Genomic DNA, 144,179 nt, shown 5'->3' with positions numbered 1-144,179 from the left:
AAGAATCCCAAATCCTCCTCTTATAGAAACTTCCAGGATCTTTTATAACTATTTACCTTGGACAAAAATACCAAATCCTATCCTATCCTACTTTGGAGTTTTCATCCCTTATCCCTTGAGCTCATCCTCCCATCAAAAGTGGATCCTAGGCTTAGATTGGTAAAAGGATAATAATTCATGAACTACCCCCCACATCTATATTATTATAGCCATCCATAGACAAGTGGTTAACTTTTGGATATTGATTATACCCTTATATTGTTGTTGTGAGAGATATTATTCCATGCATTAGGGTGACTTGAGGTGCACTTCGTGGCAAGGAAAGGACAAGTCAACTTGGAGGAGCTCTTCTACAAGATAAACACCTATTTTTGGCTGTGACTCACTCCATTTCTATTAATGCAAAGAGTTCTTTGGTTTCCTATATATGATATGATTTCATGTATTTCAATACCATGTTTATCTATTGAATAAAGTGATTAGATGATACATAGATCTCATAGATCATTGGCTTGTTGGTGGGCCCCAGTATTGTAGCAATAATGCTACAACTCCTGGAACTCCCTTCTTTAATTTTATCAACCCGGTAGTTCGTAACAAACTTAGAAGCGACGGTGCTGTATGCACAAGTACTAGCTCTTGCCGCAGCTGTCACTTGGTCAGCTGGCACAAGTCCACTAGGATCTTAAGCCAACTTCTATGAGCTCTTAGAAGAAGCTTTTTAACTGATGGACGAAAGCTAACTCAAAGGAAGCTAATCTACTTGCGGAAAGAAACTGAAAGGCAAAAAGAAATGCAAACCCTAGAAAACCCTAATTCTACCAACTAGTCCTACTGATGCAAAGGAAAGAATGCAAACTACGAAAAGAGATGCCATTACTTCTAGGAAGGTAAAATGCATGTGTCTAAGTTATCACTATCTGAAGAAAACATCTTTTTGTATTTTTGCTTAAGTTGTTGAAATCATCATGCATGTGCTCCTAACTAGTTTTCTACTGTGCAAGGATGGATCAGGGGATGAAATGCTTTGGGAAAGGTTGGGATGGTACAAAGAGGGTCTAAGGGATCCCTAACATTCTTTCTGAGAGTTTCACAAAGTCTAGATGCCATGCAACCGTGTTTATGAACTTCTACAGGAAGTCTGCATGGGTTTCTACAGGATGTTCTGTAATTCTTCTACAGGATGTTTCGAAATGGGATTTTTGAGGATGGGTGATTGATGGAAGATGCATGGATGGTTATGGAGGTAGGATGGGGGTCTGAAGTGACCCAGGAACTAATGGATGGAGTGGTGAGATGATATGTGGAAGGCTGATTTGGCTTTAAGGTAGTTGAGACAACAATGGAGAAGAAGGTAGGGTTACGTGGCAAAAGAGAAGATGGGAGATGAGGAAACAGACTTGGTGATGAAGGTGCCCTGCATAGTGTTTACCTGATCAAACCAACTACGTCTTGCATACAATCAAAATATTAGATGATCTATCTAACAGTTTAATGAGATCAGTGAACAACAACCTTATTCATGACAAGAATCACGTACAACATGTGAACAAAACATTATCAAAGAGATATAAACGCATGACTAACTCCTAACAATCCATCCTAAACATAAAAAGCTACTTCAACCATCAAAAGAAACCTAAGTAAGAAAGCACGAATTAAATCTAAAGAGCAGACTTTATTTTAAGAATGCAGCGAACACACATAAAGATAAACAAGGGAGGTACTGGGCGCTTGAGATGGGCCCAACCCCAAGAGCTACAGCCTCCCAAGAGAGATTTAGAGCTGGTGCAAAGTTGGATTCATCTTTATTAATCAAGAATGAAGAGTTACATCAAAATTGTCCACAAGGGGATCTTGAGAATGAGCTGAAAGCAAAGCTAATCTATTGCCTACAAATCGAATTACAAAATGACTACAACAAGGCTATGAAATGACTAACTACTAGCTACTATCTACTGGCTAACTAGCTAACATCCACTGGCTACACTGGCTAACTGGCTAACCAAAATGAGGCCCTAAGCCTTCTTATTTATACAATTTGAGGACCCAACAGTCCTCCTAAAATTTAGGGACTCGGCTGCCCAAAACTTGGAGTTAACAGCAGTCCTACTTGACTTGCTTGGCTGCCCTTGTGTTGATTGATTCGGTGGCCCTTGAACTCCGAGCTAATGGTGGAGAATTCGAGGCAAGGGCCCATAAATGAAGGGGACACCTTCCTACAAATCCTCTAGCTTGTCTTCCCACGAATTTGGCTGCCAAGTGCTCATTAAGACCTTCAATTTTGTCTCCAAATTGACCAAAAAGGCTACACAAAGCACCCATTAGACTTGTTGGCATAATGACTAACCAAATTCACTCTATTAGCATAAAAATAATCAAAAACATGCAATAAACCAATGAGAATGGTGGATTAAGTCAAATTAGGAGGTTGAATGAGCCCAAATAATTGTACATTTTTGGGGCTCATCATCACCCTCCTACTGAAAGTGTTGCTCATCCTCTGAGCAACCAATCTCTCTCCTCATCTTTGATGGCCCTGGTGGATTCTTTGGCCAACATCTCGGCTGATTTCTCCTTTGGCTTCCCTCTTTTCAAACTTCCTGTAGAAACAGTTCGCTGGCTTCCTGTAGAAACAGTCTGCTAGCTTCCTGTAGAAACAGTCTGCTAACTTCCTGTAGAAACAGTTTGCTAACAGTTCTCTATCTTCCTGTAGAAACAGTCAGCACTGTCTTAGCCTGCTTGGCTGAGGGTGCTTTCTCCTTGAATTGTGCTGCCTGAAAGCTGACGAATCCAACACAAATGGCAAGTCTAATGTATTATAAAAGCACACAAGTACAATGAACTGCCTGAGAATAGATATTGCATGCCAAAGCTGTTTGGGAAAAAGTGTTTCCAGGCCTTTAACTGGTTTCTCTGCCTCAACAAGACAGAAAGAAGTTCTAATCTGAACAGACACCTCTATGAACTCTACACCGCCTAATAGAAGAAGGTGAGAAACATAAAAAACCTTGCTTTTTCTTGACTGGTGGGCTCAAATTTCCTGAATTCTGTGAAAATTGCTCAAGTGAAATGGCTGCCCTGCACTTTGCTAAAGGAGTATCAGATTGAAGAACCCTTACAAGAATTGATATAACATCAGCTCCAGCAGCTTTGAGTTGTAAATCGGGGTCTGTGGATACTGTAAACCGACATAATACTCCTGCAGTTTGGTCTTGAAAAAGCTGTGTATCAACAATATTTGAAACACAGTCTTTGCTCAGAGGCATTTTTTTCTTTTCTTAAAATTAGATTTTGACAAGCTTTCTGTTCATTTCCCTTTCGTTTCCTTTGAACGCTCTCTGTCAAAGCGCTCGAACTTGGCTTGTTTCAAGGTATCCTTGCAGCATCCACGTTGACTTCTTTCTTAACATCTGTCATCAGCCTGATCTTTCATGGCATGTTTTGCACCATCTCTGTGGAAATCCTTCACAGTTACTTTGGATGCTTCTTTATGCTTGTACTGTCTTTTCTAGCGGGTTCATCCTTTTGTGCTGATACTTCAAAGAGACTTTTATGAAGAAATGAAAGAATAGAACCACCAGATACTTGATATGACATTATAATCTGCCTGAATAATAGATAAAGTACTCAAATCAGGGAGGCTCTCTGCTTTAATCAAATCCATCTGACTTTTACTGCTTTCAAGTGATGAGGAAGAAGGTTGAATGCCTAAGTCAGTGTAAACTGCAGCTTTTTGTGGTTAGAAAGAAAGTCAAAATTCACTTTAACACCGGATCTCAATTTCTTCTTTTCTTCAACAGTCAAATAAGTACCGGCCCTTGTTTCACAGAAAGTTCTTCCTCAACCTTTGCACCAGTCATATCCATCACATTTTTGTTTGCAAAATCAACGGCTCTAGCTTCTCTTGCTTCTGTTCCAGATGAACTTTCCATTGCTATTGAACAAAACTTTGCAGATGGATCTGCATTTACTGGTCTGGCAATCTTCCGCTGTATATGCTCCATAGCCCCCTCATTTGTGTTTTTTTGCAAACTTTAGTTCTGCAATGGCATCAGAGCTTTCTGTAGCAATCTTGATGGCGGCTGCTCTTGTGCTAATAAAAATTATCAACAAAATCCACACTTCCAGTTGTGTGCAAGCTGACTAACAGCTGAGCGCTCATTGATGTCTGCGTGATTGTTGGTGGAGTGAGGTGGCAACAACGTGTGCTGGCCCATGCAACTGTTGTGATATCATGAACTGCAGTGGTTAACTATGTGTTTGTTGCCTGTGATCTCATCCATCAGTTGCACTGGAGTTTAGACTACCCACACTATCCGTGTTTTTTAAATTTCACGTGCATGACTGATCCATGCATGCTGCGTGACTTTCTCGTGAGTGCTAGAGAACTGGATGTCTTGCTATATTCATGGCTTAATTTCACCATTCCATTCGTTCATGCAATGCTTAGACTAGATTCATGCAATAGATGAACAAGGTTTAGTCACGTACCTGAAGTCAAACGGCTGCTTGTGAAGCTTTTTGCTGCTGCATGCTCATGTTCTGCTGCTGCATGCTTGGATCCTTTGGTTGCATGAGGGCTTGGCTGATGATTTTTGATTTCTTTTCCTTGTGAAGGTGTCCTCTGACCAGATCTAAGATGCATGCATTTGTTTCCACGTTCAGATCTGCACGTTCAAGCTGCTGCTGCTGCAATGTCACAGAACCAGAACTTGTTTTCGCCATTGCTCCCAAACGGTAAACCGGATTGATCTGAAACTTGCTGAGCGTGTTCCTATCATCATTATGCATCTCCCATAGCAAAATCGTGATCAATGGATGCATGGATTTCGAGAAAAATGGAAAATGGCTGAAGATTTCAAAGATCGATTTCTCGGAAACCGTGCATCGGAATCGGCTGAAACTGCTTGGGTAGGTTACCATCACTCATATGCATATCCCCATGAAATAGGTTTTGAAACAGATGCACGGTTATGGAGAAAATGCAAAAATGGCTGATGGTGATGGAGGCTGATTTCTTGGAACTCGTGCACCGGAATTGGCTGAAACTGCTCAAGCATGTTTCCATCACCCTTGTACAATTCCCCATAAAATGGTTTGTCAAATGGATGCATGGTTTTAAAGTTATGGCAAAAACAAATTTTGTTCTATGGATTTTTGCCTCAAGGCTTTTTGCATGTGTTTGCATGGAAGGGAAAACTGAGCTTGGGCTGTGATGTAGGTATGAAGATGATGGAGGAGGAGTTGGAAGATTGCATGAGGACTTCTGAACCCTTGAGGAAGCTACCATGTTCACCAAACCACTTTTTGAAATCTATGTCTAGTTTCCCACAATTTCTACAGGAAGTTCCTGTAGAAGCACAATGAGAAGCACAATGAGGTGGAAAAAATGATGGAGAAAGGCAAGGGATGGACACACAAGTACTTTTAGGCCTAATCAACAGATTCCCACCATCAGATTCCATTTTAAACTTGAATTTGGTTCGCCCAAAGGTTCTACAGGATGTTTCTTGTAGAAATACAGAGCTTCCTATAGAAGGCACAAGAAAAATTCCTTTAACCTTGATTTGAGTGCTCCTCCTGTCATCAAACATCCTTCTTGCAACCTGCAATGTCATTGCTGCAACATGAAATTATTCAATGGAGATTAGCTTTATTTTTCTTTTTCTTTTTCTCTTTTTTTTTTTTTTGAAAAACAACTAGGGCGCCTCATGGAGGTTTTCACCCTAATTGCCTTCCTTGGGCGCCTCCAAGGGAGGTTTTCACCCAAAGATCTTATTCTCTTTTGTCTTTTTTTCCAACCCATTGACCGCCTCATGGAGGTTTTCAATCAATGAGCCAATCTAAGGCGCCTCCGAGGAGGTTTTCACCTTAGATTTCTATTTTCCTCTATTTTCATTTTTTTTCTTTTTCTTTTTTTCTCTTTTTTCTTTTTCTTTTTTCTACCCTACCCTACTTGAAAAACAAAATCATTTTCAAGTATAAGAATACTTCCAATGGAGCCATGTGCACCTCGAGATTAGAGAAAAAATGATGTGAAGGCTCGAAATGCATGCTTTGATAGGTATCCAGATCTCAGAGACCAAATGATCTGACCTTGAAGGGATCAAACATAGCTGAGGAAGAGAGTACCGCTGCAACTTAGTGACCGTCTGAAACCATATCTCAATATAGCTCTGATATCCTTGGTTCTTTTGATGATCTGGATCATTCTTCATGTCACCTTCTAACATGACTTTCTCATCTTCCTCTTTTTGCTGATCTTTCTCTTGAATACATGGAAGATTTGATGGTAACCATGAGGAGGCTTTCTCGATCTCTGATTCTGATCTCTTCTCTTCATCAAGTGCAGCCCATGGTTCTTTGATCTCCTCTTTTGAATCTTCTTTTGCTGGATGTGATCCTTCAATGATTTCAAGATGATCTCTTTTTTCAATGCTTTTCCTGAGCTATGGTGAAGATCATTGAGCTCAAAAGGAGTCATTTGCACATGTTGTGCCTCAACTTTGCAATTGGGTTGAGCTATTCCATTGTATGGCTTTGGAAATGGTACGGGTAGTTGAGTGGAGGTGTGAAATTGAGATGGAGATGGATGGCATTGTGATTGGGTAGGCATTTGAGGTTGCCTTGGTGGAGGAGGAGGCGATGGTTGTGGATGAGCAGGTGGTGGAGGAAAATAAGCGGGATGAGAGTTGTACTGGGGCCTCCACTCCTGATAAGGTGCATTCCATTGAGGCTGTGGCTGAGCATAAGAGTGAAATGAATGAGCAACTGGTAGGGCATAATATGGATCTGTGAAAGAACAAGGAGGAGGTGTGAACCAAGAAGGATGAGTAGGGGGACCCCAAGAAGGCATGAAAGTGGCTTGATAGGGGTCATAATAGGTCTCGGATGTCCCTGGCAGTTCTGCTGGTAAGATCTAGGTCCATGCGGCCTCCTTTGGTTCATATGATAGAGTGGTTCAGTGGCTCCTTTAACTCTTTGATATGCAACTTTAAGTCCAGGCAAGGAAGGGCACTGATTCGTAGGGTGGTATTCTTCACAGACAAAACACACTTCTAGGGAGTGCATTGGACATTCGTTCCTAGGATGCTTTCTAGTGCACCTAGGACAAAAGATGACCAAAGCCCTCTTGGCTTCCTCTTGCTTCTTTTGGATCCACAGGGTATCCAATTGCATGGCAAGAAACTACCTCATATCACTCTTGAAATCTTCTATCTGATCTTCAAATTCGTCTTTGGACAAGGGACTGCTCCCAACATTTCTGCTTGTAGCCATTTGCTCCAAAGGAATGGTTTCTTCTTCTTCTCCCCTTGAGGTTCTTCAGATATGTCTTGTTGTCCACCTAAGGGTTCTTTAATCACAGCCATCGAAGAAGAGAGAGAAGGTTGGCTGTGTGAAGCAGTGGGGGTGTTGTGCAATCATTTTTCTAACTTATCTCTACTCCTACAAGGTATGAAATGGAAAGACTTTTGATTGCTTTTGTTTTTTTTTCCTATGGTACCTACAAAACTAAAATAGATTGAACTACAACTAACTATCTTGCTGAAATGTAAATGTGGAATTGAAATGAAAGCAGGAAAGGACTAATCTATTTTGCTCAAATGAAATTGCAGGAATGAAATGCTAGGCTACGCTTGCAGAATTGAAATGCTAATCTATGCTTGCAAAAATGAAATTGCGGAATTGAAATGCTAATCTATGAAAGCGGGAAATGCTAATCTACTTTTGCATAAACGAAATTGCATAATGGAAATGAAATAAACTACTTAGTAGAAGATTGTAGTGGAAAATAGAAGAAAAGCGACAATCACCAATACTCTGACGCTTCCCCGGCAACGGTGCCAAAAAGATGGTGGGCCCCAGTATTGTAGCAATAATGCTACAACTCCTGGAACTCCCTTCTTTAATTTTATCAACCCGGTAGTTCGTAACAAACTTGGAAGCGACGGTGCTGTATGCACAAGTACTAGCTCTTGCCGCAGCTGTCACTTGGTCAGCTGGCACAAGTCCACTAGGAGCTTAAGCCAACTTCTATGAGCTCTTAGAAGAAGATTTTTAACTGATGGACGAAAGCTAACTCAAAGGAAGCTAATCTACTTGCGGAAAGAAACTGAAAGCCAAAAAGAAATGCAAACCCTAGAAAACCCTAATTCTACCAACTAGTCCTACTGATGCAAAGGAAAGAATGCAAACTACGAAAAGAGATGCCATTACTTCTAGGAAGGTAAAATGCATGTGTCTAAGTTATCACTATCTGAAGAAAACATCTTTTTGTATTTTTGCTTAAGTTGTTGAAATCATCATGCATGTGCTCCTAACTAGTTTTCCACTGTACAGGGATGGATCAGGGGATGAAATGCTTTGGGAAAGGTTGGGATGGTACAGAGAGGGTCTAAGGGATCCCTAACATTCTTTCTGAGAGTTTCAAAAAGTCTGGATGCCATGCAACCACGTTTATGAACTTCTACAGGAAGTCTGCAGGGGTTTCTATAGGATGTTCTGTAATTCTTCTACAGGATGTTTCGAAATGGGATTTTTGAGGATGGGTGTGTTAGCTACCTATACCAATAGGTTTCATATTTCATGATTGGCACTGAAAAGGTCCAAATATGCTCTGCTTTGATGATGCAAAGATCACATATTTCCATAAGAATACAAGCTGTGCTCATAGCTTGGTATGGACTCAAATTTTGATGGATGGTCCAACAGTCTAAACTGGATCATGTCATGTTTTAAATTTTCAGTTGTAGAATAGAGAAAGGAGTCTGTCCAAACTGTTTAATCTTGGCAGACAAGTAGTTCAGGTAGAGAAGAAAGGCTCCCAACAGCTTAATCTGGGACCTTGGAAGAAATAAGGGCAGAAGTAGATAGAAAAACAAAAGAAAAAGCCAAAGAAAAGAGAAGGCAAGTAAGGGTCTACAAGCCTAAATGCACCCTTCAAGAAGAAACAAAAAATGCTAGGCAAAATAGCTGGGTAAGTAGATGGGGTTGCAGAAGTGGTATTCATTTCAGATTTGACCTTGATGGTCAAGATGAGAAAAGAAAAACAAAGAAGCATGTCTAACTTCCCAATTATCCCTTTTCCCACTCATTACTAACATCCCCTCATCAATTGAATTGCTTAGAAAACTTGAGGTTTGATGGTGGTTTTATTCATTAAAAAGCCACATTTCTTGTCTAAAAGTTCTTTTCATTTTGATCTACTCCCTAAAACTAAGTAAGTTTCAAATAAACTTAGTAATCCCCCCCTCATTCACATTTCCCCCCATATTAACTCTAACTCTACTATGTAATTCCCCTATGTTAACTTTCCCCTACTATTATTAACACCATGGTGTATAAACCCCAAATTTTGTATAAATATCCCTCCCCTTGGCATTATAGCCAATAAATCCTTTGTCAGGGATCAAATTGGCATCTGGTCACTTCGATGAACCTAAACCTCACCCCTCTCCCTTCTTTGAAATCATTCCACCCATTAAGCCTTTGTTTGTAAAGAAAAAACCTTGCAAAAAACCCTTCCTAGCCATAACCCCCTTTGAAATTATGAAATTACCCAAAAAACCCACCTTTTGGCACTTATCCAAAGTTGCGGGCGCTATATTGGTTTTATTGAAAATACATTGAAAAACCTTACAAAGCACCATACCCCGATGGTCTTCCGCTAAGCGCGCATCCCAAAAAATATATTTTTTAAATCCCGCCCCCCTTCCGTATCGCTCGATCATTTCATTAACCCGTCAGCCGTCCGATCGAGCGCCTCTGATCAGACGGCCCTTATGCATATTGGGTTGGTCCCCACGCCCGACAGTTAGCGACCGAGAAAATGACGAAGGGTTACGTCAGTCCTCGGCCACGCGTCGCCTTCTCAAGTCTCTCGAAACGGCCTCTGACAAAACCGGGGCCGTATTGTAAGCGGTCCGAGAAAACCGTTACCACTATTTCACTTACCGCCCGGTTTGCTGGTCCCCTGTCACGCCCACGTCAGAGCCACGTCGCCGCCACCCCGCTGTCGCATCACCTCATTCGTCCGTCCCTCCGCTGACATGTCCGCCACTTCAGCATATCCATGGACCAACCAGGACCTGCCACATCACCCGGTGACGTCATGCTGACGTCATCCGACTCCGACCCCACCTGATGATGTCATGCTGACGTCATCCCAAAAACGCGCCAATATTGCCAAAAATCTATTTTAAGCCAAAATTTCGTGTTTTTTCTACTTTTGCCGAAAGAGACTGTTGTTGTTCCTGCATGAATTTAACGACCAGACCAACGCCAACCTGCACTGTTCGACTCCAAACCGCGGGCGCCTCCGTCGTACCTGCATCTGCAACTGTCAGTGGCAATCCGCAAGGTATTTCTCGAAATTATTCTCTGCACCTGGTTTTTATCCAAATTTCTGCAAACAAACTGTTAAGGGAGTGTTAAGACGCTGAATTCACCGTCTAGTATCCAGTAACCTGCACCTATTTCCCTCTGGCAAGGCAACGAACAGTTTACGAAACCTGCATTTGACTGAAACAACCTGAATTCACAGCTAGCTCGCGCAATCGTGAGCTAGAAACCTCTGCTGGCTAAATTCACCTGAGAAAAGTTCTGGTCAGCCCTGCTATTTGTCTTTATCAATCTGTTAAACAGTATTTCAATTGTTGTGTGCTCAATTAACCCTCTGGTCCCTAAAATTCACACTTTCATTGTAAGGAATCACCTCTGTGTTGTTCTACTTACTTCAACCAGTTCACCTGCAAGTCAGAAGCTTAATAGACCATGGAAACTCCAATTGCACTGAACATCAAGCCTCTCAATACCCCTCATAGGGAGTTAGAATGGAAAGCTCTGGGAGATATGGATTATCAAATGTTAGACTATTTTCCATTAGGCTCCAAATATAATATTCAGTTGCTAAATGAGTTGAAAGCCCATCACCTTAGTGGAGCTGATATCCTAGGGATTTGGGACTCAAACTTGCCCATCTACAACCTCCCCCAGGTAAATCCTATGCCAGAATTGGTCCACAGATGCCAGGAGTGCTATGATCCATGCCAAAGAGCTGTCCTCAGCCCCAAAGGCTCAATTCTGTTCCATATCACCCCAGAGAGCATAAATGAGATGCTGCATTTCCACACTGTAAAACCATTGACCCCCCTCTACATGCAGAACTTGATAAAGAAGGGAACTAAGTTGTCAAATGACCAGATCATCAAAATCAATCAGCTGTTCATACAACCAGGCTCTGAAGCCATCAGAACTCCTCCTATTGGATATGCATACTTAAATGAATTGGGCAGAATGCTAGTGGATTTGATCAGCTATGTCCTAGGGTTCAGGGGAGTGGAGGATGTGGATAATAGTACAATGGCAATGCTGTCTATGTTCTCTCCTGGAAAGCCTCTAGCTGTACATTATGACTATGCCACATATATTGCAGATAGGATCCATGACCAGCTAATGAATCTGCAAAGGGAAAGACTGTTCAGATACACTTCGTACATTTACCATCTATTCTTGTTTTATCAACCAGGCAGCTTCCTCATTCCCCTGAAGAAAGTTAATGCCCAGGGGAATCCAAGGTCAGTTGTGTTTTGGACCTCTGTTTTTCATTGCACCTCTGTATCACCATACACATACTGTGAGTTCATAGACTTGTTCATTCATCCAGCTATGACATTATTGTATGGTGTTTCTCCTCCAAGGTTAACTGATGACATGAGGAGAATTCTCCATCTAAACAAAACCTACAGCATTGGTAATTGGTACTTTTACCAACACCACACAGTGATCAGAGTTTATGGCTGTGAGTTGAAGCCTTATAGGCTGCCAAGGTATGTCCCTATGAGACTTTTTTCCCTAGAATACTTCAGGCAATTTGGGAATGCCGACTACCTCCACTTCCAAAGTAAGAACAAGAAGGCACAGTTAAAGGTAAGGAGCCAGCTGGGCCCTTTCCTATATAACAAAAAAGAGGAGGGATGGAAAGAGGCAAATAGTATCCTAGAGGCCCTCAAACTGCAAACTAGTTTTGAGTGGATACCCTATGACCCCAATCATTTTGTTTCCCTCAGGAGGATAAAATACAAATTGGGTACCTATTCACATATGAGGCAGCCTGAGATTGAGCAGTATGCCAATGCATTGAGCTGGAAAAAGGGATCCCTAGAGGAGGAATTTACTAGTGAAGAGCTGCTAGAAAGAGAGGCTAGGAATATTCAAAAAGAAGCTGACTTGGAAACTTGTGGACAGGTCCCCCTCTCATATCAAAGACAACTTGGAGCAGCTGCCTCATCCTCAACAACACATCAGCAAGCTGCCATGAATACTCCACAGACATCCAACAAAGGCAAAGAAAAGCAGGTGGAACAGCCACCTCCTATGACTGAAGAGCAAATGGAAACACTAGTGCAACAACAAGAAGAAATGATGCAGCAGGAAGTGCAGCAACAAACACAACACCAACAGCAAGAAGAACAAAGACAGGAGCAGCCTGTCCAGCAAGAGAAAACAGTGGAAGCCCCTAAATCCACTGAACAAACTGTGCCTCCAAGGCAAGAAATTTCAGCTGAGGCATCAATCCTCCAAACTCCACAAAAGGAGGATACAAGCAGGAAAAGGGACAGAGAGACTCCCCTTACAACATCAGCAACTCATGGGGAGAAAAGACAGAGAATCAATCCCTTCTCAGAGGAAGAAATGCCAATAGGACAGTCTTTTGGTATGGTCCCACCCAGCAGGGAAGCATCAGCAAGTTCCTTTCAACAGGAACAGGATAGAGCAATGGGAGGAGAAGTGAGTTCCTCAAATCAGCAAAGGGAAGGTGGACTCAGCATTAAACAGCAGTTCATCGACATTAAGAGGAGAAATGAGCCCATCAAGATACAGTTGTATAACCATCTGTTAAACATGGCTCCCACCAACCAACAAAGACTCATGTCTGCATATGATGTGCAGGAAGGCAAAATGATCATGAGTCATTTTATGCCAACAGCAGTGCAGCCCCAATCTGCCTCTGACTACTTGAGGACCAACCTGGAGGTCCTTGCCAAGGATATCCACCCAATGGACAAAATAGAACTGCATAAGCAAACGGGTGAGATGGTCTATGCTTCCCTGGCAGACCAAACATTGGATAACTACAGGCTACAAAATAGCCTTAACAACACAGCTGCTCAGCTTGAGTTGGAGAAGGCATCCTCTCAAGCAAAGGACAACAGAATTAGGTCCTTAGAAGACATCATCATAGAGATTGGGCATGATCCCAAAGATATCAAGGGCATACAAGAGATATTAAAATTGAGGGATGCAGACATGGCAGCCTTGAGGAGAAAGATCAAACTCCCAGCCACAATTCACCCTCAAACAGATGATGTTGCCCAGCAAAGACATGATCAAGAGGCCACAACCTTGTTGATATCTCTGTACAAGCAGCTAATCCAAACCCAAGAAAAACTGGGAGAATCAGAGGCTGCACAGGCAGCATTACAGGCAACCTTGAAACAAAGAGAAGAAGGCCAGACTTCTCAGCCTCCTCCTCAAATCATTAATCTTGAGGAAACTGCTTCCATTGTTACTCCTCCTCCTCAACAAACAGAACCAACAGCACCAACTACATCGACAGCTGCACCAACAACAGAGCAGACCCATAGTCTGGATATGCAGAAGCTTCAAAATGAAATTCAAGTCCTGGAAGCTCAAATGTTAGAGCTTAATCAAGCCAAAGAATCTTTGGCTAAAGTAAATGAAAGATATGATAAGAGCAAACAGAATGTGGCTGAGAAGGAAAGAGATATAAAAGCTCTCAAAAAGAGAATAACTGAGCTTGAGAAAGAGCTCACACTAGATAAGGTGACAGCAGAGCTCAAAACAGTCCTATGGGCCAATATTGGCCAGTCCATTACTGATCAGTGGCAATTCATTGAGACCATAGATGAGCAGTCAGTGCTCATTACAAAAGCAAATAGGGAGATACACAGAGCAAGAGCAAGCCTTGGCAACATGCCTGATGCTGCCAATAGAATGATCAACATACTAAATAATAGGACAAGCTCTCAACTGACCACCATGGGAATTGCTCACAGGACTGAGACAATCTCAATGGTTAAAAGGGTCCTGACATTAAGAAACCTGGTTGGAACATTAGAAAGGAGAACCCAAGACATGCAGACCGAAATCAACAAGTTCATGGACAGGTTTCAGGTGTTACAAAATAGAGGCCTCCCCAGCATACTAAGCATTGTGGGAAGACTGCTTACCCATGAAAATTATGCTAAAAGGGTCAATGCCTTTGCTGCAAGTCAAATTGCAGGACAGCCCAGCACTTCAGCAGAATCAGGACCAGCATCAGGGCAGACTCTATATAATAGGGTGGAAAACCTGTTTTTCATCATGAACGAGATCAATCATCTGTTCGATGTGCCTCCAAATTTCTATAAATATACAGAAGCAGATGAAACCATAGAGGCAATTGTGAAGCACCAATTGCCCACACAGGAAGTCTGGAACAAATTGACACAGCTAATACTATCAAGCCAGAACCTGTAATGTTATGTTTTGTCAAATTTATAAGTGATCATACACACGGAAAATTTTGGTAGATAAGCATACAAAGGATGGATGAAAGGCTGAGCCAACTCAGCAGGGCTATTCGGTCACCACAACAGCAAGCACAGTCACAGGTGGCAGGACCAAGAGGATACAGCGCAGCAAACGTAAAGACACATTTTCCAGCATTAAAGCAAAGCGTTCCAACCGACTCAGTGACCTCCAAAGGTCAAAATATCCTCTGACAGACTTAAAGAGTAGTTATGTTGCATTCAAAGCTGTAATAACTTCTTTTCTACTTTTCTGTACGAAGTAATGAAGATATTTCTCTCAGATGACTCAATGCCTGAGATATTTTGTATAAACATTTCTATAAAGTCCCCTTCGCATGAGTTTGCAAGGGTTGTTGTTGATTTCATTTCTATATTTCTGTTGCTGTACAACTCTCAGAGAAATAATACAAAAGGTGGATGGAATTTCCAAAGCTCTGTGTTCCTTGATGCACTGTGGTGGCTGGCTGAATGTTACAGGATTCCTGCATGTTTCATAGCACAATAAGTCTTCTTTAAAACTCTGTGTTATATGTTTTCCAGTCTTTCATCTTCTTTCATGTTTATGAGTTTTACACTTAATGGCAAAGTAAAAGAATAGTTCCAGGATTTGATCACAGATTACCCTGAACTCAATCTAAGCTGTTATAAATGTTTTCTTCAGATAGAGTAAATAAGGTGTAATTCTTAATTGCTACACTTTTCAAGCTATATCTTTCACTGTGATAAATATTTTCAGGAATTCAAGTTTGCTCCTGAGGCATCTATCTCTTTCCCACACCCCAGCTTAGTGGAAAATTCTTGAATGCTTTTCACTGGTTGTTCACATATCACCATCATAATCTAACTTTGTTATATGAAGTATTTAAATGGCCCTGTAATTTCAGCAAATCATCTCAAGGTTTCTAAACACTTGTAGCCACAGACTCCATTGCCCAATGAAATAAACTCATCTGCAGGTTGCACACTTCAAGTACAGAAAGATATCCCTCAACCAAAGCACAAAACTAAATACCATCATTTCATAACTAGCCTAAAATCTCCACAAAACAGAGACAAATTATAAAGAGAGAGCCCTCTCTGATTACAGTGTGGCTAGGCACTGTAATCCAAAGATTGGTTAGTGGTTACCCCGACCGTATTCCCTTGGGAGTCATAGGGAACAACCTGGGTGTTAACATAATTGGCGACTCCGCTGGGGATTTCTTAGGATTTTCCAATTTCTATACATCCCTCAAAGCCTGAAATCAAGCCTGAAACAAGTCAGGAGGCCTTCAAAACTGTTTCTGTGTCACATTGACAGTTTTAGGGAAGAGCTCTTTCAGTGAATCTTCATCTCAGCTTTGAAATATATACAGCCATTTCAAAATCTTTATCCAGTCCTTGCAAATATAAAAACTTCCTATAAAATCCAAAAACAGTTAGAAGCTGGCTCCCAAGAAAAATCCACGGCATACTAGGGCAAATCCTGACCCTAATCCACCCATCATTGTTGATAATCCAAATACCATCCCTAGAAACATTAGGAGGCAGCAAAGGCAGGAGCAGCCTGCTGATTTAACCTCAGATTCAGCTCATCCCAGCCTTATCTCTACCCCATGCAAGGTCCTTTTCCGGTCTACCCCTAGTTCCCCTAGTTCACCATCCACATCTCAAAGTCCTCCTCTCACATCTTCGTCCACTGCACATATCCCCTTGACCAACACTCTAGGTTCACCCTTACTTGTCACCCCTGTGGTACCCACTGTTCCTATTATCCCAGCTGCCCCTGTTAATCCTCTAAATCCTGTAAATATGGCTAATAGATATGCACCCTTGCAGATACCAGCTAATGCTGCAGCCCTACCCCAAGATTACCAAACCAAAATCTCGTATTTTGACTCCAATGGCCCTCTGACAGCTGTCCAGCATGCTAAGAGGATGCAAGACCATTTTGAGACCTATGAAATAGATGATGACAGTGTCAGAATGAGGATGTTTGTGCAAAGCCTAACTGGGGATGTAAGAACTTGGTTTAGATCCCTGAATGCAAACTCCATCACAACTCCTGATGAACTGTATCAAGCCTTTACTAGTAGATGGGAGAAGAAGAAAGATCCTCTGCACATACTTGGGGAATATGACACTATCAAAAGAGGTCCCCAAGAGACTGTTTTGGAGTATTGTGCAAGATTTAACAATGTATATAACGCGATTCCACAAAATTTAAGACCTCCTCCTGATTTAGCCTTGTACAAATTCCCTGATGGTTTTGACCCTGACATGGCCTATCAGTTGAAGGAAAGAGATCCTCAATCCCTTGCAGAGGCCCAAAGGGTTGCTGTTACGGTAGAAGCCAACCTAATTGCCAAAAGGAACAGGGCAAGGTTGGAAAAGAGGATTGCTTTCAAAGAGGAACCCTCTGCCTTTGATCAAAATCTAGATGCAATTCTCACTGGAATGAAAAGATTGGGTGATAGAGTGGAATCGGTTGAAAGAAAGTCATCATGGGAAGCACCACAAAACAACCCTCCTAGGAATCCAAATTTCAGGAGAACTCAAAACCCAATTGTTGGCAAGGCCAGTGCTGACCAAGACATAAGGCCCCCTTTCCAAGAAAATTATGCAGAAACTTCCACATCAATAGAGCCCAATGAAGACCCTGAGATTAATTTAATGGGTCTAGATGGTGAAAGTCAAGTTTTCTTAACACAAGAAGATCATGAGGACGATGAAATCAAACTGTTCCAAACTAAATCAGGTGAATCCTTTGACTTTAAACAAGGCTATGACACTGCTGTTTATGAAGTCCATAAACAATACAAGCTGAGGAGCAGAACTGTGAATGTAAACCAGCCTGAAAAGATAAAGGATAATCAGCAGCCTGAAAGAGTCATAGTCACAAAGCCTAATGATAAAACAAATTCACCTGCAGAAGAAGTGATTATTGTAGAGATCACTGAACCACTGTCCTCAAAACAGCAGCCTGTGGCAATTTCACCTTCTCAGCCTAATTTGAATGATACTCCCCAAGAGATGAGTAAAAGAGGCAAGTCCCAAAGTCAAGATAGAAATCAAGAAGAAGATTTAATAAACAAGGAAAGGACTGTTATTCATAACCCCAAGACCCAATCTGAAAAACCCTTTGACCTAGAGACTGAAATTGGCAAACTAAAAATAGCAATTCCTCTCTCAGAACTAGCCAAGCATGACATCTATAAACTACAGATCAAAAAGTCCCTTCAACTCACTAGCAACAAAGATGATGTCAATGTGCTGGATGACACCCCAGAATTACTGTTTGGCCCAGAAGTGGATGGAAAAACGGTAGCCACAGGGGTATTACCTTTTTATGTCAGCTTACACATTCATGATAAAATACTACATAATGCAATGTTTGACTCAGGTGCCTCCCACAATCTTATGCCAAAAGCAGTCATGGAGAGATCGAATCTAGACATAACAAGACCATACAAGGACCTGTTTTCCTTTGACTCCAGCCAAGTCAAGTGTCTAGGTCTCATAAAAGATTTATGTGTGTCTCTGGTTCAATACCCAAACAAGACAATCCTCATGGATGTGGTAGTTGCTGATATTCCACCTAAGTATGGGATGCTGTTATCAAGATCTTGGGGAGCTAAACTCTAAGGTTCCCTACAATTAGACATGTCATATGCCACCATCTCTGTTTTTGGGCAACCAAAAAGACTGTACAGAGAAACACTCATGAAATACATGGTCAGCAGTGAAGAAAAGCCTCAAAACTTTCCCATATATGCTGTCCATTCAGACATAGACTCATACATTCTCTTCAATGACAGCACAACTCCCTCAAAAGGTGAGGTTGAAACCAACATACTCATACAGGAGGAAGACTCAAATGAAAGAATTACCACCCATGAAACAACAGTCAATCAAACACTAGATACTGCTGCTGTTCTAAATATCAAGCATACTCAATCAAATGATGAAACTGTCCTAGAAGACAAGCTAGATGAAAAACCACAACTTCAACTTACTTTGCCAGCCCATGAACAGATTGTTAAATCTCCTTCCCAACAGGAAATTCTATGGTTCCTTGAATTTGATGGCTCAGTCAACAAGTTAGGGGCAGGAGCTGGAGTTTGGGTACACAATAAAGAAAATAGTCATGCAGAAGGCAGAGCCTATAGATTAAACTTCAGATGTACTAATAATATGGCAGAATATGAAGCTCTTTTACTAGGCCTCAAGTTAGTAAAGTTCTTACAAGCTGCCAGGGTTTCAATCATGGGTGATTCGGATCTAGTTATTCAACAAGTGAAGGGAAACTTTGTCACCAATGACAAAAGACTAAGGACTTATAGGTCTGCTGTTGCTGAGGTACTAAACTTTTTCTCTGAATTCCAAATCACTAAAATTCCTAGAACCCACAATTTGCATGCTCATAGTTTAGCCACCTTTGCAAGTACCTGCAAACTGCCTTTTGTGCCCCATCATTGTTTTACAGCTGAGGTAAAACATAGACCCTCCATTCCAAACAATGTTAATGATTGGCAAGTATTTGAGGATGACAAGCAAATAAACCATTTTTTAACTTTGCAACAAGAATTTGCAGGATTAAATATTGACACTGATACAGCAAGTCAATCACAAATACTTGATACAGCAAGTCAATCACAAATACTTGATACAGCAAGTCAATCACAAATACTTGATGGAGCAAGTCCATCACAAATACAGTTTCAACAGATTGCTCACCCAATATCACCTAGAACAGCAAAACAAATACTAAATCCAACTATTTTCAACATAGACAACATTCAGCAAATTCAATCAATTAATTGTGAGGAAGTGGCCAATGCTGAAACTGAAATCATAGAGCTGAAAGACAATTTTCTACCAACAGGCCTAACTCCACTAGAAGACATCTTTGACTCAAATGATATCCCCAGAAAACCAAAAATGCAGCCCTTAAATACAGCCATTCAAGAATGCAACATAGGTACAATTGACAAACCCAAAATAATTAAATTGTCTGCTTCTCTACCTCCTGACCAAAAGCCTAAATACATTGACCTCTTTAAAGAGTTCCAGGATGTCTTTGCATGGAGTTATGAGGACCTAAAGTCCTATGACACCTCTGTTATCCAGCATACAATCCCTCTCAAACCTGATCAAAAGCCCTTTAAACAAAAATTGAGGAGAATCAATCCTATGCTTCTCCCAGCAATGGAACAAGAGGTACAGAAAATGTTCAAAGCTGGCATCATAGCACCAATCAGATTCTCTGAATGGATCTCCAACTTAGTCCCTACAAGAAAGAAAACTGGGGAAATAAGGTTGTGTGTGGATTTGAGAAATCTGAACCAAGTATCCCTCAAAGACAACTATCCATTACCCAAGATGGATCACATTCTCCAAAGAGTGGTAGGGGCCTCAAGGATCTCATTACTGGATGGATTTTCAGGCTTCAATCAAATCCTGGTACACCCTGATGATCAAGACAAAACGAAATTCACTACCCCATGGGGAACTTTTAAATATGTAAAGATGCCTTTTGGATTAAAAAATGCAGGGGCAACTTTTCAAAGAGCCATGGATATTGCTTTTGCCAAGGAGATTCATGACTTTTTAGTCATTTACCTAGATGACCTTACACCTTTCTCAAAATCAGACCAAGAACATATAAAACATTTGAGACAGATCTTCCTAAAATGCAGAAAATATGGAATTTCCTTGAATCCCAAGAAATCCCTGTTTGGTTTGGAGGAAGGTAAGCTATTAGGCCACATCATTTCTAAAGATGGCATTAGAATAGACCCAGATAGGATACAGGCTATCCTACAAATGCCCCACCCAAGAAATGTCAAAGAGTTGCAAGGATTCTTGGGAAAAATCAATTTCTTGAGAAGGTTCATCCCAAACTTAGCAGAACTAATCAGATTATTAAATAACATGCTAAAGAAAGATTCAAAAGTCAAATGGACTGTTGAAGCCAATCAAGCCTTTGAAGGTATAAAACTGGCCCTTACCCAAACCCCAGTGTTGACCAATCCTCAGTTTGACAGAGAATTTATCATTTTCTCTTTTGCTTCCCAGCATACTATTGCTGCTGTTTTATTGCAAAAGGATGACCAAGGAAATGAGAAGCCAATTGCTTTCTTTAGCAAAGCTCTTAGAGATGCACCTTTAAAGTATCAAATCATGGAAAAGCAAGCTTATGCTTTGGTCAAAGCCATTAAAGACTTTAGGATTTATATCCTTTATTCCCATGTTATAGCGTATCTGCCAAGTCCTATTGTCAAAGACATTCTCACCCAAGAAAATTTAGAAGGCAGAAGAGGAAAGTGGATTGCCAACATCTTGGAATTTGATATTGAGATAAAACCTACAAAACTAATAAAAGGGCAAGGCTTGGCCAAATTAATGACAAAAGCAAATTTCCAAGCCTTGGACATCAACCAGCTGGACAGTGAATCGGAGTTGGCGACTCCAAAGATCAATGTAGCCTTTGAACAATCCCCTTGGTACTCTGATATATGTTATGTATTGCAAAACCTGTGTGCTCCCCCAGGATTGTCCAGAACTAAATGTAGGTTTTTAAAAATGAAAGCTTCTAAATTTTGTGTTATGGATGGAAATTTATTGTGGAAAAACCATGAAGGAATATTGCTAAACTGCCTAATTGAGAATGAAACTGACAATATCATAAAGGAATTTCATGCAGGTGACTGTGGTGGACACTTGTACTGGAAGTCCACTGTGGATAAAATACTAAGGGCTGGGTACTACTGGCCCACCATGTTCTCTGATGTCATGAAATTCACCACCTCATGTCATAAATGTCAAGTGTTTGAGGGAAAGAGACAGTTGTTGCCACTTCCCTTAAGGCCTATTGCAACAGAGAGACCTTTTCAACAATGGGGCTTGGATTTCATTGGGGAAATTCATCCCTCATCCTCAGGCCAACATAGATGGATCTTAACAGCCACAGACTACTTCACCAAGTGGATTGAAGTTGTTCCATGCAGACAAGCAAATGATTCCACTATCATTCAGTTCTTGGAGAACAACATATTGGCTAGATTTGGCTGTCCTGACAAAATAATAACAGACAATGCTGCTGCTTTCAGATCCAATAAAATGGTGAACTTCTGCCATAAATTTCACATCACCTTGGGCCATTCTACTGCATACTATCCCCAAGGAAATGGCCTTGCTGAGTCATCAAATAAAAGTCTGGTAAACATCATAAAGAAAGTACTAGAAGAGAACAAAAAGAATTGGCATAAGAAGCTTGTGAATGCCCTATGGGCAGATAGACTAACAACCAAAAGATCAATTGGGACCAGCCCATATGAGTTGGTTTATGGATTAGAGGCCAAATTTCCTTCATCACTAGGAGTGCCTGTTATGAAACTTCTTCAAGAAAGCCAAGCTGAACCAAATGATATGCAAAGAAGAATCAATCAAATCATATGTTTACAACAAACTAGAGACCAAGTGTTCAACAGAGTTCAAGTTCTACAAGAAAAATTAAAGAAGGCCTTTGATAGAAGAACTAAGGCAGAAGATTTCAACATTGGTGACAAAGTCCTCAAGTGGGATTCAAGAAGAGAGGATAAGGGAAAACATAGAAAATTTGATTCCCTTTGGAGAGGACCATTTGCTGTCCAAGCAGTACAAGGAAACAACACTTATTTCCTTAAGAGTCTCAATGAAACTGATTTGGATGAAGGTCCTGTGAATGGCAGGATGCTGAAGCACTATTTTGAATATCACCCATAAGTGCAGCCTGAGTCTTCCCTTGTACATATCCAGATGTATATATTATTTTCTGTCAACATGTAAAAATGCAATTTCTCAAAGTTTTCTTAAACTGCCAGCGAAAGGTGAATAGAATCAGAGGTCTACCAAGAAGATAAGCACACAAGTTTGGCATTTCAAAGCAGCAAACTTCAAGATTTGCAAGAGCAGTCAAGAAGCAAGGCAATCTGACTTGCTGTTCTTGGTCTTTCAAATGAAACACCACCCCCATGTGGAGCCACTGTTAGCTACCTATACCAATAGGTTTCATATTTCATGATTGGCACTGAAAAGGTCCAAATATCCTCTGCTTTGATGATGCAAAGATCACATATTTCCATAAGAATACAAGCTGTGCTCATAGCCTGGTATGGACTCAAATTTTGATGGATGGTCCAACAGTCTAAACTGGATCATGTCATGTTTTAAATTTTTAGTTGTAGAATAGAGAAAGGAGTCTGTCCAAACTGTTTAATCTTGGCAAACAAGTAGTTCAGGTAGAGAAGAAAGGCTCCCAACAGCTTAATCTGGGACCTTGGAAGAAATAAGGGCAGAAGTAGATAGAAAAACAAAAGAAAAAGCCAAAGAAAAGAAAAGGCAAGTAAGGGTCTGCAAGCCTAAATGCACCCTTCAAGAAGAAACAAAAAATGCTAGGCAAAATAGCTGGGTAAGTAGATGGGGTTGCAGAAGTGGTATTCATTTCAGATTTGACCTTGATGGTCAAGATGAGAAAAGAAAAACAAAGAAGCATGTCTAACTTCCCAATTATCCCTTTTCCCACTCATTACTAACATCCCCTCATCAATTGAATTGCTTAGAAAACTTGAGGTTTGATGGTGGCTTTATTCATTAAAAAGCCACATTTCTTGTCTAAAAGTTCTTTTCATTTTGATCTACTCCCTAAAACTAAGTAAGTTTCAAATAAACTTAGTAATCCCCCCCCTCATTCACATTTCCCCCCATATTAACTCTAACTCTACTATGTAATTCCCCTATGTTACCTTTCCCCTACTATTATTAACACCATGGTGTATAAACCCCAAATTTTGTATAAATATCCCTCCCCTTGGCATTATAGCCAATAAATCCTCTGTCAGGGATCAAATTGGCATCTGGTCACTTTGATGAACCTAAACCTCACCCCTCTCCCTTCTTTGAAATCATTCCACCCATTAAGCCTTTGTTTGTAAAGAAAAAACCTTGCAAAAAACCCTTCCTAGCCATAACCCCCTTTGAAATTATGAAATTACCCAAAAAACCCACCTTTTGGCACTTATCCAAAGTTTCGGGCGCTATATTGGTTTTATTGAAAATACATTGAAAAACCTTACAAAGCACCATACCCCAATGGTCTTCCGCTAAGCGCGCATCCCAAAAAATATATTTTTTAAATCCTGCCCCCCTTCCGTATCGCTCGATCATTTCATTAACCCGTCAGCCGTCCGATCGAGCGCCTCTGATCAGACGGCCCTTATGCATATCGGGTTGGTCCCCACGCCCGACAGTTAGCGCCCGAGAAAATGACGAAGGGTTACGTCAGTCCTCGGCCACGCGTCGCCTTCTCAAGTCTCTCGGAGCGGCCTCTGACAAAACCAGGGCCGTATTGTAAGCGGTCCGAGAAAACCGTTACCACTATTGCACTTACCGCCCGGTTTGCTGGTCCCCTGTCACGCCCACGTCAGAGCCACGTCGCCGCCACCCCGCCGTCGCATCACCTCATTCGTCCGTCCCTCCGCTGACATGTCCGCCACTTCAGCATATCCATGGACCAACCAGGACCTGCCACATCACCCGGTGACGTCATGCTGACGTCATCCGACTCCAACCCCACCTGATGACGTCATGCTGACGTCATCCCAAAAACACGCCAATATTGCCAAAAATCTATTTTAAGCCAAAATTTCGTGTTTTTCTACTTTTGCCGAAAGAGACTGTTGTTGTTCCTGCATGAATTTAACGACCAAACCAACGCCAACCTGCACTGTTCGACTCCAAACCGCGGGCGCCTCCGTCATACCTGCATCTGCAACTGTCAGTGGCAATCCGCAAGGTATTTCTCGAAATTATTCTCTGCACCTGGTTTTTATCCAAATTTCTGCAAACAAACTATTAAGGGAGTGTTAAGATGCTGAATTCACCGTCTAGTATCCAGTAACCTGCACCTATTTCCCTCTGGCAAGGCAACGAACAGTTTACGAAACCTGCATTTGACTGAAACAACCTGAATTCACAGCTAGCTCGCACAATCGTGAGCTAGAAACCTCTGCTGGCTAAATTCACCTGAGAAAAGTTCTGGTCAGCCCTACTATTTGTCTTTATCAATCTGTTAAACAGTATTTCAATTGTTGTGTGCTCAATTAACCCTCTGGTCCCTAAAATTCACACTTTCATTGTAAGGAATCACCTCTGTGTTGTTCTGCTTACTTCAACCAGTTCACCTGCAAGTCAGAAGCTTAATAGACCATGGAAACTCCAATTGCACTGAACATCAAGCCTCTCAATACCCCTCATAGGGAGTTAGAATGGAAAGCTCTGGGAGATATGGATTATCAAATGTTAGACTATTTTCCATTAGGCTCCAAATATAATATTCAGTTGCTAAATGAGTTGAAAGCCCAGCACCTTAGTGGAGCTGATATCCTAGGGATTTGGGACTCAAACTTGCCCATCTACAACCTCCCCTAGGTAAATCCTATGCCAGAATTGGTCCACAGATGCCAGGAGTGCTATGATCCATGCCAAAGAGCTGTCCTCAGCCCCACATGCTCAATTCTGTTCCATATCACCCCAGAGAGCATAAATGAGATGCTGCATTTCCAAACTGCAAAACCATTGACCCCCCTCTACATGCAGAACTTGATAAAGAAGGGAACTAAGTTGTCAAATGACCAGATCATCAAAATCAATCAGCTGTTCATACAACCAGGCTCTGAAGCCATCAGAACTCCTCCTATTAGATATGCATACTTAAATGAATTGGGAAGAATGCTAGTGGATTTGATCATCTATGTCCTAGGGTTCAGGGGAGTGGAGGATGTGGATGATAGTATAATGGCAATGCTGTCTATGTTCTCTCCTGGAAAGCCTCCAGCTGTACATTATGACTATGCCACATATATTGCAGATAGGATCCATGACCAGCTAATGAATCTACAAAGGGAAAGACTGTTCAGATACACTTCGTACATTTACCATCTATTCTTGTTTTATCAACCAGGCAGCTTCCTCATTCCCTTGAAGAAAGTTAATGCCCTGGGGAATCCAAGGTCAATTGTGTTTTGGACCTCTGTTTTTCATTGCACCTCTGTATCACCATACACATACTGTGAGTTCATAGACTTGTTCATTCATCCAGCTATGACATTATTGTTTGGTGTTTCTCCTCCAAGGTTAACTGATGTCATGAGGAGAATTCTCCATCTAAACAAAACCTACAGCATTGGTAATTGGTACTTTTACCAACACCACACAGTGATCAGAGTTTATGGCTGTGAGTTGAAGCCTTATAGGCTGCCAAGGTATGTCCCTATGAGACTTTTTGCCCTAGAATACTTCAGGCAATTTGGGAATGCCGACTACCTCCACTTCCAAAGTAAGAACAAGAAGGCACAGTTAAAGGTAAGGAGCCAGCTGGGCCCTTTCCTATATAACAAAAAAGAGGAGGGATGGAAAGAGGCAAATAGTATCCTAGAGGCCCTCAAACTGCAAACTAGTTTTGAGTGGATACCCTATGACCCCAATCATTTTGTTTCCCTCAGGAGGATAAAATACAAATTGGGTACCTATTCACATATGAGGCAGCCTGAGATTGAGCAGTATGCCAATGCATTGAGCTGGAGAAAGGGCACCCTAGAGGAGGAAATTACTAGTGAAGAGCTGCTAGAAAGAGAGGTTAGGAATATTCAAAAAGAAGCTGACTTGGAAACTTGTGGACAGGTCCCCCTCTCATATCAAAGACAACTTGGAGCAGCTGCCTCATCCTCAACAACACATCAGCAAGCTGCCATGAATACTCCACAGACATCCAACAAAGGCAAAGAAAAGCAGGTGGAACAGCCACCTCCTATGACTGAAGAGCAAATGGAAACACTAGTGCAACAACAAGAAGAAATGATGCAGCAGGAAGTGCAGCAACAAACACAACACCAACAGCAAGAAGAACAAAGACAAGAGCAGCCTATCCAGCAAGAGAAAACAGTGGAAGCCCCTAAATCCACTGAACAAACTGTGCCTCCAAGGCAAGAAATTTCAGCTGAGGCATCAATCCTCCAAACTCCACAAAAGGAGGATACAAGCAGGAAAAGGGACAGAGAGACTCCCCTTACAACATCAGCAACTCATGGGGAGAAAAGACAGAGAATCAATCCCTTCTCAGAGGAAGAAATGCCAATAGGACAGTCTTTTGGTATGGTCCCACCCAGCAGGGAAGCATCAGCAAGTTCCTTTCAACAGGAACAGGATAGAGCAATGGGAGGAGAAGTGAGTTCCTCAAATTAGCAAAGGGAAGGTGGACTCAGCATTAAACAGCAGTTCATCGACATTAAGAGGAGAAATGAGCCCATCAAGATACAACTGTATAACCATCTGTTAAACATGGCTCCCACCAACCAACAAAGACTCATGTCTGCATATGATGTGCAGGAAGGCAAAATGATCATGAGTCATTTTATGCCAACAGCAGTGCAGCCCCAATCTGCCTCTGACTACTTGAGGACCAACCTGGAGGTCCTTTCCAAGGATATCCACCCAATGGACAAAATAGAACTGCATAAGCAAACGGGTGAGATGGTCTATGCTTCCCTGGCAGACCAAACATTGGATAACTACAGGCTACAAAATAGCCTTAACAACACAGCTGCTCAGCTTGAGTTGGAGAAGGCATCCTCTCAAGCAAAGGACAACAGAATTAGGTCCTTAGAAGACATCATCATAGAGATTGGGCATGATCCCAAAGATATCAAGGGCATACAAGAGATATTAAAATTGAGGGATGCAGACATGGCAGCCTTGAGGAGAAAGATCAAACTCCCAGCCACAATTCACCCTCAAACAGATGATGTTGCCCAGCAAAGACATGATCAAGAGGCCACAACCTTGTTGATATCTCTGTACAAGCAGCTAATCCAAACCCAAGAAAAACTGGGAGAATCAGAGGCCGCACAGGCAGCATTACAGGCAACCTTGAAACAAAGAGAAGAAGGCCAGACTTCTCAGCCTCCTCCTCAAATCATTAATCTTGAGGAAACTGCTCCCATTGTTACTCCTCCTCCTCAACAAACAGAACCAACAACACCAACTACATCGACAGCTGCACCAACAACAGAGCAGACCCATAGTCTGGATATGCAGAAGCTTCAAAATGAAATTCAAGTCCTGGAAGCTCAAATGTTAGAGCTTAATCAAGCCAAAGAATCTTTGGCTAAAGTAAATGAAAGATATGATAAGAGCAAATAGAATGTGGCTGAGAAGGAAAGAGATATAAAAGCTCTCAAAAAGAGAATAACTGAGCTTGAGAAAGAGCTCACACTAGATAAGGTGACAGCAGAGCTCAAAACAGTCCTATGGGCCAATATTGGCCAGTCCATTACTGATCAGTGGAAATTCATTGAGACCATAGATGAGCAGTGAGCGCTCATTACAAAAGCAAATAGGGAGATACACAGAGCAAGAGCAAGCCTTGGCAACATGCCTGATGTTGCCAATAGAATGATCAACATACTAAATAATAGGACAAGCTCTCAACTGACCACCATGGGAATTTCTCACAGGACTGAGACAATCTCAATGGTTAAAAGGGTCCTGACATTAAGAAACCTGGTTGGAACATTAGAAAGGAGAACCCAAGACATGCAGACCGAAATCAACAAGTTCATGGACAGGTTTCAGGTGTTACAAAACAGAGGCCTCCCCAGCATATTAAGCAGTGTGGGAAGACTGCTTACCCATGAAAATTATGCTAAAAGGGTCAATGCCTTTGCTGCAAGTCAAATTGCAGGAAAACCCAGAACTTCAGCAGAATCAGGACCAGCATCAGGGCAGACTCTATATAATAGGGTGGAAAACCTGTTTTTCATCATGAACGAGATCAATCATCTGTTCGATGTGCCTCCAAATTTATATAAATATACAGAAGCAGATGAAACCATAGAGGCAATTGTGAAGCACCAATTGCCCACACAGGAAGTCTGGAACAAATTGACACAGCTAATACTATCAAGCCAGAACCTGTAATGTTATGTTTTGTCAAATTTATAAGTGATCATACACACGGAAAATTTTGGTAGATAAGCATACAAAGGAAGGATGAAAGGCTGAGCCAACTCAGCAGGGCTATTCGGTCACCACAGCAGCAAGCACAGTCACAGGTGGCAGGACCAAGAGGATACAGCGCAGCAAACGTAAAGACACATTTTCCAGCATTAAAGCAAAGCGTTCCAACCGACTCAGTGACCTCCAAAGGTCAAAATATCCTCTGACAGACTTAAAGAGCAGTTATGTTGCATTCAAAGCTGTAATAACTTCTTTTCTACTTTTCTATACGAAGTAATGAAGATATTTCTCTCAGATGACTCAATGCCTTAGATATTTTGTATAAACATTTCTATAAAGTCCCCTTCGCATGAGTTTGCAAGGGTTGTTGTTGATTTCATTTCTATATTTCTGTTGCTGTACAACTCTCAGAGAAATAATACAAAAGGTGGATGGAATTTCCAAAGCTCTGTGTTCCTTGATGCACTGTGGTGGCTGGCTGAATGTTACAGGATTCCTGCATGTTTAATAGCACAATAAGTCTTCTTTAAAACTCTGTTTTATATGTTTTCCAGTCTTTCATCTTCTTTCATGTTTATGAGTTTTACACTTAATGGCAAAGTAAAAGAATAGTTCCAGGATTTGATCACAGATTACCCTGAACTCAATCTAAGCTGTTATAAATGTTTTCTTCAGATAGAGTAAATAAGGTGTAATTCTTAATTGCAACACTTTTCAAGCTATATCTTTCACTGTGATAAATATTTTCAGGAATTCAAGTTTGCTCCTGAGGCATCTATCTCTTTCCCACACCCCAGCTTAGTGGAAAATTCTTGAATGCTTTTCACTGGTTGTTCACATATCACCATCATAATCTAGCTTTGTTATATGAAGTATTTAAATGGCCCTGTAATTTCAGCAAATCATCTCAAGGTTTCTAAACACTTGTAGCCACAGACTCCATTGCCCAATGAAATAAACTCATCTGCAGGTTGCACACTTCAAGTACAGAAAGATATCCCTCAACCAAAGCACAAAACTAAATACCATCATTTCATAACTAGCCTAAAATCTCCACAAAATAGAGACAAATTATAAAGAGAGAGCCCTCTCTGATTACAGTGTGGCTAGGCACTGTAATCCAAAGATTGGTTAGTGGTTACCCCTGCCGTATTCCCTTGGGAGTCATAGGGAACAACCTGGGTGTTAACAGGGTGATTGATGGAAGATGCATGGATGGTTATGGAGGTAGGATGGGGGTCTGAAGTGACCCAGGAACTGATGGATGGAGTGGTGAGATGATATGTGGAAGGCTAATTTAGCTTTAAGGTAGTTGAGACAACAATGGAGAAGAAGGTAGGGTTACGTGGCAAAAGAGCAGATGGGAGATGAGGAAACAGACTTGGTGATGAAGGTGCCCTGCATAGTGTTTACCTGATCAAACCAACTACATCTTGCATACAATCAAAATATTAGATGATCTATCTAACAGTTTAATGAGATCAGTGAACAACAACCTTATTCATGACAAGAATCACGTACAGCATGTGAACAAAACATTATCAAAGAGATATAAACGCATGACTAACTCCTACCAATCCATCCTAAACATAAAAAGCTACTTCAACCATCAAAAGCAACCTAAGTAACAAAGCACGAATTAAATCTAAAGAGCAGACGTTATTTTAAGAATGCAACGAACACACATAAAGATAAACAAGGGAGGTACTGGGCGCTTGAGATGGGCCCAACCCCAAGAGCTACAGCCTCCCAAGAGAGATTTAGAGCTGGTGCAAAGCTGGATTCATCTTTATTAATCAAGAATGAAGAGTTACATCAAAACTGTCCACAAGGGGAGCTTGAGAATGAGCTGAAAGCAAAGCTAATCTATTGGCTACAAATCGAATTACAAAATGACTACAACAAGGCTATGAAATGACTAACTACTAGCTACTATCTACTGGCTAACTAGCTAACATGCACTGGCTACATTGGCTAACTGGCTAACCAAAATGAGGCCCTAAGCCTTCTTATTTATACAATTTGAGGACCCAACAGTCCCCCTAAAATTTAGGGACTCGACTGCCCAAAACTTGGAGTTAACAGCAGTCCTACTTGACTTGCTTGGCTGCCCTTGTGTTGATTGATTCGGTGGCCCTTGAACTCCGATCTAATGGTGGAGAATTCGAGGCAAGGGCCCATAAATGAAGGGGACACCTTCCTACAAATCCTCTAGCTTGTCTTCCCACGAATTTGGCTGCCAAGTGCTCATTAAGACCTTCAATTTTGTCTCCAAATTGACCAAAAAGGCTACACAAAGCACCCATTAGACTTGTTGGCATAATGACTAACCAAATTCACTCTATTAGCATAAAAATAATCAAAAACATGCAATAAACCAATGAGAATGGTGGATTAAGTCAAATTAGGAGGTTGAATGAGCCCAAATAATTGTACATTTTTGGGGCTCATCACTTGTGTTGTCTGATTGTGCAGGTTCTAATTATAGTGGTCAAAACTAGGATTGGGGCATACAAGCAAAGGAAGGAGTGAAGCATACAACAAATTTCAGGTAGGATTCATCCTGCTATCTATATACTTTAAGTAAAACATTAGCTTATTTTTCTTTCTGTTGTTCTAGGTTAGTCCACCAGGCCTAGGGAAGATACTTTTGTCTGCAGTCATAGATTCCACATAAAAAAGTGGTGACTCCACTAAGGATTGATTCGTTCCCTTGGTGGTTTTTCTTGTCCTTAATGTTTATTTTACCTCATTTTTATACCTTCATTGCCTCACTGAGATCCTAATATACCCTAGGAAGACCTTTTATTGAGCTTGATTTGGTTTTTTGTGCCGAAACTTGGCTTTCATTGATCTACAAAATCCCTGGTCGAGAGAGTGTGTTGCAATGTATCCTAGCCTTCTTTGCACTTGCATTGCAGTGCACCCTAGCCCTTTCAACACATGCACTGATCCCTATTTGATGGAAAAAAATTCCCTTTGTGAATTCTCTCTGAATAAATTTGGTCCAGTTGGTCCTCCTTGCGTCACTAAGTGTGTTTTGGTCACTCAATAGCCTTCACTTGGTTTTCTTTTGGTTTTTATAGCCTTTGATTAGAATTTTTTTAGATTTTTCTTTGCTCTTGTCAATTATTCCATTAACAAATTGAATTGTTTGATCATTGAGTGCTTGAAAGAATTGGTGTCTTTATCATCATTTTGAATAGTTTCTTTTATCAGCGATTAAGTGATATCTTAGTTTTCATCTGAAGATTAAGTGAAATCAAAAAGGAAAATCTTATGCATCATGCATTGCATATAGGGCTTTGATTTTGATTGGAATAGTTAAGTTGAGGAGATCATTTGTTGCATTACTTTTTTGTTGCGTTGTTGTTTGATTTCTTCTTCCCCTTCCTAGTTAGGCCTCTTATTGTTAAAAGGAAAATGAAAATAGCTTCTTTTGTCATATTAGTTGCCTCATAGGTGTGTTCAGGTGACATCAAGTTTTGAGCCTTGAAATCGAAACATAATTCAAGATCAACTCTAAAATTTACTCAATTAACCTAAGAAGCATTTGAAACTTAATGATACACACAGAGTTCAAGACTAGAGATGTGTTTTGACGCCTTTAAATGTAGGAGCTGTTGTTTTTGCCAGTGTTTCATTTTGGGTGTGATATCTCGTTCCATGTACATAAGTGTATCAGATCTCTCTCAACATACCTCTGGGTTTATGGGATGGCGCTCCATGCGTGATAATTATATGGGAAGACTCTTATCAAATGGTTACACATTATACAACACTGCTATGGACTGCACTGCCACATATCATCGAGTATATTTTGGAAGTCCACCCTAGGTTGTTATTCATCCATAGTTAACCGAGTGGACCACCTTGTATGTCGTGATACAATGAACACAACATTCTGGGAAATTGCCTGCACGTACATTAAATACTTGGTTCTCCAAGGTGTATATTTTAGTTCACAGTTGCTTGGTAAACCTTTTGCATAGTTTTCCTTTTTTCTGTTTTCTGTTGTTAATTTCGAAAATCAATTAATTCACTGTGAAACAACATCCTTAATGTAGAACAACTCCTTAGTAGATCTTAGGTTGAGACTAATGGCAACAATTCCCGAGTCCACTAGTCAAGGAAACCCCTTTGACGGGAATCCTAGTCCTTTTCCTTCTTTTGGAAATATTGATGCTCCTTATATGGAAACATAGCCCCATTCTTGTATTTACCATTGGTTTGCCAATTTGGTTGTTTTCGACCACTATGGTTCTGAATGTTCAAACAGATTCTCAACCAATTTCTCCTCCACCTGAACAATATGAACCTCAAGCTGATCCTAAAGACCCTTTGTCCTCTTCACTTGTTGTTTTTCATCCTTTTCTTCATCTTCACTTAGTGATATTCTTGATTCTAGTAACTAGGAAACTAATAATAAGAAGAAAAAGACAAAGAAGAAGAAGCAAAATAAGTAGGGGGCAACCAAGCAACAATTGTTATCAACGAAATTAGCAGGGAAAATTTTAAGAATCACCCTAAATTTATATGTATAATAAATGGGCTAATCCCCATGATACATAGGAAAAATGGGACGCGATTTTATCAATAATATAATATGTATATATAATTTTTTTGGTGAATCTCTCACCAGATTATATTATCTTGTACAGTGATGGAGAATCTTTCACTGAATTATAAAATCTTGTAAGATCTTGGCAAATCTTTTACTGAATAATAAAACATTGTGAAGTCTTGGCAAATGTTTTGTTAAAGTATGAAACCATATATGATAATAAGAAACATATTCATTAAACTGTAATATACCAACATACATGTTTGGAAAAAAGAAACATAATTTTCTCTTCCTATAAACAATGTTCCGAGGTTCAGTGGCCGTGTTTGTCAAGGTTCTTACAATACACTCTTTCATATCCTTCTATTAGTTTTGATAATATTCCACAACAAAGTTATTGTAGGTGTTGATATTGACAACGAGTTCTATCAAGGTAGGAGAGATTAATATTTTCTCTACAACTTTTGTCAAGCTACCACTTTTTTCAAGTTATCAAATTTCTTTCTTATTCCATAGACTCCAACTACGAGATAAAAAAAAACACATCAAGTTTGTTTACCCCAACACGCCAACAAGTAGCAAGCCCCAACTATATTATATAAGAAAGTATTAGGTATCCCAAAGGCTTGAAGGGGATCTAATTGAAAGAAGTAACCATTGTGAGAATCCTTCCAATCAATATATGAATATATAAATGTAGATTTATTATTCTTTTAATTGGAAATCTTCAATTAAATAATAAAATTTAATTATGTCTCTCCCAATCTAAATTTCTTATTAGCAAAATTCACTACCCTCATAGGTCTCGTATATTTTAACAGTGTTGTAACATGTAGATTAAATTCTTTTTTGGTGAACAGTCTCCACCTTTTAGGAAAATATGGTGCAATGGCTCCAACCCCTACAGATCATTAGGACAAACTAAGAATAGCACAAAAGATGAAAGGTTGTACAAACCAGATTATTTTTCAAACAACTAATCCAACATCAGTACCTAAACTTTTTCATGAAGATATCATATTGAGAATGTTTGAAAAATGGTGAGAAATCTTCTGTGAGGGTGATGCAGAAAGAGTGATAAGGTTTCATTGTTTTGATTTTTTTTTGTTAAATCAGAAAAAGTTAAAAAGCAATATTAATGGAGATATTGGTATTTTTTACCAAATTTTGTGAAGTGACTAAATGTAGCTTTAACCATTCACCTTAAGATGTTTTTACAATATAATTTCCTAAGTCTATTTAATATCTTCATTATCATAAAAACCAACCTATATCCATCTTAACTCCACATCTACCGCTCTTAGGGGGATGAAATCTATTTATCCCTCTGAGCACTTGGTAGACCCAGAATTAAGATGGATCTAAGATGATAGAATTTCCCCATTAAATAGTCTATGCTCACATGAATACCATGGTATTACCATGGATCAATACCATGGGCTATCATAAACTTACCATGGGCCATCATAAACTTGGAGCTTAAAAATTACTATTAGTAATTTATAAAAATTAATAAAATTAATAATTGATTTTTATTTTAACCAAGTTAAAATGTTTAACATACATTAAATTACAACATCCATTTTTACTCTTGATCCACCAAGCCCTGAGAGGGATCAAATATTTTTTCACTCTATGCCAGTTTGCATATCACGATATTTGATCCCTCTCGAGGCTTAATGGATCCAGAGTAAAGATGGATCTATGTTGGTTTAATTCCCCCATTTAAATAGGCTACATTCCACATGAATACCATGGGTCAATACCATGTGCCATTTTTATTATTATTGATACTAATATTAGGGTTAATAATGTTTGTTGCATGGTATTAATAATAATCTAGCCCATGGTATTTGGCCCATAGTACTTTTCCCATAGGTTTCACCTAAATATAACCCATTTTTTGAGTGTTCGTAAATATAAGGTGACTTATGGAGTAAATATAAAAAAATGTTTTATTTGTTTACCATACCTCTTGTTTTTTTATATTTTTATTAATTTACCATACCTCTTTTACAAATATGGTCTTTGGCCCATAGGATTCACTTAAATAAAACCTCTTTTTTGAGCCTTCATAAATAGAAAGAGGGTTATGGACTAAATATAAAAGAGGTTCTATTTATTTACCATACCTCTAGTTTATTTATATTTTTATTTATTTACCATACCTTTTGAGTAAGTATAAAAGGAGGTTTTATTTATTTACCATACATCCACTTTATTTATATTTTTATTTGTTTATACCCTTGCATGTATATAAGGTGACTTATGGAGTAAATATAAAAAAATGTTTTATTTATTTACCATACTTCTCATTTATTTATATTTTCATTAATTTACCATACCTCTTTTATAAATATGGTATTTGGCCCATAGGATTCACTTAAATAAAACCTATTCTTCAAAATTAGGGCGAATGGAAGGTTGTAACTCCTAATTTCAAGGGCTAAATTTACATTTTTTACCCTCTCCCTTAAAATAAGGTGGGCTATTTGAGGCGATTTGTAAAAATGTACTATGATACAAAATATTTTCCCACTAAAAATTTAAAACTCCTTAATTTCGCCAATGGGCGAACATTCACCCCTAAAATTTTCCATGGAAACTAGTATGGTCAAATATTCCAATCAGCTCCACAAAGTTAAATTCCCTTGCAAGTTATGCAAGGGTGATCACCTTCTTAGAGATTCTCCTGGTATTCCCAACATATTAGAAGAATATTCTATTGGCTCACATCATCCTTTGTCATCAGCTTTTGGATATCATGTTGGTGACAAACCTTCAACTAGTGATAGTAATGTCCATGGTAAAAAGGGTAAATTCAAGTTCCCCTGTAGGTTATGTGAAGGGAGTCATCCTATTCACCTTTTTCCTTATACGGATGAAGCCTCAAAAGTGTTGGAAAATCTTACAGCATCTCATCCTCATCTTCCATCTAGTTATCCGAATATTTCTCCCAATCCTCCACTAGTTGATGAAGTGATTGATCAAAATTCGAATCCAATCAATCCCACTCTCTCTGAACATGGATCCCATGAGGCCATTCCCAACCAAACATTGGTTGAGAAAATGGTTGTCCTAGTTCCACCTTTATTCGATCATAATTTTCCTGTAGAGAGTGAGGATCATATCGCTCAGGTTCTTCTTGTTTCTTATGATTCTACAGAACAAGGGGGCATTTGTTCCATTCCTATGAAAACCCCTCCAAGAAAACAGGTCATTGCCTTTGATTGGAGTTGATTGAAAAAACTTCATCTCCCTTCTTACATGCCTTTTAAGATCATGGTAAAGGTGTATGATAAGAATATCCATCACACTATTATAGATGAGAGAGATTTTGTTAGTATTCTATCCTTTACTACTTGGCAAGATTTGGGTTCCCCACAACTTGTGTTTGCCACTCTGAATCTGTTAGCTTTTAACAGAAGAACCAATAAACCCTTAGGGATTCTTCCTCAATTTCATGTTACCTTGGGAGGAAAAAATATATGTATTGATGTTATGGTTGTCATTGACCCTTTGGACTTCAATTTTCTCCTAGGGTGAGACTATGTTTATGCTATGAATGTTGTTGTATCCACACTTTTTTGAGTGATCTGCCTCCTACATGATGGAAAGATTATTACTATTGATCAACTTTGATTTTCATTGGTATTGATTTGACTGCCCATCACCCCACTTCCCTAAGCATTATGAATATTCAAGTGGTATCTTCCTTGCCATAGGTTAATTACATGGCAAGTTGTTCCATGCTCGTGTCTACTGATAATCTAGTAGTGATGTAGTGCATCATTTACTGGGGGAATTGGAGTCCGATCATTCTATTGGATCACTTGATATGTATCCCTTCCAAATTGTTGTTCTCTTATTTGATGAGAACCTATTGGAAGCCATGGCCTCTTGGTGGTCATGATCAAGTTCCTTGGAGCAGATTCCTTGTCTTTTGTCAAGCTCGTTAAAAAATGAATCAAGGTTCTTCATAAAAGAGTTAATTTTCTTGTGTCAAGCTCTTTAAAAAATGAAACAAGGTCCTCTAATCAAAGTTCCTTTTCTTATGTCAAGCTCGTTAAAAAATGAAACAAGGTACGATGAGAAGAGTTCCTACCCCCTTCCAATTCTATTCTTTGTTTAGATATCGTAAATTCCCAGTCAAGTCTTTCACTTGATATCATAAATGAACCTTCATTCCATCCACCTATTAGTAACCGATAGTCTACTTAGGTGAATGAAATGAAGCTTGGGGGCCATGTACCTCGAATGTAGTCATTATTCTAGGTTTATGCAAACTTATTTCAAGCATAATTTTTCCTTGCTTGTGTACAAATGAAACCAATTTCAAGCACACTTTCCCATGTTTCAAGCTTTTGTAAAAATGAAACCAATTTAAAGCATACTTTCCAATGTTTCAAGATTGTGTAAAAATGAAACCATTTTGATCCTATCCCTCGTGATTTCCATTTTTATCGACCTAATTTTTCCAGACGTGCCGTGGTTTTCTCATTCCATCATCACCATCTGCTTGGCCGATCATACACTTTCACTTGGTTGTTTTACCCTTTCCTGAGGAACCACTTCAATGAGTGGTATTATTAGCCATCCTCTTGACCTCTGCATGTTTTAAGTAGTTCCATCATGATTGGAGCTAGTTTCTACCCTCTATACTACTTGTTCCTCTAGTAGGAGTCCTCTTTTAGCTCTTTTCAGACTCCCTAAACATGAAAAGATTGTCAAGCACTTGCCTTTTCGAACTCGTTAAAGTAAATGAAAAGACATATACTTAGTATAAGTTTAACCCTTTTCCAGACTGAGATAGACTACTTATGAAAAAGGAATACCTTAGTCGAACATGGCTAAGAGGTTCTCCTAAGTACCGTTTTCTACCTTTGACTCAACAGACTATATAAAAAAAGAAACCTTTGGAGTTTTCTTTTTCACCTCTTTTTCAAACTCTCTAAAAATGAAAAATATTTTGAGTTATACCTTTGATGGAATCGTTAAAGCATAAAAAATGGTGGAATCATCGATCATGATGGGGCCGAACCACTCCTTCTCTTTGTTCATTAAATATTCTAAGAGGGATTCATCTGAAGGATGAAATTACAAATCAAGAATATGATATCCTCCTCAAGCTTGTCAAAAATAAAGAGGTACTGACCAGCAATGGTTGGGGAAATTGGCCCGAAATGGTATACTCCACTTGTTAATGGCAACGAGCCGCTCTTGAAAATGATACTCTTCCACTTCATCTCCGTGGTTGTTGGGTTGGGAAAACTTGTCTTTTGGTTTATCATACCTTTTCAAAGCCTCCGTTGTGCTTTTGGGTCAATGTTTCCAACTCAAGTTTAGTGTTGTCCCTATGTTAAAGAGAATTCATTTAGTCAATATCTGCTACAATACTCTTAAGCCTTCATTCCATGTTTGTCTTTCCTGATCCAATTTTGTAGCAGCATCATTCTAATCATCCTATCTCAAATCATCATATCCATTTCATTTCGTTGATGGGGGATACATCAAGGCCCTCCTATGATGGATATCTTCTTGTCGACATCGACCCATTATCCACGAAGTTGACTTCGGAACATCCCTTGGTACCTTGGTTCTTTCATACATTAATGGAAAGTTTCCTTTCTCTTGGTGACAGGTTTAACTCATTGGCCTTTGACCGAAATATTATGTGTGGTGTACGACGTCAACTCATTCATTCACACCATATGAATTGTAATAGATTACCTTGATATCCATTAACATCATCAGTGGTTTCTCTCGCATTTGTTAACGAATTACATCATTGGCTAGTAATCATATGGTGTCTACCATGTTTGACCTTAACTCATTGATTCACATGTTTAGACTCATACATTGGTTAGTCATGTCAACGACATAAAAGACCCTAGATCTAGTTTCATCCATAAGGGCTGTGGTTTCTGGAGTAATGCAATATCACAATGCATGATGGCTATGATTGTATATATAGTCATCCAGTCATGAGTCTACCATTTGTTATCTATGGACGTGTCTTTTGATCATTGTACATCTAATGTTAGCTTATGTGTTGAGTATGGGTATTCCTCCCTTAGCAAAGATGTCATGATGTAAATGTATTGTAATAGATGATAATATCGCTGATTGTTCTTGATCCTGACTTGTCACAAGTTAAATCAGTTCAGCCATCAACTGTTATTTATCAATTTTCACTTTAGGGGGTAATCTGTTATATGCCATTTTCTCACATTTGGTTAATATGACTTCAAACATGATCATTCACATCCTTTTAACAGTTTGTCATCCCCCCTACACAAAGCCCTAAGTATGCCTCTTTCATATCCCTGAGTTTCCACCCGAAACAACATCATTTCAGTAATTTTTAGGCCTAACGCACCTTGGCCCCTCATTGGTCAGTTTTCACCGACAGGTTGTCCTACTTTAGGCTTGAATTGATCACCTACATGTTTCCTTATTTTGGGAGTGCATTGATCTTAGAAATTCAGGGAAACAAAAAGAATCCCAAAGCTTCCTCTTCTAGAATCTTCTAGGATATGTTGTAACTCTTTACCTTGGATAAAAGTCTTGAATCTTCTAGGATTTTTCATCCCTTATCCCTTGAGTTCATCCTCCCATAAAGAGTGTATCTGAAGCCTAGATTGGTAAAAGGATAAGAATTCATGAAATACCTGCCTCATCTATATATTTACATCCATCCATAGGCAAGCGGTTGGATTTTTGAGATTGATTCTACCCTTATGCTGCTATTGTGAGAGACATTATTCCATTCATCAGGGTGACTAGAGGTGCCCTTTGTGGTAAGGAAAGGATAAGTCAACTTGGAGGAGCTCTTCTACAAGAAAAACACCTATTTTTGGTTGTAACTCGCTCCATTAATATTAATGCAAAGAGTTTGTTTTCCTATATATGATGTTATGATTTCATGTATTTCAATACCATGTTGATCTATTGAATAAAGTGATTATATGATGCTACATAGATCCCATAGATCATTGGCTCGTGTTGTTTGATTGTTCAAGTTCTAATTATAACGATCAAAGCTAGGATTGGAGCATACAAGCCAAGGAAGGGGCAAAGCGTATGATGGATTCCTTGTAGGCTTCATCTCGTTATCTATTTACTTTAAGGAAAACATCATCTTTCTTATATTGCTGTTATTCTAGGTCAGTCCACCAATGCATCCAATGCACATTGCCTCTTCACATAGCATTCATAATACTTGAACTGAGCATCACGTCTCCTTACAATAAAAAAAATCAAATTGCTCCACACAATGTGGAATCTTCCTCGTAATAAAATATATTTCTTGTGGAAAACTAATCATATTCCCACTATATTTAAACATTCCACCTCGAGAATGTGTCACTTGTAATATTGGATTCACTTGTGCTATTAACATTTCTTCAACCTACATCAAAACCCGTAGCACCTCATGCTACTCACTAGGATCCTTGTTATTAAAGTGAGAGAAACGACGAGCACCCCTCTCACTCTTAGACATTTTACAAATGGACCCTTCATGCCATCTGACAACTTGTATACTAGGATACGATTCATTACAAAATCTATACATTTCCACAATAGAAAAGTTATCAATCTTGCAATGAAACTCTTTATGCATCTCAATCATTTCCCTGGTAAAACCATGTCAGCCAATACCTCTTTCTTTATGAAACAAAAACTGAGATGGAGGATGATCTGACACAACCTCCCAAGTTTGAGCATTGGATTGAACATTTATCTCCATAAATTCATGGGAATGCATTCTTCTATTTTTTTTTAGTTTGGTTTGTTATGCTTGCATAAAGTTGAAATCATAACTCCAAAATGAAGCATATAAAAATTGATGACTTAACAAAATTTTGAGAGAAAACACACACATTTTCTAGCCCAACGCGCCCACCCAGCTCAACCTAATGACCCGACAAAGGTTGCCCTGTTTCTAACTTTACTTCTCGACTACTATTCACTCCAATATTGCTCTGTAACAAAAAAAATGATTAAAAGATGAATCTAACAATTTCCAAATACATATTCAAATGCAAAAATCCTAGCAAAACAAATCCAATTGCATGACCTATCCCATCCGACGAGAGGGACTCTCCATAGAATCTCTATAAATAGCAACATTGACTACAAATTTGCTAATATACATGCTTGTTTCGACATTTCCAACTCACTGTCAAAAATTGTCAACCATCCGTGCAAGCATAGTACTATCAGCAAAACCTCAGATGGTCAAAACCTATCTTGATGAACACATAAACTCTCTATTCCTCCCACGTTTGTCTCTCCACGAATATTCCTTCCAACATTTCTCTACATAAACAAATGAAACAAAAGAAAACATATAACAATTAATATATTCCATTCACATGTAAAAAACCTATCGAAACAAAAACTACTTGGCACACTTGTTCTCTTCTAGGAGACCCAACATGAAAAAAATCTAGTGGAATCATGATATTCACTATATAGCTTCTAGAATGAATGCCCGACCCCAAATTTCTAGAATATTGACCAAAATTCTCTACCATGTCACCCACCATATTGTTACCACCAATAAAACCCAATGCTACAAACCACTCACCCCCATGAATGTACCCTTGTTCCAATAGTCCATTTCTTTCGTTCTCCATAGAGGAACCATCGTTCTTGCCTGCACCAACACTTTCTTTGCAACCACAACATTGGCAAAAAAATTCAATGGTAATTTTTTTCGCTTCCCCAGACAAATGTCAACATGTTCAAAATCGTGCAAAGGAATGCTTTCAATCAAATATTATTCCCTTCATACTACTTATATTCCTGTATGTACCGTTGTCTGCTCCATCATGTTGACGAATTATCAATGCTTTTTCTTTTCCTAGTACAAAGATCTTTTACGTGCATTTACTGCATCCTTGTTCTACTGATACATTATTGATGATATTCATTTGATCTCTCACATGAATGAGGCAATCGACTTGTTTCTGAACCATGGTTTCTTGTTCCTTTAGTTGACATTCCTACACCTGATTTCAGCTCAACTTTAATTTCTCTTTTCAATCTTGTTTCCCATCCCACACGCTCAACAAGTACAATCATTTAAGCACAAACACCTTACAGAAGAAATAAAATTTAATACTAAATAAACTTTAAATAATTACAATTAGCCTACCATATTACACATACATCGATATATATAAACACCATCTATATCACTACAACATATACAAAACCACCACTTTCACAATCTAATATAACCAATAACTGGAATCACTCTACACAATCCAAAGATACATTTAAAAAAAATATCACTCAAGTGCCATAGCATTCTCCCATAGTCAGGGTCACCTCTCTCCTCCCCCTAGCTATTACTCCCCACCCATCCCGACCTCTGACCAACATAGACATAGTCGAGGTCGACTCTGCCCCTAGCTGGGGTTGGCTCTCTACTCCCCCTAGTTATTCCTCCTCACCCATCCCGACCTCTGACCTCCATCGACATAGTCAGGGTTGACTCTCCTCTCCAACAACTATTCCGCCCCACTTGTCTCGACCTCCGACCTTGGTTGGCATAGTGGGGGTCGACTCTCTCCTCCCCCTGATATTCCTCCCCACCTAACCAAACCTTGATCCTCTGACCTAAAGTTCATAGGCTGAATTCACACCTGCCCCATTTATGAAAAGTCACTGAGCTTTCCACCCAACCAACTAGCCAGGGGTTGCCATGCATGTTGTCCTTTTCTTACCAAGGACCACCATTGCTTGTCACACCAACTGACCAACACTCACCACATGGATCATTCTTTTTTACCAAGGACCACCCTCGCCTGTCACACCAACCAACCAACATTTGACACACATACCATCCTTACTGACCAACGACGAACCTTGGTTGGCACACCAAAAAACCACCAATCAACACGTGTACCTTCCTTTTCTGACTAACGAAAACCATCAGCTGTCACACCGACCAACTAGTGCTCGACACACGTAGGGTTTACTTCTCGAGGGAGTTGCAAGATGCACCCAATCTACGCTATGAAGACAGACCTTTGTTCTCTTAGGCCCATCAAAATTACTCTCTACCTTCACCATGAAATGATAAATGGATCCCTTCCTTCCCATGTTGAATGCATAAGATGGAAGCCCTCATATATGACCTCGAAATAAGTCTCACCTCTATATCCACCATGCTGAGATTCGTTCCAACAAGTTTTTCTATTTCAAACATTCTCTGGTGCTATCCCTCCTGAGCTTCAACCATACAATTGTTAATGTCTTTCATATCCTTCTGCTTTCTCCCAACTCAGATGGGGAATTCCATGCATGGAGGCTTCAATGCTCCAACACTAATTCTTCCCCATGAGTTTGGATTCCACTCCAGAAGGGGTTACACTTCTCCTCGCACAGGTCATTTCTGCGCACACTATTCTAGGACATGAAAGCAACTGCATGTTCTTGTGCATAAACTTCTTTTCCCCAACCCCCAAGCTGAAGATGCTAGCGGCGAATACCCAACCTCATGGAAATGTTAGGCTGGAAAATCCTTCCTTCAAACACCTCGACGTACCATCACAAGCAAAAGAAGAAATAACTTCATCAACACACGCATCGTCCCCCTCTACCCAAGAAGAAAAAACATCAATAGCCAAGAAGAACAACCATAACCTCCCATATAGTCGGTCTACATGTAACCTTTCAGATTAATAAATGGGTCTCTGAGACCTATGTATTCAATTATCTGTTGCTTTTCACTAAAGTTATCTTTTTAAAAATAAATGGCGTTGAGCTGAGAGTTACCACTTTCCCTTTACTTGTGTTCTCATGATTTGTAGTTGTTCATTGTTCAGCTAGTTCCACATTCTCCCATCAGGAAACAAACTTCACACACATACTAATTCAAAAAAAAAAATCGATAAATTTATCACTGATACTTATTTCGTTGTTTTGCTTCACAATTGTATAAACATCTGTTGCAATCAGAAATTTTTACTTTTAAAATATCCATAACCAAGATACAACACAAACAAAATAATGAAAAAACATAATATAAATACATTATATATTATATAGAAAAAGAATCCAGAAAATCCATTGGTGCGTTGAAAAAAATTCTCATTTAACTGCATTCTTCAACCTATAAAACTGCAGACCAATACAACTAATGTCCAAAAAAATTATGGAAATTTGACATGGACATGTTTCCACCAAGCTCTCCAAACTCATATCTGAGTCACCTTGAAAACATCTCCAAAATTAAATGAACATGACATACGAAACAATCCCATAAAAATACTCCATCAAGCCTCAAACGATAAATGAAGCTATCCAGAGGCAACAATGGAATATCCCCAGTTGAATCTGTGTTTGGAGAAATCGAGAAAACAATTCCATTTTCAATAACATCATTCAAACCTACAAGCTACTCCACATAAACCCAGATCTTTTTGATAGAGAGAGCATCTGTAATTATCGATTTTCATAATCCAATCACTATATCGTATACCTTTGGTTTCACTTCTATAAAAGCCAACATAAGTACTTTTCCCTGAACTACACAAAAATGTACATAGCCTACACATTTAATATTTATGTCAATTTACATAATATCAATCAATCTCCAACAGAACCCCCAGTCATCTTCAAAACAATGTAAGCCCCGTTCAATTGAAATTCGACCAAACTCAAAATTTTCAACATCTTCAAGCGACCAAACAGATGTTGAATCATTGTTCACAAGACAAATTAGCTAGTTCTCACGTAATCCTAATTCCATACTATGTATGTTAGGGATAGGAACAAATGAAAAACCCCATTGGTTTCTTATAACATCCAACCAATAGATTGTGTAGCCATAGAAAGGGTAGTCTTCATAATCTTTGTCTAAATACAACCAGAATAACTTCCCTTTGTGAAAGACAACCTCCTTTGGGGCCGTTACACCACCAAAAGGGGGTTTCATCCTTCTCCAAACCATGTCCACACTCATGCAAATAAAAAAATGTGATTCCATGTTTTTGCACACATGTTTAAGCATAACCCAATCATACTTATGTGAACTAAATTTCTCTAACAAAGAGAAGAATCCCCACTCTCCAACAACCACACTCCCAATATTTCTATAGGTCTTCATAAAAGGGTTTACTATGAAATAATTCTTTGAATGAAAATATACTCCATGCCCAGTGAATAGAATCATCAATCCAACTGTACATTGAATTATGTACCCAGAGTCTAGAAAAGGAAAAACCAACCTACAGATCTGTCCTTTGTAGTTTTAAGGTAAGATCCAACAAATAAAGTACCTTCCATAAAAGTTTCAAAAGAAATAAATCCAAATTCTCTGTCACTACATCCATTGCAAGAATAAAGAAAAATCAGGTTTTCCAACAGAAGGTTCCATTCTTTACAAACTAGCCAAAATTTTATGAGCACCGATAGAAGCCAATGAAATACAAACACAAGAATCTAAAATGGAAAATAACTCCTAGATACTTGGAACCATAAAAAAATCAACAACTTTCTCGAAAACATACCAAATATTGCACGTCACATTGCTAAGGATAAAATCCCCCAAAAAAATTCATCCTATCAAACATGCAAATTATCAGATTTAAAATGGTACAAAACATCCTTCACAAAGATTTCAAAAATGAATAACATTGTTGAAAAACCAAACCTTTTTCTCTTTAAAACAACATTTCAACCAAGAACCCTTTGAAAACAACGTAAACCAAAAAATACAAAGACAAAATAGAAAATGATTTTGCCACAATGCCAAAAATGCTACATGTTAGGGTTAGACTCCCCTCCAACTCACTTCTATCCAACACCATTCTGACCTTCGATTATTGAGCCTTTGACTACCCGATCGTCATGAGCTCCACCACCACTATCATTCTTTTCTTTCCAATCTCTGTGCCAACAACCATTTTTTGTTACTTCCATCTTCTCAAACATCGAAACTACCATATTAAAAAACCAAAAAAAAACACAATGCAAACTTTTGTTAAAAAAAGCACAATTTTCATCAAAATAACATGATATAAAAAAATTATCAGTTCTTCATTTTTTTCTCAATTTCTGTGCCACCAACTAGTTTCTCGTACTTGCATCATCTCAAACATCGAAACCACCCTATTAAATAACCTAAAAAATATACTACACAAACATTTGTTAGAAAAACACATTTTCTTCAAAACAACATCATATAAAAAAACATCCATTCTTCTTTAAAAATATTTTATTTTTTAAAACAACTATTTTTTAATACTTATACAAATATTTTTCCAATATTAAAAAAATACTCTTTCTTCCTTTTTAACGTCTTCTCAGGCAACAATGTTAGAAAATAACATTTGCAGGAAAAAAAACATGTTTTAAATCACATTACCCCTACACGCCCAAAACAAAAGTACGACGAAAACTGTGTATGTCTGGCTTGTCCTTTGAACAAAATAACTTCTACCATAAAGCATCTTGACCTATGCCCACCTAACTAACTCTAGGTCCCACCAGCAATACAAAAATGTATTACTTCTCTCAAAATCAATTTCATTTTTCTTTTAATTTCTTTTCAACTACCTATTCATCATAAATAACATTGTCATTAATAAAAAGCATTTTACATATTAGATTCCCCTGCATTCTGAAAAATGAGTATGGCCAAAATCATGCATGCCAAAGTCCGCCTCCCCAACAACTAACTACTATGCTTAACCATCTTGACCTTCGTCCACTCATCTGTGTCCATGTCCGACCACCAACAGAAAAATGTTTTAGCTAATTTCTATGCCACCAATCACCTTGTCTTCTTTCCAGGTATTAAAATATTCAAACTTTCATGTTATACATGGAAAAAAATATACATCCTTCCCGAAACATTTCTAAAAACAAAAAAAAACTAAACGACACCACATTTATATCAATACATTTTTTTTTTAGAAACCACCAAAACACCGCAGCACCTTCTATGTCGAGGTCGATCTGATGGTTTTATCCAACTCCTCTATATTTCTATCCTTCCTTTCGACCACTGCACTTAGTCCAGCTTCGACCACATTTCAAACTTCCCGACCTTCGTCCACCCAACTAGCGCACTCACCCTAGCTTTGACCATGTTTCAAATATTCTTTCTCTTCTTTTTGCATCGTGCATATCACTCTCCTCTACTTTATTCCAATCATAGTTTTTTTCAATTCGACCTTCTCCACTATCCCATCCACCCTCCTCACCTCCATGCACATTTAGTGTTGCTACTCGATAGCCTCTGAAATGTAAATCCTTCTTTTCTCTTTTTTGACAATGTTGCATATCAAACAAACACAAATATTATTCTAAACAAGTAATAACAAATTCTACTATCTAAACAAAATAAACAATGCCATCTCTTACTTGGTGCCTTTCAAACACCACCAATTTTCAATCATAAGAGTCACTGCAAATTCGACAAGCTCACCCACACCTTTCTTACATCCACTCACTGCAAGAAAAACACTTGAATCATATGCAAATACAATTCATACCTATCCCAATTCCAACACTACTTTTACGCTATCACTATAATGACCCGAGACAGCCAAAAAGAAAAATACATTTTTTTAAAACTGGAACCATAGCCTACATGCAATTATCTAATCACTGACCTCTTCCTATGTCTGCAAGCAGTCCCCTCCTCTTTCTATGCCCACACACTGTCCCTTAGCCTCAATTGGAAATCCGATCAATCCCAACTGAAGAATACGTCTACCAATACACAAGAAAAACTCGGCTAAGTAGCAACACAAACCATTCTTCTCTTCCACCTTTAAAACACCCATATTCTCTTTGATGCTGAAACATTCCATTTGGTAATGGGTGGTTCCCTCTTGACATGCCATGATCGATCCAGGATTGCAATGCTTGAAATCCGTCGATCGAAATATATTTTCCCTTTTTTTCAATGGCCAACATTGACTGTTGTCGGTTGCCTCTTGACACGCCATTGTCACCACCACACCCACTCTTCACTCTCAGATGACCCTTCGATCCACTGCCACCACATCTCGATGCCTCTTCAACCTCCTTCTCATCCCAATCATCCATCATCCTCTTAGATGAAGAATATTTCGCCAAGACTCCATCCTAACCATTGAAAAATAAGAAAAAATAATTTTCATTAATGGACTTCCACTGTGAGTTTAAATATATACACCTATCGACAAATAAATTTACATCTAAAATTATATTTTTATGAAATTTTATTAATTTAGAATTATTTTAATTTAGATGTATATACCTTTTTATAACAATAAAATTCGAAATCATTATTATTTAAGTTGCTTGAGTAAGATAGTTAGTCATAATGATTAGTTTTAATTCACTCCAAATGTGTTGATCAATCTAATAGTGTAACTGAGTAATCCATTTTTAAATTTTCTTGGGATTGGTACCAATATTGCAGTATTGAGTAAAACACAATATTTTTTGCAAGAGAATTATTTATTCATAAAACGATAGTCATTATGTTTTTGGTTATACAATTGAGTTTAAATATTCATTAAAAAAATAAAATGAAAATGTTTTTTAATTAATTTTGTTATTATTATTATAAAATGATTTATGTTTTTTATTGATAAGATAAAGTTAGTTTTATATATATAATTGAAAACAATTACATAGTTATTTTCATCTCAATGATGAAGGAAATTCAAAATATATATGTTACAAACAATTATCAATATATATGATGTTGTGTATTTAAACATTGAATTTATTTTACAATATTAAATGGAATTTTAATTTTTGGACTCAATTCAAATTATTTTTTGGAAGTGTCACAATGACTATCCACAATGCAAAAATATTTATTTTTTATAAAAGAAAAAAACGCATGAATAAATCATATAAGGATTTTTAGTAAGAAATCCAATGGTTACGTGTCTTTTTGATATTGTTAAATTGCCTTTATTTCTACAAGATTTCCATAGCGTTAGAGTTGTTTAGGTTTATGAGTTGTGGTTTAATTTTTTTTTTAAATTTGGTTGGTCATTTCGACAAAGGTGTTTGGAAAATAATAAAAAATATTGAAAAATGACCCTCATGGTGGATAATGAGACATTTAATGGTCATCACTTCAGTGTGTTGCAGAAAAATATGGATGATGTGTTAAGAGATAAATGTGTGTTTGTAGAAGATAAATATGGATGATGCGTTTAGAGATAAATATTTGTGGATTTTTATTGGGAGACCAATGAATATAAATGATAAAGAATGATGAGACATTTAATGGTCATAACTTATATAAATGATAAAGAAGGATGAGATATTTAATGGTCATAACTTCAGTGTGTAGCAGAAAAACATCCATGCTTTAAGAGATAAATGTGTGTATGTACAAGATAAATATGGATGATGTGTTGAGAGAGAAATATTTGTGGATTTTTATTGTTGGGAGACCAATGAATATAAATGATAAAGAATCGATTAAATTGGAAAAGAGATCACAATTTGGAATCTACTTGTGCCTTGTAATTTCATTATTCTTTATGTCTCTAAAGCTCCATTAGCAAAGAAGTAGGAGAAGAAAAATGTGTTGTATGCTTCTAAATCATTACTTGAATGTTACAAAGAATAAAGGGCTTCTAATGAAGATGAAGTACGAAGAAAAAGTTCTCAAGCAATTAAATGAATCTAATACACTGACGAAATAATTGGATTCCATTAGAGATTAGTGGACTTTAGAGGGTCAATGTATTACTATCCAAATTAGTATGCTATATTTATGGGAGAATTTGGTGATAGCTATCTATGAATCTTGCGGGGATAATCCACATAGTTATATAATGAGGAAACAATATGGATATTGACTAGATTGTCATTACATTTAGAGGCATTATTTATAAGAGATCAATCTAGAGAAAATACAATGGATTTATTTCTAGATTCAATTCCAAGGTATATGAACGAGTAAGAAGAGGAAATAAGAAGTTATTTGTTGGAAACCAAAAGGGTCATATGAATAAGTATTTCACTCTCTCCAAAGAAAAAAAAAGAGGGAGTCCATTATGATGGTCTCTAGTAGTGAGGATGAGGGAAAAATGGATTTTATTTTTACCAACTCTTGTTTATCATTCTTATAGTTAAGAATAGCTTATAAACTTTGAAGCATCATTCATATGGCACATCACAGGGAGAAATTTGAGCCCTATGAAGATTTAGGTTGGTAGAATATTCTTAGGAGATGATAGATCCTATAATATATTAGTTAGAGGATCCATCCTAATAAGATGTAATGATGGAAGAATTAGGTATTTTCTTGATCTGAGATATTTACTTGGGTTGAAGAGGAATCTTGTTTTAATGAGCTAGGTCATAAATGTAGGAGTTAATTAAATTTTCACAAGAAATATGTGTAATATTATGAGAGGTGAATTAGTATCGTCAAAACTAGTAGAAAGGCGAGTCATAAGAAGTTATAGCGATGCGGAATATTTCTCAAAATAGTTTAATGCATTCTATCAAATGCATAGAATTTCAAGGAAGAAAGGTATACCATATTTTCCATTGTAAAATGGAGTGGATGAGATGATGAATGGAACAATAATGGAGAAGTGAAGGTACATGATATTTGATACAAAATCAAGCAGAGGTTTTTTGGCATAAGCAATTGTAATAGCTTGCTACTTGGTCAACTTTTCACCTAGTTTAGCCTTGACTAAAAAACATCAAACGAATATTGTAGTGGAATAACACCAACTATTTGTCACATCAGAGGCTCTAGTTGTGAGGTTTACATGCATGTACCTAAAGAACAAAAGAAAAAGTTGGATGAAAAATCAAAAGAGTGTGCATTGATCAAATTTGGAGAGCTTATTGGAGTCAAGTGATATAGCTTATAACTTCAAATAAACACAAGAGGATTTGTAGTTGAGAAAAGTGAATAATATTGAAGTTTAGATGAAATTGACACTAAAATTTAACAAACTATATTTGACATGTAGTTAGTCTAAGAACTCAAAAATTGAGATTGAATCCTAATTGATTAGCTAGTGTCTAGATTGGCTCCAATGCAAGATACAAATGCATTATAGGAACCCATAATGAAAAAACAATCATACTAGTGGAGAAGAATACAATAGATATATCCAAAATGACTCAATAGTCTTGGCGAATCTACAAAGATAGGAATAAACATGAAATTTATGGTTATAGAATTGGAAATTTTGATTATTTTTGTGGTTTATTTTCCCTTGGTGATAAGCATTAAAATATGTAAAAGGATTTAAATTTCCATTAAAATGTGCAATTGGAAAAGGAAATGAATAAAGAAATAGAATCTATAAAACGAAATAGAGCATGGGTTCTAAAAGAGTTCCCATAAGATAGTAAAATTATGAGTTGCAAATGAGTATTCAAAAAGAGGTTTATGATTGATAGAACAATGGAGAGATATATATAAGGATTAGTAGAAAGTGAACATTCTTAGGTCTAAGGAAGAGATTAAAAAGATACTTGATCACGTATAATAGAAATGATCTATATTAAGATGTTAGTAGCTTTATCAACAATATAGGATTTAGAAGTGGAGCAAATGTTTTTCAAAACATCAACATTTCATCACAGATAATTGGAGGGGATATTCATGGAAAATCTAGAAGTATTTTTGCTACATTCCCAACCTAATTCCCCTAGTTAATTATTTCCATGGCTATATATTTTCTCACTAGTATTTCAATTTTATTATAATTTTAATTTGGTACATTTCATGTTGTTTCATCATGACTTTGTATTAAAATGATTAGAATTGTGGGTAATGATCTTTATAACTCTTTATGAATTTGATTCTTACTTTTTTCTCACCTATAGTGAAAACAATTACGGTTAGGTTGTTATTGGTTTTAGTAGCAACATATGATTTTATAGGTAGAGTGAATGCATACCATAACAAGATTTCATCATGGAGAGATGAAGGCAGTGATATTCATGGAACAAGTAGAAAGATTTGTGTTACGTTTCAACAAAAATCCCCTAATTAATTGTTTCCATGACTATATAATTTTTACCAACATGTCTATTTTATTAACATTTAGTTTGGCCTCTCCTCGTGAGATGACCAAGTGGTTGGCATAATGGGATGTTATCCCCTCCACTCAGATTCAAATCCCACGGGGGGCATCTTTGGCCCATTTTGATGAGTCTCAAGGAGTAGGATCCCCCACTGTTGTGGGGTCTCAACTCTTGCTATATCATAAATTAATGGTATATAAAATCCCCCAACAGGTAGCTCAATTTACAAGCACCATGAAAATGAAGTGTTATGTAGCAAGACAATCAAGGTTCAAATTAACCTGACTTACCTGTATCTGTAGAAGGGGTATATATAGGCATCTATGGATTATAGTGGTAGTGGTTCAAATCAACCCTATGTTACACAAGTATGAAACTAACCCATTTGTCAATTCCTCTAGTCACAAAAGAAAAGAAGCATTTCATGTTTTTTATCAATTCAAATTACAATGATCAACATTGTGGAGAATGAAATTTATAAATATTTATGAATTTTATGAATACTTATAGATTTATATCTAGGTCCTAATATATAAATAATAGTCATTTATCTTGCTTGCATCATTGCACTAGTTCCCCACATCAATATGATTGCCTTTATGTAAAAACCCTAATTTTAACCCTAGAAGATGATAAGGACATGTTAAATACTAGGTTCGAAGAAAAGGAAGGGGTTCCATTATTGATGTAATGATTTATTATTCCATAGATTAGTGAAGAAAAGGAGTGGGAGTTTTTAACAAAGAAGAGGAAAAGGAGTTGCTAGCATCCATTTAGGCCATAGCTTTTATTGTAAATCTATAGTGAATCTATGGACTTTTGTATCTTTCATTTTATATTTGAGAAGGAAAGAGCAAGGAACAATTATCTTCTTCTTGTTGGGTTTTCTAAACTTAGTCTTTCTATGGTTGATCTTATGTTCATTGTGATGATGGAATGATAATTTTTCTAATATATATACTCTAATATTTTGACATTGTTCCAACATTTTGATCTATGTGTTTACAATGTTGGACGATAATCATATCTAAAAACTAAATCTAGAGGATACTGGCATGATACCTTGCACTAGAATTTAAAATTTATTGATGAAATTTAAAATGGAATACCAATGATAAATGACAACCAATATAAATATGTTAATACTCCTATCATTCTTATATGTAAACATTAAAAAATATAATTATACTAAGTTTTTTTACTTTATTTTATTTTCGCAATGGTAAGGCTACGTCATGGTCATGTCCAAGAATAACACCCAAATAGGGCAAGGAATTTGACCAGTGACTTAACATATAGGATTGCCTTAATAGTGCACCGAATCTCTTTCTGTCCAAGACCCCATGGACCAAATTTTTTATTTATATCATTATATATCTTATTATTGGTATACAAAAAATACACATGCTTAGTTATGTTTGGGTGGTGATACAAAGAAAAAAAGGCATATACTTAACTTCACTAAAAATTAGCACAAAAATATTAGCCTCACCACTACAAGTCGATCTACAACAAATGGATCTAGAATTGCATATGTCATTGAGGCCCAATTAACCATGGTTGAGCATTTTTTCTTGATGAATATTGTGAGTTTTTCCTATACCATGTGTATTTTTTTGTGCCAGTCTTTCATCATGATATGATGCCAATTATGTTATTCAAAAATATTCATTGGATTTCCACTTTCAAAATTAAAGTTTGTATCATGTTTGTCTCATATGCATCATGTAATGATGTGGAAAATGATGTCAAAAAAAATATTTCATCTTCTTTGAGTCATTGCTACATCAATGATTGAAAATTTATGTCATGGCATCACATTATTATGGTATCATCACACACCATTGTGATGCTATTGTTATGGATAGTTCCAATAGTTCATTCTCAATAGGGTACTAAAATTAAGGTATTAAATGTGGTGTTGATGATTCAATCCATCATAAAATATTATGTTTTGACAGGGTAGACCTTTGCAATAGTAAAAGTATGTGTGTATTATAAAAAATATGTGAATATGTAGAGATTACAAAATTTATGAATCATAAATCAAGAAATGTGATTCCCACAAATAAAATCAAATATACTAGAAAAAACCATTGCACTAGCATGAAGTTGAAGTAGAAAAAATAGGAAAATCCTACTTGTGTGAGTTTCTTATGTGCTATAATGAAAGAGGTAAAGAGGACCCAATGAAGTTGAGAGAGGAAAAAAATAGAGGTAAAGCATAATGGGTGTTTTCTTATTTATTCCATCCATCTTCTTATGGTATACTAATAGGAATGAAGTGGTTATAGATTCGTGAAGTAGTATTATATAGTAAGAATAAGAAAATTTATTTTATAAATGATGCTAGACATAAAATTATCTTCATCGGGATGAATAAAGTGTCATTAAGATTCATTTGAGTACTATAATTGAATAAAATCATGAGGAAAGGATGTCAGTTATATGCTATAATGGCTAAGAACAAGGAAAAGGATACAATTTAGCATAGAACAAAATCCAATATTATAAAATTTATTAAATATAATTCCAAAGGAATTATTGGATTGCTTCGTAAGAGAGAGTTGGAGTTGAAAATTGAACTTAAAGTAAGAACAAAACCTATTGGAAAGGCTCCTTTCCACATGGTTTTTTAAATTAATTTTTCTCTATAGGCACAAAGTAATAATACCCACGAGCCTTCCTAGGACCTATGAGAGATAGTGCTAGAGACTTACTTAAACCCTATTGACACACATGCAATGCATAACTAAAATATACAAGAAAAAGGATGGTAAAAATGTCTTATCTTTGAAGATGGATGGTTGATACCTTTAGTGGTTGAAGTCCCTGAGGTCAAATTCCTAGCTCCTTGTACCTATAACTTGTAAAACAACCATCCAAACCTATTATATCCTAACTCTTATACTAAATGTTAGCGTTAGTACCAATATATCCAAACACATATCCACAAAAGGAAATGAAAAATATATATGAGTTGGTTGGGGGGTGGGGTAGATGAATTTATTATTATACCAAAGTTTCTTATAGTAGTTTCACTCTTTATGGTATCTCTCCCAATCTCCTCATCTCACCTAAACTCACAATTAGGTTCATTGTTGTCGTAGGCTTATCACAAGGAAGTATTGGGTTCTCATTTTAGAAACATTCAACTACATTCACTTCCCTCCTTTTGCTCCATGTATATCCTTTCTTTTATAAATGATTTAACAAGATTTATTAGATGAATCTAGGCACTTTATTGACTTAGTTTGATTTGTTCCTTTCATCCTTATGCTAAAAGTTTGATAATTTTTAACAGTTTCATCCCTTATACATGTGCTCTATAAGCCCTAGCCACTTCAAGAGTATATTGTTGAGGTGTTAGAACATGAAACTCTCCTTGTTGGTGTACAATGGGCATTGAAGACAAAAAACTGAGTATTTTTTAGGCTTTCTATCAAAATTTTCTTTCATTTTATCCATTATTATGTGTTTATTCCCTAGTAGTCCTAGGTGGTGTCATTTTGTGATATAAAAAACACCCCCTAATATATGAGGTCATAAGATAAATTTATGCCATAAATAAATTATAATAATATTAGTGATCATGGGAAACAGAGGAAACCAAGGATGTAAAACTTGTAAAGAAGCTATGAAATTCATAGTTATATACATATGATATATATAATTGAGGTATACATTACCATACTTGGTATAAAACGAAGAGAGCATGGTTTCCCACTTTATATGGTGGAGATTCATGTAATCGTGGATTTCTCAAAATTAAATATGGATATTTATTAGAATAGATATCAATAGGACTATGGACACCAATGAGAGTGCCTGAATGTGGTCCTTGAAGTATATAATACATTCTACATCATATCTTAAGGGAGGAAAGATTACTATGTGAGGTATCCCCAAGCTTAAGGTATTTGACTTGTTTGGATTATACAACCCTACTACATGCAAATGAATGAGTTGATGTCAAGCATGTAAGGGGACTATTTTATTACCAATGTTGAAGGATCTTATTCATAGACAGATAGATACTACCAATGATGAAAATGATTTCTAGGATACCCAGCACAATCTAATCAATGTGTATGAATGTGCTAATATGATGAGGAAAAACTACAATCAACCATGAGGAAGCATGCCACTAAGGATTGCAAGCTCCAAGGTACTAGGAATTTTCTAGATATACATCCTAGATAAGGTATTAATGTCAATGAGAAGAGATCCATCAAAGGAGGGCCTTGATATATCCCCCATGATTTGACATAAAATTGACACCAATTCGCAACTCACATAATGATGGCCAACAAAAGAGGTAAAATGACATTACAAAGCACGAAATTTTACTAGGACTTATACTAAAAATATAACGACATGACACAAATGTGAACTTGGTAGCTTGAATAAAGAACAATATTAAGAGATAGTAACAACATAGGAGACATCACCATAACCATTAGGGTTAGAAGGGTAACCAATTAGGTGAGATACTGACTCGATAAAGGAGTGGCTTCACTCTTGATAATGGTTTGGATCCAAAGATAGGGAAATAATAATTGTAAGAGGATGACTCAAAAAAGCTCCATGTTAAAAGGAAATCAAAGGCAACCTCGACAAAAGGAAGACAATCAAACTTCCTCCCTTTCCCCTTTTTGTATAGATCATCCCCTTCATAGTTTAACAAGCATGGAAGAGAATACAAATGAGCTTCATAGTGCCTTTCTCATTTAGTTTTAACAAGACTAGAAAAGAATTAAAAATATACTCATATCTCTGTCATTGTAGTGAGATTTTCAATAAGTGACCAAATAACAACGAGGAAACATATAGAATCCCCCTCTATGGCTATTGAGGCTAGAAATAGTAAAGAAAGAGATGATTGTCGCTCAATTTCAAGTAACGGTAGGACCTAAAAAGGTTTCCTAGGCCTATAAATGAACAAAATATGTGCAGAAAGATGACAATTAAGTTATGACATGTAGAAAAGTAAGTTGGTTAATGTTGAAATTGAACAAGATGGGTAAGATCTTTTGCAAAAGTTAATACATGTAGAAAACTAAGTTGGTTGATGTTGAAATTGAACAAGATGGGACCTAAGGCATAGTGAAATTGTATAGTGGTCAATAATGTAGTGGTAAAATTGATGTGGATCCTAATCCTATATGAAAGTTTTTGGGGCCCCAAATTCACACTATGATGTGCTACAATGCAGAGCCTCGGAACATCTAAATGTAATTTTTTTTTCTTTTAAAGGTTTCAATTCTGCTAGAAAAATGTGTCTGAGAGTACCAAAGTTTATTTTAATTTTATTTGGTATTTTTTTGTATATTTTTAGTTCTAAGCAATTATGCACCTTGGTTTTTCTTTTTCTGGAAAATTGTGTATGAAAGTACCAAAGTTTATTTTAATTTTCATTGGTATGTTTCTATATATTTTCAGTTCTAAGCATTTATGCACCTTGGTTTTGACATGGGGTTTAATGATAAAATAGAAAATATGGAGAGAAAATTTTAGCAAACAAGGGTGGTGATTAAGAATACATTCTTAGACTACAAATATCAATGGAAACAACTAAGCAATCAATAATTCAATTGTGAAGAACATAGTAATTTGATTTTATGTTTTTTTTTTTCACTTTCAACCCACATGAAAATTCATAAAAATAAATAAATATACACGATGTGAACTTGATAAAATTTACATACATTAAAGAAAATAATCAAAATAGATTTTGGGTTTCCTTTAATTTACACAATTACAACTAGATTCCATATCGACATCAAGTTTACAACATGATTTTCCATTAACAACTTCCACAATTTGTATTAATATTTTGCGCAATTGAAATTAAAAGAGGGTTTTAGAATTACATGGAAAAAGAAGCACCAATAACCCAAAAATCTCCTCCAGTGCATCAAAATGAGCCTATATATAGGCTTTCAAAACCTAACTCTCTAACCCTAAAGCACTAGTAATCTAGCATTTTTGTAACTACTTTTAGAAGTTTCCATATGTAATGTGTTAGGAATCTCTATTTGTAGTGTGAGACCCAACCTTCCTTGGATATAGTGGGCATATGTATCTCTCTTTCATATGCATTGGCTGAAAGAAATGTGTGTTACCTTATATGGTTTGCTCGTGGGGTCTGCCTTGGGTGGCCTAGAAATGGAACCTTCCTTCATCAGTGACTCATGTAGCATTGCTCCTCCAACCTAGGACTACACAGGTGGTCTTTGAGTGGCCAATTTTTATATATCCATCAATCCTTTCCACTCTTTGTTGAAAGGGACATCATATGCTTGTGCATCCAAGATGGATCCATCTAGGTTAGTGATTGCATCATAGTCCATTGGGCCTTGTTCCTTGAACATGCTTTTCAAAATGATTTGCATAAACATTAACAATGCCATTTCCTTACAAAGAAGGGTCCTCTTCCCCAAAACCTTTCTGATCATTACTAATATCAAATAGGTTCTTCATGAGAGACTCCTTGGAATATAAGTCTCCATTTCCATTGAAGAATGATAGGAAATTTCCTCTTGTATAAAACCCCACATTTATCTTTGAAGACTTGTATCTCCTTTTCCAGTGTACCTATGTTCTTATCCACCATTGTCACTAATTTTTGCTTCCTTTTCAATTGATTTTCTCTTGATACCAACATGGATCTATCAACATTTTATTTAGTGAAATATTCCTTGGACATGTGATTCAATAAGTCTATTATCACTTCGAATTTGGTGGGAGAATCACTAGTAACATTATTTAGAAAATTCATCTCTCTATAATCCCTTATGTCAATGTCTATCCTTTCTTGAAGCAGCTCCAAATGATCCCAGCGCTTGACCATTGTATTTATTATTTTATTCCATATGATTCCTCTTGTTAAATGAGGATTTACTTAGGAATTTCCTCCTTGAGACCTTTAGCTCAACTTCAACTCACTAACCATATTCTTGTGCCTGATATAATTCTATTTTGGTGTTCTCCAATTCCTCTTCCTTTTTCTTCAATTCTTGCACTCAAATAGAGAGTAGAATTTGTAATTTATTGACATCTTCTAGCACCGACATTGATTAAAACTGACTTGCTATAACATTGATATTTTGGTGGGACTAAGATGTCTCGCTTGTCCTTTCTTTCATACCTTCAACTTGTGCCTCCAATAGCACAACTTGATATTTATACTCTTTATTTTTTACTATTATATCATGAAGATTTTGATTTAGCTCCTGATTTCCATTCTCTACTTCTACCAACTCATCATTTTGCACAGGATGTGCATATGAAATATTAAGTTTCTTCTTCATGGAAACTATCTCTCTTTTCATGTCATCCAACATAGTCTTATACTGCTTGAAGTCACGAGGATATGTAGCCAAATGGGTGATTTTATCCTCCAGGTTAATTATCTTAATCTTTTTGGATCTACATGCCATTATCTCATACTCAAAGTGGCCACTTTATTTATTATACATTTCTTGTTGTGGCATTGCTCCTATGCATGTATTTATGCATCATATGAGTCACTTGCATGTCCAATTCCATGATATTTGTGGATGGGATATGATCAACTAACAAGGACATTTTGTGGACTTCATAGTCCTCCATGGACCTGACTGTATCTTTTTTGGTTGGAACACTTCCAATTTGAAAATTTACCTCTCATGATCCAATGCACTCTTGACTTGCATATTTTGGAGTGGTTCATTTTCAGTTATGCTTATAGCTCTTTTCTGTTCTTTGAATTATTTTTTAGCCATTGCTTGAAAATTTACCTCTCATGATCCAATGTACTCTTCACTTATATCTGGGGGAGTGGCTGATTTTCATCTATGCTTATAGCACTTTTCCTTTATTTGGATACTTTAGCCATTGCTTGAAATTTCTCCACAACTGAAATTTATCCAAGCTCAGATACCTCACCTGGATCTAGTACCTTAGATGTTGAGATGCAGAGGCCATGTGCTCGATAGTAAAATTTTGCTTTGATTGGCTTTCCAGCTAGATATTATATAGTGATAAAGCTTGATACTTTGTATCTTCATCTTCTTCCTCATATTCATCATCTCGTTCACTTATTGTACCTTAAATCTCTTATAGATAGGACCATTTCATTGATCCATGTCTATAGGCTCTGATGTGGCAAGGGAGGTGCTGCATTCTACAACATGTAAAATTTCCTTAACCTCCTCCCATGTATATTTAGTGGCACATTCCTCTACTATGGGATTGGAGTCATGCTTATGTGCTTCTCTTTCCTTATCCTTTATTCTTTCATAGATGATGTTGTGAGGATAACATTTCCATGTTCCTCCTTGTGAGAAATCAAAACTTTTGAAGATATTTTCCACTAGATTTGGGACATTCCTTTCATTTCCCACAAATGACCCCACCTACTAGGGGAGGTTGAATGTGACAACTACCTTTTTAGAAGTGAAGTGTAGATTTTCAGTACTAAACCTTCAGCTTATGTACTCTAGTGAAAGGATGCAGGGAGTTAAGAATGTTGAAAAATAGTATGGTTTGTCTTCAAATCCATAAACTCTAATGATTGTATACTCCTCAAAGAGGTACCATTCACCCACTCTGGTATCAGAAATGAATTGCAATTTCTCCCTAAGGAATTGAGGGGATCTGGATAAATTCTTACCGTGCAACAAAGTATAAAAAAATGACATGAATGATGACACATATTTGAAAAATCCGTGGTTATTTTCTAGTTTCTTTATCATGGGAAATCACTCAAAAATAGATAATATGAAATTGTGTTCATCAACCATATTGGGCTTTAAGTTCTCAAGGTGGCCATAGTTTTGGTAAATTATGAGAAGGACAAAATAAGACTGATACCAGAAATACCTACCTCATTCAAACTCTATTAGTTGGGCATGAATTTCATGAGATAAAAATTGGAGAATATCATTTTTTATGCAGGTCTTGGTGATCCAGGTTCGGGTGTCAAGAAGGACCCTTCCAAGACCTTTTAATTTCATGATGTGTTAAATTTCAATTTTAAAAGAACATAAATGAATACATGTACATGTTGTAAAGAATATGAACGTGACAATCATCAACAAGATAAAACTCAAGATGTTGATAACAGAGTTCGTCCAGGAGGTACTACATCTCCGGGCCTCAGTGTTAAGATGGTGTAGGCCACTGCATTAAGTGTTGTCAATAGTGATGATGTACATAATAGATGATGTCGCTATCATAGAGAGTTACGCTATAGGAACTCTCAGTCAAAAGGACTCCTCTCAGTATGACACAAAACTCATGCATGATGATCATCCCACCAACATGGCATAAAGGGATCTCAATGCAAACATACATGGCGACAACATGAGTATCCCATCAACATGATGACAAAGGGATCTTGAACAAAACATGATGAATCATGACAACAAGTACATCACATAGATGATTCCACATCACATCAAGTGGGAATCATGAGACAAGTAAGAAATAGGATCCCACATCAAACATTAAACAAGGATATGTGCAACACAATGCATCGCAAAAAGAAGTACATGAACATATTGCATATACCTCACATCTAGGGGAAATCTGAAGAAAAGGATGTCAAGCTGTTGAAGCTATTCGCACCATTGATCTCACAACATCAATCACATGCAATCACTGTTCGCACATGAATGTTGACACCTGCACTCCACTTAGAAAAGTGGCCGAAAAATAGAATGAGAAAATAGAAAATTTTAATGCACCATCAAATTTGTGGCATCGGATAGTGCAAAATTGAGTATCAAATTTCTGAATTTTGAGAAAATGGAAATCTAGGGCTTAAGGAATCTTCTAGATTCCCCCTAGATTCCTCAAAGATTCCCTCCTCTAGGTCCTTTGCAAATTTGCTGCACAGATTAAGAAATTGACTATGCCATTAGGTTCGTGTCAGTGAGAGGTGTAAGATCGACATAGAATTTGTCCAATTTGGACACTGCAAAAATTTCACCCTCCTAGAAATTTTGCTCAGTCATGGTTCCACCTACATAAAAATTAATTAAAAATTAACTCTGCCACATTTTCTGTGCCCGCTACTGGTTCCTCCATTTGCCTAGGTGCACTATGCAAATGAAAGTTTATATAATTTTCCAGCGGATTTACCAACGAAATCAGTTTGGTGCAGTGGTAAAAATAGTGCAGTTGTTCAAGAGGGGTCGGGGGATCAAATCCCACCCCTCCCAAAATAATACACAATAGTTTTATGGTTTCAATTTATTTAACAACTGTATTTGAGTGTTGGGGGTCGGATCTGTATTGGGCGGCCCACCCCATACCGTCCATAACCCAAAACGACACATTAGCTGGCAGAGGTACCGTGTCATATGGTGTACCATGAGTTATAGAGGAGGAGACATGGGTCAACGTCAGGGCCATTGCATTAATCATTGTGTGGTTGGTGAGGGTGCCTAGGAGGCGGGTCGGCCACCTTGGCTAGGTGGGTTCAAGCCCCGCCACCGTCATCTTATCTTTGTGTGTTATGCTTGGTGGGGCATGGGCAGGGTCCACCGAAGGTGGCTCGCCCACTGCCCTTATACTATATGGTGCATATATGGGAGGGCTCAGTGCGGTAATGGCCGCTGAGCCATATAATTAAACTTTTTTATTGTAAACATTGTTTTAGGGGTGGCGGGGGTGGTGGCCCGCCACCACAATATAATTTTTTTTTATTTTTTTTTTAATATAGTGGTGGTTTTCAAATCTTTTGAAAATAAGGGATATTGGGCAAATTAATGAGGTCACAATTTTGACCAATTTTGGGAGCTATGTTTCATGCCCTAGGGTCAGTCAAATTGTGGGACACTTAAACCTAGCCCAACCCAACTTTTACCAAAAATTTGACTAGCTCGTTCTCCCTCATACGAGCTCGGATTAACGAACCGTTCACACCGACACGATCAGGATGACGAGATCTATGCTATGGTCCTCATTTGAAATCTTTCTGATCACTTTGATTTTTGAGCTTTCATAAGTCCTCTTTGTCCTGTGTTTGTTCCTGGAGCCACTTGGATCAATCCTTCCCACTGAGGAGCTTTTGGTCCTCCAAAAACATGAAAAGCAGTCTGCAACTTTTTTGTACCTTGTTTGCATGACAAGCATCCTGAAAGGCCTCGCTTCCATCTCCTTCACCTTTGTTCTTCAGAGCCTTAAGCGATGGGCCGACACCTGCAACTTGTAGTACATTATTTTTCAAATTACATGCTTGACTTTCATGACCAACTAATGACCCAAGCATCCCATACCTGCCACAAGTTTATAACACATACTCGATGGTCAAGTTTACATCAAGATGGACACAATACCCTTGCTATGAAAACAAGGACAACATATCATTATTTCTTCAACAAGTGATGGAAAACACATCATCACTGCAACACATGATTTACAAAGATAAGGCCAAACACTATTCTTTTGACAAGTGATGGAAACACAACATCACTTTCAGAGTTTATCATGGAACACAAAATAAGACTAGATATCATTGTTGCTAAACAAGTGATATAAAACACATCATCACCTTTACATTTTAAAATGCAACAAATGATTTACAAAAGTATGACCATGAAACACTAACATATCTGGAAACCATTTTTCACTTATCAATGTGAATGGGTCGCCTCCTTGTGGCGGATTCGCTTGTTGAATAACTGTTTCATCTGGTTCATGTTGTAGAATTCCCTGCAAATTCTCTACAAATCTACCTCTGAGATCTATGTAGAAAATATGACTGTAGATTAACTCAATAATCCAATATACCAAAGAAAAATACTATAAGCTACTTCTACTATCAAACATGTGGAAGCTTAAATATCGAGCTAAATCAGAGCTGAACACATATAACCATAAGAAGAAGAACCAATGCACATGAAACACAAAAAATACTCAGGGGAAAGCCTCAGCTGAAAACACCACTATCTGTATTATTATACAAGGTGGAAATACATCAGAATTACACAAAGCATTAGCTCTCATAGCTAGCCATCTCTCAATACAATCCTCCTGTATTCTCACAAGCAATCAAAGCTTCTCACACGCCTTCTCCTCTACCCTCTAAGCTCCTATTTCCTTGTACAGTTTCTCCTGGGTGATCCTCCTATTACCAAGTGGAAGAATGATCATTCATACTGATCCTACACCCTGTCAGAATCGCGCAATCCTCAAGGAACCTTACCTTGACATGCAACTGATAGTAACCTATCCTTGACATTTAGCTCAACTGGGTCTTTCTTTGAATAGACATGCATGAGTTTCTGATGAGGGAATCTTCAGTTATCTGGAGTACACTAGTTGAGTGCATGCATGCATCAACTAACTGATAACTCACATTTAGTTCCTCAAATAGTTTGGAAATAATTTAACTAGACTTAACTCAGTAAACTAAGCTAACTAATTACAACTAAAATATAACTCAATCTTATTTCCTTAATTAAGGGATAATCTCCTTAATTTAAGCGATAATTGTTGCATGACTTCAGAAAGACTTCTAACTTGAATTTCTCCAACTAATTAATCCATAATGAATTAATTAATTATTTCCAAGCAACGGGTGAGACTAAAATTGAATTTAATTCATGATTTTAATTCAAGGACACATTAAAATTGGAATATTCTGGATTCTATTTTTATCATTACTTGTTGCTATTTTCAACACTCACTCTCAACAAGAAAGGAATTAAACATGATCTCAATCCTAAACCTTTGGAATGTTCTGCATGCAACACTTCTCTCTAGTATTGTTGCTCTATCAACTCCAGAAACAAAAATACATCCAACCTGAATCAAAATGATGCCTCTGTCATCAAAGTCTCTAACTGCTATTGCCTCTGTCAATTGAAAACTTTGCGCTTCTGCTGACATAGCCTTCTGCATTGTTGTCAATCCTTCTCTGCAGTCTTCAATATCTAACTGCTCTAGCCTCTATCACTTTGAGCTCTAACTGCATCAATCCCACTGATTCCTCCCGCTACTATGTACTTTGGCCTCCCGTAGCAAGGTACGATCCATGAGATAAAACCTCTCAATCGACCCTACCAAATTTTAACCTTCTTGGGACTATCACTTCACATCGCCCCAACTCGCACCTAGAGGTATGGCTACATGTGATCCCTCTGCCCACTTCTCCAATTGTGTCTCCTCCACAATTGTCTAAGACTTCTTCTGGGACTGCATGTTGAGAGGTAATTTACTCTCCCTCTCAACCACCAAGTCTTTAACATTTTCCTTGCTCCTCAAGGCTTTGCATGCATCTTGAACCTTAAGAGAATATAGGTTCTTGACTCATGAACCGATATGTTTCACCTGTCTCGTAGAGATGTGTCTAAGGAAAACCTTTCCCTTACTAAAGACAACATCGTAGCTTTTGTCCTCCAACATTGCAACTGATACCATGTTTTTCATCAGTCCAGGCACATACTTCACATCTGTCAAGGTGATAGGAGGTCCATGCTCCCTCTAAAAAGCAATCGTGCCCACTCTTAAAACACTAAAATTTTCATCATCGCCCATCTCTATGCGCATCTTGAGGTCTTTCTCTTCCAAGGTACTGAATAAACTTTTATCGCCGGTCATGTGGAATGAGGCTCCATTGTCAAGATACCAACCACAACCCATCATCGATGAAACCATGCATGCGATGAGGGTGAAGTCCATTTCGAACTAAGAGGCTAATGCCTCACCTTTTGATCCTTACGAGGATCCCTTCTTACACTTCTTCGATGGGTAATTAGTCACATAATGACCCATATTGTGATAATTAAAGCATCTCACTTTAGACTTGTCAACCTTCTTCCCTCCATGAGAATAATTCGATTTAGAATGGGACGCCTTCCCCTTCCCTTTATTTGCCTTAATCGATAAGAATAGATTTTCTTCATCGTCATCCTTGGATGAAGAACCATCTCATGTGCTCCTCCTGATCTCCTCCTGCATGAGATCCGACCACAATTGTTCCCAATCTGGTAGTTTCTCCCTTCCATTCATAGATTCCTGGTAGCTATTCCAGCTCTTTGGAAGTCCAAGGAGAGCAAGGCTCACCATATCATCATCAGCAGTAGTTATTACCACACTTCCAAGCTCATCTCTACAAGTGGTGAGCTTGTTCAGATATGTGGAAATAGTATCATCGTTCTCCATCTTGATTCTTCGAAGCTTATCTTTGAGTGCCAATTTCCTCTGGTCGCTACTATTCTGGTAGAGTTCCTTAAATGTCTTCCACATTGAATATGGAGTATCCTTCCCATGGAGACTCGAGACAATATGGTCTCGAAGTCCCTCAAGTATGATTCGTCTCGCCCTCGCCACACACTTATTCCATTCAGCCAACTCTTGTGCATTAGTTGAACTTGGCTTTGGGATTTCTTGATCAATGAAATCCTTCAAGCCATTCTCTTCTAACACAAACTCCATGCGATCTTTTCATGCTATTTAATTTGAGCTGCCTTCGAAGGCATACTCGAGTCTCAAGCCATAGAACGCCATTGGCCAACCTTGAAGTATGATAAGAATTCAATTTCCTCCAGCAACCCCGAACCTCAAACTTTGAATTCTCTTCTCCGTATACTGTTCACTGCTCCGATAAACTTGGCTCTAATACCATGTAGAATTTCCTACAAATTCTCTACAAATCTACCTCTGAGATCTATGTAAAAAATCTAACTGTAGATTAACTCGATAATGCAATATACCAAATAAAAATACTATAATCTACTTCTACTATCAAACTTGCGGAAGCTTAAAGATCAAGCTGAATTAGAGTTGAACACATATAACCATAAGAAGAAGAATCAATGCACATGAAACACAAAAAGTACTTAGGGGAAAGCCTCAACTAAAAATCCCACTCTCTGTATTATCATAAAAGGTGGAAATACATCAGAATTACACAAAGCCTTAACTCTCATAGCTAGTCAGCTCTCAGTACAATCCTCTTGGATGTTCACAGGCAATCAAAGCTTCTCACAAGCCTTCTCCTCTGCCCTCCAAGCTCCTATTTCCTTGCACAATTTCTCCTAGGTGATCCTCCTGTTACCAAGTGGAAGACTGATCACTCACACTGATCCTACACCTTGTCAGAAATGTCCACTTCTCAAGGAACCTTACCTTGATTGCAAGGATGAGTTTCCTTTATAGGAAAACACATGCAACTGATAGTAACATGTCCTTGACATTTAGCTCAACTAGGTCTTTGAACTCTGAATAGACATGCATGAGTTTCCGACGATGGAATCTTCAGTTATCTGGAGTACACTAGTTGAGTGCATGTATGCATTAATTGACTGATAACTCACAATTAGTTCCTCAAATAGTTTGGAACTAATTTAACTGGACTTAACTCAGTAAACTGATCTAACTAATTACGACTCAAATATAACTCAATCTTCTTTCCTTAATTAAGGGATAATCTCCTTAATTTAAGGGATAACTGCTGCATGACTTCAGAAAGAATTATAGCTTGAATTTCTCCAACTAATTAATCCATAATGAATTAATTAATTATTTCCAAGCAATGAGTGAGACTAAAATTGAATTTAATTCACAAATTTAATTCAAGGACAAATTAAAATTGGAATATTCTGGATTCTACTTTGATCATTTCTTGTTGTTATTTTCAACACATGCATCAACACTTTGTCTTAAAGGTTCTGCTCTGGATGGAGCCTCGAACAAGTGGCTCTTTGATGGCCACTTATGTTGCAATAGGTCTTCTTCCTCCAGATCTACTGAACATGTTTCTTTACTTGCTATTGAGAGGGTCTTTCATGCCTCCTCCTTTTGTGTGCTCCATTCTTTTCCAACACTTCTAAAATGTATGGTTATGTAATCCACAAAAGGTACATGTTTTTCGATTCCATGATTTACATTCACCTTTAACAACATGATTATAATTGAAATGAAAATTCGAATGTCAAGAGTGGTTATACCTTCCCTTGCTGTCTCTGGTGTAATCATGGCGATGAGAGCTTGCCTTAGCTCTTTCCCTGCAATGGAAACTTCCATGGGATGATGGGGATGTTTTCCCATCATTCTCTTTCCTCGATGATTTCAACAATGTCTCGGAAGAATCTCACACCTTCGAGCATTCTCCTTCTATGTATCTCAAGCCTGCAAATTGAGGTCTTTTCTCAATCTCCAATGGTTGAGTTATGCCTTGGTTATTAACACCAAGTTCTTTTTCCTCCTTGTGCCTCGTCCTTGTAAGGATCCTCATGTTTCTCCCTGTAATTGGGATCTCCAAATCTCCAAAAAAAATCATATTATGTGAAGATTAAACCGAAAGGAAATCAACATATTTTACCTCCTCTGTTGATTTGGAAAGAACTAACGAGGGCTTCTCATCATCTGTTGTTGGTGGTTCGCTAGCTGTCTCAGTGCATTCCCCAACTTCCTTTCTGACATACCCATGTCCTATCCGATAGGGTAATTCTTCTACTTTGATGGGGTTGACAATGCCTTGGCCATTAATGCCTAAGCCCTTTCCTTCATACCCCATTTTCTTCAAGAGTTTGGAGCTAATTCCTGTGGTATAATTTTCAAAAACAGTGAAATCATCATTAGGACACATACACGAATTCGGAGAATCACATTTACCCCACATGGGTTATGCTATAGCTTTTCTAAGGCCTCGTCCTTTTCTTCCAGTTGCTGCAGCAAACTATGTTTCTCCTATTTCTCTTCTTGTAGACACATCTTCAACTCAGTGTTCTCTGTTTGAAGGTTTTGATTGTTGTGCTTCAGTTCTTCCAGTGCCTCTTCTGTGGCTCACAATTGAAGCTGCAATCGCTCCTTTTCCTTTGTCTCTTTCTATATAGTTTCATACATTATTTCCACCCTTTTGGAAATTTTTAGCATGGTCTTGTACATTGCTTTTTCATCCTTTGTCACTACACATTCCATTGTTCCCGCTGCAATTCACATCCACGGAAAGACCACTCTGATACCACTTGATCCGGGTCCAGGTGTCAAGAAGGACCCTTCCAAGACCTTTTACTTTAATGATGTGTTAAATTGCAATTTTAAAATAACATAAATGAATACATGTGCATGATGTAAAGAAGAGGAACATGACATTCATCAGCAACATAAAACTCAAGACGTTGATAATGAAGTTCGTCCGAGAGCAACTACATCTCCAAGCCCCGGTGTCAAGATGGTGTAGGCCATTGCATTAAGTGATGTTAATAGTGATGATTTACATAATAGATGATGTCGCTATCATACAAGGAAAATTCCCTCACGCAGGAGTGTCTCCAAGAGATGTTTCGCTACAGAACTCTCAGTCAAAAGGACTCCTATCAGTATGACACAAAACTCATGCATGATGATCATCCCACCAACATGGCATAAAGGGATCTCAATGCAAACATACATGGTGACAACATGAGTATCCCATCAACATGATGACAAAGGGATCTCAAACAAAACATGACGAATCATGACAACAAGTACATCACATAGATGATTCCACATCCCATCAAATGGGAATCATGAGACAAGTAAGAAATAGGATCCTACATCAAACATTAAACAAGGATATGTGCAGCACAATGCATCGCAAAAAGAAGTACATGAACATATTGCATATACCTCACATCTAGGGGCAATCTGAAGAAAAGGATGTCAAGATGTTGAAGCTATTCGCACTGTCGATCTCACGACATCAATCACATGCAATCATTGTTCGCACATGAATGTTGACACCTGCACTCCACTTAGAAAAGTGGCCGAAAAATAGAATGATAAAATAGAAAATTTGAATGCACCATCAGATTTGTGGCATCGAATAGTGCAAAATTGAGTATCAAATTTCTGAATTTTGAGAAAATGGAAATCTAGGGCTTAAGGAATCTTCTAGATTCCCCCTAGATTCCTAAAAGATTCCATCCTCTAGGTCCTTTGCAAATTTTCTGCACATATTAAGAAACTGACTATTCCATTAGGTTTGTGTTAGTGAGAGGTGTAAGATCGACATAAAATTTGTCTAATTTGGACACTGCAAAAATTTCACCCTCCTAGAAATTTTTCTCAGTCATGGTTCCACCGACATAAAAATTAATTAAAAATTAACTCTACCTCATTTTTTGTGCCCACAAATGGTTCCTCCATCTACCTGGGTGCACTATGCAAATGAAATTTTATATAATTTTCCAGCGGATTTACCAATGAAATTAGTTTGGTGCAGTAGTAAAATTAGTGTAGTTGTTCAAGAGGGGTCAGGGGATCAAATCCCACCCCTATCGAAATAATACACAACAGTTTTATGGTTTTAATTTATTTAACAACCATATGTGGGTTTTGGGGGTCGGGTCCACATTGGGCGACCTGACCCATACCTTCTGTAGCCCAAAACAACGCGTTAATTGGTGGAGGTACCATGTCATATGGTGTACCGTGAGTTATGGAGGAGGAGACATGGGTCAACATGGGGGCCATTGCATTAATCGTTGTGTGGTTTGTGAGGGTGCCTAGGAGGTGGGCCGGCCACCCTGGCGAGGCGTGTTTAATCTCTACCACCCTCGGCTTATCATTGTGTACTATGTTTGGTGGGTCATGGGCCGAGTCCACCGAAGGTGGCCTGCCCACTGCTCTTATAATATATGGTGCATATATGGGAGGGCTTGGTTGGGTAATGGCCGCTGAGCCATATAATGAATTTTTTTTTTTGTTAACATCATTTTGGGGGTGGCAGGAGTGGTGGCCCGCCACCACAATATATATTTTTTCTGATTTTTTTTTTTTAGTATACTGGTGGTTTTCAAATCTTTAGAAAACAAGGGATATTGGGCAAATTAACGAGGCCACAATTTCAACCAATTTTAGGAGCTAGGTTTCATGCCCTGGGGTCAGTGAAATTGTAGGACACTTAAACCTGGCCCACATCCCAACTTTGACCAAAACTTTGACTGGCTCGTTCTCCCTCATACAAGCTTGGATTAACGAACCGTTGACACTGTCGCGATCAGGATGACAAGATCTACGCTCTGGTCCTAGTTCAAAATCATTCTAATCACTTTGATTTTTGATCTTTCATAAGTCCTCTTTGTCCTATGTGTGTTCTTGAAGCCACTTGGATAACTTAGTGACTGGGTGACAGAGTGATTAATAAACCTAGGAGTAACTTAGTTATATGGACATCAGCCTTGAGACGATGACTTTTGCAATCATGGAAAAATATATCTTAGGCATAGAATTGAATACCATGGTATCGTAGAGAGGAGGTTCAGAAGAGGAAACTAATCCTTCTTCGACATTTGCATTGATGATTTACTTCTTTGCCTTTGGAGAGATTCCCTTCCACTATTTTTATAATGTCCCTTTCTCCAATCTTTGCATACCTACCCCATCTAGAAATGATAACATATATGCAATGGTCTTTGGTGTGATCTTGATGACCACCTTGTCTCCTTGAGAAGAGATGATGACTCTATGACTTGGAAAATATATGTTGACATACCATGATACCATTTACCCAAAAATGGTACACCTACTAGACCACTTCTAAGACCAGGTTTGACTAAGATAGATTATTGTGATATCCTATTATATTGAAGGTACTTCATACTAATTGGATATCCTTTCTCATTTCATAGGTGGTTATGAAAATATATTGGACATCAACATCCCCATCATAGAAATCATGGTCTTTAGACTTTTTAGTCATTGGAACATCATAAGAGCTTCACATTGATGGTGTAGCCATTAAGAATGACAATGAGGAATTTTCTGAGGAGATTTTAATTGACTAGATGGAGTAAATGGAGTGATAAGAAATGAAGTTTATGAGTGGGATTTAACGACCCAATATAAGACTGTCACATGGCTTTGCAAGATTGGCTAATGAGATGGAGGGAAGATTATTTAAAATTGATGATATGTGTTTTCCCAGCATGCATGAATGTTGAATTAGGGCATTTTTAGAAGTCTATCCTAGAAATGGAAAATTATGGACTACTTGGAAAGGAAAATTGGCTCGTGATAACAATTGCAAGGTTAATTACATGAAACAAGAGATTTATGCACATAAAATATTATTCCCATGAACATAAAAGCACTTTTCCCATGAGAAGGGCTATCGTTTTCTTTTGAGCTTGAACTGGTTTGAATTTGTGCTTTTTCGTAGGTCTACTAGGTTGAACTCACAAGAATGGGGGGATTTGATGATTTGAAACCTTGAATTTAGTTTCAAAGGGGTCATACATGGACCAGTTCAACTTGTGGGTGTGCATGAGAGAGTTAGAAGCTGAATAGGATAGAATAGTGACAAAATGGGTCCTTGTGCACTTTTCATATATAATTATGGCCATGTTTCAGAATCTTATTTGAAACTTTTAGGGATGACATCATGCTTATGTCATGATGATGTCAAGATGATGGGTCGACCTTGCCATTTGTCACTAGGGTGGCACCACATGGAATGTGGTGATTGGACATGAAGCATTACCTGATGGTGAGGTGACTTTGTAGGATGATGTGGCATAGGGAATAACATAGGTTGGAGGATGATGTGGTGGGCCAAGTCAGTGTGGAAGGTTTATCTGGTGAGATGTGTTGCACCCTTCGCATGCCTCCCAAACCCATCATTGAAAGTTTGGCTTGTGTGCAAGAGGCATGGAAGAGTGGCACATGGCTTCCTTCACATCCCTGATCATATCAATAATTTTTCTAGTTGGTAGTGTGGGGTGATGTGGGCCATTGGATTGGCTTCAACACCCACCATCGAATATTGACATGCCTGCAAGTTCCACTTGTGACTACATGTGCACCCATTCAACTGTCATTGCATGTGTTGGTGTTTCCTACTCATCCCACTTGCCATTCGTGTTGCTAGGCGGGTTCTTCCTTTGTCTCTCTTCTTTCCCCAGTTCGCTTGGTGCATCCCCTTAGGCAATTTTTGTGAACTTTTCCTTGGTCCTTTAGGATTTTCTATGCTTCCTTTGGCTTTGAAACCCTAAGGGAAAACATTATCAAGGGGTGGTGCATTTTCGCACCAACATCTGCTCCATGGGGGGCAATGAGCCCATGTGGCTTGTTGAGAAGTTACAGTTCCAGTGCCTTGGTCATGGAAAATTTTAGGGGCTAATATTCGTAGGTGGATAATTTTCAATGGTTTTGCCAAAAAAAAAAGATTCACCAATTTCCCCTTTTTTATTTTTTTTCTAAAAACGATTAGCCCAAATTTTATAGTATACAATTATTTTACCTCAAAAATTACCAAAATTCTACAAACACTATATCAAATAATTATAAATTTGAATACTTTTAAAAAAGTATCTTTAAACATTTTATATTTTTAATGTTAGTGACTAGTAAGGTTCGCCAAGGTTTCTAAACTTTAAAATAAATTTATATCCTTAAAATTTTCCTTGCCCTTGGTTGGGCAATGTATTCCTTTCAAACTAGCTTATTTTCTTCCTCTTCTAACTTTCGTATTGAAAACTAGAAAATTACAACATTCAAAGGAAAATTCTTGCAAAAAGATCTTATTTTATTAATTAATTAATTTATTTATTTATTGAGAAGTACTTAAGTAAAGAATTTCTTCATGAACCTTCCATTTATAGGGTTCCCTAGGAAATCTCCTTCTAGATCTTGCAATTGATGAGTGTTGTTGTCAAGAACTTCCCTTACTCTGAATGGGCCAATCCATAGGTTATCAAAATTTCCCATGCTTCAATGTGGGACTACATCCAGAAGAACTATTTCTTATAATAATAATTCTTGTAAAACAAATAGTTCTTTACCCATGCACTAAGTTGCAGGTTGTCTGCGCACTTAGTTTCATATCTTTTTCCTTCACCACAAACTACAAATCACAATTATTCGACCATAAACATAGATCTGGACCATCACGATGATTATTATTCTTATTAGTTTACCCTATATATACTATTACATCAAGGGTACATCATTATAATACCATGGTCCATATACTATGGACTCCCTAATACAAGCAACTATGGTTCGAAAAGCATTGATCTTTTACAAAATTACAAAAGGAAGGGGCTTCGCCTTATCTCAAAGCACTTATATCTCGTGGTATATCCAATACTACTTTGTTGTGCGGTCTGGTTCGCACTCTGATGCTCACTCCATTGTGCACTCTGCCCCAAAAAATGTGGAGTCTTCATCAAAATATAAGCCAAGTTGGGCTATGCCGAACACTAGTAGAGACAAGTTGATTACATGGAAGAAGATGAATGAAGTAGATTCCCAGTCAGAGGGAGTATCTCTTCAAGATTCCTTCTCATAGTTTTATTCTGTGTTTTTGAAGTATGATTTATGTGCATCTAACATTATTGATCTGCAACAAGGTCTTAGATCTAAAGCCTGTACAAAAGTTAGGGTTTCTTCTCCAGACGTAGGCACACAACTAGGATATTTCATCCCTAGATGCATGCATGCTAAGGTCCAAGTAGAGTCTAGGTAGCTAAATATGCTCCCATGCTAATATAAAGGGAGAATCCATAGGTTTGACTACTATTGACCATCATCTGAAGCTTTCTAGAGCTATCTGAAATCTGAATCAAGGTGACTGGGACATACATATAGAGATATGTCACTATGTTTGTGCTGCAAGAGGTTGGCATGATTTGAATGATTGATATAGATGAAAAATGTTTTGTCATGATACTTGACAATAACTTTGGATTGATGATTGAGACATGTTTTGAATAGAGATCTCACTATGATAGAAAGTTTTGACTTAACTTGATGTCTAATGATCTGATTTGATTTGCTCTAATATCAAGGTTATGTGGGCATGATGACTTATGTGGGTATTCAGAAAATGATAAAGGTATTGATAGTTGTGATTCATCATGAAATGGGAATATTCATGACTCATCCTTGGTGTACGCATTTTTCACGTAGCGACAGAAATGACTCATGTTTATAAATGAATTGATGAAGTTTCATATTCATATTGCATGGATGATTACAACTTTTTTCCATGATAATAAATGAAGTCACGACTTGATATGAGCTCTCCCTGTTGAAAGTATTGATATGGTAATAATGATCACTTTGATAATGGTTGTGATTTGACTTCTAAACTATGATGAGATGAATTTGTTTTTGTGATGGTACAACATTGATTTATGTAAGGCTGATTATGCTAGATTAGTAAGACATTATGCTTAGAGCATTGCATGAAGCAAGCTCCCTAATTCAGAAATGTATATATTTGATACTTATATGATGAAGTCAGGATGATGAGTTCCAAGGTATGACTTTGATTTTGATTATGATTTTGGTTTTAGAACATGATGGCCTATACTTGATAGGTGATGAGATTATGATGATATAAATAAGAGAGAGATAGCTTATGAAGCTTGAAATGATGTATCATGGCCTGATGGATCGATTTATGGATTTTGGAAAATAAATTCTATATTTCATAGCTATTGAAAATGTTTTTGAATAATGAAAATGAAAATTCTTGGATACTCTAATTTGAAGTTTTAAATTTTGTTGAACTTGTCATGGCATCCGACTGTTGATTGAAGCTCTATTTTGAACATCCATCTATATATATATGACGTGCATAGAACCTAAATGAATTAGTTTCCACCGAGCGTCATTTGAAGTATCTTCATGAGGTGTTCAATTTTTGAGATTGATATAGTTCTCCTATGATATGTGAAGTCGTAGGTGTACTTTGTTAATAGAGATTATTGTTAAGCACATTTGGATGCTTCTTTAGTATGAGATTTGCCATGATATCTTGGACGAGAGGCCCATAGTTGTTGCTAGCATGGCTCGCTGTGAGGTAGGATGAAGAATCTCCTTAGAGAGATGTCTGATCATGATATGTACATTACACAGATACATTGTAATGACATAGAATCCCATATATATAGAGTTAGGACCAGGAAAATCTCATATATTGAGTCATTGCAACTTTTCAAAATAAGCTCAGGCTTGTGGTTGGAACCTCCACGAGAGGCAGGATGATTATCATATATTTTTGTGATTTATATGACTATTTATGTTCCGAAATGATATTTGATATGATGTTTTGTATGGATAGGAAACAACTTCTATTGAACCAAGATGATACCCGATATGAGTATAATGAGAGTAGTATTGATCGAGGAGACTGATCCAACTCTTCCCCCTGTTTAAAATCCCAAGGTGAGGAATTGAGGGAGAAGGGATCCTGGGGTTGAAGGAACTCTATACAATAGGTCATGCCTATTTGTTACCCATAGGATTGAGGGTGCTACTCCCTTTTCTGGTCTTTGTAGAGTATACCCCAGTTGGTATCATACCCACAAGGAGGGCTTGTTGGCAATACTTCTCCTCGTCTAGCCAATGAGTTGAGAGTGTACTTGGGGTGTAAATACAACGGTGATTATGATGTAGGTGTTCTACCACATGATTATTCAGGGTCATCAATGGGAATATCAGTAGGCAATAGGATGGGTTGAGATAATCTAATGTGATTTCAGGTTGAGGGTAAGCTCCTTGATGTGATCCCAGGGTCGAGATATGCTGCCTTGTGTGTTTGGATATCCTATTGCTAAATATGGGGTTATAGATGTATAACTCCCCCATGAGATTTCGGGTTGAGATGTGTTCCCTGATGTGGTTCCATGTTGAGATATGCTCCGTGATGATATGCTCTCTGATGACGATCGATGATGATATTTTGTGTAGCATCCCATTAGTAAAGATTCTAGGTAGCAGGTGTTATAGCTCCAAATCTCACTCTTATGGTTTATGATGCTGCACTCATGGCCCAGGGCAACCCCTCCTTCCAAACCTGGTCCAAAGATTTAAAAAACAGTGTTTTATCCCTTATACGCGACATTGCCCTGAGTTAAATGCATGTATACGCCGGTAGACATATACCCAACCCGCGTATATGTATTAAAACACTTAAAAAATATAAAACTCCTTAATTTCTGGCGGAGATCACGGGTTTTACCTGCTGATCACCTGTTAGTGCCCGTGGCCCAACTGTTCCCAACCAACTCCCAACTAAAAAACTACTTTGGGAGAAGTATAAAAAGGATTCAATGGGAAGGCCTAAGGGAGGAGAGAAGAGAGAGAAAGGTTATTATGTTGAGATTTCCCTGACTAGGTCTGAAGATCCTTGTGCCTCCTGCACTTCCCCCATTTTTACAGGAAACCCTTGTTTCCTTGTGTGTTGATGTCCATCTACTACTTGTGATATCATTGAGCAAGTCATGGAAGGAGTTTGTTAAAGGCTTGAGACGGGACGAATCCGGAGGAAGGCTTCGCTTGGAGCCTACAGAAGGACGACTCAGGTGAAATTTTTCTTTTCTGTACTTTATTTGTCTATAATAAAAGAAACACATGTCTTTGTTCCTGATATAAATCTTCTTCATGCTTGTGATTTTCATTTTAGAATTCATATATGAATGGTTGTTTAAATTTTGTAACTAACTACCTTTCTTTGTAATATGAAGATGGTTTCTTTATAAGGTTTAGTCCATATACTGTTGTACTTTCTTGAATTGGTTGTTTTGCAGGTCAAAGGAGCAAAAGGAACTCCAAGAAGGGTTTGAACCCTAGAAGGACCTTCTCAAACGTAGGACCTTAGGTACGCCCCTTATCATAGAATTTGCTTATGCTAGCATAATGGCTGTGTGGAATGTGTGTTTCTCTGTATAGACAACTTTCAGTATGCTAGGGTATTAGCCCAAGACCCTAGGGGAACTTTTCCCTTAACAGGATTGGCGACTCTGCTGGGGAAAACATCATTGTTGTTCCTAGTTTGGGTGTGTCAAGCCAATCAGGGCTCAACTGCCCGTTTGCTTGCTGTTGCTGTGTGGTCTGTTCTTGAATTGTAAGTTTGGTCAGTTTCTTCAGTCCGTTTTTTACTTTTTCTTGAAATATTTTATATACGCTGTTTTTCTTGCTTACAGAGGTGTATATACGCATGTTTCCTTAAGTTAACCCACGTATGCACTTTTCCTTAGGCGCAGTCGCGTATACACGCAATCTGTACATCAGTACAGTTGCGTATATCTTGCAATTTTCAAGATTTTTTAAATCTTTTTGTCTCTAAAGGTCTGTCTGCTGGTTTGATTCAGTCTTAAATAGTCACTTTCTAGTGTCAGTTGTTAGTTTTACAGCAAGCATATGATTCCAAATTCTCCCTGATTGTAAGAAGTGTTGGTCTTGTTTTTGTTTCTGCAAGCGTCATCGTTTTTCGCTTAAGCACGCAAGATTTCTTGCTGGGAATATTGGCTGCTCTGATTCATCAGGGCTGGAAGATTGATCTCAATATTTGTGTTAAATCTTGTTTTTGGTGACTTTTTGTTTGCTTGGAAAAACCGCTTTTTGTGACCATCCACTTTTTGTTTCATGAAAGTTGTTGATTGACACTTTCTTGAAATTTGTCTTTTCAATCTTTTGGTCTTTGTTGCCAAAGCTTTCATTGTTGCTTTTGATTGTAAAGAGCATCTTTAAACACATTTCTTTTTGTTGAGTTTTCATCCATTGTGTGTTGTCAACTTGCAAAAGTGTTTGTTGCCTATTCTTCAATCATAAAGTTTCAGTCTTGTTGAGAGCATTTTTGAAAAGACATTTTTGTTTTTGCTTTTGAAGAAAACTTTTTGAAAAACTTGGTTTTGCTTTCTTGAACTTTGTTTTGATTTGGTTTCCTTTTAGTGAATGAAAGTGCTTTTTGTTTGTATTGAAACTTGTTTTTAGTGTTTAGACGAAATGAATGGTAGTAACTCATATTCCGTCTAAACATTTTAAGTGGAAAAATAAAAATTGATAAGCAAGCAACTTTCATTTCTTGATTTTAGAGTAGTTTTGAGTCTTGCATCAGCATATACTTGTTGCATTAGGATAGATTTGCACATCTTTTTAGGCATCCATAGCTTTGTTAACTTTTGTGAGTGTGAAGCTTGAATTAATGAAAAGAAAAGAAAATTTTGTTTTATTTGAAGTTCCTTTGAACCCTATAGAAATATCTTTTCATCGAAAAACGAAAACAAGTGCATTTGCATTTAGTTTGGTTTTTATTAATTTCTTTTGCATCAAAACACGACTAGTTTCACTTCCGCTTATCCTGTGACTTAAAGAACACCTATCTTAAAATCAAGCGCTAATTAAAATTCACTAAAAATTTTTATTATCAAGTTAGATACACCAACAAGTTTTAGGATTTTAGGGCCTTGGATTAGGCGAGTGGAGAGTTAACTCTCCAAGGCCATTTAAACTTTCAAACATAGGAGTCTGAATAGTGAGTGAAAATCCAATAGCGTTAGGAAGACTAGGAAAGCTCCGAATGTGGGAGTTAAGCACGAGGGTCTGTGAAGACAAGGAAGAGAGATACCCCCTCTCCTACTTGTCCAAACTTACCTCACGACTGTTCCACCTGGCTTCTGCGATGAGTTGGTATCCATAGTTGCTACTCCTAGGGATCTACACAGGTGGTTGCGGAGGGGAATCCCGTGGCACCTGAAGTTGACGTTGCATCACTCTCAACAGTACTACTGGAGGGCACCCTTGCAAAGCTTCGGGGCTTGCACCGGCGCAGGCTGTTGTTAGGAGGTTAGCGTAACTTCCTTTGTTACCTTCGTTGATAGGACTGGGCTGTCATTATCCCAAACTATCTTCGGAAGGCCCATTAATTCACTTTCTTGTATTTTGGTGTCCGGTCCTAATCACCCGGAGCGGAAATACTTGGAAGTTGTTTGACTGGCTGATATCTTTAGGGACTTTATAGTGTGTGCTCTGTGCTCTTAGTTGGCCTAGATTTCAATTTTTTGAGTCTTTAGTTAGATCTTAACAAAAAATTCGAAGTGGCTGACCGATCACCTAGATGGTCTCGAAGACTTCGTGGTATTTCACCACCAAGTTTAGAGCCTTCTCCTAGAAGGCATAGAGGTAATACTGTTGGTGGGTTTCGTCCCACGGCAGCTGATGCATCGGGGATTGATCCTCCTCTCAGGGGTATTAGTGTTCAAGCAAGGGCTGGCACTTCCGCAGAACAAGAGAGGAACACTCCAGTTCTTTCTCGAGTTCTCTTTCAAACAGAAAATAACATAGAGGTAGAAGAACTCTCAGAGTTGTTAGCGGCTCCGAATTCTCCCCTACCATCTAGCCATCCGGAAGTATTACAATACGTTGGGACTCTGATGCATAGACCGTCAAGTCCAGGTCACATTACGCACTTAAGGTCGATGACCACTACTGGAAGCATGGCTTCTACTACAAGTGCTACAACTATACAGACTCCAACATTGGTATAGGGGGGAGGAACGATTTCCATATCCTCTGCTTAGCACATCTTTAGTTGGGTCTACCTCCATTCCATCCACGAGTTAAAATTCCCAAACCAATGCTTTTAGTTTTGGATTCTTCCCATTTGGCACCCATTCACAGGGTATTCCATCAGTTCCGTTTAGTGCCACCACGTCCATGATGGGTAGATTGGCTTAATTCCAGGGTTTTCCTTTTGGAAGTGGTCATATAGCACATTCCAACCTGACAGTAGGATCTATGCCTTTTTCTTCTACAGGACAAAGCAGAAATCCTTTCCAAGGTTGGAGTAACCTGTGGTTAGTGGCATGGGAACTGGGAATCCATTTTTCGGCCAATAAGGGAATAGGCCATACTCCACAGTTAGTTCGTTTCAAAGTATTCCTCCCTTAGCCTCAGCTTGGAATCCGTATCAGGGGTTATCAACTCCTTATAATCCTTTAGGAGGAAGCTTTGCTGGTTATGGAGGCTTTGCGACCGAAGTTGGTCAAACTCCGAATTTTACTAGATCACAAGGCTTGCCTTTTGGTTCAGCTGGTTTTGCTAGTTACTTCTGGCAGCCTGGTGCCTTCCAAAATCCAGGCCAATCTGTTCAGAACTTTGGGAGCTCCGCCCAGTCTGGGTGGAATCCCCGAGGTCCTCCTAGGCTTCCGTTTCTGGCAACTTTGAACTTGCTGGATCTCACTAAGTTAACAAACAATCCAATCAAATACAATCGGGGCCCAACCAAACTCCCTTCGGACATTCCAATATTCGAAGGGAAGAGCAGTGAAGACCCAGGCGACCATGTAACCACATTCCATTTGTGGTGCTCATCGAACTCCCTTATTGATGACTCGATTAGGTTGAGACTTTTTCAATGCACCTTGACTGGTAATGCGGCCAAATGGTATATAGAGTTGCCAGGGGGCAGCTTTACATCTTTCGATAACTTAGCTAATATTTTCTTAACTTATGATGCTGGAACTGAACTTCTGGCCACTTTTCGTTAGGATAAGGCAACTCACATTTCTGACCATATTGAGGAATAGAGACAGAGAAAGAGGCTCATTAAAGCTGAAACCCCTCTAGATTACCGTCTCGAATGGTTTTTGAAATCTTTACAACCTGAGATCTCTAAGGATGTCTCCATGTCCAGAGTCTATTCTGAGGAGCAAGCAATTTTTAGGGCCCGGCAATTAGAATTGATCTACTCTCAGTCTGGGATCCTACAAAAATACTTGCCAGACGCTCCTAGGTCTAAGGTTGACATAGCCAAGTCGAAGCCAGGTCCCCATGCGGATGGTATCGTTGGGTCGGTAGACACGAATACGGTGAACTTGTTAAGCCAATTGCAGCAGTTATCTTTGCAAACTACTCCTAACAACCAAGTCACATCGTCTAACCCTCTGGCTTTCCAAACCTCTTTGATTAATGCTGTCCAATCTAATAACCCTAAAGGAAATCAAAATTCCAATGGGAAAAATAAAGGATGAGGTAAGAAAAAGAACCAGGATGGGAAGGCTGACGCAAATAAATCTGGCAATAATGCTGGTGGTGGTAGAAACGAGTCTAGAAAGAAAGTCAAGTTTCCATGAAAGTTGTGCGGTGGAGACCATTTAACTCATCTCTGCCCCAAGATTGAGGACGCTCAGCGCTTGTTAGGGATCCAAGGGACTTCTAGTTCTCAGGCTGTGTTAACCAACCCTTTTCCCCACGGGCAACAACTTCTTACTGGCGCGAGTTCAAACCCTGGAACCTCTACAGGGGGCAACCAGGAAGGGGGAAATCATCAAATTTTTTCATGATGGGTTCTAACGTCCATGTAGCTACTCGATCACGTGATTACAGTGAAGCCGAAACTTCCAAGGACAAGACTGCTCCTGGAAATACCGACCTTCATATTGAGCGACCCCCAGTCTAGACTATACCACAGATACCGAAAGGTTCCTCTAAACGCGCGACTATTAATCCTAATGCTAGGGCCACCCAAAACTACTCCATTGTTGAGGATCTGGCTCAGAGTCCGTGCACCATGTCCGCTTTAGAGGTTCTCCAGTGATGTCTAGCTCAACGAAGTGCTTTACTTTCTGCGATTGGGGCAGTTGATCCAACTATCTCTTTAGTGCTCACTTTCGACATGCTAAATGTCAAAAAGTGACTCCCTCATCATATGGCTTTCCAAATAAAGTCTACATACCGGAAAATTAACATTTTTCGTACCGTTATTGATGAAGGAGCTTCCACGTGCGTCATGTCGATGTCATGCTGGAAGGCTATTGGATCGCCTTCGACTGTTCCTTCACCTACCGTCCTGACTGCATTTGATAGTCATTCTCATAAGCCGCATGGGATTATCCCAGCCTTTTCTATATGTGTTGGGGGGAAGGTCATCAATATTGAAGTAGAAGTCATTGATGCTAACCTAGACTATAATCTCCTCTTAGGAAGGAACTGGGTATACGAAATGGACACCATTGTTTCGACTCTCTTTCATGTCATTTGCTTTCCTCATGAGGGAAAATCGTTAAGGTTTATGAATTGGATTATTGTCCAGTCGATCCTCAAGGAATCTCTGACTCTACTTTTCCCTTAGTGGATAACCCTCGTTCGCCGACTGAGAATTTAGGAGTTGGGATGTATTCCTCATTGATGGGTACTTTTGATCTTCCTTCTTCTATCGCTAGAATCAATGTCGTTTCATCATCTAAGGAGTCTCCTCGAGAAGATTTCTTTAGAACTCATTATTTCTCAGACCCTTATACCTTGCCTTCACCTACGTCCACATTAGCTGAAGGATAAGTAAATGGAATGGCATTCCCTATGTCTGCAGCTGAGCTTAGATATCAGTCCATCGTTAACTCTGCAGACGACCACTCTACTCCTTTTTCCGAAGAGGAGTTAGATGGTGATGTGGCCTCAGCCTGGAGCCTTGATTCTACCTCTGCCTTGGACTGCTTAGCTTCAGTTTTACCTTCTGAAGAAGAAATCCTCGAAGCGATGATGGGTATAGATCACCCTTGGGAAGACTTACACCATCATTCATACTTTCTTCCTCCATTGCAGGAAGTAGAATCTAGATTCTCCGAGCTCTTTACTAGTGATGTTTGTACGTTGTCAAATCCTTTGGCTCCAGCACACGTTCGTGCCGAAGGTAATATGTCGGTGATTTTAGAAACAATACCTATAAACATCTCTAGGTGTTATAGACATTTTTGTGCCTTACAGCTCTAAGCATGAAATGTCCGTAAACCAAGGGCTCCTAAGTCCCTAAAAGTGTTTTTCTAACCCCTAAAGGAACAAGGTCAACAAATTACAGCTTCTCCCAGAAGTTCTCCATCAGAAACTGCTCAGAATAAGTCAAATCAGGATCATTTCAGCTGCTCCACTAGCTAAGTGCGTTGCATAGCACCTAAACCCACTGGCTAGGTGCGTTGCAACGCACCTAAATGCACTACCAGGGTACGTTGAGCGGGAAATGACAAATGGCAGTGTCATTCCGCGAGGTGGAGAGACAATGGAAGCTTCCAGAATCTTCTCCTATGACACTTGCCTCAATGAATTCGACCAAGGATGAGTAAGAGGCTTTCAGTCTCCAAGTGGAAGCAAGAACTGACAGAGAGAAGCCACTAATCAAATCACAAGCTGACTCATCCTCCTTGCATACATCTATATATGGATCCCTCATCCCAGAGATCCAGAGGCTGGAATTTGGCACATTGTAAGGAATTGTTGTTGGTTTTGAGACGGAGATCAAAGTATTGGGTGATTTATGCTTTGTTGGAGGTGAAGAGGGGCTTCTTTGCTGGGAGGTTGATGCTGGGTCAGGAATCATCGATTGTAACTCCTCCTGGATCTTCTTGTATATCAATAAAAACTATTTGAGTTTCTTCTCCACGCTTTTGTATCATTGATGCTTGTTACATTTGTATGGTTAACTTAAATCTGATCCTAAGTTATTTATGAATATAAATCCATGCCTTTGTATAATTTCCTTCTTCTGTGATCTTACAGGTACTTGGTGAAGCTGGGCAAGTAAGGGAGCAGGTAGCTGGAAGCTGTCAAAGAGGAGAGAGATTGGATCAAAGGACTAGCACAAGACACAGGTTGGTTCTTCCTATTCCTCTTTGTTTATAGTTCATAAAGAAGATACAAAAGTAGTTTTCTCTGTTTGTTTCTAAGGCAGCTGTCACACCTTAGTGGGATAGAGCAGTTCTAAATAGACACTTTTCCCGGTAACAAAATGGCGACTCCGCTGGGGACGATTGTCTAATTAGTTTGTTTGTGTATCTCTTGTTGTTTGTTTCATAAACTTATAAGTAGCATTCGAACTGCATTTGCCATAACAAATGCAAAGTAGAAATATGCTGCTTCAATCCAGTCATTGGATCTATTTATGATTTGAACAGCTGATTCATAGACTATCTGATTTCCCTTGTGATAGCTCTTAGACCCTCCTTAGATCTACCCCTGATTGTGCATTACTGATTGCTTTTACTCGGCCAAAAACCAAAGATTAAACTGCAAACTGTGACCCAGAACCCGGATAGAATTCTTGTTTCTGCCCCAGCGCAGGCACTGTGAAGAGGTTCTGCATTTCAATGCACTTCCCGAGAGGGCAACCTGTGCTGCAATGCAGTTTCTCTGTGTAACAGGTGCGCTGATCAGTCTAACCCTGTACAGCTGAGGTTCTTGTGCTTCATTCTTTCTAGTTTTGTCTTTGAATTTTGCAGCTTGTGATCAGTATATGTCTGTTTCAAACCCCTTTTCCTTACTGATATTCCGCCTCATTTGTACAAAAGAATTGTAGATGTTTTTGTGTGTTTTTTGAGTCGTTTACAGTTTTCCATTGCAAAAGTATAATAATCGTACTGTCGTCCTTTGATTTAGATCTGTCACAAGTGTCGATTTTGATCATAGGAGAAAGAATTTGTTGTTGATAGTCGATTATGCTTTTACTTTTGCCTTTGGTTTGAATTTGTGACTTTCTAGTGTCAGAACGAGTATTTATTTCAAAATCATAAAGTGTCGTAATCATCTCTACCTTTTGATTTCGAAAAAGAAGCTTGTTTGTGTTTGTCGCTTGAAAGAAAATTTAGATTTGTACATCAACTTTCTTTTTAGCATCAATATTGAGAAAGTGAAAAACAAATACATGCATGTGCATTTGCATATTGACAGTCGGTTTGGCTTGATTTAGGAAAGTGCATTTACAGTGTGCTCTTTGCTCTTTGTGAAAAGATTGTGTCTTTCTTTTCCCCTAGTAGCTAGGATTTTCATTGCTGAAAAGAGATAAAAGTTTGTTTATCATCTTTAGATTGCATTTTAGGAATTACATCTACATCTCGTGGTGAACCCAAAAGGAAAACTTCATAAGAAAGATCAACTTAAAATAAATTCAATGAATCTAACAATGCTTTGGAACTTAACGCACAACATTTAGAGGTCTAGGCTAGAGACGTATTCCGGCGTCGTAAAGCCTGGTAACTGTTGTCGTCACTGATGGTTGGGTGATTCCTCCACCTTGAGGCGATAAGTGCCAGTACGGACTTGCGCTCCCACGTACTGTCGAGTATATATTGGGAGACCCCTATAGGCTTAAAACCTTTATCCATAGGAAGCCATGTCGGTCGCCCTACTGATCGCAATGCACTGAACACAACATTCGGGAAGATTGACTACCGTACCGTAAAAATTATTCTGCAGTTTTTCGATTGGTTTGGTACTCCCTCTACCTAGACCTCCAGAGCAGTCCCTTTCGTTCATTTTCAGACTCCTTAACGGAAAAGGTCCATCTGGGCACTTGTCACTTCAGGCTCATTAAAAATCGAAGGAGACTAGAGTCATCTTTTGTTTTTTCTCGACTCTTAAAAATTGAAAAAACAAGTTGTGTCAAAGCGTATAAAAATTTATTTTAAACGGAATATTCATACCCCTTTCCTACGTTGATCTTGGGTTGAGAAAATGGAGTCTACCAACCAAGGAATTCCCCTTGGTGGAAATCCTAGTCCCTTCTCCTCTTGGGGAGATGTTGGTGTGCCCCATATGGCCACATTGTCGCTTCGAGGACTGAAAATTGGTTTACCTGTATGGCTCTTCTCAACCTCTGTCCTTCAGAACACCACTATTCCTGAACAATCAAATCAGCAATTAGACGAGTCCAGAGTTGCCCACCAACCTTCTACTTCCTCTAATTCTTCCTCTCCTCCTTCCTCTTCGCTTGATGGGGTTGGTAAAGCCAAAAGTCAAGTCCCTAAGGAGAAGAAGGAAAAGAAGAAGAAAGAGAAAAAGAAGAAGGAGCCAAAGGCGAATGGGGGAAAACGAGTGTCGTCTAACGAAAATCCACACACTGCACCGACCAGGCCTAAATCGCCATGTGTCATTTGCAAAGGAGACCACTTTCACAGAGATTGTCCTTGCATCCCACGGATATTAAGGGACTGGTCTCCTCGTTTGCACAACCCGGTGTCGTCAACCTCTGATGATCATGTTGAAAGGACACCATTAACTAGTAAAAGTGAAGCCCCAGGACAAAAAGGGAAAGCTAGATTTCCTTGTAAACTGTGCGAAGGCAATCATGCTGTCCACCGTTGTCCCTTCTTAGACGAAGCTAAAAGAGTTTTGGATGATCGTCCGGTTTCACCATTACGACTTCCTCCTGGATATAAAAAACTCTTGCCGAGTCCGTCACTAGTTGAAAATCCAGCTGGCCCGCTCAGGTGGTCGGCTGAAGCACCTATCATTGAAGATAAACCATTTGGATCCATACCAGACGAAAGTCAAAAGGTTGAGGCGGCAGTTGACCCGGTCTTGCCTTAAGAAGTTTCATCTTCAGATGATACAGTCACTGAAGAGAATAAGGATGACACCGTCCAAATTCTCTTCATAAAAACAGACTCCGACGAACATGGGGGCAATTTACCCATTCCTTTACCGTAGGAAGGAAGTTCGTCAGAGCCGTACCTAGCCATCTATTCGGTCCCACCTCCAAGCAACCTAGTTGTCTCCTTCGACTGGAATCAACTAGGCAGACCCCGTTTACCAGCAAGCATACCATTTCGAATTATCATTCAAATATATAGAATGGTTATGGCTGGTACCATCATAGATGAGAGGGCTTCTATGAGTATCCTTTCCTCAACTGCTTGGAAAGCGCTTGGTTCGCCATCGCTTTTTCCTGAGACGAGAAATCTGATAGGATTTGATAAAGGAACCAGTCGACCTTTAGGGATCCTTCCCGATGTGCCCATAACATTGAGAAGGAAGAAAGTTCACATGAACGTAATGGTAGTTCAAGGACCCTTGGATTATAAACTACTCCTTGGACGAGACTATATTTATTGCATGGAAGCAATTGTCTCCTCACTCTTTAGAGTAATGTGTTTTCCGCACGAAGGAAGAGTGGTCAAGCTCGTGGACCAGCTTTCATTTCCCGGATCAAGCATAGCAAATAGTCATATACCGTCCCTAAACGGTCTTTTCACGCAAGAAATGTCTCAACCTCCAGTCCGTCCTCCCGATGAGCGCGAGTAATTCGGAGGGACATGACTGAAACCCAGGGGGCATGCGTCCTAGTCTGCTTCGGCAGAATAACTTCGGGTATAGGGTAGGTTTCTGCGGGAGAATATGACTAGTCTGTACCCCGTCTGTGATTGGAAGAGGGGTAATTCTAGAACAATATTCTCTTGTCAAATTTATGTGAGTTGGCGAGCATCATCGCTCACCTTTGTTTATCTCGGTAGACATCGCCGAAGAAGTGTTTTGTTTGCGCCACGAATAGAACAATCTTTGGGTAACCTGTAAGAGGTAGGCCTCTCTCGGTAAAACAATTTTTTTGGCAGAAAGAAGTAGGGGTAACCTTGAAACTCTGTTTTATACCTGGGGGCATGCAAACCTTTTGGAGTGCAAGCAAAGGGCGACTATTTGTTTTTTAAATTTTTAGGACCTCTAACCCTTTAAACTCGTAGGATTGGTCGTCACCTAACTTGCATAAAGAAAGGATGTGGGGCAAAACTCTAAAAATTTCCGTTTTATATGAGACATTCTTATCATATGACTGGATTAATCGAGCAGTGTTACCGCAGGGTTCAAGCTCGTTAAAAAATAAACCCGCATTGAGCAAATGTTTCCACCCGCGTTTAAGCTCATTAAAAAATGAACTATTCCCTGGTAAATAACCACCGTGAATGTAGCACTTCAGCCATTAAAGCCTTGGTCGTGTTTGCACCGTCACCTCCACTTTTTCATTGACTGATCATTCATCTCCATCTGATTGTTTACCCATTGTGAGGAACAGCTGCGAAGAGTGATTTCATTAGCCATCCTTGTGACACTGCCGTGATTGGAAAATTCCAAACCTTACCTGGAATCAGCTGCTACCCATTTGATCACTCGTTCCTCAAAAGACGAGTCTTCTTTAAGCTCTGTTCAACTGACTCATAAAATATGAAAAGATTGCCAAGTCCTTGGCCTTCCAGCTCGTTAACGGGACAGGAAGTGCTATCCCTCCTCTAGATTTTAATCTTTTTGGACCTGAGGGATTATTGCACAAAAAGATCGAGCGCTTATTTTGTTCGGCTCGTTAAAGCTATCGAAAATTCATCCCTTCTATATTGTTTTATATTTTTTCGGACTTAAGGGATTAGATGACGAAAAAGGAATTTTGGAGTTACCTTTACGTACCTTTTTAGACTCTCGAAAAATGAAAAGGACCGAGTTATCTTTGTCGTTAAACTCGTTAAAAAGATTAACAGTGACAAACTTGTCTTTAGACGAGAACGAGTTTCACTATCGCTAGGCTCGTTAAAACATAGCGATGGGTTTGCCCGAAGGGAAAATTATAGAAAAAGCATATGTTATCCTCCTCAAGCTTGACAAAAATAAAGAGGTACTGGTAAGCAATGACTGGGGAAAAATTGGGAAGAAAACTCAAAGAATCTTTATTGGTAGCAAGTCGCTCTTGAACAAGACACTTCCGCTCCGTGCCCGAGTCGAGTTGGGTTGTTTCATTCACCGGTCACATCGCCATGGTCACGCCATACCATCCACATTTGGGGTTAATGCTACCAATCCATCACATCAGTGTCGCCGATATGTTCAAGAGAAGTCATCCAGAAAGGCCACCTGTGTCTTGCCCACTACCATACATTATACTCCATTCTTTCATGACCGCCACCCTGAACCATATATCATCAGATCGTTTTCACCTCCATCAAAATCATTTGCTCCGTTCCGTGTCATTGATGTGGGATTCATTAAGGCCCTCCTATGACGGATCACTTCTTGTTGACATCAGCTCATTATCCAAGAAGTTGGTCTAGGAACACCCCATTCAGTACTTTGAAGCTTGCATGCCTCAATGGCAAGTTTCTCACTTCCGGCGACAGGTTTACATCAATGACCTTCGACCGAAAGATTTTGCGTAGTGTTCGATGCCAATTCCTTTATTCACACCACGTGAATTGTACTGCAGTACCTTGAGGATCATTATCATTATTGGTGATTCCTCTCACACTTGTTAACAATTTACAACATTAATTGGTAATCAAGCGATTTCTTTCCATGTTCGACTTCAAAACATTTCTCACATGGATCGACTTGTACTTCGAGTGAAGATCAGACGAGATTGAAGACCCCGGATCTAGTTTCATCCATCCGGGCTACGATATATATTCAGGAAAATAAAGACATTGAAATGTACAACATTGCAGCACAGATAATCATCCTACCAAAAGGATGATGGCTCTATCAGAATCATCAGTCTACCATCAGACGATTGTCTGTCCTATGTACATGAAAATGAATTTATAAAGCTGAGCATGGGAATGCCCGCCTCAGCTAGATCATGAAAACAGTATGAAGATAATGTATTGTATTGTATCTTATTACAAGTCTCCTCCCAGCATTGAAAGAACTTCGGATCCTCATAATAAAGAATTTCACCCGATAAACGGCCTCATACTTTAGGGGGCAACTGTTATACACGTTTTTGTGCCTTACAGATATAAGCATGAAATGTCCGTAAAACAAGGACTCTTAAGTCCCTAAAAGTGTTGTTCTAACCCCTAAAGGAACAAGGTCAACAAATTACAACTTCTCCCAGAAGTTCTCCATCAGAAACTGCTCAGAATGAGTCAAATCAGGATCTTTTCAGCTGCTCCACCAGCTAAGTGCGTTGCATAGCACCTAAACCCACTGGCTAGGTGTGTTGCAACACACCTAAATGCACTACCAGGGTGCGTTGAGAGGGAAATGACAAATGGCAGTGTCATTCCGCGAGGTGAGAGACAATGGAAGCTTCCAGAATCTTCTCCTATGACACTTGCCTCAATGAATTCGACCAAGGATGAGTAAGAGGCTTTCAGTCTCCAAGTGGAAGCAAGAACTGATAGAGAGAAGCCACTAATCAAATCACAAGCTGACTCATCCTCCTTGCATACATCTATATATGGATCCCTCATCCCAGAGATCCAAACGCTGGAATTTGGCACATTGTAAGGAATTGCTGTTGGTTTTGAGACAGAGATTAGAGTATTGGGTGATTTATGCTTTGTTGGAGGTGAAGAGGGGCATCTTTGCTGGGAGGTTGATGTTGGGTCAGGAATCATCGGTTGTAACTCCTCCTGGATCTTCTTGTATATCAATAAAAATTATTTGAGTTTCTTGTCCATGCTTTTGTATCATTGATGCTTGTTACATTTGTATGATTAACTTAAATCTGATCCTAAGTTATTTATGAATATAAATCCATGCCTTTGTATAGTTTCCTTCTTCTGTGATCTTACAGGTACTTGGTGAAGCTGGGCAAGTAAGGGAGCAGGTAGCTGGAAGCTGTCAAAGAGGAGAGAGATTGGATCAAAGGACTAGCGCAAGACACAGGTTGGTTCTTCCTATTCCTCTTTGTTTATAGTTCATAAAGAAGATACAAAAGTAGTTTTCTCTGTTTGTTTCTAAGGCAGCTGTCACACCTTAGTGGGATAGAGTAGTTCTAAATAGACACTTTTCCCGGTAACAATAGGGACCCTAATGTGATCGAGAATCTCTTCATCGGAATTGAATGTTCCCCTGAATAAATTCAAATTTACATTGACCTTTTCAAGGAATTTCGAGATGTATTTGCTTGGTCTTATGAAGAAATGCCTGGCATTGATCCTTCTATAGTTCAACATGAGGTCAAGACGTATGAAAACGCCAAACTGGTTCGTCAAAAGCTTTGACCGGTTAACCCTAGGAAAGCAGTAGCAATTAAAGCTGAAGTTGAGAAGCTACTCAAGGCGGGTTTTATATACCCTGTTCCCCTTACCAATTGGGTTTCTAATCTAGTCCCTATGGATAAAAAGCAAGGAACAATCCGAGTATGCATCGATTTTATGGACCTAAACAAGGCTTGTCCGAAAGATAATTAACCCACGCCATTCATTGATCAGATTATCGACGAGTGTGCGGGTAATGAGATTTTTTCCTTCATGGATGGTTTTTCTGGTTATAATCAAATTTCTATCCGTCTTGAAGATCAACATAAGACAACCTTTATATGTCCTTGGGGTACTTTTGCATATAGAAAGATGCCTTTTGGTCTTAAAAATGCTGGAGCCACTTTTCAGCGGGCCATGTCATATGCTTTCCACGACATCAAACATATCATTGAAGCATACTTGTACGATCTCGCTGCTCGTTCTCGAAAGAGAATTGATCACCCTAGTCATCTTCGAATGGTTTTCGAGCGATGTCGTTTTTACAAAATCTTGTTGAATCCCAACAAGTGCGTTTTCACGGTTACGTCTGGTCAGTTGTTAGGTTTCATTATGTCAAATGAAGGGAGTAGGGTTGATCCCTTCAAGGTTGACACAATAGTTCAGTTGCCTCCCCCGTCCTCGATTCAACAACTTCAAAGTCTTCAAGGGAAGGCTATTTTCTTAAGATGGTTTATAGTGAACTATGCCGAGATCACTAAAAGGTTCATGCATTTGCTACAGAAAGGAGTTCCATTTGTGTGGGACGACTTTGCATAGCGGTTGTTCGATGCTTTGAAAAAGGAATTAGTCTCTGCCCCGCTTTTTAGTCCACCGGATTATGGTAGGGACTTCCTTTTATATCTCGCTACAACAGAATCAACCATTGGTATGGTCATCGTTCAGGAAGATGATGCTCTCACCGAGAATGTGATTTATTATTTGATCCGAGGCTTGATAGGTCCTGAACTTCGCTACTCTCCGGTTGAGAAGTTGGCCTTGGCAGCTGTCCATGCTGTCCAACGGTTCCGTCATTATATCCTGCTACGCAAAAATTTTGTCTTAGCGACGGTCAATCCATTTCAATTTGTCCTCATTAGGCGAGTGATTGGGGGAAAATATAATCGATGGATAGTCATTTTGCAAGAATTTGATCTTGATTTCTTGTCTGCCAAGTCTAAGAAATCCATGGTTTTTGCTGAGCTAATTTCTGAGCTGCCTTGTGGAGAGGATACTGTTTATGAGGAAAGTTTTCCCATTGATTTTGAAAGAGGAGAAGGAGAAGATACATGAATAATTAAACATTCATATCGAATACTTAATCAACCATATATAGAAGATGCCTGTAGAAAAATTCTATTGACAAACACATATATATTCAAGACATGACAAAAGGAAACAACTAAATGATGCAAAGGTACTAATTAAAACAATTGTTCAATTAGGTAGTCTCCATAATGATGATAACTTTGAAGTGGGCTGTCAGGGAAGTTAATATTTAACTTAGCCTTACCCTAACTCTTATGTTACCTTGAACATATGGTGAAAAACCTATATGCATATACCAGAAAAACTCACATGAACACAAGTGTTGTTAAGACAGAAATTAGAATCCTTTGATTATCTTCAAAAACTTTCAGAAAAGTAAAATGATGTATCTTGGTTATCACAAGGGTTCAACCTTTCTTACCTCAAATTACAAAGTATTTATAGAGTGTAATTCAAAAACATCTAATCTAATACAATACTTTACAAAATAAAGTCTTATCCAAAATGATTTGGATATATCAAACTAATGTACTACAAAAATATATAATTTTTGAAAATGATTTTCATATTCAACACTTTATTCGAGGGTGTTGTTTGTAATTGTTGCCTAAAAACCTATTTCTTCTCTTTGTGTGCCCTCTTTTGCTACACTAACACATGAAAATATCTATTCAGATCCTGCTTTTCTCTACTCCTTGCTTGAAATGTTGCATTCGGTTTTACTCGATAAGCTCAAGTAACTTGCCCCACCTTTCATCATCTATAATTGAGAATTTAACCGCTCTCCTATAGGCTTCATCGACCTCTGTCTACATTTCAATGGTTGACCTGGTAATAAATAAATGTTAGATTTCATGGTGGATAAATAAGTCATATTCTAGAACTTCTAGAAAATCTTTACCACTTATGACACCCTTTATCTTAGCAAATGTGGACTTGTCTGCTGCTATGTCATGCAATTTATGTTGTTAATTTTCTAGTGGAATCAATTGGCCACTAGAGTCTCTCAAATGTGGAAGTCATTTTTGCTATAGAATGGAAAACATTCTATGAAATTTCTTAATCTGAGTTTCTAAATTTTGATATTTATTTTCAAACTGTCACATCAAATATCTTTTAGTCAAGAATTTTCTGACTTCTAGGACTGTATTAGTCCTATCCTCAATTCCCAAGTCTTCCAATTCATCTTTAGTCTTTAAATTCAACATCTTGATAACCATTGTTACCTCCCCTAGTTTACGGTCCGAGTATTCTTTAATTTCTACTACGACTATTTTTTGCTTTCCTTACCAGTTGTTCTTGTTATGAGATTATCTCAATAGATGTCGAGAGCTCTAAAATTGTTGAATTGATGTCAAGCCAGATCTTTTCCTTCGCTTTAGATAATGTTTGTGCTATGATTTATTCATCTGCGTATCTTTCAAGTTGATTGGTTAGCTTGATTTTTTTTTTGTATTTCAGCTATGTATGCATTATCTGATTTGATTTTGTTCTCTTCCATCCTCTACAATATTGCCTTCAACTTTTCTATCTCTGCATTTCTTAGAGATAATTCCCCCATGGCCTTTGATAGTATTTCAATGGCTTCCTCACTAGTTGAATCTGTCTATATTGTAGATTTTCCTGCACTTGTTTGGTGTTATTTTTATTTTAATAGGCTTTCCATATGATCTTCCATTTTCTGTATTTGAATATTCTGCTCAACAATCATCTTCAACATGTTCTCTTTTTCCTTATCTAACTATCCTACTTCTTTATTTTGTGGATGCTCTATTGTAGGTAGTTTCAACTATTTTATAAGTGCTTAGATGTCTGCATTTCTGTTTTTGATTGCTTCTTTAGCAACATTGACATCATTAGGATCTAATCCTAAGTTTATTACTATATCTTCTGTCCCTTTTATTCTGGTATCCTTGGCTAAGGAAGACATTCTTTCTAACTTGAGTTGTGAATGAATATTATTCAAGGAAGCTTGCAATTTTGATGTTATCATAGACGAGCCTATTAGTGAGGAATAATCATCTTACCTTCCTGTTTATGAAGATCAATCTGGTCTATTGGACGTATCTTCTTGGTATAAAAAAACAAAGAAGTCTAATAATCATATACACTTTTAGGAACCAGAACCTTTAGCTCTAGGAATGCTAATTCAGATTTCCCTCTGTTAGGGACTAGTGCATATAAGAGTGTGTGTTGAGTAGTGTATGATTGTTTCCAAAACTCATAATAGGTGGAATTTTTCAATGCCTCATTCTTTTTCTTCATTTATTTTAATCTAGAAAAAATTATTTTCTATCCCGAAGAAGGAGAAGCAAGAGAATTAGAATAATTAATGACTATTTCTTAGACTTGGTGTAAAGAAAATATAGGCTCACCTGATAGTATCACTATAGTGGGTTCGTCTAAAGTTCTAGCCTTTGATGATTCCTATTCCATATTCATTGATTTCCTTTTGAAAACTTTGAATCCTATTGTTTCAATCCCTAAACCTATAGGTGACATAATTTCTCTTGACACTTTAAGTTCCTTTTCATTTAGTCTCAGAGTTTCCAATGTTGTCTAGCTAGAAGTTTGTTCTTCAACTTCTTGCATTGTATTCTTCTCCCACTCTTCCTGCTTTTCATACTGCTCAATCTCTAGTTTTGGTATATGAACATATGGTGCTGCTTTTTGTTCTGATATCATTGATGAAATTACTCCCAGGGGGGCATAAGGCCAAATGAAGCTTAATTTGAATTTCATTTGTTTAAGTGAACTGTCCACTTACTTCTCTGCTTCTCTAGTATTAACAATAAATGGAAAAATTTGTGCTTTTAACATAAACTGAGCCTTTTTTTCCTTAACACAGGATTTCATCCATATTCATCCTCTTCCTTATGAATTCTAAAGAAAAAATCCTCATAGGTAGGAAAATTGGTAGTTTATATGGAGGGAGTTTACAGTCGTAGACTCTGATTTCTGTAAAATTATGATAAAGATACCAATCTCTAACCTTATATTGCTCACTGAAATGTAAAATCCTTTTAATTTCTGTGGAGATTCTAGGAACTGCATCACTGCTAAAAAGACATAATTCCATATGTAGAAACCGATGGACAAAATCACTAAAATAATATTATTTTGTGTGTTTCCTAATGAGAGAAGTCCAGTCGATAACTGACTGTGATTTTTGCTCTGATTCTAGATTTTGTAATGGGAATTTGAACCTCTCTTAATTATGATACAAAAATATATGCACTAAAATAGACTGATGTTTGAAAGATCCTTTTGCACTAAATTTTAGAAATTGGTCATGGATGACATCTAATAAAAATTTGCTAAAATCAAACTAGATTGAGGGTTTCTTTCTAGATGAAAATACTAACAAAAATCCTGAAATGATTTAATCCACCCATTGATTAGTTCGATACCCTAAAAGATAAGAAACCATAGTGGTCGATTAGTTCACGACTATTTAAATTTTCAGGTAGAAAATACTTGAAAATATGGGCTCGCTTCTTAAAGGTAAGATTTTGGTAAATTTGAGTTAGGGAATCAGTTGAAAACGGATGAAGGGGACCCTCAAGATTGATATTCAAATCTTGAAAAATGGACTAAGAGGTTATAGAAAACAAGATTTCATTATTTCTAGCAATTATGGCTCTTTGACTAGGTAAATATCGGCTTTCACGCCAGGTGATGAATTTAGGGAAGTAATGGGTTTGTGGGAAACAAAATTGAGGCAAAATTGAATCCCAGAAGAAAAACTCATCACTGGCATCCTCAAATTTCTGGTATGCCCAATTATGGATCTCATAAAGGTCAAATTTGTACTAGATTTCACTGATTTTAAATTGTGTATCAATTAGAGGAAGTTAATATAAATTCATTACAAGTGCTAAATTTGAAGTTTCTACAACTACTTTGGATTTCCTATTTTGCATTGTCATTTATAGAATTAAGAAAACAAAAGATAATTTAGAGAAATTACTTAGTTGAATATGTCACTAGAACATTAGTGATTGTTGCAATTGGTTAATTGGGTATCACTCAACGTTTTGGTTAAAAATGGTTGACAGACAATCAATGGACTAATAATACAAATTTAAACCTATTAGGGTGTTCAATTTCAATGACCATTATTGAGGCACCTTCGTTTAATAGTTAGAACATTGGAAGGAGCATTGGCTTTAATAATTTAATGGTTAAAATTGTTAAATTACCAGGGGATTTAGCAATGGTTATTTTGGCGGAGTCATTGGTGGTTTGCTAAACTGGCAGAGGCTTTGAAAAATTGATTAGTGAAGGGAAGATGTGGTTTGCAGGAGGGATAGTAGGTGGTAAGTGGTAAATTGGGAGGGAGGATTGTCTTGCAATTGATGGGAGAGTGACACGTAAGCTTTGTAGACCCCCCATGCCCATTGACCATTGGGAATATGGGGGGTCCCACAATTTTTTTACAACCGTTGATCAAAGCAGAGAAGACCCAACGCATCAGAGACTGCTCAGAGTTGAGTTCCTTTGGTGATCCGGATTTAAACAGGAACGCAACAAATTACAGAGATAACCATATACACAAAGATGCAGTGGAAATAATACTTCATTTCATTAATGGAAAATACTGAAATATGCTTACAACCAGAATTGGAAATAAACCAGCTAGGGCGATGGTAGCTTATCTCTGAGAAGAGATGTGATGGCTACATGCCTCTGAACTGTGTTACAATGAGGCTCGAAGGCCTATTTATTGTTGAGAAACAACGAAAAACCCTTAACATTCCAAAACCTAACCCTAGGAGATGAAACGCCAAACTGTGGGCCCCATTTGGGGTAAATTGGTACATCAACTTCCCGGGGTCGTAACTTTGGCATATGATCTCCGTTTGACGCATACAATAGCTCGTTAGAAAGATCTATCCGAGTACTACCATTGTTGGAACAGGAAATATCAGTCCATTCCATGGACCCATGTTGCCCCCAGATTCCCCAAAAACGTCGTTTAGGGCCTCAAAACGGCTTCGGAAGTTCAGGACCCGAAAAACTGCTAAAAATAGTAAGTTGTGCTACAATTAAGGAAACTGAAATTGTTGAGAAAGACAATGGTGGGGGTCCAGTTGGACTTGGCAGGTGGCCACCAATATCCACCTAGATCATTCCTCCCCCCTTAGGAAGCAATGGTCCCCATTGCGTTGAGCTCCTCCATGAGATGGGGAAACTTTTGCTGAACTTGTTCCCTGGTGAGCCACTTGCCCTGCTGAAGGAGTTGGCCTGCTTTGACAACTCGATACAGTTGGATATTCTGTTGGCGAGTGTTATTGATCTGTGTGTCCATGATCCGATCAGTTGCAGCTTGTTCCATGCAATCTGGATTTAATTCTGTGGGTTTGAGCTGTTCTGCAATGTCGGATGTGTCTAGCAATGGTGGAAAGTATGGCCGAAGGCGGTCCACATTGAACACTGGGTGCAGGCCAAGGAATGGGGGAATGCTGAGCTCAAATGCATTGTCTCCCATAGCCTTAGTAATGGTGTAAGGACCATATCGGAGTGGTCTCAATTTCCGATAGGCTCCAGTAAGGCGTTCCTTTTGCAAATGCAACCAAACTTTGTCGCCCACCTGAAACTTGTGTGGCACCCGATGTTGATCATGTCGCTGCTTGTACTTGGAATTTGATTTCTCAAGAATGTCATGGACCTACTGGCGAATATGTTGGATGCGATCAATGAAGCTGGTGGCCTTATCTGTTTCGGACTGGACATGAGCTGAATTCATGTGAGTAGCTGCAAGTGGCATGGCCACATCAATGGGGCATAATGGCTGGAATCCCAAACCCACCTGAAAAGGGCTATGGCCAGTGGAGCTGTGAAGAGCTCGGTTGTAGCTGTGCTGAACATAGGGGAGGCTCTCGTCCCATGTGCGTGGATGCTTTGAGTTATACATGCGCAGAATGTGCACAATCATCCTATTGACAACCTCTGTTTGGCCATCAGTTTGAGGATGGAAGGCTGTGGACTTCGTGAGTTTGGTGTCCAGCATTGACCAGAGACTGGACCAAAATGTGCTAAGAAACCGACTGTCCCAATCTGAGATGATAGACTGTGGGATCCCAAAGTGCACCCACACTCGTTCCAAGAAGAGTTTAGCAGTGGCTTTTGCTGTGATATTCTTCTTGCAGGCCACCATAATGGCCATCTTCGAGAACCTGTCGACGACCACAAAAACACAGTCATTTCCATGCTTAGTGGAAGGAAGGCCTGACATGTAATCCATGGAGATGGATTCCCAAGGTTGACTAGGGGTAGGCAACGGGGTATAGAGGCCTTGCTTCTTAATGGTCGGTTTGGCAATGGCACATGCAGTACATGATCTGATGTACTTCCCAACATCCTGTCGAAGATTCGGCCAATAGAAATAATTTTGCAGTACTGCCACTGTTTTCTCGACCCCGAAATGCCCAGCAGCCCGACTGTAGTGTGCTTCCCAAATCATCTTGGCACGCTCGCTTGAAGGAACACAAAGGTGACCGAGGTGGCATAATAGGGCATCCTGGAGGTGAAAATCTGCAACACGCCGACCCTCCAAGAGTGTCTGGTATGTGTGGCCGAATTCTGGGTCTCTCTTGTAGAGAAGTGGCCAATCAAAAGTCTCGTGCCCACAAGAGTTGAGCACAGTGGTTAACGCCATGATCGGTGGTCGACTGAGGCAATCTGCAACATTATTGGTGCTGCCCTTCTTATACTTGATATTCAAGTGGAACTGTTGCAGGTATGTAGACCACTTCTGATGGCGATCATTATGCAATTTCCCTTGGGTCTGTATGAACTGCAGGGGTCGGTGGTCTATGTCGATGACCGTTTCCTTCCCCAAAATGTAATGCTTCCATTGTCGGCAGGCCTGTACAATGGAATACATCTCTTTATCATAAGTGGGGTACTTTCGGACTGTGTCTGAAAGTGTTTCACTGTGATATGCCATTGGATGTCCATGTTGAGTAAGGACTGCCCCAATAGCATAGTCAGAGGCATCTGTCTCGACCTCAAATGGTTGTTGTAAATCTAGTAACGCGAGCACTGGTGCCGTGCAGAGGCGATCCTTCAACTCCATGAATGCCTTCTGTTGAGATTCAGACCAAAAGAATCTTGCTTTCGCCCCTCCCTTGGTGACCTGACTCAAGGGCCAAGAAATATGAGAAAACCCCAACACAAACCTGCGGTAGAAGTTGGCAAGACCTAAAAAGCTGCGGAGCTCTGTTAGAGTGGTTGGAGAGGGCCAATCCTAAATGACTTGGATCTTGGCTGGATCGACATGCACCCCCTATTCATCAATGATGTATCCCAGATACTGAACCTGGGTCATGCCAAAAGTGCATTTCTCCAAATTGGCACATAGCTTATGTCGCTGCAGTGTTTGGAGAACCTGTCGGATGTGGTGGAGGTGCTCTTCCCAGCTCTGGCTGAAGATCAGAATGTCATCCAAGTATACTACTACAAAGGAGTTGGTGAATGGCCGCAAGATGTCATCCATTAGCCTCATAAAGGTTGCAAGAGCATTCGTCAATCTGAAAGGCATGACCAACCATTCGAAGAGGCCCTCCTTGGATTTGAAGGCAGTCTTCCACACATCAGAGGGTTTGATTGGTACCTGGTGATATCCTGACTTCAGATCGATCTTGCTGAAATATTTCGCCCCCTTTAGTTGGTCTAGGAGGTCATCAATCCGCGGAATCGGGTACCTATTACGGACAGTGATCTTGTTCAGCGCCCGATAGTCAATACAGAGTCTCCATGTCCCATCCTTCTTCTGTACCAACATGATCAGGCTCCCACAGGGCGATGAACTCGGACGGATGTGACCTTTCTGCAGGAGCTCCTGAATCTGCCTCTTGATTTCATTGTTCTCCATAACGGAGCGCCGATAAATTGGTCCATTGGGTAGTGGCGCCCCTGGGGTCAGATCAATGGAGTGCTTGACTTGACAGTGCAGAGGAACCCCTGTCCGGGAGGTGAAGATGTCCTCGTACTCCTCCACAATCTTGTCCATCTGTAGTTGTCGTGCCGAGGGACCCCGTCTGGAGGCCGCGGCCACTGTCTTCTTCTTTCCTTGAGGGCGTATCATCAGGAAAACAAATTTCCTGGTTTTGGAAGTGATCTTACTGCATTGTTTTGCAGTAATCAAAGAGATGGCGGCAGGTGGTGCTACCTCTGGTATCCTGAACAACTTATTTCCCAATGTAATAATAACAGCACGGGGTCTTGATTCATACACAGCATGTCGCTTCCACAAGTATGGTTGTCCTAGTAATACATCACAAACTTCAAGGGGATCAATGTCACACAATACCTCATCCGTGAAGGGCTTGATGTTGTATGGAAGGCGACACTGCTGGCTCACGCGAAGATCTCGTCCTTGGTGCAGCCACCCAATGGTGTATGGTTGTGGATGTGCTGTGGTCAGTAAGCCCAACCGCTTCAAGACCTCTGCCGAAATGAGGTTCTTTTGACTCCCGCTATCAACAATGAACTGTATCGGGGAGCCCTTTACCCACATCTGAGAGTGGAAGAGACGCTCCTCCTCCTCTGGATCTTCGTGTTCATTTTTTTGGATCTTTGCGGTAGCAACAGTGGCACTGGGATCCGCATCAATGATCTGCTTCCCTTTTTCATACCCCTTATCGGGTTCTGACTCAGAGTCGAAACATGCATCTGATTCTGAAACCTTTAGCTTAGCTACCAGTGACTGCTTGGCCCGACACTCACTTGTGTTGTGAGTGGAGCTCTTATGGAACTCACACCATTTTCCAGTGTCCTTTCTCGGCTTCGCAGCGCTGTTCTTTGCTTGCAGCTTCGGCTGGTTGTCTTGGGCTGTCTCGCCTTGGCTTTGTCCTTTGTTCTGTGGTTTCGGGGCACCTTTCCCCTGTTTTGGATTCGCAGATCCAAAATCTCGCTTCTTTTGTTTAAACTTCTGCTCGACCTTGACGGCATATCGGTATGCTGCGCCGAGCGAGGGGATGTTTAGGAATTGTATTTCTTCCTGGATGTACTTGTGCAGGCAGCCACGGTATTTGAGTATCAAATGTATCTCTGAATCCTTAATACCCAACTTTGTGCGAAGGGTATGGAAAAGATTGGTGAACTCCGGCACGTCTTGGTCCCTTCCCTGCCGCAGAGTGGTCCACTTTATGTATTCATCCTCATAGCTTCCAACAGGGTAGTACTGCTCCTTGACGGCATCCCGGAACGAATCCCAGGTGGGTGCGGCTGAAAATAGTGAGACAGTACTTTCATCCTTCTGCTCGCAGTAGGTTTCCCACCAATCCTTGACGTGGGGGGCTGCTTTGAGAAGAGCAAAAACAATCTTTTCCTGACTCGAAAAATCATGAACAGAAAAATAACCCTCTAGCAGATTTAACCATTTATCTATGGCATCTGCGTCTATCTGACCCTCGAATATGGGGATTTCAAAATTAACTTGTACCTTAAAGGGTGTGGCGTTTCCAGAGTAGCTGCTGGAAGTCGATGCGTCGCTTCTGGGTAGCCGCTGAAGGATCTGGGCAAAGCTGTCCATCATCGCATTCCGTTGTCGCTCGAGGGATTCTTCGAGCAAGATTTTGATGGGATCTTCTGCCCCCTCGTCTTTCTTCTCGTCCACCATGGGAGGCCGTCGGGATTTGCGAGGCTGGTCTTACAAAGGTTCAACCAGTTCAAGCCCTAACTCCTTATATCTCGACCTTGTTGGGGACATGCAAAGAAAAATAGAGAAAAAGCAGACCGTTCTGATACCACTGATCCGGATTTAAACAGGAATGCAACAAATTACAGAGATAACCATATACACAAAGATGCAGCGGAAATAATACTTCATTTCATTAATGGAAACTACTGAAATATGCTTACAACCAGAAATGGAAATAAACCAGCTAGGGCGATGGTAGCTTATCTCTGAGAAGAGATGTGATGGCTACATGCCTCTGAACTGTGTTACAATGAGGCTCAAAGGCCTATTTATTGTTGAGAAACAATGAAAAATCCTTAACATTCCAAAACCTAACCCTAGGAGATGAAACGCCAAACTGTGGGCCCTGTTTGGGGTAAATTGGTACATCAACTTCCCAGAGTCGTAACTTTGGCATATGATCTCCGTTTGACGCATACAATAGCTCGTTAGAAAGATCTATCCGAGTACTACCATTGTTGGAACGGGTGACATCGGTCCATTCCATGGACCCATGTTGCCCCCGGATTCCCCAAAAACGTCGTTTAGGGCCTCAAAACGGCTCCGGAAGTTCAGGACCCGAAAAACTGCTAAAAATAGTAAGTTGTGCTACAATTAAGAATACTGAAATTGCTGAGAAAGACAATGGTGGGGGTCCAGGTGGACTTGGCAGGTGGCCACCAATATCCACCTAGATCATTTGGCGGCAGTGAATTTATTTAAAATAAAATAACCATTTAAATAGTTTTTTTCATGCCAATAGAAATCCCAAAAGTGACATTTAGACTTCTACACTTATTACAAAGGGAAAGAATAAACTTTAGATATATATATATATATAGATATATACTTCAGAAATCAAATGCATAGGTGAAAATAAGTGACAACATTGACTCCATCTAGGGACTTCTTCCCTCTATGGGATGTAGAGAACTTGAAAATCCATGTGCTTTCTCCACAGTCTATGAAATCCTTGTTGTGAAAAATCATAATTTCTCTAGAAATGTAATCGAAACTAGATATATACAATATTGATGATGAAAACTTAATTAGTACTAGATGTAATGTTTTAAATACTGGCCATTGACTGGAAATGAGAAATATTCTCCTTCCAAATTCTGAACAATGAAGATGTTATTTCCTTTTACTTCTCAGACATTGAATGGTACTAACCAAATATTGTCGAACTTTCCATGCTTTCCTCTTTCTTCTCTTCTTGCATCGCATACGAGAACTAATTCTCCCTACCTGCAATCCCTTTCTCTAGATTTTCTGTCAAATAAACTTTTCATCTTGTCTTGATATTGTAGAAGTGTGTGCTGAACTTCTTCCCTATCCTGATTTAGCTCAATAATTTTATCATTCTTGAAAAATCACCAGTCTCTTCATATGAATCTTGCAAAAAATTTGTGACTAGAAATGTTAACTGAGTAGGGAAAATAGCTTATATTCCATAAACAAGCTAAAAAGGAGATTTAGTAGTAGACCTCTTAAGTGAAACCGTATTTCTCCATATTGCATATTTCAAATTACTATCCCATTTTAGTTTTATGATCTGCTAACAACTTCTTGATGACTTTGATTACAATTTTGTTTGATGATTCTACCAGCCCATTTCCTTGTGGATAATAAGGTGTAGAGTGATGTATTGTAATGTGATACTTTTGGAAAACCTCAATCATTTTAATGCTACTAAAATCTTGAGCATTTTCTGTAGCTATTTGTCTTGGACAACCAAATCTAGACATAATGTTTTCTTCAATATCTTTCATAACAACAACATTAGTTGCATTCCTCACAGGAATAACTTCTACCCAATTTGTGAAGTAATAATGTTGTAAGTATCCATCTATGTTGATTACTTGAAGAAGGAACTATTTCATTGATAAAATATGATCCCCACTGTAAGAAAGGAGCTTCAACTGAAACTAGAATAAGAGGTAGAGCAACTAGCCTTTTCTTTCCTGCAAAAAAATGACAATGAATACAACTTCTTACTTTTTAACCAACTTGTGCAAGTAACTCTGGCCAATAGAATCCTTCTCTAAGTATCTTGTGTGTTATTGATTTCCAAGTGTAATAACCTCCACATAATCATTCATGAAATTGTTCAATCACCCCATATGTTTCAATTTCAATCAGACACAATAAGGGAATATTTAATGGATACTTCCAATATAGATTTGAATTTACTATACAATATTTCATGGCTTTGAGCTTCTTAAATCTACATTGAGTCCTTGTGAATTGAAGAGGGTATTCAAAATCACATAGAAAATGTACAATATCTTTATACCAATCTGAAAATAAAAAAATTTCATCAATATGTAAAGGAAGTGGTATAGGTATTGAATTGGAATAAGGTTCTTTGGATTCTTTTCATCTGAAATAGAAGAAGGTTCTTGTGGATTCTTCTCCTCTGAAATAGAAGAAGGTTCTTGTGGATTCTTCTCCTCTGAAATGGAAGAAGGTTCTTGTGGATTCTTCTCCTCTGAAATAGAAGAAGGTTCTTGTGGATTCTTCTCCTCTAAAAAAATAGAAGTTTCTTATGGATTTGTCTCCTCTAAAACCACATGATTGAATTAATGCCCAAAATTTTGTAGTTTTATTCTACCAACAACTTAGATAGACCTTGTCCATTCACCAACTTTGTATGTTTGACATCTAAATCAAACTCTAGGATATTAGTAATCCATATACCCCTCTTTCCATATGTATCAGGCTGAGTCGATATTGTCTTTACTACATTATTAGGAACATAAGTAATTACGGGAGAATGCAAGACATAAATTCCAAAATATTTTAGAGCTTTTACTAAAGCATAAGCTTTTCATCCCCCATAATCTTGCTGAAAAAGTCAATTGGTTTCTCATGTTGATCTTCATTTCTCTGTAATAAAACTACTATTATTGTGGTATTTGAAGCAAAGGAAAAATACTAAAGAGTTTTGAATAATCAAGACTAGAAAGTACTAGTGCTTCATAAATTTATTTTTTGATCTCACTCCATTTGACTTCATTATCTTTCTTGAGAATATCAGTAATGTCTTTAAAAATTTCAGCATAATTGGGTATAAACCTTCTTAAAAAAATTATCTTCCCTAGGAATGATTGAATTTCTTTCTTATTTCTGGGTAGACTGATTACTTGAATTGTTGAAACTATTTTAGGGTTAATTGTAACTCTTTGATTTGAAAGAATATGTCCTAAAAATTTCCCTTCCCTCATGGAAAACAATAATATTTTCTGGATTAGGATAAATCCCAAATTTTCTACATCTCTAAAAAAATTTCCTTAAATGTTTGATACATTTTGCATCATACTCTAAAAATATTGTCAGATCATCAAGGTAAATAACTATGAATTTATTTACCTTACCAACAAATGCCAAATCCATGGCTCCCTGAAATGTTGCACCAACATTGATAAAACAAAAATGCATTTTGGCATATATGAAGGTACCCCATGCAATTGTGAAAGTTGTGTTTTACTTTTCTTCTTAGCTAACCAAAATATGATTATATCCAGAAGAACCATCCAACATGGAAATCATGTTAGAATTTGTTATTCTTTGAAGCAATTGATCCATTTTTGGTAGTGGATAATTACCTTTCAATGACAATTTATTCAAAGTCTCTAAAATCAACACACAACCTTATTTCTCCATTCTTTTTCATAACATGAACCATATTAGCTATCCATTTAGAATATCTGAAATGAACAATAATTTTTTCATCTAAGAACTTCCTTACTTCTTTCTCAATAATGGGCAACAAAACTAGATTGGTCCTTCCCCTTTTTTGTTGAAATGGCTTAGCTCCTGGTTTCAAAGGAATTTTATGTTCAATGATGGTTTTATCATAAGTCCTTAGGTCTTTATAAGACCATTAAAATACATCTTTTTATTATTTAAACAAGTTGATATATTTTTAATCATTATCCTAGAGAAAAATTGCTGATATTTTGACATTTTTAAATTTCTTCTACAACACCAATATTTCAATCCTGTATATTTTTTTGTTGTGAATTTAATAGTGAATATTATGGTACTTAGTTTTGATCAAACAATAAGAGGAACTAATCCCTTTGGAATATAATAGTTAAGCAACTGAATGATGTCATGATCATCTATTCTCTGTTTCAAAACATATTTGAATCAAAAATATTTTCTTTTATTTCATCACTATTTTCTTCTTCAACATGTAAGCAAGAAAAATCCTCAATGATTTGCAAAAAAATCTTCAATTGTTCATCATCCTCAAAGAATTTCCAGTGTCTTAAATTATCTGGAATAGAAGGTATGTACTTCACTTCAATCTGATACTGCAACTATAAGGAATCTAGAATTCTGGAAGTACTTGCAGAAACTGCCAAGGAATTTGCATGAATGTTATCTTCTCTTGGAATAACTGAAATGTTAAAATCTTGAAAATAATTTTCCATACAATCCCATACTTCATTTATGTAAGCTTTCAGTCTAGGATGTTTTGTTTGAAAAATATTCCTGACCTGTTTCACTATCAATTCTGAATCACCAAATACTACTAGATTTTTCACTTTCAAATTTTTAGCCAACTCTAATCCCAAAATTAAAGCCTCATATTCTGCCACATTATTAGTGACTTCAAAATCTAACTTAAAGGATTGAGTAATGTTTTTCTTTTCTGGTGAAATCAAAACAATTCCTACCCCAGCTCCATCTTTAGAAAAAGCTCCATCAAAATATTGTTTTCAAGCATCATTGTCTAAGGCTTGAGGAACATTTACAGTGTCTTCAATCATATTTTGTGGATTGCACTGATCATTTATATCCAAGATAAAACATCCTAAATATTTATAAATAACATATATAGGATTATTTATTTCTTGATTAGCATTACAAATAGTCTTTATAAACCTCACTTCCCCATACAATCTTAAATGATCACCTCCATACACAGGGATGGTAACGTAGGACATACCCATTTGTAAGCTTCTTCCAAGATTAGAACAACAAGATCTTGATAATAGAATACCAAACTTAGGAGGAATGTTTGTGACTACTATACCCATTACTATGACCTTCATAGGAATTTGGGCAAGGGTGACAACTGGATCTTTCATTAACCCTAAGCATGGTACTTACTTTGAATCAAATGTGTACAAGTCATGATAATTCCTAGTAATTGATAACTTTAGGCATAAAATTATTAGAGGCACCAGAATCTACCATATAGTTGTACAAAAGAAAATCACAAACTTTTAATGTGACATAGAAAGGTGGCACACTTTAATCTATCATGTCCGAACTTGGTCTAAAAGCTACTAAAGGCTTCTCATCCTGCAAGCTAAGTACATCCCCTTCAACATCTACACTTGAAGATTGTATCCATTTAGAAACATAATGCTTATAACCTGATTTCCTTGAAATTTCAGGTAAGGGAATTGGAATGTTTACCCTTTCTATTTCTCTTTCTACATTGAAAATAGTAGGGACACATTTTTCTATAGTAGATTGATCTTGTGGCAGAAATAGATGAAGTTTCTATAGTTTCCTCTGGTGGGGTATCAAAGGTAACCTTTTTTGCAAGTCTGATAAGGCCTTGTCTAAGTCTCAATTCATATCTTTTATTTAACTCAACAATTAGAAATTTATAAAAAGAATGGTATTTGGGTATTTCAACAGATTGTTTATTTGGAACGGGATGATGGATTTGATTCAGAGGAATAATATAATTTTTAGAAGGTTGGTCATCAAAATAATTGATAGAATTGGTTGCAACTAGTATGAATTCTTCAGGTTTTTTATCACCAATCATTAATTGAGGTTGATTTTGTTGGTTGTTATTTGGCCTTTCTCTCTACAAAATTTGTGGCTGAAAAGGTCTCTTGTATTTTGTTGGAGGTCTATTTACATTCTATTAAGCCACTCTCAGTTGAGTTTCCATTCTTGAAATTTGATTAGACAAATTTATTAATAATGAAGTTATCTCATCAATTTTGTGTTCCTCTCTTTTGTACTATGATGATGAACTATTTTCTTCTTCAACTTTCATTTTCCTCTCTGCCTTTTCTACCTTGGATTTCAATTTACCAGATGCTTCCCTATTAGCTTCTACCTCAATTTCATTGGTTTTCATGTCTTCTAAAGTTTTTTATTTTCTTTCTCTTAACATTAGAGAAAACTCTTCATGAAATCCTTTGGAGAATATAAATTTAGTTGCATTTACTGGGGGTTTACAATTTAGTGGTGTTAGGGTCCTATAATATAGGTAATCAAAGTCTGTTTGTCTAGTTATTTATTTTGGGAATCTTCTAGTAAAGTTTAATCTATAAATTCATCATCTATTATAGTCTAGATTATCTTTGTACTAAGGTATCAAATTGCTCAAGTCATTGAAAATATGTGTCTCAAAAGGGGTCCAATAGTCTTGATTTGAATTATAAGGTCCTTAAGTGGTCATCATTGAGTTTTCATGAGTGTCTTGTCTTCAGTGAATATTGACACTAATGTTAACCAGACTAGTAAGAATGTGTGCTGCAATGCATGATTCAGAAGGATTCCTATGGTAGTTGGAGGATTCATGTTGAGGGAGATTTTAGCTATCCAAAGAGTAAATGAGAAGAGAGGTTTGCATTGATTTTCCAAGAAATAGAACAACTAAAATTCTACATCAGACCCTCTCCATTGGAAAGTTCTCTGAACAAGATTTCCAATAGTATGTGGAAGTCTAAAAATGGACTTCTAGGTCAAAAGATATGCAATGTTTAAGTTTCAAAGTTTGAAGCCTTTGAAAGGAAGGCATATCGAAGGTTCAGGGCACATCGACGATTCCGCATTGGAGGAAAGGCACATCCAGCAAATCGTTGATTGAATGTTGGAAGGACCTACACATTGGTGGATTGACGGATCGGTGAATCAACAATCAGTGGACTAGGGCATATCACACATCGCATGTGGGCAATCGATAGATCAAAGGAGTGACAACTTTAAAAAGTTGTGATATGAATGTTGCGATGGGAAAAAGCACCGATAGTGTTAAACCAGTAGGGAATGTGGAAACAAATTTACAAAGGAAATTCATCGCAAAACCAAATAAGGATGACCCTTTTCTCTCCTCCATTGGGATGTGTGGTGCAATATGATTGGTTTCGATAAGGGACACATGGCATAATACAATTCGTTCTAATTAATCCACGTGGCATCTAATGCCAACATGACATGGCAATATGACAGACACGTGGCAGGAAGTTTCAATGTTTTGAGGGATCCTAAGGGGGGAAATCAAGGTGACACGTGTCACCACTCATGAGGTTCCACATGGCAGTGATGACTTCATAGTCATAGGTCGTAAATTGGAGGTTAAACGATGTTGATGCTTTGTAACATTTTCCACTTAAAAATATCTGATATTGGGTTGTTACACGGTTATTAAGACTCAAAGAATCTCAGGCCTAAAGCATTTAACAAAGGAAAATATCCCCAGAAAATGAACAAAAAGACTTAGCACCTTAAGGCTAAGCTGACTCTCACGACCCTAGGTCATATGGTGAAGAAATGTAGGAAAGGGCTAAAAGCAAGAGGAACCAAAGGATAGTAGAATTTGGTGTTGTTTTAACATCTCTTAACTAAAAACTTATAATGAGGAAAAATATCTGAAGTGGGATTATGGCTATATTACAGGGAATAAAGGCTCGGATGGGTCGACAACTATTGAAACACATGAAAACGGGGGTTGGTAGTCTGAAAGGGAAGCTCATCGCTTGTTTGAAAACAACTACAACCACTCTAGATTTAAAGGCAGAGGACTCGTAGTAATGAACCAATTTACAAATTTTAAGGCTAAATATTTCGAAGAAGTTCTAAATTTATTGCAGTTTTCCAGTGATTATTTTTATCTTTAGTTTATTGTTAAAAAAATTTCTAGAAATTGTTAGATATTATTTTATAACGAGTTTTGATTTGAAGTCCGAATATATTTGAGACATCCTATAAATATTTTGTAATAATAATTAGAAAGGGTTGGAATGTGTTGGATTAGGTTGGAACTTGTATGAAGAAAATAGCTATACATTGATGTAATCCATGGATTGTACTCAAAGTGATCAATTTACAGAAATACAGAGAAATCTTGTTCTAGGATTCCCATGTCAAGCAATTGGTGATGCTTTCTTTCATGTAAAATTATTTCCTTTTCTCAATTTCCATATGTTTTTCCCTCTTCACTGTTGTAAGAAGATTAAGGGATGAATTTTCTTAAGTGTGCTTTGCTCCTCCTTGTTAACAATATGAATGTTTTCTTCTGAGAATTAAGTATAGAATCCATATGTGTATGCTCTATATTTAAATTGATCTTAAATCTGATTCATCTTATTCACACCACAAACACCCTATAAGATCCAAAAGTTTGCCTATCCTGCCCTATTACAACTACTCTATCATTTTATGATTGATTACCCAAAGGTTTGTGCCTCCATGCCCAATGGACATTTCCTGCATCTTTCAACCAAACTTTTGAAAAACCCTACTTGAACATAAATAAGTATCCTAAGATATTAAAAAAATAAATCTAAATCATATAGAGAGATCCCTCTCTAAAGCTAGAAGGGATAGATCCCATATTTAAAAGTGGTTTTGTGGTTACCTTTGTAGTTTTCTTTCTGAGCCTAGGAAAATTACAGAGTGATAACATTCTAGTGACCATACTGGTGATGAAAGGTTTCATCTTCCCTAGGAAAGACTATCAAGTCTTAGATTTGACTATTGATGGTGCACAGTAGTCAGACACATATGAAGGCTAAATCGTTCACAGAGAAACTCCATTATCAAAAAATACATATTGCAGAATTCTCATGTTGACTCCACTGTCCAAATAATTCAGGGCTTTAATTTTCTAATCTAAATGACGGGGTATGTGACAAACCTTATTTCTATTTAAGGTTTCAAAGAATACTAGGATATTTGTGATGATGATCAAATGGAGGAAGATTTCTCCAATTTACTACTTCTTTATTTGAGGGGATGCAAATGTAGCTCTGAAGTTGTTGAAGCCTCAAAATTTGCTGCAACAACATGGGGGATGACCACCCAGTCTAGACCTTAAATAAACTCCTTTTCTATTTGGAATGGTGGTTTCGACTAGTTCAACTAGGTCCAGTCACCTTCTCTCAATATCCAAAATGGCTTACAACATGACTTTCATCCACCAATGGAGAAGAGAAATCAAATAAAATTTCTTGCTAATCATGCAAGAAAGTGATCCTTAAGCTGATTTGAGGCTCATCCATGCCACAACTAAAGTTTTCCTCTTTGGGAAGAGGAATTATAAGAATGTAAAGTTAAATCTAAATGAAAATTTATTCTATAATGCAAGAAAAAGGAACTAAATCCTAATCCTATCTCAATTGAGCAGATATAGATCTAACCCAACTGAGAGCAAGTTATTTAAATGATTGGGATTTAAATATGTCTAGCTTATAATGAATATCAAGCTAACAAAATTTTCAATTAACTGACATTATGTATACCGAAACATATTCTATTCAAAGACCTCTTGACTAAAATAATCAACCAACAAAATTTAGGAAGTAGTTCACAAAATGATATTGATTGTTAAATCAGTAATTCAAATAATTAAACAATAATATGAGGAAATAGTTCACAACATATCATTATTTGTTAAATTAATATTAAAATACATATTTCTGAGTAACTAATTACTCAAAAATCACAATTCAACCCATAATACAAAAGATAAATAATAATATATGATTGAGACAAATTACTCATATAGAACATAGTGCACAAATATGAATAAAATGACACATTCCCGCCATCATAAAATGAAACTATTATTTAAAAGAATAGTATTATAAATACAAATTTATTGAATCCATTTCTCTGGATCTGGCCTCCAACAATCCTTTACATTTCTTGAACTTATGTTGTTATAACAAGAGCTACATAAGTGCAAACTCTGCCCATAATACATAATTCATAATGAAAAAAGAAAAATGTTTATAATCCCTACATCTGAGATTTTCTCTCCTCCAACCTACAACTCTAAATTCCTATTACAGAAGTGCATTTAGAATTCCAGAATTGTAGAAGAGAGAATCCCTTATTACATTCTACAATCTATTGTTTATAATAGCTTCAAAAGAATTCTTAAAAAGAAAGTTTGTTGAAGAAGAAATTTGTTTAATCAATTTTCATTGGCTCAAAATTCCATTCTTCTATTGTTGGAGCCTTCTCATTGATTGAGATTATTTTCTCTTCATCTCTTCAATTGTTTTCCTACAAAACAAATCAAAATAAAATCAAAATACAAAAAAAAAATTAAAATGTGAAATCTAGAATTAAAACAAATCCAATCAAACTTAATTAAATAAATAATTGAAAAGGAAATCTGAGTTTTCTATTGATGCCTGTGATGATTTAATTGACCAAGGAGATTATTGACGAATGCGTCTGCACTCAAAAGAAGTTGTGGGCAAATAAGAATGTAGAAAATAAAACTCATAAAATTTATTTTGTTAGAAATTTGGAGCCTGGCCTTCTGCTGGATTTTAGAACCAATAAATTATCAAATCTGGAAATGAAACCACTTCATAAATATTCTCTAAAATTTTATCTTTCCAATGAGCCTTCCTCGGCATCATTTGGTGTTAGGTCCCTATAGTACTAGTGTAACCCATTGTATTATTGTGCCCATATAGTCACCATGGTGTTATTATTATGCCCCATAGAAGACCACTATTGGTATTGTGGTGCCCCTACAATATTATTTTTATGTAGGCTCTGATTGTATTGGGACCCCTTAGACTCCGATATACAGAAAGGAGGTCTTGTCATTTGTATCATCCAAGAATTGTTCATTTGTAATGTAAAGGAGGTTTCCCCCTCAAAGAGACTGATTTTTAAGTCGTTGATTTATCTTTTCTATCTTTTTGCGAGCTAGTTTCATAACATTTGGTATCAGAGCTTTGGATTCTAGGGATTCGCTACTCCAAACAGGTCATTGTGGAATTTTCGCTATAACGTTTTCGCTACAAAGTTTCAGAAGCCAACAAAAACCCATTTGAGCCAAAATCATTATGAACCTTGGGTATGAATTTCAAATCTTGTCTGGCTATATTTTCATATATATGATCTGAGGAAGTTAGGGTTTTTGCAAGGTCCAGAATTCCATCGCAAACAGGTCATCGTGGAATTTTCTCTATAATTTTGTTTCTATGAAGGTTAAGACTCTGAAATTATAACCCATTCAAAAATAAATTGTCGTGAATCTCAGGCCTAAATTTTAGATCTTGTTTCGCTGTGGAGATATGGTCCAAGACATTTTGGGTTTTTGCAAGATCTTGAATTACATCCTAAATAGGTGACCTTGGGAAAATCATCATAACTTTCTCTCTGAGCATCAAATTTAAATTTTGTAAGAAGTTAAAGAAAGAGGACAAAATGTACTTCTCTTTTTATAATATTTAGGTCTGAAGGTAAAAATAGTGACACAAGGAGCATCGTACAAGTTCGCTTTAATGAAAAAATATATAATCACTCATCTTGGGAGATTGGGCATAACTCTTCCTTGGAGAATCTAATTTCGATCAGACTTGTGGCATTGGAAGGAGGACATAGAGGGCTACTGTAGGTTGAAATTTTAGATCTTGGAGATATAAACTTTCATAGATACAACAGATTCAAGATCGAGATCCTAAAAGAAAGAAAAAGCATGACTCAAATCAAGAAAATAGAAACACCTAATAATCAAAATTGGATGGATGATTTGAAGAATGAAATCAATGCTAAGATAAATAGTTTTATGTATTCCATGGAAGCTGTTATCAATTGTATGGAAGCATATTGGAAGAAAGGCATGGAATATTTGAAGAAATACATGGAAGGTTTGAAGGAAGGTGGGACAAAGTTGCTACAAGAAAGGCCTAATGGCGAAAAGGTAGTAGAGGAAACTCATGATGAGAAAAAAATTAAAGTTAATCATGATTTCATTGAATATAATGTTGGATTGAAGAGCCAACATATTCCAAATATAGATATGAGGAAGTTTGATGGAAAGGATCCCGTAACGAAATATTTTGCTCTACATAATGTGTGAAACACAGAAAAGGTACGTATTGCATATTTATATTTAGAACCGAATCAGTTTGTATCATATAGAGGGATTTGTTATCGTAAACAACTTGTCACCTGGTCAACTTTCACGAAGGAAATGATAGAACATTATGAGGATACAAAGAGAAACACCTTCTTTATCCAATTGATAAATCTCAAACAAAAGGGTTCAATGGCAGAGTATATTGAGGACTTCCAAAAATTGAATATAAGGGTAAATGATATTCCAGAGAAGCATAGGATTGAATTCTTCATAGGGACTTCAAATGATAACATCCAACACGAGGTATTCCTTTGGGAACCTGATTCATTAGAGAAGGCATACATGTTGGCAAGAAAAAAATGAAAAAAAAATTATGGCAACAAGGAAGCCTACCACTTATAACTATAAAGATGGTACTATTGTTGCTCCTAGCCTTTGACCACCTATAAGATTGACACCAAAATAATTGGAAGAAAAAAGAGAAAAAGGGCTTTATTACAATTGTGATAGAAAATACACTAAAGGTCATAAGTGTGCTCAGAAGAAATTAATTTACATAGATGGGGAAGAGGAGCAAGAAAAGGAACAAGAAATGCCAAAAGAAGAGGATATACACCAGAAACCAATCATGTTGGCTTAGGGGGTATTGATGTAGGTTCAGAGTTAGTTGCACCAACCAACAAATCCCTACACTATTGGCCCTTTCAGCAACAACCTGCGTAGCAAAGGCTGCAGTCTCACCCAAAGTAGTATGGGGGGATGCTAGAACCAATTTTCTACATCCATAAACAAGTGTGATGTATTTTAGCACCCTAGATCTGTCTTTGCATAGATTGATAAGCCCTTAGGTATCGGTACTACAACTCTATTAAAATAGTCTTCAGACCTTCACGAAGGTCTACGATCAACCTTGATTTTGAAAAGGTGTGAACTGGAGCAACAAGGTGGATAGCAGAAGATGTAGAAGGATCAGAAAACATATGTTGATCCCATGGTGATCACAAAAAGCGATATGGATGAGATCGGTGATAGAGTCAAGGACACCACAACAGAAGTATTGTAGCTATTTGAATAATAGTATATGCTGAGATTGGGAGGAGTTTAGAAGGATCTCTGAGAGTTACATCTCCAAGCAACCAAGATCCAAGAAGATGTCAGGAAGACGAGCGACGCACAAGGAAGTTTTTCACGGGGTAAAAGTACAGTCATGGAGATGGTCCCATGGCTACAAGATGTGAAATTATTTCCCTTGCCTGAAGGTTCAATCTACACCGACACCGAGGTGTTATCCCATACAATTTCCCAGATTGGGGAGGAGATAGAAAGAGGTAACTTCAAACCACTTGTAGTTTAGCAGCTAGCCCTGCTAAGCTAGAGATGGATCTCTCTAAGGTTTTCATAGTCAAAGACTAGAAGAGAAATGAATTTTAGGTTAGATATAATAGTTTTGGTTGAGTTTTTGAAAATTTAGGGTTTTTAGGTTGCTGGACTAGGGATGAGAAAAAGAAATTAGGTCAAGGTTTTAAATGTTTGCAGTAGTAAGCATAAAGAGGAGCATGATAACAATGTCTTGTGGTGGATTTAAGATTTTGGTCAATGTAGTGTAGGGTCTGAAAGCTTAAGAAATCATAATGAGCATGTATTAGCATGAATTCATTAATCTATAAGAAGAGATACAAAAACATGATTTTCCACATAAACAGAGCTTTGAATCTAAAGAATTTTGCATATATAAATGTAAGGAAAATCACTGATAAAAGAAAAACATGTTAAAAGAGATGAATTCATTCATAAGAAACTGATATAGAAGGAAAAAAACACCACAAACTCACTGAACAAGTATTCCTGAAAAATAGTTGCAACTAATCCTTGATTAACTGTATGAAAGCATAAGATACAAGTTCTCTCCTTTGAAGTCCAACCCTTCTCTCTGAATGAGAAATGATACATATAGACTCAATCAAATAGCTTCCCCACCTTCAGGGGCTGAATCCATAAGTGGTGAAACTGTTTCCAAGAATTTCTCAACCAACAAGTGAGAGTGAGAAGGTCAAAAACAAACTCTTATCTTAGACTTTGATTTGAGTTTTGCTTCCTTTATGAGGCCTAATTAACCATAAAAACAACCTATCATGCCTACTTATTTATGATTACATCATATAGACTTCAAAATACTAAATTTACATCATGAAGTTACCTTTGACCAAGTCAAATTGGAAATTTTAGAAATTACACAGTGGAATTTTTAATTAAAAACTCAGAAAATTTTAGAAGCGCAATGCCAATGTTGAGGCCACTTTTAAGTGCTTTCCTGAAATCATTGAAAACTGAAAGAATGGTAAACTAGCATTTCTTGTCTATTTTCCATAATATCTTGAATTTTTCAAAATTACCCATACAAAGGACTTCCAAAATGTATTCTCCCAAGGTGTCTCATAAAGCATAGCGCTTGTCAAAAAGAGTGGCAACATGTTGAGTTTTGACCCCTTTTTCTCATTTTTCTTAAAATTTGAGCCCTATCTGAGAAATAAAGTGAAATGGGTTTTGAGAGGAGGCCACCAAATTTCTAAAAATGCAAGCCACTTGTCATTTGTAGCTTTGAGGAAGAGGTGTAGCACCAAGGCATTGCGTTTCTGTAACTAGAGCAATTTCTGAGTTTTGCACCAAATTTCACAAAAAACCAAAAATGCTTAGAAAACTCCCAAAATTGGTCCAGAAGTACCAAAGGAGATATATTATGCTCTCATCAATGCTTCAGCTAGAATCTCCAAGTTATCCCTCTCATCTTTTCCTTTTAGGGCTTCCTTCAGCTTGTTTTGCATTTTCTTGAGCTTGAAGTTGCAAATCATGTTTTTGGTTTCCTAGTGGTGGGCCATGTGCCTCAATAACTAGTTGTCCCTATTGTCCTTGTCAAGAAGCTTCTCTAGGTGGCCATTGACCTTACCTAGCCAATACTCTCTGACTTCACTAATTTCCAAGGTAATTCTATCTTCAATGTCCATGTCTTCATCCAGTAGGTTTTGTTCTTTTTCTTTTTTCAATGCCATTTTGAGTCCCTTAGTACTTGGCTTCTTTTTCCAACTTCCTTTTCTTGTTCATCATGTTAAATCACTGCTTTACCTTTTTCTGCTTACTAAAACATCTTGGATTTCTCTTTCTCCATGATTAGTTGTTTGTTGGCTTGTTGGGGCCTCGCCTAGGTTCATAAGTGATTTAGCCAAACAAATCCCGAAACTACTGGCCCTTTCAGCAATAGTCCATGGAGCGCGGACTAAGGTCTCACCCAAGATAGTATGGGAGGGTGCTGGAACCAGGTTTCCAAACCCTAGGGATGTCTTGATAAGGTCTGGGAAGTTTGAAAACCAATCCTGCATGCTTGCATTGTTCTGCGTAGCTGTCCGACCTTCGCGTAGCTCTGTATAGAGCGCGAAGAGGTGTTGTCTAGATCCTTTATCCTTATTGTTCTATTAGTATAGATCTGACTTAATTTTGTGGGTCTAGTAATATTATCAATCATTCAACAGTCATAACAAGTGTGCACAATCATAAACTGTAAAGAGATGCATAAAGATATAACAGAAGCATAAACATATAGGTCTACGAGCAGATGCACAATATTTCATAATCAACTTATCTTTTTTTAAACCTTTGTTCAGTTACAATCCCAACACTACCCTACGCACTCAGCTACAAGGGTCTGCACACACAGCTGCGGACTCTACCATGCCTTTGCGCAACAGCTACAGAGCCTCTTCCTATTCCTACAACCTAAGACTCGGACTTACAGACTCAAATCGAATTCCTTATTCAAAACCCATATCACTTAAGACCAAGACTAGCTTCTACACTTAGAGCCTTGCTCTATTTATACATTCCCATCGTCCGCGGACCATGGGTAGGCCGACACATTCTATATTACATTACAATATTTTGGGGTGGACAACCCTAGACTCTCGTGCTCTGCGCCCGCATTTTGTTGGGTCTTTACATTATATTGACTAGAACTCAGGCTACAAGCCCAAAAAACCTACTATGGGGGGGATTCGCTGCCCAATAGGCCGCAACACAATCATCATGACTCATCCCAAGTCACTTGGCTGCTGTGGTGATCCTTACGCAAAGTCCATTCAACTGTGCCTGTGTGTCATGAAGGTCCACAACTTCCCATGCTGCCATTGTTTGGATCTGCTTTTGCTTCAGAATCATCTACGTCTAACTTGGTTCTCTACTTGGATGTTGGCTTCTAGTACCTGTGTTTATACTCCTGCACCTCTGTCTGGCTTGTCAGGTCGTGATGACTGTGCTTCGATCGATTTGTCAGACAGTCGGCTGACGCATTTAGGGCCTCAAGCAACTACCATTTACTCTTCCTAGGAGGGGCTCTCCATTAATTTTGCCTAGATGGAAACACATCTGTCTATAACCTCATTGACCACATATGGTCCCAACCAATGCATTCTGAATGTTCCAAGAAATTTTTCGAACTTGTTGTCATACAAAAACACTAAGTCGTGTACCTTGAATGTGCACAACATGATATGGTAATCGTGCCAACCTTTCTCGCATTATTTCTGTACCTACTGATGGAATCCTTCCAAAACCATTCTTCCTCAAGTTCTTCCAATTGCGTGAGCCTCTCTTCCAAGGCTTCGCAGTCTGACATGCTTGTCATTGATGTTATTCGCAAGCTAGGTACGATGTGTTCCATTGGCATGACTACCTCCGTGCCATAAACTAACTTGAAAGGTGTCTGACCAGTCAATTTCTTGCATGTGGTTCTATATGCCCATAATATGGCAAGTATGCACAAGTCCCAAATGTTTCATTGTGAATTACATACTTTAGTTAGCGCAGTCTCCAGAATCTTGTGGAATGTTTCTACTGTCCCATTATCTTGTTGATGGTACGACATACTTTGCTGATGATACACATATAAATCCTTGGTGAGTGCGCTAATAGTTTCATTTAGAAAGTGCATTCTGTGATCACTCATTAAAATTTTCGAGCATCCAAACAATGTCAACACATTGTCGAACAAAAATTTTGTAGCGGTGGTGGTTGTGTAGTCCTTAACTAGCTGTGCTTCCACCCGTCAAGTCAGGTACTCTATCGAGCTGATGTGTAGTGTGCACCCATCTTCCCCTGTGGTTTGATTGGCCCCACAAAGTCTATTGCCCATTTTTCGAATGGTTGCAGCGTCATCTGTGGATTGAGTGGCATCTCATCCCTTCGTGATGGTTTCCCAGTTTGTTGGCATATGTCACAGGTCCAATAGTATGCTTTAAAATCTTGATGTAGGGTTTGCCACCATAGCCTAGCACAAAGAATCTTTTGTGTCGTCTCCCATCCCGCATAGTGTCCTCCTGCAGCCCCGCCATGTGCTTCCGCAAGGATCTATCATTCAAATTTAGGTACATATCTTCATAATATCTCATCGTTTCCCATTTTGTAGAGGTTCCCTGTGATGACAGAAAATGTTCTAGATCAAACCCAGAAATACTATAGATCTGATAAAAATATGAGATAATGCAAATAACCCAGAAATAATATGAAATGCTTCTTTATTATCAAGACCCTTAAGGTAGGGCAACACCATACATTCACTCCTTAAGGAAGGAGAACACTCCACAAGCCATATGCATGTTCATACAATAATAATTCTCTTCATCTTCATATGTGGAGTCTCTAGCCTTTATATAGGCCTCATACATACAATACCATGCATCATTACCATGGTTTCCTCATACCATCAACTAATACCATGGGCCCATTACATTATTATTAACCACTTGTGGTCCCTTACATGACATGGGTTAACCACCTTATTTATTACTATGGCCCATCCCATTATTACATTATTACCTTGGGTACCTCCCTTGGTACCCCATATTATCCCCCCTAGGTATATAACATTCCACCCCCCTAAGCATGTTTCGTCCCCGAAACATGGGAAGAACACAAATAATAAGATCTACTCAAAAGAGTAGTTCACTGATACCATGCACGTGCATCTAGCCATCCAAGAGAAAGGTGAACCCTCGATCTCGCTGGTGCCTCGCTCGCTTGAGATGGAAGTTGACCCTGGCAGCTCTTCTGTGTTGATGTGCAGTGGGTGTATATTCTCTCCTCGTGATCCGTCATGTGACGACTTGGTTTCCATCTTGATGGTTGTCTCGCTGGGTGATGTGGGTGATGATATGTTGAAGTTTTAACCCACGATGGCTTTTGCTTGACTTCACCCTGTTGTGGTGCCTGTTGTGGTGTCTTCTTTGTCAATATGACTTCAACCACTGAGCCCTCCTCTGATGTATCATCACCTGTAACCTTTTCTTCTGCAGCCTCTGTTTGTGTTTGATTGTCGATCATCAAAGGCTCATCATCTGATATGTCAGTCCCTTGAACATCTTCTGCTTCAGCCTCCATGTGCTCTACCTGTTTATGGATGGAAATATCCTGTAATGTAATTTTCTTCTTTTTATACCATAGCTTCAGGAATTTCTTCTGCACATTAATATTGATAGTACCCACAGATTCCATCCAAGGATAACCCAAAACAACATCGATATTATCCATCTCTGAAGCATAAAAATCACCATAAAACACATACTTATCCATAGAAAGCTTCAAATCCTTATAGATTTGAACATCCTTATCATCTACCTGTGTATTTTCAATTTGTTTTGCTGGGACTTGCAATTTCTTTGTCAAGTTGATATTTATGAGATTTTGCTTGCAACTCGGATTTATATACACAATGATTTTCTCCTTCTGAATCAATCCATGAACCTGCAATAAGGAGACACCCGTAGCAATTAAACCCTTATGTGTCTCATTCTCCTTTTTTCTAGCCCGAGACCATTTGTCCAAAAAGACTTTTTCAAATTCTGCATCTGAGATGTTGGCCATCTTCTGATGGTGGTCAAGTGATAACCACCACTTTTTTGCCTCATCTCTCATACTACATACTATTGGAATCCTCCAATATTTCCCATGTGTAGACTTGGATCTTTGTATGAATTCTTCAATAGTAGGACCATCATCTTTCCCTGTAAAATCTAGTATCTCCATAAAGTATCATATTGTTGTAGCTCTGATACCACTTGTTGTAGATCTAACCCAGAAATACTATAGATCTGATAAAAATATGAGATAATGCAAATAACCCAGAAATAATATGAAATGCTTCTTTATTATCAAGACCCTTAAGGTAGGGCAACACCATACATTCACTCCTTAAGGAAGGAGAACACTCCACAAGCCATATGCATGTTCATACAATAATACTTCTCTTCATCTTCATATGTGGAGTCTCTAGCCTTTATATAGGCCTCATACATACAATACCATGCATCATTACCATGGTTTCCTCATACCATCAACTAATACCATGGGCCCATTACATTATTATTAACTACTTGTGGTCCCTTACATGACATGGGTTAACCACCTTATTTATTACTATGGCCCATCCCATTATTACATTATTACCTTGGGTACCTCCCTTGGTACCCCATATTATCCCCCCTAGGTATATAACAGAAAAGTCTGATGCGCATACCACCAATTCCTTCTTCTACTGGACTGAATATTCCTATGGCACAGTCCGTGTGGTTAAGAAATGGATTATATCTTCAAAGTGGCCGTCTACCACGCGCACTGCAAAGAGCTATGCATCAGGTAGTCATTCCTCCAAATTTGTTGGCTCCTTGCCGATCTCAATTCGTGATAGGTGATATGGTCCTATATTTAGGCATCCCGGCTTTACGATGACCTTGAAGTCATATTCTTGGAATAGTAATAGCCATCTGCATATGCACCCACCAAACATAAGCTTGTTCACCAGGTATTTCAAAACGGAATGATCGGTATACATCTTGAAGTGCCCACCAAGTAGATAGTGGCAGTATTTCTGGAGAGCGTATACCATTGCCAATCCTTCGCACTCAGTAGTAGAATAGTTCTTTTCGACTTTAGACAGTTGACGACTCGTGAACGCGATCAGGTGATCCACGCCTTCTGCACCTTCTTGCATAAGTACAACGCCTAACGTGATACACAACGTATCAACATGTGCATGAAATTCGATGTCCCATTTTGGGAAGACCAAAATGGGAGTGGATGCTAATTTTTCCTTGAGAACATCCAAAATTTTCTTACAATCATCATTCCAACAATATGTAGCATCCTTTTTCAATAATTGTTCCATTGGTGCTGTGATTTGTGCATAGCCCTTAATAAACTTTCTATAGTAACTGGTGTGCCCCCATGTGGTGCGTAGTTGCTTGACACTTTGCGGTGCTTCTAGATTAAGAATAACGACAATATTCACAAGGTCCACCATCAGGCCTTGTTTGTAGATGACATGGCTGAGTAGATTTCCATAGGGGATGAGGAAGGTGCACTTTTTAAGATTCAACGCAATATGGTGTCATTGGCAAGTATCCAACATCAACTGTAAGATCGCTATATGGTGTTTAACTAACTCAAATATAGCCCAATCATCCAGATAGACCTCCAAGAACTTGTGGATGTATTCCTTGAACACAGCCACTACATGTGAAAATATTGTTGGCACATTCTTGAGTCAAAAGGGCATAACGGTGTATTGAAAACAGCCCCATTCGGTTGCGAAGGTTATTTTTCTCCAATCTTCTGGCGCAATATTAATCTGATGGTACCCTAAGAAGCCATTTGTAAATCAGTAAGCTTCTTGTCCGCCAACATTATCCAATACTTCATCTATAAATGGTGTCAGGAATGGATTGTGAACACAAGCATCGTTAAGCTTATTAAGGTCCATACCGATTCTAATTTTACCCTTCTATTTTTTCTCCTGTACTACCACAGGACTCACCCAGTCAGATTCTTCCACTTGTTTAATAATTCCGGCTGCAGGCATTTTTTCTAATTCTTCGTGGACCTTTCCTTTATACTTCAAATTCAAATGGTAAGGTCTCTATTTAACTGGCTTCACATCTGGTTTTAGAGTGATCTTCATCATCCCTAAATTGCCAATGATCCCCTTTAAGTCTGTGATTTTGGTCGGGAACAAATCTTGATATTCGTGGAGTAACTCGGTGACCTTATCTACCGTAGCATCATCCCAGTAGTCCCCAAGCATCGTGTACTCGGCTCCATGTCTGTACCAATGTTTACCTGCTCTATTTTTAGTGGCGCAGTGATGTCAGGGTCCTCAATTAATGGTCCTCAAACTTCTCGACACCCTTCAGTTTCTAGAATATTAATGTTTCAGGGGTCATCATCATCCTCTTCTACTTGTACATCATAACATTCTAGGGAACAACTTAATTGGGTTGCCCATTTTAGTTGAACTACTTCTCGTGGTTCCTATGGTATTTTGAAGATGGTGGCTTTCACGGCTTACAACACATCGTCAAAAGTATCTGACCATCGGTCTTCAAATTTGAATGTTAACAAAAATCACTCACACAAGACATCCCATTCCCTCGTACCATGTTAGAGTTCCGTCTCGGTATACCATTTCATGGGTATGACATCCAAGGTATGATAAAATAAGTGTACCCATTCAGGCTGAGGTTCTTCTTCGTAGGCCTTGGCCCATTTTGCGAGGTGTATGCGCGGGTCATCGCATCCATCATATTTATCTACTAGCCATAGTTCTAGTTTCCCAAATCGTAGCTGCATCATCCTCCTACAGTCATGCCAGTTTTCAAAATTTCCTTGATGTGTTCCCCACCAATGCACAGGTGTCACGCGCAACGCCCACTTCAATGCATCAAACCACTGTTGTTCTAGTACTACGCTCTTAAACTTGCTCAAGAATTCATCCATTGCTGTCAATCCATCATATGTTGGTAGATCTTGGGCCTAGGTTGTTACGCAACACAGTGATCTAGTCATCATGTTGTAGTTCAGCATTGTTACCTCTTTCAACCGATTGTGCCAGTGTTCATCTTCTTCGTCTGAATCCAAGGTGTAGGAACCTGTGTACTCCTATGAGATCCTTCCATCTGCAGTCAGATTCACTCATCGCACACGGGTTCAGTGTAGTGCACTCCTTTGGCTGGGTCTAGTGGAACTACTACGAGTAGGGACTTTTTCTTGAATATCAAATTTCCCTTCTTTAGATTGATGACTCCATTCATATCAGTGGCCCAGTCTATTCCTAGCAATGCGGGATAAGGATTACTGTCATCAACAATCTTTATCACTTCAAATTTTGTCTACGTGCTCGCGCCTTCGATATCCACTGTTACCCCTTGCAATCTCCCCATGGGAAAAAATTTCTGTTGGTTCGCCATTCGCAATTGAATGGGGGACCACTACAATGCGGGCCTGCCCATGTGTTCCCATGTCGGCTTTGGTAACACATTCGCATCTGAACCCAGGTTTAGGATTACTTTATCCATTTCATATTTGCCAATCTGCATCGTCAAGCTCATTTCCCTCCCAATGTGCAATGAATGCTTTCACAGTTTCCAGACTACGCACAGTTCCCCTGACCCTACGCACCTAGTTATCAACTCCTATAGTCCTTTAACACCTTGTTGTCATGCATTTCATGTATGTCTCTAAAAGGGTAGTTAGCATAGAAGGATCCATCCCTATCTTTGGTTGATCCTTACTACGTGAAGTAGAGGCCTCCGCGAAGCTCTTCTTAGCTTCCATAAATGTCTCCTTTTCGTGTTCCAAGTCAAACATAGGTTCCTTTGTAGGAGCCTTGCGAACCCATGTATCTTCCTCGGGTTGCTTCCCCTTATCTTCCGCTGTGGTTGTGCCGCTTCTGAGCACCATGTTCACGTTGGGGTCTTCTTTGTGTGGTTCATACCTCATCATTTGGATATTCTAAGTCAGAGTAGGTTTTAGTACCCCGTTCTCATGCATCTGTATGATCAACGTAGGACAATCTATCATTTCATGATCAAACTGCTCACAGTATGAACAAGATATTCTCATTGGGTTGGTACAATCATGAGCGTAGTGCCCTGGTCCTCCGTATTTTGTAACAAATTAACTATTTGCGGCCCCTTCCTGGCCCCATTCCTCCTCATACTCGTCCTTGAAATCCACTGCGCGCCATTCCCACTGCTGGGTCAAAGGCTCACATTTCTGTTTGCATTCAATAGGCTAGGGTCTGATCCATCATTAACTCATAGCTCCGACAAGTATGCTCATCATGGCCCACTGATCTACAGAAATTACAAAACAGTTGCTAGGGAGTCCGTGCATACTTTTGCAACAAATGATACTTATCCGTCACGTGCTTTCCTCCTATCTGAAAGATTGTGCACCGGAGTGTGGGTGCCACACTTGGCCCTACCTATGCCTCTGGTCTCAATGACATTGGCCACCCTCCTACCAAGTAGTTCGCGAATACTGGACAATGGTCTTTGTCATGGCCTGGCCCTTGCATTTTATGCTCCACACTTCTTCGCACACCTTTGGCCGTAGCGCCCTATCTTGCTTCAAACTATACTCCAAGCATAGATTCTGTAATTTCACGTGGATTTGTTGGACTCCCAATCCCGGATCCTGTATTGGTGTTTCATGCAACCTCATCACCATTTCTAGTGCTTCATCCTGGGTTGAAAGCTTCTACTGTGACAGCGCCATCATCAGGTTGGTGTAAAAGACACCATAGCCCATGCACAGTGCTGCGCATCTGTTAGCGTCATATTAGCCTCGCGGATCATACTCTTCAGTCTCTAATCTAGATCCCAAGGGGTCTCACCTGGAAGCATCGTGATCTCTTTAAATATGATAATTGATTGTGTCTCTAATTTTGGCTAACTAAATTCTCTGTTTAGCGCATTCTGGATCTCCGCTATTCCTGCATTTGGGTGATCATTCGAGTGCTTGATATACCATGTCAGTGCGCGATCCTGCAGTGTGCTTACCAATGTGGCCTTCTTAATGTTGTCATCCATGACCCCTTGTGCTTCCCACACTACTCTTACCATGAACCAGAACAGGTCCGGATCCTCATTCCCTTCTCCTCTAAATATGGGTATCTTGATCATGCTCGCCATGTTGAATTGTGGATTTGATGGAGGCGGAGTGGGTGAAGATGGAGGTTAGGTAGGTGAAGCGGGTGATGGTGTAAGTGGAGGTGATAACTATGGAATGCATTGTCTTATCAAACTAACCACACTTCTCGGAGAAAACCTAGCGTGCTCTCCCTCGCTCTCTCGTGAAGGTGAAATTAGGGGATTGTTTCCTAATCCTTCGATACCTTTGTAGATCTTTCCACTTCGTGTCATTCCAAACATTAATGTATTCACATAACCCGCTTTTCACATAACAGCATCTTAATCCAAGTATTCATGGATTTAATGTACCTACCTCGAGGTCCATTGAGAAAATGTCGTTTTGCTTCACTATAGCTCACGGTCATGTCTAATGTGAACTCAGTGATAAACCCCCCTATTATCCGATCAAGCCAATGGTCCATAGCTCACGTGATCTTGTCTTCTAATACCTCTAGTCTGTGCACTAGCTCCGCAGTCCACACTGTCGGTTGATCGAGCTTGTACCTTCCCTGGCTGTCAGCTAACCTCGTGATCCACTCATACATTTTAGAAGAGAAGGACCTGAACAAGATCTCGTGGATTTCCATATACACATAGCGATACAGCCACCTCTTCTCAGATATATGTGGAGTTCTGTTCTCCTGTGTCACGAACTCGTGAAGTTTCTTGTCCAACCACTCTTCAATTTCCTTCTTCGTGGGATTCCAGTGTTCCGACATCAGACATCCCTTAGGCAGATCCCAGTCCTGACAGTGGAACCATTTATTGGCTTGTTGGGCCTTGACCTAGGTTCAGAAATGATTCAACCAAACAAATCCCGAAACCACTGGCCCCTTTAGCAACAGTCCGCGGAGCACACACTGAGGTCTCACCTGAGGTAGTATGGGAGGGTGTCGGAACTAGGTTTCCACACCCTAGGGATGTCTTGATGAGGTCTGGGAAGTTTGTGAACCAATCTTGTGTGCTTGCACTGTTTCACACAACCATCCAACCTTCGTGTAGCTCTGTACAGAGTGCAAAGAGATGTTGTCTAGATCCTTACTGTGTTATTATTATAGATCTGACTTAATTTTGTGGGCCTAGTAGTCTTATCAATCATTCAACAATCATAACAAGTGCGCACAATCATAAACTATAAAGATATGCATAAATATATAACAAAAGCACAAACATACAAATCTACAAGCAGATGCACAATATTTCAGAATCAACTTATCTTTTATTAAACCTTTGTTCAGTTACAATCTCAACTCTTCCCTGCGCACTCAACTGCAGGGGTCCGCGCACAGAGCTGTGGACTCTACTAGGCCTCTGCACACATAGCTGTAGAGCCTCTTCCTATTCCTACAACCCAAGATTCAGACTTATAGACTTAGATCAAATTCCTTATTCAAAACCCATATCACTTAAGACCAAGACTGACTCCTACACATAGAGCCTTGCTCTATTTATACATTCCCATGGTCCGCGAACCATAGGTAGGATGACACATTCTATATTAAATTACAATATTTTAGGGTGGATAACCCTAGACTCTCGCGCTCCACGCCCGAATTTTGCAAGGTATTTACATTATATTGACCAGAACTCAGGCTACAAGCCCCAAAAACCCGCTATGGGGGGATCCGCTGCCCAACGTTATTTGTCCTTGAGTTGACTATTTTCTTGCTCAAGGAAAGAAATGATAAATCTGGCCCTTGCCAAATTGTCCATGAGTTCTCTGATTTGGGAATCCTTCTCCTTGATAACATTTTTCAAGTTTGAAGGTTCATCTGCTACCTCCAAGTCAACTAGTTCAAAATGATGCTTGATTAGCTCCTTATCCTGTACATGTGATCCTTGTTGTGCTGATGTAGAAGGCTTGGCCCTTTGCTCAACTTGAGAAGTAAACATAATCCTTTTTCCTCTCTGCTATATTCTGGTCACCTCAGGTTTAGGTGCCTTGGGAATCTCCTCTAATTTTCTTGATGACCGTACCTCCACATGTTGTGTTGATGTGTCTTGGTGATGACTTGATGAAGTAGTTTCATGCCACTGCAAAGTTGTTTCAATGAAGGTATCCCATGCCATGTTCCTTTCCGCCAACTAATGGAGGACTACAATATTTATTAAATTGTGATGGAAAAGGCTAGGGTGATGGTCTTTTCCTTTCATTTGTACCTTCTCATACATTTTGATAAGACTCTTACACAATTAATTACACATTTTGAGAGGTTTTAGAGCTGTAAAAAGAATTAGCAACCTAATGTGGTATCCATACAATCTGGAAAATATTCCATCATAGGTGAAAAACTTCATTACAACCTTCATCAATGGTTCATATTTTTCCAATAGGTACCTGAATGGAATGATGTGTGAATGAGCCTCTCTGTAGGGTGATTTTAAGAAAGGTATGTATTGCTCAAGGTCTAGGCTCATGCCTTTGAACCAATACTCCCCATGATCAAGTATCCCTGTAGCAAGAGAGATGATAGCTACTGAGAATGTAAATTGAATCCCTGTTATGATGGCTTTTCCCCCTTTCATATTGGTGGCAATCCAATCAATGAGCTGCTCATGAAAACCTACTTCACCCACCCTTTGACAAAACCCTAGGCAGTTGACATCTTCAAAGCACTGTCTAATGAATGGTGAAGAGTTAATTTCATTACAGTTTGTAGGCTCATACCTTAGGATCCTCCCTCCTTTATGATGTTTTCTCTTTTTTGATGGTGAATAATCTCCCTCCATTTTGATAAAAACCCTAGATAATAGGAAAATGGAAAAACAATGAGGAATGAGTGAAATGATGAAATGAGGGAGTTAGGGAAGGGAAATGATGATAGGGGAATTTTGGGAGATGGATAGGGGTTGTAGAAATCTTAGGAAGTTTGAATGGAGTGAAATGAGAGAGGGAGATGAGTAAGAGAATTTAAAAATAGTCCTGCTAGGAAAATTGTTTAAATTGATAGGTATGAACTAGGGTTTGTGAAAAGGTGAGGTAAACTGAAAGTAAATGAGTTTCTTTGTGGATGATATGGTGATTTATATATACACAGAGGTATGGAATGGAAATTCTTAAAGTTTGAAATGTCCTATCTAACAAAACCCACCATTTTCACTAGCTTTGAAACATGAAATTCATATAAATCCTAGATGAACAAAACTCACCATTTGCATTTTCTTTGCCTAAAGAAAAGAGAGAGTAAGATGATGGTACTTACTTGTTGAATATCTTACAAGAGAAAAAAATCGGAATGTGAGCTTGTAGGTTTTAACCCCGTACAGAAATTACCTGAATAGAAATTCTAAATCACAGAAAAATAAACAATGCGAGAGAATAACACATAAAACACATATACACAGAGATTTTCCCCTGGATCCCAAAACCGGGACTACCAGCTTGATTTTTCATTATATTCCTTTCAATGTTACAATACATATTTATACATGCCGAAGCATCCAATACCATGGACCGAAAACCATCGCGTCCAAAACCATGGACCAAAAACCATAGGTAGGTTTGCCCAACCTAATATAGGGTCCAAAAAAAAATTTCCCGGGGCACTGCCCCAAACCCCGTAGAGGGGGGCTACCCACCCCCCTCAAACCCCCCGGACAGGGGGGGTTTCCGCCCCCCTGTGACCCCCCTGCTGCGCAATCGACGCAATGAAGGGGGGGCTCTGCCCCCCCTCTAACCCCCCGGTTCACTACGTAGGTTAGTCGTGGAAAGAATATAACACAACCCAAAAATCTCCCACTTGTTGTTTTATTTCCACAGGGGGCCACAGGAGAGTTTAGTCATTTTTCCCGCCCTGAAATGCGCATTGTTTCTCTACATGAAGAGAACTTCTCAGAGCTCACAGATTTTGTCAATGCATCTGCAGTATTCTTCAAAGTGTCCACCTTTACCAGCAACACCTTTTTGTCTTCAATCATATCCCTCACAAAGTGATACTGAACATCAATGTGCTTTGTCTTTGAATGATAAGCAGGGTTCTTTGCCAAGAAAATTGCACTTTGGCTGTCACAATCTATTTTTATAGCTCCCTATACTAACCCCATACTTGAACACAATCTCTGCAACCAAACTGCTTCCTTGCTTGCATGAGTGGCTGCCATGTATTCTACCTCTGTAGTTGATAGTGCCACTACAGATTGTTTCTTACTCATCCAACTGACTGCACCTCCAAATAGGTTAAACACATACCCACTTGTAGATCTTCTCTGATCCAGATCTCCAGCCCAGTCTGCATCAACAAAGTCACGAATATCCAACACTATGTCCAATCCTGGTCTTCCTTGGTAGCACAAACCATTATCACTAGTGCCACGCAAATACCTGAAAACCCGCTTCACTGTTGTCCAGTGCTCCTTCCCTGGTTTTGAGATAAACCTGCTCAATACTCCCATTGCATGTGTAATGTCTGGTCTAGTACAGACCATTGCATACATCAGGCTACCGACTGCACTTGCATATGGAACACGGGACATGTCCTCTTCCTCTTATTGTGTCTTGAGACACTGTTCAGCAGATAACCTCACACCTACAGGAATAGGAACCTTCACCTGTTTACTATCCTGCATATTAAACCTCTGCAGTATTGTCTCGACATACTTCCTTTGGTTTAACCAGAACTTCCTCTTTGCCCGATCTCTTTTAATTTCCATGCCCAAAATATAGTTTGCAGCACCAAGATATTTCATGTCGAATTTGGAGGACAATTGGGTCTTCAAATCCTGGATAATTTCTTTGTCATTTCCAACCAGCAAAATATCATCCACATACAAGACCAGATAAATAACACGGTCACCAATTAATTTAAAATACACACAGTGATTTGCTTTGCTTCTGGTGAAGCCAAGTCCCCGTATAAATGTATCAAATTTCTGATACCACATCCTTAGTGATTGTTTTAACCCATACAAAGACTTCTTTAACTTGCATACCAGTTCTTTCTTACCCTTCACCGTAAAGCCTTCAGGTTGATTCATGTAGATTTCCTCTTCCAAATCCCCGTGAAGAAATGTTATCTTCACATCCATTTGTTCTACCTCAAAATCAAAAGCAGAAGCAACAGATAAAAGTAACCTAATAGAAGTTACCTTGGAAACAGGAGAAAAAATATCACCAAAATCAATTCCCGGCACCTGGGAATAACCTTTTGCTACCAACCGAGCTTTGTATTTCTCCACCTTACCTTCTGCATTTGTCTTCTTTTTGAACACCCATTTGCTGCCAATGGGTTTCCTTCTAGCCGGAAACTCACCAGATCCCAAGCCTCATTTTTGTGCAAAGATGCCATTTCATCAACCATGGCCTCTTTCCAGAGTTTTCCATCCTCTGAATCCACTGCTTCCTTCACAGTTCTGGGATCATCATCAGTAACAGACAAAGCAAAATTTGAACAGAAAGCAGATGGACTATACCTTTCTGGTTGCCTTCTTTCTCGAATTGATCTTCTCAGAGCCGGAGTTTGTGGCTCTTCATCTTCTGATTCCTCCTCTGTTGTAGAATCGGATTCTTCCTCCTTTAGCTCAAACTCTATCTTCTCAGGTTCCTTTGGTTGGACTTCATGTTTAATAACATCTTTCACCTCTCTGAACACTACATCTCGGTTGTACACAACCTTCCTTGTTACTGGGTTCCAAAGCTTATAACCCTTTAAACCATCCTTATACCCAATAAAGATGCACTTTTCAGATTTACTATCCAACTCGGTTCGTTTCTCCTTTGGAACATGTACATATGCATCACATCCAAATACCCTCAGATGTGAAAGAGAGGGTTTCTTACCAGTCCATACTTCTTGTGGAGTCTTATCCTCCAACGCTAATGAAGGTGACCTATTGACCAAGTAACATGCAGTATCCACCGCCTCTGCCCAAAATTCTTGTCCTAACCTGGCACCACTGAGCATGCTTCTTGCCCTTTCAATCAATGTCTTGTTCATTCTTTCTGCGACTCCATTTTGCTGAGGTGTATATGGTGTACTATTCTTCCGTGCTATACCACACTTCTTACAAAATTCTTCAAAATCCTTGCTGCAAAACTCTCCACCATTATCTGTCCTAGCACCTTTATCTTCTTCTCTGCCTGATTTTCCACCAGAGCCTTAAATTCTTTAAACCTGTCAAAGACTTCAGATTTCTTCTTAAGGAAATATATCCATGTATTCCTTGAGAAGCCATCTATAAATGATACATAGTACACAGACTTACCCAGTGATGGAACCTTCACAGGTCCAAACACATCACTGTGCACAAGCTCTAATATCTGTTTCGCCCTCTTAGCACCAGAGGGGAAACTCACTCGATTCTGATTCCCATATACACAACTTTCACAGAAATCAAAATCCAGAGAGTTATTACTTATACCTTCTACCATACCTTTACCATGAAGTATTAGAATGCCCTTCTCTCCAATATGTCCAAGCCTTTGATGCCACAGCATGGTCTTCTCTCCAGAGACCACTAGATTTTCAGCTCCACTTTCAGGAACCACAGAACTGTTGCACCCATCAACAACAGTGCTACCTTGCAGCTTGTATAGAGTTCCAGTCCAAACTCCCCACATCAATATCAGTGCTCCCCAAACCATCCTGCAGGTATCCTTCTCGAACACTATTTTTACACCTGCATCATCCAACTTGCTTACAGAAATCAGATTTCTGGCCAATGAAGGAATATGCAGAACACCTGGAAGTGTTCTAAGCCTTCCACCTTGCAACTTCAACTTTACTTTTCTGCGACCAATGATTCTAGCCTTCCTATCATCTCCTAAGAAGACATCACCACCATCGTATTTATCATACTCGCAGAACCACTCTCTATGGGGAGTGAAGTGAAAGGATGCACCTGAGTCAATCAACCATGCCTCATGATCTACATGTGTACTTGAAGAAGCCAAGTACACATCCCCACCTTCATCTAAGGTGGTTTTCGCCTCTGCAGAAGGAGCATCATCAGATCCCTTTCCTTTATTAGGAGCTTTAGATTTACAATCCCTTTTGAAGTGCCCTTCCTTTCCGCATTTCCAGCACACCACCTTTACAGGTTTTCCTGGAGATTTAGATCTCCCTCTAGATTTAGATCTCCCACTCGATGACTTATTTTTGTTTCTATTCTGGGACCGTCCTCGTACAGACAAGGCATCACCATTCTGGCTCTCCATATTTTTCCATCTCATCTCCTCCATCAGCAAGGCTGAGACTATTTCATCAAACTGCAAAGCAGTTGCATTGCTACCTATTGCAATAACCAGACTATCCCACGAATCTGGTAGAGAACACAACAAACTGATGCACTTATCTTCATCTGAAATTTTAATATCAACAGACGCTAACTGACTTACCACAGTATTAAATGCGTTCAGATGCTCTGTCACCGAGTCTCCATCTTTCATCCTCAGGTTATACAACTTTTTCCACAGGAACATTTTATTCACTAGAGACTTAGATTGGTACAAAGTCCCTAACTTGTCCCACAAAGCCTTCACCGTAGCTTCCCCTGATACATTCAACAATATTGAATTTGAGACACACAATCGTGTTGTGCTCTTTGCCTTCCGATCCAACTTCTTCCATTCTTCATCGGTCACTCCCATTGGTTTTGTACCTGGATCTACCGCGATCCACTGATCTTTATCCACCAACAAATCCTCCATCTTGAGTTTCCACAACTCAGAACTCTGACCATTGAACTTCTTGATCTCTATCTTTCCGCTGCTCGCCATCTTCTTTCACCACTAGAATCGATCTCGCAGATCTCCCACTAAATAGGGTCTACCACAGGCCCGAGCGAAACCCCTCAGCAACAAAGGCGTCCCCTTGAAGCCAAAACAACTCTGATACCAAATGTAGGTTTTAACCCCGTACAGAAATTACTTGCATACGAATTCTAAATCACAGAAAAATAAACAATGCAAGAGCATAACACATAAAACACATATACACAGAGATTTTTCCCTGGATCCCAAAATTGGGACTACCAGCTTGATTTTTCATTATATTCCTTTCAATGTTACAATACATATTTATACATGCCGAAGCATCCAATACCATGGACCGAAAACCATAGGTAGGTTCGCCCAACCTAATATAGGGTCCAAAAAAAAATTTCACGGGGCGCTGCCCTGGACCCCTACAGAGGGGCTATCGGCCCCCCTCAAACCCCCTGGACAAGGGGAGTTGCCGCCCCCCCTGTGACCCCCCCGCTGTGCAATCGGCGCAACGAAGGGGGGCTCCGCCCCCCTTCTAATCCCCTGGTTCACTACGTAGGTTAGTCGTGGAAAGAATATAACACAACCCAACAGAGCTTAGATTTGAAATTTGGGTGAGTTTTGGAAATTTTAGGGTCACCCTGCTCTGAGCACAGTGCCATTGACAAAAGTGCTACGTAATTCACAAAAATGCAACGCCACCTCCAGAAGCGTAGCGTAGTTCACAAAAGTGCAGCGCTGGGAGATTTTTGCCAAATTTAGCTAGAAAACCTGTGTTTTTTCACCAAAGGAGGAGAGAGCTCAATAAAAAAAGGAGGTAAGGATGCAAATGAAATATGTTTGGGACCTTTGGGATTTTATAGGCATAGTATGATCTTCTTTTGAGTGAAAATGGGCCCCACATACCTTTTCAAAACATGACTTTCACTCTTTTTGAACTTGGCCACTTTGGAGACTTGAAATCTGAACTTCTTTTACCTTTTTGAAAAGTGAAACTTCTTTATTTTTGAACCTTGAGACCGTATCCATGAAGCAGTTATGAAATCTCATAAAAAATTATTCAAAAGAGTTGCTTATCACAACTCATACTATGTCGGATTTTATGCATAAAATGAATATGCAACTTGAAACCCTAATGACCTAATGAAGACATTACACTGACCGAAATGTTGATGATGATGATTGATATGATGAATACATTCTATTTATGATGATACACTCATCTAAGATTTTTGAGAAAATAGAAATAAACCTAGACAAACTAGCCAGTGACCAAATTTTATTCTGAAAACCTAGTGACATGATAAAATTTGACCTTGAAACCCCTAAAAAACTTGGTAAAAGCATATTTGATCACTGGTGACAGGCAAAAAATAACTGACACAAACATGAGGAACAGTGTGCCCTCCTTGACCAAGTCACAAAAATGGGCCTAAACCTTACCACGATATCCTTGAGTCATTGCATGCATTACTATAGGGAGTCATGGAAGAGCTTCACATCAGGGAACAATGAGCACTGACTACTGTCAGTGAAATCAAAGTCAATAATCAATAGTTTTTCACTGAAAAGGTGTAGGTTTTGAAGGAGAAGGAGATGCTCCAGGCACACAGTTGATGACTGGAGTCAACAGTCGCTGAGATATGCAGGACAGTGCCTGAGCTTCATATCCTAAAGGACGCACAACCAGAAGCAAAGATTAGAAAACTAGCTATTGGAGTGCGTGAAGCCAAAGCCAAGGTTAAATGAGTTCAGTTTGAACTCAACATGAAGATCACCGAGCCGTAATTAAAGTTGTAGCCCTTGATTCCACCGAAGGTACGGAAGAAGAATGGAGCTGCGATCAAGGAAGGAATGACCACTCTAGATGGCATAGTTTCTGACTGCACAACATTATTTGAGCAAGCCATGGAGTTGGTGACAAAACTGCAGGAGTATCTGAATCTGCAGATGCTGAATACAGAGGTTAGGGAGTTGTAGCGGAAGTATGGTGAAGTTAGGGCAACAATGCGCTCCATTACACCAACACAGTGCCTAGCCAAATTACATGAGGGAAAGCAGCTCCTTGCACAGGTAGAGGAAGTATAGATGAAGGCGGCCTTGCTAAAGGCCAGATTACAGCCATGGTTGGAAGAGGCTTATCAAGTCATGACAACCATCCAGGACAATCTTAAAGGCTTGCAGCAGATACAACAGATAGTGAGGTTGGCTGCAGAAGGACCATCTATAGAAATGTTAGTGGAGGAAGTCAAACAGGAAGCCACGCAGAGCATTGCCGAGGTTGTAGTAATTCAGGTAGAGTTGGGGGATCTTCACAACAAGATCACAACACCAACTGGGTGACTCGAACGCGAGTCATGATCTTTATGTTAGGGTCCTATTGGGATGGGAAGTGATACTATTACCCATGTCGTAGAGATAGCAAAAAAGTGACTTGATTTTGAAAAGGAGCAATGCAGAACACACATGTTTTTTTATAGCATAGTTTTTATCAATTTAATTTTTTTATGTACATTGTGTTATACAATGGTAGTGATTTTCATGCTGATTTAAAATAGTGGTGATTCTACATCAGGCTCTTTTTTTAAAAGACCTATTTTTTGACTTTAAATTTTATAATGCATGAAATGTAAAAAATTATTTTCTAAATTTAATAGTTTTTGAAGTGGTTATCTTCTTCAAATTTTACTTTTTTTTTTTTGCTGTAGTGAGGTTTTGAATGTTTTGCATATTTAAAGAAGAAGATCGATATTTTCAATTTTCGATATTTTACATATTTATACATCGTTAATTTTTTTTGAATGCACATGAAATAATTCTCTCTAAAAAACAATAATTTTTAACAATTGACATAAAAATAGCCATTTTCAACATAAATATAACTAAAAAACTACACATTTTGATAATTTTTTGTAAGTTTTTGCTATAAATGACATGTTAAAGTCAGAATTTTTATAAGAAAATTTTAACTAAAAATTGTTAAATAATAGTGTTTTTTTTGTTTTTTTTGTTTTTTATGAATTTCATGTAAAAAAAATAATAATCATTGTTTTTTCAAAAAATAATGATCAACATAAAAATTAATGCTAAAATCACGTAATACAAATATTGAACACATAACAACATTAATTGAGTGCTTATTCTTCTCATAAAATGTCCAAGTCAAAAAATTACAAGTATAACTAATTAATAGTTACAAAAATGAGCTCGATTTCCAAGCATAACTTAAATTTAATCAACAATATCACGTAATCCAAACTCTTTATCCTCTAGAGTTTCATCATTATCTTCTTCCACAATATTTTCTACTTCATTTTGCTCATTTTCCTCTTGTAATGGATCTTTGATGTCTGCGAATCTCCCAATGTATGCCTTTCCAATCATTCCATGTAATGGTGGTTGGGGTTCCTTTGCCCTTTTTGCCACACACGATTCACTAAAGTCCCCTTTCTTCAACCCAATTTCTTGCATTGCATCTGGAAGAAATTGAAGAGCATTAATTCTTTGCTGAATAAAATTGCACTGTATTGGATCTTTTTGTTATGAAACCAGCTCATGAAAAGATAGAAAACATAGATATACGCCTTCAAAATAAGCCTCTTCGTGGGGGCAACCTCCTTTACATTACACAAATGAACAATTCTTGGATGATACAAATGACAATACCTCCTTTCTATATATAGGAGTCTAAGGGATCATAATGTAATCAAAGTCGACATAAAAATAATAATGTAAGGGCACAACAATAACAATAGTGGGCTTCTATGGGGCATAATAATAACAATATGGGGACTACATAGGCATAACAATATAATAAGGGGTTTGCAATAATAACAATAATGGGTTACAATAGTAGTATAGGGGCCTGACATGCCCATCTCCTTCAAAAAGTGTTGTCATCAACTCTTGAGTAGTTCTGGATGTTTCTGTATAAAATTATCGTCCTCCCATCTAGAATCTTCAGTGGGTAAGTTCATCCACTTGATGAGATACTCTGATATTGATTGATTTCGTAGCTGTCAAGTTCTTCTTTCCAGGACTGCTTCAGGCTCCAATATGATTTTTCCTTCCTTGGCAAGTTCCGACAATATTGTTTGAATTGGGAGCTTGTCACTTATAAACTTCTTTAAGAATGAAACATGGAAAACTGGTGTCGGCTGGATAAGTCGTTCTTGCGGACAAGACCAACCTCCCTAGTATCTAATGATATCTAGCGACAAGCAAACCAAACAAATTCTATCTTTCTATAAATATGCAATTTATAAATAAAGGCAAACATGTGTTTTAGGCCTACCTCGGGTCTAGTGCTAGTTTGTGGAAGCCACGATCCATTGATCCAAATGAGCTCCCTTGTAAAGAATCTGCAAACACAAACAAGCACACACATTAAATAGCACCTGAAAAGCCAATATAATAAAGCATACTTATCATGATGATCAAGGAATTCATGAAACAAATCACATAAGACAATTTGTTGAGAAAAATGAATCTGATTGTATTAACTTTAATCAAAGAAGAACTTTACAACCTTGGTGCCTTGATGTTGTACAAGCTCCTCCCAGGGTCCAGCAAGAATCTCCTCTACTTTGAGAAGTTTCACTCTCTTCCCAATGAAGCCAAAAGGTATGTAATCTCTCCTCTCAAGCTTAACTAGGAAGTCTCAATTCCAACAGCTTTTACCCTAAACAATGTTCAGTTTCTAACCTCCCTAGAAACTAGCGCAATGCCTTAATTTATAGTGCAATGGAGGGAAGTTACTAGGTCCACCTTCAAAGGGATAAAGCCCTCCTTCAAAGGGATAATCTCCTCTCATCCAGGGATTAGCTCCTTTAGTTTTGGGATGCATGAACCACCTAGGAGCGAACCATCCACGTCAAGATTCCTTCTAGAATCATCCAGAATTAACCACAAGTGAGTTTTTAAGAATAAACTTACGCCCTTTTGACTTGCACAGGGGTCTGTACCCACTCCATTAGAGACAGAGCGGGCACCTCCACAGGTAACCTGAACAAGGGGTGCGGGACCACAGGCAACAGTGAGAGAAAGTGCGGAACCAGAGCTTTATTGATTTTTAAGGTCTTTCTCTCATTTTCAAAGCTTGTCATGAAGAGCTAAGGTTTGAGACTTGCTAAGGAGGATAGTATGAATGATGATAGACCCATACTGACTACAAATAGTCATGGTGTCAATATTTTGTGTAACAACTGGGGACACTCAGGAAGATGCAGGAAGCTCCAATTTATATGCCATAGTACCAATATTTTGCAGCACCTTGTAAATACGATAGTACTTTGGAGATAGTTTATTATACTTCTTAGCTTGCTTGAGGGACATTTGTTTGTATGGTTGTATTCGTAAAAATACCCAGTCGCTTATATCAAAACTTCTTTCACTACGATGTTGATTTTCCTATTATTTCATTTGATTTTGTGCCAACATGAGGTTATCCTTTAAGAGTTGGAGAACTTTCTGTTGTTGAGTGTCTACTTTAACATCGTCATGAGATACAATATGACCCAAGTATTCCACCTCTTGTACTCCAAAGAAACATTTGGAAGTTTTTGCATATAATTGTTTCTCATCCAATAGTTTGAGCACTCTATCAAAATGTTGAACATGATCCTTCCGAGACTTGTTGTAGATTAGTATATCGTAAAAAAATACTAACACAAATTTTCTAAGCAAGGGTTTTAAAATGGAATTCGTCAAACCTTGGAATGTAGAAGGTACATTGGTAAGGCTGAAAGGCATGACCAAAAATTCATAATGACCCTAATGAGTTTTAAATGTTGTTTTCAAAATGTCTTTAGTCTTCATTCTGGTTTGATGATATCCCGCATGAAGCTCCAATTTGCTGAAGTAAATTTCTCCATGCACTTCATCCAATAATTCATCAGATGAGAGGAATGGGAAATTTATCTTTAATAGTGAGCTTGTTGAGCTCTCCATAATCCATACACCTATGCCATGATCCATCCTCCTTGTGCACCAATACCATTGGAGCAAAGAAAGAACTTTGACTAGGTTGAATTATACCAGGCTCTAGCATTTCTACAACCATACTTTCAATTTCACTCTTTTGTGCAAAGGGATATCTGTAAGGCCCGATGTTTGGAGGAACACTTCCTGGAAAATGAATAGCATGATCATGATCACAAATAAGTGGGAGGAATTTGGGAGTCTCAAATACCTTGAAATAATTGTCCAAGACTTTTTGGAGATCTGGAGAAATAGATGATTTCGACATGGGAACCTCTAGCGAACATAATTGTGCAATTACACCTCTTTTTTCTTTCTTTAGAAGCTTTGTCATTCCATTAGAGATGATTGTCTTTCCTGGTTTCTCTGTGATACCCCTTTATTCAACTTCCTTTCCTTCTGAAGAAAATTTCATGAAAATTTCTTGAAAATTAAAAGCTATTGTACCCAAGGATTATAGCCATTGGACTCCTATTACAACATCAGCACCACCCATTGGAATGGAAAGCATTGGGATATTCAATACATATTCTCCCATGGATAGCTTGATATTATGGCACTTTCCATAGAAATCTATGGTTCCTCCACTTGAAACCATCACTTGATACTTGGGTGCCGGATATAAGAAGCAATTCAATTCCTTGGCTATCTAACAATGAATAAAATTATGGGTACAACTCAAATCAATCAACAATATTACCTTTTTCTTCTTGATATGTCCTTCTATATTGATAGTTTGAGGAGTGGTAATTCTGGCCAATGCATTACAAGATATTGTCGGATTAATTTCTTGATGCTCGATGTGATCTTTCGCTTCTTGAACCTTTTTCTTCTTGATATGTCCTTCTATCTTGAGAGTTTTAGGAGTGGTAATTCTTGCCAATTCTTTACAAGATATGGTCAAATTCATTTCTTCTTTCTCTGGGGTTGGTTCCTGGTGTATATCCTCTTCTTTTGACATTTCTTGATCCTTTTCTTCCTCCTCTTCACAATCAATGTAAAATAATTTCTTCTCAGCACACTTATGACCTTTAATATATTTGTTATCACAATTGTAACAAAGCCCTTTTGCTCTTTTTTCTTCCAATTGTTGTGGTGTCAACCTTGTAGGTTGTGGAAGGCTAGGAGAAACAACACTTCCATCTTTATAGTTGCGAGGGGTAGACATCCTTTCTGCCATAATTTTTTTTTCCACTTTTCTTTCCAACCTGAATGCCTTCTCCAATGAATTAGGTTCCGAAAGACAAACCTCATGTTGAATGTTATCCTTTAAAGTCCCTATGGAGGCATCAATCCTCGACTTCTCTGGAATATCTTTTTCACTTATATTGAATTTTTGAAATTCCTCAATGTGCTCTACCATTTACCACTTTTCTTTGATATTTATCAATTGGCTAAAGAAGGTGTTTCTCTTTGTATCCTCATAATGTGTTATCAATTCCTCCATGAAAATTGACCACGTAACAAGTGGTTTACTAGAACAAAGCCCTTTATACCATAAAAATTGATCCAGTTCTAAATATGAAGATGCAATACGTACCTTTTGTAATAGTTTCACCTCATGTAGATCAAAATATTGCTCCATCTATAGTATCCAATTTACTAGATCCTTGCCATAAAACCTCCTCATATCACCTTTTCTAGATTTTAAGAGCTCGATCTTGAAACGACTATAACTCTGTAATTTTAAATCTCCAAGTTCTCAACTTGTGTTTGGAAGTATCCCTCTGTGTTATCTTTCTAACCCCACAAGTTTGATCAAGATTGGATTCTGCAAGGAAGAGTTATGTCAAATCTCCCACGATGACCTGTTTAAGATGAAATTTTGGAGCTTGCAAAAACCTTAATTTCCTCAGATCATATCTACGAAACTGTAGCAAAAAAAGATCTGAAATTAGGACCCAGGGTTTAGAACATTTTCTTCTCAAATGGGTTTTTATTTTAGCTTTTGAAACTTCTTAGTGCAAATGTTATAGTGAAAACTCCATGATGACCTATTTGGAGCAGCAAAACCCTAGAATCCAAAGCTCTGATACCAAATGTTATGAAACCAGCTCACAAAAAGATAGAAATATAGATAAATGCCTTCAAAATAAGCCTCTTCGAGGGGGAAAATTCCTTTACATTACACATATGAATAATTCTTGGATGATACAAATGACAATACCTCCTTTCCATATATAGGAGTCGAAGGGGTCATAATGTAATCAAAGCCGACATAACAATAATAATGTAAGGGCACAACAATAACAATAGTGGGCTTGTCTGGGGAATAATAATAATAATATGGGGAATACATGGGCACAACAATATAATAAGGGCATTGCACTTATAACAATAAGGGGTTACACTAGTAGGATAGGGACCTAACACTTTTTCAATGGCAATGCAATTTCTTCCTTTTTGAAGGAAACATACTAGTGTTGTACCTAAGTATCAAGCACAAAAGAAATTATGAAGTAAATTAGTACAATGACATATGAATTAAGAAATAAGATATTGAAATTAAATTCCATATAATAAAACTTACCTGAGCCGAAAAATAAATCTAGAACCCAATCTCATTCATTTGAAGATATGTCTATAAGATAGATAATCAATAACTGTGGTTTTTGATAAATGTTAACTATCTCTCCTTTTGCTTCTTTGTCTTCATATGTCAGTTTTCTCACAACAACATCATAAGTCAGTACTTGGCTATGCCTCTTTGCATCTACCTGATTAAAAATCGTAGACATATAGCTATCATCTTTTACCCAACTATCAATATGGATGAACTCACAATCATTTATAAATGGTTGATCTTCACGGTTAAGAAGATTTGACTTTTTCTTGTAAAATGAAACAGTAAAAGTTCAATTAACTGTACATAAATGATTTTTTTAACATTAATAAAATATAAATTTTAAACGTCTTACCATGTAAGTTGCATCCTTGAGTTTGTTTTCCCCTTGAAGCTTGACAATAACATTTCCAGTTGTGTGTCTAAATGAAATGTCACAAATCTCCATAATGGTGATGATGTGATTTCTAGGAATCTTGTAACCACTTTACTAAGAGCTTGATAAGTATAAGGGTCACTGTCATAGTCAATTTTTGGAATATTGAGACCATGGGGAATATCTACAATAAATAAGGCATAATCCCTTTTAGGTATGAGTTTAGTAATGTCTTCACAGTCGCCTTGTATTACTTGATATTGAATAGTGTCAAATCCATTCAAAATGTAATGAGTAAGAATTGGATCAAGTTTAACATTCTTAAGGCATTTCTTCTTCAGTATTTCAATCTTAATTTTTTCAATAAAGGTTCTGAAACTATCTGGTGCTCCATTTTCATCCTTCCTCATCTTTAATAAAATAAACAAATATATGTGTAAGTTATAAAATAAAAAGAGTATACAGATGAATAAAAATGAATATATAAATCAACATTCCCTTTTAAATGCAAGATAATTATTTTTAATGTTGATGTAGAACTTGAATCTGGATAGTTGCACACAACATCATCCCAACTATCTTCATTGAACAATTTAAACATTTGTTCTTTAATTTTCATGTAAAATTTGTGACTACGTAGATAAAGTAAAAATTTAATATAATGATATGTATCAGAAATACTACCAAGAACAATATGTTATATTTAAAAGAAAATTATAATCTAGAAATAAGTAAAAATAATTCAACAAACTTACTTTTGAAATTCCTCAGACATTTCCTCCAATGATAAT

The sequence above is a fragment of the Pinus tabuliformis genome, chromosome 6 (assembly GCF_031772625.1).
Source record: "Pinus tabuliformis cultivar Carrire ecotype Pingquan chromosome 6, CPIR1, whole genome shotgun sequence".
Taxonomy (NCBI): domain Eukaryota; kingdom Viridiplantae; phylum Streptophyta; class Pinopsida; order Pinales; family Pinaceae; genus Pinus; species Pinus tabuliformis.
This window is presented reverse-complemented; position numbering follows the sequence as displayed.